This window comes from Sorex fumeus, unplaced genomic scaffold, assembly GCF_029834395.1.
Source record: "Sorex fumeus unplaced genomic scaffold, SorFum_2.1 ptg000063l, whole genome shotgun sequence".
Lineage (NCBI taxonomy): Eukaryota > Metazoa > Chordata > Mammalia > Eulipotyphla > Soricidae > Sorex > Sorex fumeus.
Window position 1 is genome coordinate 20,663,560 of NW_026606120.1, and position 144,179 is coordinate 20,807,738.

The 144,179-nt window shown below is 44.7% G+C and overlaps 2 protein-coding genes across 2 annotated transcripts; both read left to right on the plus strand.

The window, feature by feature from the left end:
- The first annotated feature begins 22,046 nt into the window (after positions 1-22,046).
- On the plus strand, positions 22,047-107,275 carry SYK (spleen associated tyrosine kinase). The gene is made up of 14 exons (XM_056127497.1): positions 22,047-22,159; positions 62,940-63,366; positions 64,350-64,510; positions 77,944-78,082; positions 83,027-83,108; positions 83,644-83,693; positions 85,498-85,566; positions 91,670-91,778; positions 92,739-92,916; positions 94,974-95,183; positions 96,060-96,249; positions 100,814-100,954; positions 101,581-101,693; positions 105,807-107,275. The coding sequence occupies exons 2-14, from the start codon at positions 62,965-62,967 to the stop codon at positions 105,877-105,879; spliced, it is 1,917 nt and encodes a 638-aa protein (XP_055983472.1). The 5' UTR covers positions 22,047-22,159; positions 62,940-62,964; the 3' UTR covers positions 105,880-107,275.
- A 20,797-nt stretch (positions 107,276-128,072) lies between these two features.
- LOC130034945 (60S ribosomal protein L7-like) lies at positions 128,073-129,294 on the plus strand. Its single transcript, XM_056126451.1, has 2 exons — positions 128,073-128,133; positions 128,911-129,294. The coding sequence occupies exons 1-2, from the start codon at positions 128,073-128,075 to the stop codon at positions 129,246-129,248; spliced, it is 399 nt and encodes a 132-aa protein (XP_055982426.1). The 3' UTR covers positions 129,249-129,294.
- Positions 129,295-144,179: the final 14,885 nt, after the last annotated feature.

A 144,179-nucleotide genomic window follows, 5' to 3' on the forward strand; every position in this document is an offset into this window, starting at 1 on the left:
AGAATTCACTAGTGAATCTTTCTGGGCCTCCCCTTTGTTTTGGGGAAGACACATTTTAAAAAGAAGAATATATTTCTATTCACATATATATTTTAGCAGCATCAAATTAATTTTCTGTGTTGAATAACAATGGTAAAGGTAAAGGCCCTCCCGTTGATCGTCGATTTGCTCGAGCGGACCCAGTAACGTCTCCATTGGAGACTTTGTTGTTACTGTGTCTGGCATATCGAATACTCTCGGTAGCTTGCCGGGCTCTCCGAGAGGGGTGGAGGAATCGAACTCGGGTCGGCCATGTTGGCCGCTTGTAAGGCGAACGCCCTACCCGCTGTGCTACTTTTTAAAAAATTTAAATATTATGAACTAAAATCTGAAAGTACAGTGGGTAGGGCACTTGCCTTGAGTGTAGCCCACCTGGATTTGATCATTAGCATTCCATATGGTCCCCAGTACCCTGCCAGGATTGATCACTGTGCACAGAGCCAAAAGTAAGCCATGAGCACCATTGGGTGTGGCCCCCCAAACCAAAACAAGATAAACAATTACTTTCTCATTGTCATCAATGAAAAAAATTGAAACGCTTCCAAATAGTTAAGACTATTTATGTGAATTAAAAAGTACCTTATGAGATCACGAGTTGCCCCATACAAGTGGCTCTCGGCACAGCCATGGCCCCAGAGGCACATGGACCTAATTCAAAACCCAGCAGCTTTTGGCAGAGATGTGAATGGACTATAACCTATGGTTCCATGCCCCTCCCCGGGAGGGAAAAGGTGTCTGTCTCTTCTGCCTTTCCCCCCCAACCCTGGCGGCATGGTGGTCGCTGCCTCAGAGCCTATTGGACAGCCAGGAATGAGCCAGTGGTGATGGGGCAACTGCGGTCTCATGGGATGGGGACTGGAACCGGCACATCCTTCTTGCCCTGCTGAGACCACAAGTTGTCCCCACGAGTGGCTCTCTGGCATGGCCATGGACCCAGAGGCACGCAAACCAATCTCAGAACTATGCAGCTTTTTAAGTGACTAATTAAGTCAGAAATTTTTAAGTTACTACTTAAGTCAGAAATTCCTCCAGACTTAATTAGTAAAATATCAGAAATCCGTAATCATATGGTCTTCATAACCAGCAATAGAAAGCAAATTATTTCATGATGCCTTTTCAGCAGATTTGATTGGTGGGAGAAAATTCCAAATAATAATGGTGCATCTTTTGTAGAAATAATGAATATAATCAAAGTAGAGAGAGAGTTAAGTGGAAATCATCTGCCTCACAGGCATGGGGAGGGGTGAGATGGGGGCTCTTGGTGGTAGAAAATATGTGCTGGTGAAGAGATGGATGTTTAATCATTGTATAACCGAGACTTAAACCTGAAACTTTTGTAACTGTTCTCATGGTGATTCAATAAATAAATTAAAAAATAAATAAATAAATAAATAAATAAAGGTACCTTATGTGAATACTGAATAGCACATATTGATGAAAAAAATTTGAACCCAAATCCTTACATAAGTAATGATGGATTATAATTTGGGGAACAAACCATTCTTTTTCTTTATTTAATTTTAAATATATATTTTTTAATTTACTGTTGGTTTGGGGGTCATTCTGGGTAGCACTCAGGCCTTACTCCTGGCTCTGAGCTCAGGGATCACTCTTGGTGGGACTCCAAGGACTATTTGAGGAACTGAAATTCAACCAGGCTTGCTACATGTAAGGCAAGGGTGCTTGCCTGCACACAGCAAACCCAGGTTCAATCCCTGGCACGACTTATGGTCTCCCAAGTCTTGCCAGGAGTAATACCTGAGCAGCACTGGATGAGGCCCCAAAACAAAACAAACAAAAAGTTGACACAAGGATCTGGGAGTTTGCACCAGGGTCAGGACAGGTGGAGCTAGCTCAGTCTCCCACCACGCAGCTGCCTAGAGCTCACAGGCAGCAACTCTCCTACTGACACCTTCCAACCCAAGCTTGCAATCTGAGTACATTGGAGGTAACCCCTGAACATGGTTTGAGAGGCTCAGAGAAGTCAAAAAATGTTCACATAGTAGCTCACTCTCGATCTCCAGTGAAAGAGAACAAACTTTTCTATCTGCCTGGTGTATTTTACTGCTTTCCCTTCCTTAGTGTGTATTGCACTTTATGACCGTCCTCCCTTTGTTCATCGATTTGCTCCAGCAGGCACCAGTAATGTCTCCATTGTGAAACTTGTTGGTACTGTTTTTGGCATATTGAATACGCCACGGGGAGCTTGCCAGGTTCTGCCATGAGGGTGGAGTACTCTCAGTAGCTTGCCGGGCTCTCCAAGAGGGATGGAAGAATTGAACCTGGGTTGGCTGTGTGCAAGGCAGATGCCCTACCTGCTGTGCTATTCCTCCAGCTTCTAGTGTGTATTAAACAACAAAATTAGGCCAACCTTCAATAAATACTTCAGCTTTGCTACAAACTGAGGCACAATCTCTAACTTTTGAGGGGTGTGGGGGGAGGGGGGTGGATGTTGGGTGAGGGGTGTTGGAGGGGTATAAAAAACACAAAAGTGAGTCCCCAGAATGACAGGATAATCAGAAGGGCAGCTGGTGAGGAAAGATGGCCTCTGGGGGCTCTGAGTGTGGGGAGTTTCTCAGCCTGAACTAGGAACAGGATGAGCCTGCTCAGAATAGCATCTCCCCCTGGATGGTTCTCTGGAAAGCAAGAACCTCACTTCCCATTACTGCATTGTCATGAACTGCACTGCTCCCAGTCTTTCTGCAGTGTACCCATGCACTCTGTAGAGAAAATTACACACCGACTTGGAAAGTTCCTTCCAACGTTGACCTTATTTGTGTCAGAGATCAACACACTTTGCTGTAGGAGCTCACACATAATCTCTGACGTACAGTCTACTTTGAAGTGTGTGTGTGTATGTGTGAGTGCATGTGCTGTGTGTGGGGGCTGGGGGGCAGCACACCTCACTGGCTTACTCCTGGCTCTGCATTCAGGGATCTGTTTGGGGGGACCATATGGGATGCCAGGGATGGAACTCAAGTTGACATGTGCAAGGAAAGCGCCCTACCCACTGTACTATCATTCTGCCCTGATTTTCACACATACATACTGTTTTAGGTGCAGGTCATTAGGAACATTAAGGTAAGGTAAAAGGTAAAGGCCCTCCCGTTGATCGTCGATTTGCTCGAGCGGGCCCAGTAACGTCTCCATTGGAGACTGTTGTTACTGTGTCTGGCATATCAAATACTCTCGGTAGCTTGCCGGGCTCTCCGAGAGGGTCGGAGGAATCGAACTCGGATCGGCTTGGCCGCATGTAAGGCGAACGCCCTACCCACTGTGCTATTGTAATATTCAAAGTAGATCACTCCATTAAAACCACTATGCCACTGCATGATCAGGAGTCAGAGGGAGTCAGAGTCTCCTAAATCTGAATCAGAGACCTTGTCATCTATACATAAATTTTCTCTGCCTATTGATAGAAAAGGTAAAGGTAAAGGCCCTCCCGTTGATCGTCGATTTGCTCGAGCGGGCCCAGTAACGTCTCCATTGGAAAAAGTGAAAATTCCCATCTTTTTGAACAGTGGGGCTTTTGTTATCAAGAATGAATTTTTCAAATTCTGTGAAATAATTATAATAAAGAAAAATTGCAAAGTAATGGAAATTAAGCAGTAGTGTCTAGGCATATATTTGGGGGTAATGATGTACTAACGTTAGAAACTACCACTGATTTTTCTATGTAAAGATGAAATCTTTTAATTTTAGTTTTCAGGTTTTTGGGTCACATCAAGCAGTGGTCAGCTCAAGGATGACTCCTGTTGAGCTTGGAGACCACATGGGGTGCAAGGATAGAATCCCAGTTGGCCATATGCAAGGCAAATGCCCTATCCACTGTACTGATGCTCCAGCCCAAAATATAAATTTTGGAATAAATAAATTAATAGAAATTTGAGAGACAAAGGACAAACTAGAAGAAATTATTGACCAAAGAGTTGGTAAATGTAGGAGGAAATAAAGTTTACAATCTACTTGAAACATTTTATAAATTAGAAAAACTATTGGAATATAAAACAAATAGGAATTTCATAGAAGTAATGCATATAACCAATAAACTTATAAAATGATTGATATATAGAATTTTATAAAATTCAGATACGAAAATTTATATTATATAAAGTATAACATAAAATAAAACTTATGTTTAAAATTAATCTCTCTTTCATCTACAGAACTGAGTTTTCTTAGGAAAAGAATGGCTGGGAGGGGCCCTAGAGACTGGCGGATGGAAGTGGGCTCTCCAGTTGATGGGCATGGTGTGAGAAGGATAGGTGCATGAAAAGTATAATTAACGGAATTGTAAATCCTGGTACCTCAATCAAAATGGTTTTAAAATGATAATTTCTTTAGTTAAAATGGTAGAGCTCTACACAAAATGAGATTGGTTATATCTCTTGCCCTACACAAAATGAAAGCATTGATAAAGCCTGGACTCAATTACTCTAGTTAGCAGGGGGTCCCCCTCTGAAACTACTGACTAAAACCAGGGTGTCCCTTGCTTATCAGGTGTTACGCTCTATGGCAGGAAGACCAGGAAGCCTTCTAGGAGAATACAGCTTCTTGCTTATCATGCAGTGTGTGGTTCAGACCCCAGTGCCTCTGTGGAACACCACCTGTGCAAAGTGGAAGTATTTAGGTTGTTGGCATAGACACCATTAGGAACGGTTCCTATAGTTTTTTTTTTTTTTGATACTTTGGAAGTAGTAAGTCTTCTTTGAAAGTTTGGTATAACTTGCTAATGAATCCATCTGAGATAGGGCTTTCATTCGTGGAGATATTTTTAATGATTGTTTCCATTTCTTTCTCATCATTAGTCCATTCAGGTTTTCTACTTCTTCCTGAGTTAAACTTTGGAGATATTTGATCCCAAGAGTTTATTTATTTTGTCTAGGTCCTCCTGCTTAGTGTCACAGAATTTTCCATAGTAATCTATTATAATTTATTGTATTTGTATCATTTTACTTGTAACCTTTCATCTCTGATTCAATTTATTTGGATTTTCTCTATTTTTTCTAGAGTCTTGGGTCTACCATGTGTAAGGCAAGAGCCCTCCCTACTGTACTCACTGTACTATTGCTTTGTCCCCCTCTAGACCTTCCTTCCTCTCTGCTTCCCTCCCTTCCTCCCTTCCTTCCTCTCCCATTCTCATGGGTCCCTATGTTCCTGCCTGTTGAGTGGTGCAATCTACATGGGCTCATCCTGATGACTCAGTCCGGCCCCAACACTTCCTTCCTTCCTTCCTTCCTTCCTCCCTTCCTTCCTTCCTTCCTTCCTCCCTCCCTCCCTCCCTCCCTCCCTTCCTTCCTTCTTTCCTTCCTTCTTTCCTTCCTTTTGGTCTTGTTAATTCTCTTGGAAAACTGCCCCAGTCTTATTTACTCTGTACTGTTTTCTTAATTTCCATGTCATTGATTTCATCTCAAAACTTATTTCCTTTATTTTACTTATTTTGAGATTCATTTATAGTTCTTTCTCTTGAAGATATGAGATTTGGTTATTTATTTGTGATATTTCTTATTTTCTTGTTTCTTATGTGAGCCTGTATTGCTGATTTTGCTATGTCCTATAAATTCTGAGAGTATTTGTCTTCATTCTGATTCATTTAGGGAAATACTTTTGTTTATTCCCCAATTTACTCTTTTATCCTGTAGTTCTTTATTAACAGTTGTCCTGTTGCCAAATGGTTTCCAAATTTTGTCTTATGGTTAATTTCTACCTTTATTGCATTGTTCTCTGAAAAAAAGGTATTTCTTATTATTTCTATTTAATGGTTTCATGGCCTTTGAATTTTGTTATAGGCATTTGAAATATTATAATATGTGGTCTGTCCTGCAGGATGTTCCATATGCACTGGAGAAAAATGTGTATTTGGTTTTGAGGACTTAGAGGTCCTGTTTATGTGTATTTATCTCAGCTCATCCAATTTCTTATCTAAGGTCCTTTTTTTTTTATTGTTGTCCTCTGTGGTTGACCTTTCCAAAGCTCAAAGAGAAGTGTTAAAAGTCTCCCACTGTTAATATGTAGCCATAAGTGTATTGCCTCAGTTCTACTAACAGTCACTGTGCCTTCATTTGGTGCACTTTTTTTTCCTTTTGGGGCCACACCGGCGATGCACAGGGGTTACTCCTGGCTCTGCACTCAGGAACCACCTCTGGTGGTGCTCAGGGGACCATATGGGATGCTGGGAATCAAACCCGGTTCGGCAGCGTGCAAGGCAAACACCCTATCCGCTGTGCTATCACTCCAGCCCCCTCATTTGGTGCACTTTTGCTGATAGGGTTTAAGTCCTTGATAAACTAACCCATAGTCAGTACATAATGACTATCCTATCTTATTACTTTCTTTAGTTTAAGTGCCATTTATTCTGCTACAGGAGTGGCTAACCCTGCCTCTTTCAATCTGCTGTTACCTTGTGTCTTTTATTTTTCACCTACCTTTCACTCTAAGCCTGTGTATCATGTGTACTCAAGTGTGTCTATTATAAGCAACAGATGTTTTTATTTTGCTTCCTGATCACCCACAACTTCAGTTCCATTTGATAGGAAAGTTCAGTTCATTGACATGTAAAAAAAATATTGGTATGAAGGAGTTTGTTTTCATTGTCTATGAGAGCTATGGTCATTTTTGCCACTCGACGATTTTTTTTGTGGGAGGTAGTCAGCATTCCTTTCAGAGCTGGTTTAGATATAAGAAAGTGTCTTTTATCACTCTCTCATATCTGAGTGGTAATTTTGCAAGTTAACTGATTCTTGGTTTTAGATACTTTTCATTCAATATTTTGAATATATCATTTCATTATGTTCTTTCTCACAGCTTCATTTGAGAAATATGATGTGGCTTTTATGTTGTTTATCTTGTATTTTATTTACCTTCTATGTTAGACTTTGCTTCTTTCTATTTGCTTTGTGTTGTCTGTTTCACTCTTTATACTTGCTGTGTTTTGTTGTTGTTGTTGTTGTTGTTTTTGTTTTTTGTTTTTTGTTTTTCCTTTTTGGGTCACACCCAGCGATGCTCAGGGGTTACTTCTGACTCAGGAATTACTCCTGGCAGTGCTTGGGGGACCATATGAGATGCTGGGAATCCAACCCGGGTCGACCACGTGCAAGGCAAGCGCCCTACCCACTGTGCTATCACTCCAGCCCCAACTTGCTGTGTTTTAACTCCAATGTTTGTTAGTGTTGTTCTGTTTGAATTTATTTTGTTTAGCAGTCTTTGGGCTTCCTGGATCAATGCACAAGTCTTTTTTCTTGGGCTATGGAAGTTCCCAGCTATTATCTCTTCTGTAAGCCATTCTTCCTTTTTTCTTTCCTTTCCTTTTAAATTTTATATTATTCGTAGGTTGTTCTGCTTATTGTTTCCTAATATGTAACTTGAAACTACTCCATTGAAAATGTCTTTCCTACTACTTCTTATATACTGATGATGTCATATGTCTTGTCTTGTGGGTCACTGAATCTATTATCAACTTCTTCCATTCTTCTGCCAAATTATGCTATTTCAGTCTTTGGACCCTTCTATTCTATTTGAAGAGATCTTCCATTTTTACATGAAACTTTCTTTCAGTTTATTGATCCTCTCTTCAACTTACTTTCTCAGTTAATCTAGCATAAATAAAATTGTTGATTTAAGTAGTCCTTGGTCTGTATGGAAAATCCTCCTGTACTTGGTGACTTTCCTGGGCTCCTCTCCCCATCTTTAGATGAAGCTGAATTCTGTATTTATTCATAATTTCTGATTTTTCTTGGGAGTTAAGGGTGAAATTTAAGTTCCAGGTAATCTAGACAGCAATTCACTGCTCCGCAGATCTGGGTAGACTCCTTATTGGAGTCCCTCTGACCTGAACAGGGAGGAGACATTGGTCTGTCAATTCCAAGGAGTCCAGACAGCTAATGGACTAGTTGAGGCACTCCCATCCTCACTAAATAGCTTATATATTTTCATTAAATTATTAAAACCTTGTCTCATCATTTTATTTGAAACATATTCTTTTACTTCCTCATTTTGCTTGAGTCTGATTTTTTGTAACCTTTCTTTTAAAGCATGAACTCATGTAGAAGATGAAGCATCATGTATTTTTTCAAAGGTCTCAGGAATATTCATGAGTGTCTATACAGCTCTATTTATTTTTTATAGATTTTCATTGTTAAGGACATGCCAAACTTATCAGCAAACTGAGGGTTTTAAACACAACCTTTCAGGCAGAGTAGAAATAAAATCACAGACAGAAGCTTTTGAAATATGCAAATATATAGTCCTGAAGGCTTGCTGGCTTTCAGACCAGGATATTTGATATCCTCTGTGTAATGTATCATTTTGCAATATCAGAATTGTGAACAAATGCATAAATCTCTTTCTTAGAAACACTGGTAAACTAGTGAGAGCTAGGGAGAATTCGAAGATAGTGTTTCTCTACCTACCATTTCTCCTTTAGGGGGGATAAAGGGTTGGGACCACACCAGGAAGGGTTCAGGGCCTTTTCCTGACTCTTTACTCAGGGATTACTCCTATAGGGGTTCAGGGGACTAAATGTGGTGGAGAGAATCAAACCTGGGTCGGGTGTGTAAAAGGCAAGCATCCTACCAGCTGCAATATCATTCCAGCCCTCTACTTACATTCTCTAAGAGCTCCTCTATGTTCACTGGATCTTTGGGAAATCTGAAACCTGTCTCTTAGACTGAAACTCCAGAAAAAGTAAATAGACCTCTTTCATAAGAAGACTGGTGGTGTGTTTCAGTCTCTAGTCTGAGTAATGTTCTGGGGCAGGTAGCCTGCAAAAGCTATCTCTGATTGTTGCCATCTTTTTTCCCCCTGGGTTTTGGGCTGATGGTGTCCAGGGCTTACTCCTGGTTCTGTGCTCAGGGATCACTCCTGATAGGCTGGAGGGACCATAGGGGACACCAGTCATGGAACTCAGATCAGTCACATGCAAGGCAAACCCCTACCCACTGTACTATCACTCTGGTCTGAGTGCTACAGCATGATGGATTGTTACAGCCTGATTGTTACAGCCCATGAAACAAGTCATCTTGCCTCAGGAGCAAGGGATCAAGGGCATCATTGAAGTATATGCTGCAGGCATTAGCACGGTTACTGAAGAATATGGAAGCCAGAGCAAACATGCTAGATTTAGCAAAGTATCAGGAAAAGGCCTTGACTGCATGTGGATAGTGAGGCATGGGGTTGGCAGGTGGGGGGGGGGGGGGGTTGCTGTATACCTCCCTGTAGTAAAAATGTAAAAGGATAAGTATAAAAACAAGGCTTCTCTTAATCCTTTATCTCTACAATTTCCTAACTACCTCCTACCCCAGCAGTTGCTTTAATATTAGCAAACAAATCTTCACATGTAGTATGGGTGTTTTCCCAGCTTCCATGTTTTAGCTAGTCTTAGAGTGAGTGAGATCACTCTTGAGTTCTCTAAAGGGGCTATCTCAGTTCCCTCCAGCCCATTGGGTTCCTTGAACAAAAAACACCAGTGGTTTTCTAAGACAGAAATATTTGAGGCTCATCGATTTGGTGCGGGCCTCAGGGCTGAAGCATCTCCTTGATAGCACTGTGGGAAGCTATGCCCCTAACAAAGTCTCTAGGGTCACACAGTCCCCTTAGTTCAGAGAATAAGGGCTGCAAATGTTTGCCCGTGCTGGAAACAACTCTCTAGAATAGAATAGGAGATTACTATAACTCAAATGTTATCCGTTAAATGTGTTTACTACACTAGCACGCGACAGGGACGAATGGAAATGTTACTGGCACCCGCTCGAACAAATCGATGCTTAAGGAGATGCCAAGTGATCGAGTGATCATCTGTCATTGGACATTTGGTTTTAGTACATGCCCCAACTGTTGTATGAAGTGCTTCAATGAAGATAGGTATGCATATATCTTTTTGAATTAATGTTTCTGTGTTTGAGGGTAGCTGTCAAGAGTAGAATTGCTGGGTTATGTGGAAGATATATTTTTACAGTTTTGAGGAATCTCTACATTGTTTTACTTAAAGACTGAATGAGATAACATTCCCACAAACTGAATGCAGGTGAATTTTTCACCACATCTCTGCAAACAGTTGGTGGTTTTCCAGTGTTTTTGATATATGCCATTCTCACAGGTGTGAGATGATCTCTCACTCTTATTTTTATTTTCATTTCCCTCATACTAAGTAACAGTGAACATTTTTTAATATACCTACTGGCCTGTCATCTTCAGGAAAGTGCTTTATCTAATGTGGTTTGCAAATATATTCTCCCACTTAATGGGGTATATTTTTATTTTAGCCTGAGGTTTGTTTTATTTTACCAACCAAAAAATTTTTAATTTGATGTAGTCTTATTTATTTATTTTTGGATTCTTATCTTAGTCAATGAAATAAAATCACTGACATATTTAGATGTCCTACAGAGTTCTGCTATATTTTCTTCAATATATTTTTGTGGATCTGGTATAATATCAAGACCTATAATTTATTTTTTAATTAATTTTTCTGAATGGTATTAGATATGGATCCAGTTTTATTTGTTTGCATACAGCTATCCAATTTTCCTAGCACCATTTGTTGAAGAGTCTTTTACTTGCTCCACTTCATTCATCCAGTTCATTTATCATCAACTAACTATCAAGAAATTTGAGATTTCTCTCTGGAATTCCAGTTCTATTTCTGGTCTGAGGATGTTTCTTGATTCCAGCACCTCAGTTTGTTAATATAGTCTTATAGCAAAATTTAGACAGGAAACCCAATATCATCTTTTTGTCTATTCTCATCTCAAGTGTGAAGAACAGTCCAAGTAGTTTTCATTTCCTTTTCTGGGGATATTGCTGCATATGAAGCTGGGGTTGTGGGAGATGATGTGACCTTCTTGGACACTTTCCAACACTCCCTTTTCATTTCTAGTCTGGCAACTGGGTTTTATAACAAACTATGTTATAAGTATAAAAGATACAGTAATCATAAAACTTTGCATTGTTAGTTGATTTTTAAGGAAATGACCCTCAGTTCATATCAAACCTTTAAATTAAAACCAGAGGACTCTTTCAAACCTCAGAAAACAAACATATATATGATACAGGAAATGCCCGTTTGTGAAAATGAAATATTCTTGAGCCAGAAATTTCAGTTTTTTCATTCTAGACATTTTTTCTGGGAATGCTTAAAATAGATAATGATTTATAGAACGTTTATACTTAATAGAATTTCACACCAACACATTCAGTGCTTCATGTTGAACTATCTAAAATAGTATTTTCTTGGTCAAATCAGTAACTTTATTTTTAACTTAATTTTTCCCATAAAGTAATCGCTTTTCCTCAAGACTATACTATAGACTTAAATAAGGAAAATACTAGGTTGTTCATGAGGATATTTAATTTTGTTAAGTTTGAAATACATCCACATTGGTCTAGAGTAACATAATCTCTATCAAAAGTCTTCTGGTTTTGCATAACTTAAAATCCCACAATTCACATAAAATGTAACAAATCTATAAGAGCTGAAAATTCTTGAATAAAAGCAAAGTTGGAAGACTTTCAAAATTCCCAAATTTCAAGGTCACTTCAAAACTGTAATAATTAAGATTGTAGTTCTAATATAAATATATATGTAGATTGGTGAAATGGAATCAAAAGCCTACAAAGAAAACTTAAAGTTAATGACTGTAAGGATGTTGAAATGATTGACTGTGGACAGAATAATTGTTTCAATAACTGCTATTCTGCTGGAATGGCTAGCCAGGTGCAGTTATCACCCTTGACTAAAGCTTGAGCTTGCCATCACAACTCTGCTTCTCCAGTTGCAGAATAAGTTGTCTGTGAAGTTATACTTGTTCCAGAACTTTCTGAAATAAATAATTTTTCTAGAATTAAACACCAACAGACTGTACCATATGTTTCTGCTAATAATCCAAGTTCAACACCTAGAGTATAAGCAGAAGCCAGAGAAATAAACATTGAATGATCAAAAATTCAATATCTCTGCACAGAAAGAAACTAATCTTCTATTTTTTCAACATACAGCATCATGGTCTGACCCTCCAACAGGCACAAAAGAAACACAATCCCTCTCCTCTGAGGAACAAACCATCTAAAAATCAAGAGCTCAAAACCCTAGAAGTCCATTAAGTCTCCCTAATTTGTTAGTTTGTGGATTAAGTTCATTGAAATTCTAGCTCCTCATGTTTCCATTACTCACTGTGAGAAATAAACTTTTCTTTTACCTGTTTCTGCCTTGGTTATGTTTTTTAAATGGGCACTCACTCAAATGAATAGTTGTTGAGTTTGGCAATAGGACCACTGTATATGCACATCCAAAAAACTATAGTTGCATTTCTCTGCCTCATATTATATATGAGAATTAGCTCACAATAGATCTGAGATATAAATATAAAAGCTAAAGCAGTCCTAAAAGTAGCACTGTAGCACTGTCCTCCCATTGTTCATCGATTTGCTCGAGCAGGCACCAGTAACATCTCACAACAAATTGTGAGACTTGTTGTTACTGTGTTTGGCATATCAAATACATCAGGGGGAGCTTGCCAGGCTTTGCCATGCGGGCAAGATACTCTCAGTAGCTTGCCGGGCTCTCCAGGAGGGGCGGAGGAATCGAATTCGGGTCGGCCATGTTGGCTGCGTGCAAGGCAAATCCCCTACCCGCTGTGCTATCGCTCCAGCCCAGTTCTAAAAGTATAACCAACAAAACTAAAGCTGGATAAAATTGAATATCAAAATAAAAACTTTTTGTTCTGCAAAAAATACTATAAACAAAGACAAAAGATAATCTCCTTAGTGGAAGAAGTTCTTTTCAAATACTGTACATAATAGAAGCCTTAGCATAGCGAGTAGGGCCTTTGCCTTGCAAATGGCCAACCTGGGTTCGATTCCTCCGCCCCTCTGAGCACTGGCAAGCTACCGAGAATATTCCACCTGGTCAGCAAAGTCTGACAAGCTACCCATGACCTATTCGATATGCCAAAAAACAGTAACACGTCTCACAATGGAGACGTTACCGGTGCCCGCTCAAGCAACTCGATGAACATCAGGAGGACAGTGTTAAACAGTGCTATACATAATAGGAAATTTCTATCCAATATATGTAAAGGACTCTTTCTACTCAATATAAAATAATTGAGTCAATTGAGATAAGTAAAGACTCTGAATAGAGATGTTTTCCAAAAAGAAACACAAATGAGCAATACAGCTCAACTTAACTTTATCAATAATAGAAAAAATTAATGTTACCATAGGATATCTCTTTTACAGGTGCTATAATGGCTCTTAGCAAAAGATCAATAATAGGACCAGAGAAATGATATGCCTTGAGAGTAGAGAGCTTGCCTTGCACACAGCTGAACTCAGCCTCCATCCACAGTACCACATATGGTCCCTCAAGCACGACCAGAATGATTCCTGAGCACAGAGCCAGTAAGTCCTGACGCTGCGGCCTATTTCTAAGTGGTATTCATAGATTATTGATATGGTTCATATTCTTAGAGTATTCATTATATTCATAGAGTATTGAGATTGAAAATATGTCAGGGCTGGAGAGATAGCACAGCAGATAGAGTGTTTGCCTTGCACACGGCCTACCCAGGTTCAATTCCCAGCATCCCATATGGTCCCCTGAGTACCGCCAGGAGTAAGTCCTGAGTGCAGAGCCAGGAGTAACCCCTGTGCATCACCAGGTGTGACCCAAAAAGAAAAAAAAAACAGAAAATATGTCTCCTTCCACACAAAAAAGTCCATAAAAATGAGTTGGCAAAGATGTGGGGAAATTTGAATTCCATTACACAGCTGATGGAAATCTAAAAATGTTGGTAAATTTATAAATAGCTTGGCTGTTCCTTAAGCCCATCAATTTGTTAGAATTCTTAGGGAACCTGGCCATTGTTTCTAGTGGTACACCCAAGAAATATGAAAACAATTCTACACAAAATCATATAAACAAATATTCGTGATATTCCCATTTAAAATAGGGTGCACATAAATAAAGCCGTTCTTCCCACAGAAAGAAATATCTTCTGGCATAAAAGGGACTGAAATGCTGATACAAACTTTGAAAACATAATAAATGAAAAAAGTCATTCACAGGGGATACATACCATATGATTTAATTTTTACAAAATATTCATAATAGACATATCCACAGGAATGGAAAATAGCTTAGTATTTTTCTAAGACCGTGTGCGTGTGTGTGTGTGTGTGTGTGTGTGTAGATGCTATGAGTTTGGAAATCAACTACTGTTGAGTTTAAGATTTCTATTTGTTGTTAAAAGAAAATTCTGATCTCCCATTGTCATGACTACATGACTTTGTGAATATTCTTAAAACAATTGAAATGCATACTTAAGTAGGTAAATTATAAAAATGAAAAAAATTGAAAAAGATGTCAAAATTAATTGCACTTTAAAGAAAGAAGGAAAAGACCTTGACACGAGAAAAATCCTTTCAACGGAGGTAATTTTTTTAAATTAAGGAACAATAATATCTTGCACTACCTTCCAAGGAGGTAATTATTTTTTTTTTAAGGAACAGTCGCTTAGGCAAATTTGTGGCTATGTATTGAGTCACAGGAGAACAAGTTAATTTTGAGCATGGAGTTTCCTATCATTCTGAATCCAATGCTAGGACCATGCTCAGAAGTAGAAGATATGCAATATTTCCTGACTTAATGTCACTAAGAAGAAGAAATTAGAGGGACGCAGAGGAAAACCAACTAACTGCAAGTCACAGGACCACAGAAGGCACAGGGCCCAGTGCCCGAGCTCCTGACCTCAGGCTGGCATTCTTACCACTGAATTTACATGAATGTGGCCACATTCAAAAGTCATTCTTGGGGGTGGCTGGAGTGATAGCACAGCGGGTAGGGCATTTGCCTTGCAAGCGGCCGAACCCGGATTCGATTCCCAGAATCCCATATGGTCCCCCAACTACTGCCAGGAGTAATTCCTGAGTGCATGAGCCAGGAGTAATACCTGTGCATCACCAGGTGTGACTCAAAAAGCAAAAAATTTAAAAATTAAAAAAAATTTTTAAAAAGCTATCCTTGGGTCTTCAGTACTTTTCTCCTTGGGGGTGCAAAACCTTTTCTGATGACCAAAAGAAGAGGGAAGTGCATCATTTGTAAGCAAAAGTTCACTCTGCCATCAGGACTGAGTTGGAGGGGGAAGTAAGCAGAAGTAGGCTGATTATCCTGGCACGTAGATGCATATTGTTGGCTTCACTGAGATAAGCAACTCCTTTCATGGTTCTCTCATTAAGGCTGGCTTATTAGAACTCACTTGTTTTAAAAGCCTTGTAATATTGCATTTTTTAAAAAGGTATACCTATTTAAAAATGACTATCAGGGAGCAGTTTGGGTCACATCTGGCAGTGTGCAAAGATCACTCCTTGTAGGGTTTGGGGAGCAATTTGCAGTGCAGGAATTGAACTTTGGTCAACTGTGAGCAAAGCACGCACCTTCCCAGCTGTACTCTCACTCTGTTTCAGGCTTGTATTGCTTTTGTCTTTATTTAAAATAACTTTTATAAAGTAAAAGTGACAGTGTCTTAACTGCTGTTTCTCCTTTGTGAGCAAGCAAATTTTCCTATTTCAGTAACTAGAGTGGTGTTTTTACTTGCAACCTAAAGCATTCTAGATGCCTTGTGCAGATTTTAATTTAAAGATAAAAAGATGCAGTCATTGGGACCTGGGAGATAGTACAGGGTTAGGGTAAATGCCTAGCATGCATATGACTCTGGTTCAATATTCAGCACACATGGCTCTTGGGTGTAGACCTGGAAATCCTGAAGACCACCAAGGGGGCCCTGGAGGTCCCTGCCAGCAAAGAACCCAAGCGGCACCACATCCTCTGGTTTTACAGCAGTAGCAGGAAGGCCTGAATGTCTCCTATTGCATTAAACCACTAGCTTGGGTAGTCAAGAATCACCAGGAAACCCCCTTCGTACCCCCTCCAACGCTAAAGAAGATCTTTCTGTCTAAATATTAAAATGTACAGTGTAGATCCTATAGTTTTAAAATGTGTATTAAATTCTCAGTCAAACTGGTGAAATGTTTAAGAGGACCAAGATCCTACTAGCTAGAAAAGGAAAGCGCCCTCTCTTACCTCATTTCCCTTAAAATGAAGCAGGAGAAAATAAAAATGTGAAAATGACTGATGGTAAACAAAATGGAAAAGGAGAACCTTCCAGGCATGGATGGAGAAAAGTGCTAGGTCATCCAAAAAACAGAAGTTTGAGTATCACAGTAAGGCCAGACTCCCAGCTCCCAGAAACCACTTCTGGTCAGTTTACTGAATCCAGATATTTATTGCTCCAATCTTGAGAGAAGGAAAAATAGGGTCAAGTCTTGGCGTTGAGTCTTTGGGATGATGTGGGTAGCAAAATGGCTGCTGCAGAGATAAGAGGGCAAGAACAAAAGCAAGAATTTGGCAGAACTGACTGGAACCCCAGACTTGGGAGTGGGGCTGACTGGGATAAATGCTTCCATCTTACTGCATACTCCCAGCCTCAAGGTGCAGGGAACCTCGTATTTCCCATCAGTCTCACATGGGAAGGAGAGACCATCACTCCAGCTAATCCCACCTGCTATGCTCAGAGCGTATAGACAAGCAGAAGGAACAAGGTTATAGGAAAGGTTACAGAAAAGCAGAAGGCACAAGTGTGTCTGAAGCTCTCAAGCTTAAGCCCAGATAAAGAATAAAAAAAAGAGTCTGCTGGAAAGATCAAGGAGTTGTCATCCACAGAGAAAGAGGAAAAGAGATCTGCAAAAATAAGGTAAAAAAACACATTAGCAATGATGCTGGAAAGGAGAAAGGAGAATCAGAATAAAGATATAAAAAAAGAACTAGAACAAATCAAATCAATAATGAGGTACCATAACATACCAGTGAGAATGTTATATATTAATCACTGTATCACTGTCATCCTCTTGTTCATCAATTTGCTCGAGCAGGTACTAGTAACGTCTCCATTCATCCCAACCCTGAGATTTTAGCAGTCCTCCTTACTCATCATTCCCAATGGTGCCATATTAGGCTCTTTCAGGGTCAGGAGAATGAGACCCGTTATTGTTACTGTTTTTGGAATATCGAATATGCCATGGGGAGCTTGCCAGGCTCTGCCATGTGGGCAGGATACTCTCAGTAGCTTGCCAGACTCTCTAAGAGGGATGGAGAATGTATATAAGAGAATATAAGCAAGTATATTAAAACCAAACACATATGTGCTGCTTTAGGTACATCAATGGGCTAGACTATAAGAGGTCACGTGGCCACATGCGCTTCTGGGAGCTTTGTTTTATAGTCTGGATCTTGGCTATTGATGGGATTAAAGTTTGTGGGTGTGACTGCCAAGCTACTAGAAAATGGGGGATCTGGGTGTGCTGCTGGAACCAAGTATGAATGAATTCATCACTTGTTTGTTGAGGTACAGTGGTTTGCAATACAAATGCCTTACTGCTGTGCTATCACTCCAGCCCATATATATAAATAGTATATATTTAATAAGTCAGTGTTGGAGGGGTTGTGGTGAGAAAGGAACCCTTATTCACTGTTGGTGGGAATGTCATCTGGTTCAACCTCAAGCAGTATGGAGATCTATCAAAAAAAAAAAAACTCTTGTGTGACCCAATATTACCACTCCTTGGCACCTATCCTCCAAATATAAAAATATTAATTTGAATAAATATATGCACATGATCATCATTGCAACATTCAGTACAATAATCAAGATATGGAACAACCCAGAATGTCTAACTACAAATGGGGGGGCCAAGAAATTGTGGTACGTACACACATTGGAACACTATGTGTAAGAAAGGACAAAATATGCAATTTGCTGGTCAATGGAGTTAGAGGGAATCATTCTGAGTGAAGTGAGTCAGAAAGAAAGGGATATATACATATATACAGAATGATAGGGGATTTGAAGATATACAGTAAGTGAGCAACACATAACCAAAGGCAACAGAACTGGAGAGCTAGTCCACAGAACTGAGTTTATGGGGGTGATGAGCGGGAGGGGGGATTTGAACTGGTGGGGACTTTGGGATTTTGGTGGGAAGAAGTGGGTACTCTGGTGGTGGGTGGTGGGTGTGGTGCTGGAACCAAGTATGAATGAATTCATCACTTGTTTGTTGAGGTACAGTGGTTTGCAATACAAAAGTCACTGTCAATGTTGTCCCATTGTTCATTGATTTGCTCAAGCGGGCACCAGTAACATCTCCATTGTGAGACTTGTTGTTACTGTTGTTGGCTTATTGAATATGCCACAGGGAGCTTGCCAGGCTCTGTCATGCAGGCAGGATACTGTCGGTAGCTTGCCGGGCTCTCCGAGGGGGACAGAGGAATCAAACCCAGGTCAGCTGCATGCAAGGCAAACATCCCACCTGCTGTGCTATCGATACAACAGTATTTTATTGTAAATTCTGTTTTAAATAACTACTGTGTATTAGATAACTATAATACAAATTAAAAACTCAGAATAGATCTTAACAGCAACACTTGGATTTTTCAAGTGGAGCATGAGTTAAATGGAATAATGACTTTAAAAAAGAAGAAAATGACGACCAATTTAGAATTCTATGCATTCCAAACAATCTGTCAAAGTTGGTATTAGAGCCTTTTGGAATATAGAAGGTCTTTAAAGTATTGACTTCCATTGCTCAGAAAATTCTTGGAGACTGTGATACACTTAAGTAATACAATAAGGGCTGGAGATATAGTATAGCAGGTATGGCACTTGCCTTGCACACAGTCAATCCAGATTTGATTCCTTATATGGCCTAGTCCTCAAAATTCCTTGAGTTGAGAAATTTACTAGAGAGGTTCCTGGACTCACACAGCTTGGATTTTAGTTTCCCATTCTACTGAGAATGAATGAATTACATTGATTACAAGTTGGAGCACTGCACCCATTGTCACTCACAATTAAGGAAATTCAAATCAAAGTAACAGTGAGATATTATCATGCCTGTGATAATGGCACATATCCTGAAATCTGGAAATAGCCAGTATTGGTGGGGTTATGGAGAAAAAGAAACCCTTATTCACTATTGCTGGGAATGTCGTTTGGTTCAGCCTTTATGAAAAGCAATAAAAAAAAACCTCCAAATAATAGGAATAGAATTTCTATATGCTTCAGCAATACCACTTCTTGGCATATATCCCCCAAACACAAAAACATTAAGTTGAAAGGATATGTACACACTTATGGTCATCGCTACACTTAGTACAGTAGACAAGATATGGAAATGACCCAAATGCCCAACTACAGATGAATACAACAAGAATTTCTGGGCTATATGTACAGTGGGATACTATACAGCTTTAAGAAAGAGCAGAAGTATGCAATTTGCTATAATGTGGATGGAACTAGAGGGTGTCATGCTACATGAAGTCAGTCCGAAGGAAAGGGCCTGATATACAGCCTTAAAGCAGCAGCAAGTAGCAAGCAAGGCTAACAGCATGAGGGGAATGATCCGTATCACTGAGTCAGGCATTTGGAGGAGGGTTTGGGGGTCCTTGGGAGAAGGACAGGTACAATTGAGCTGGGGAGTTTGGAGGATGGGTGTTGAGGTCCTTGAGAGAAGAAGGGGATCACTAGTGATGGGTGTGGTTTAAAATCATATGTATGAGAACCATTATGAATAGCACTGTACATCACAGACTCTTAAACAAATTAAAACAAAAAACAAATTGGGGCACTGCAGGAAGTTTTGATTTACATATATTGTGAAATGATTATGGGAATGGTGTCACCTACCTTCTCACAGATTGAGTAAGAAAAACAAGGTAAGAAGAGAGAAGCGGAACATAAAGTAACAAAATAGGAGACTAACACCCAAGAATGGCCAAGATTAGTACCAGGAATTTTGCTCCATGGCTTGGAGGCCAGCCACATGTGCTAGGAGAAAAGAAAGCTCAGATAGAGAAAGGAGCACCAAATAAAGGGTGTTGGGAGGATCCTCCTCTCAGGATGGGAGAAGCATGCTGAAAGTAGACTATAGACCAAACATGATTGCCACTCAATGCCTCTTTTGCAAACCACAACACCCAATAAGAGAGAGAGAACAAAAGGGAATGCCCTGCCACAGAGGCAGGGTAGGATGGGGGGAGATGGGGGGTCGGAGGGATACTGGGATCCGTGGTGGTGGGAAATGGGCACTGGTGGAGAGATGGGTATTTGATCATTGTATAATTGAAACCCAAGCACAAAAATGTGTAAGTCTACAACTGTGCCTCATGGTGTATCATTAATAAAAAATAGAACAATAAAAAAAGAAGAGAGACATTTCCTACTGCTACATGCTTAGCACTCACTCGGGACTCACAGAGCAGTGAGGGGAGCACCATGACTATGACACCCCAGCACTTCCCACTCTTATCTCAGAAAGCTTCTCTCTTTAAACTTCCTTTCTTCACCCACCTGCTCCCTTACCTGTAACTACACTTTTGATTTCTTGTTCTATCCTTGAGTCTGTTAGGATTCAGTATTTGTCTCACTTAGGATTCAGTATTTGTTTTTTTCCACTTGACTTATTAAACTGAAAGAAAGCAAAATCAAGAGAGGACAGGCACAAAGGAGAATAGAGGAAGGTGGGTATTTGTGCGATGATTTTTGAAATGGATTTCATTCTTATGAGGTACAAGTTAGCTTCTTAAAACAGGGCCTCCCAGCAGTGCTTTGGGCCACCAAGATGGTACCAGAAGGTGCGGGGTAGGGCTAAGGGGCCTTCATTATGTATTCTAGAACCATCCCTCTTCTCCTTAACTCTGAAGATGACTTATGGGGGAAGGAGCATAGTAACACGAAAAGGTGAGGTAGAGGTGGAGATACATCTACAATTAGCATTCTCCAGGGAAAGGTGATCAAAGAACCCTGGTTTTTGCTTCTCACATGCAGATTCCAACATAATCTCAACTCTGGCAAACTCCAGTGCAGATTCTGCAGCCTCTGTTCCAAGCATGATGATTTGGATGGCTCTTTGGTTTCATCATTTTTCATTTCATCATCCTGTTATTCGTCGATTGCCTCGAGCAGGCCCCAGTAACGTCTCTTTCATCCTAACCCTGAGATTATATTCAAGGCTCTTTAGGAGAATGAGACCCATCATTGTTACTGGTATTTGGCTCTTTGGTTAGTGATCAGAAACACACCTAGCTTAGGTCAACAAAAGGAACCATAAAGAAATTTTACCTCGGGGTTAAAATATGAAAGGATGGAAGGCTGGGGCATGTAAGGAAAAGGGGTGTGAATATTCCCTCTCAGTTTTGGGGTAGTTTTAATATGTCATCATTTTAATTTTGATGATTGTATTTCAGTTCCAGCCAGAATAGGAAATGTCAAAGGATGTTGAGAGAGAGAGAGAGAGAGAGAGAGAGAGAGAGAGAGAGAGAGAGAGAGAGAGAGAGAGAAGGTGCTTTAAGACCACTTGAAACACAGTAGGAAGGGTTTAAAGTACTTCAGACATCATCAGAGTGATGGGGAGACGGACGCAGGCCAAACTTCTGTCGAGAACCCTGTGCGAAAGAATTTAAGGACCTCGTCGGACAGGTAGGGCCTTTCCCTAGGCCGGTCACCAGCCAAGTTGGCACAGGCCCGCCGAGGCGCGTTGGGCTGGAGAACAGAGCACAGGGACCAGATCCTCTTTCTGTGCCTGTTGATGGCGCAGCTAAAGGGCCTGGCCACACCCTTCACGGGAGCTGGGGAGGCCGACAGGGGCTAGGGGACCTCTGTGGTGGGAGGTGCCCTTTTATGTACTGGAGAGCCCTGTCGGGGACTTCTGCCCCCACCCAGGTTCCTCTCCTTGCAGGCCGGATTCCCGCGCCCCATTCCCGTCGAGGTCCCGGTCACTGCTGCATCCGGCGGCCTGCCGGGCCGTGGTGGCCGCGGGCAGCACTGGCCCAGAGAGCGCAGTCCTGGGGCTCCCGTGGGGAGCGGAAGGCGGGCCCGCGGCCGGGGTGCGGCGGCCGGAGAAGGGCGGGCGCCTGCTGGGGCGCGTAAGGAAGTTGCCCGAAGGAGGAAGCGCCTGGCGCGGTTGCGGAGGCCACTGCGGCGTCGGGAGGAGCCAGGCGCACCAGGGCCCCGGAGCTGCCCGGGCTACGGCGCCCCGTTTCCGTGCCCCACGCCCCGCCCCTCACCTGGCCCAGGTAGGTGCGGCCGCGCGGCGAGTGCGCGGCGCGGCGGGCCCAGGACTGGAACCCCCAGATGGGGCTGAGCAACCCCTTCGCGGGCCTGCGAGCGGGGCGCGCCGTCTGCTCTGCCCCGGGACTGCGGCGGGGACCCGGGACTCCGGGCGCCTGGGCCGAGGGGACCGCGCAGAGACACCGGATCCCGGGCACCTGGGCTAAGGGGACCAGGAGGGGACCCCGGACCCCGGGCACCTAAGCCGAGGGGACCAGGTGGAGACCCCGGACCCCGGCACCTGGACCGAGTGGACCAGGCAGGGACCCCGGACCCCGGGCACCTGGGCGGAGGGGACCGCGCGGAGACCCCGTACCCCGGGCACCTGGTCTAAGTGGACCAGGCGGGGATCCCGGATCCCCGGCACCTGGGCAGAAGTGACCGAGCGGGGACTCCGGACTCCGGGGTGTCTGAATAGAGGGAACCGGGAGGAGACCCCGGGCTGCGGGTATACGCAGCGCTCGCAGATCACTCAAGTGGAGGGCCAGGAATTCGTGCCGGAGGAGGCAAGGTCGGGAAACCGGGTCTTGGGAAGCAAACGTTCAGGTTTGGCCCTGGGCAGCTTCCACTGGACAGTCCACTGTGTTTTCCCAAGTGTTTCGGTATGTGGAAACTCCTGCACTCTTATGTCCGCAGTTTTATACTTCGCGAAGAGCAGCGCCTTGAAAAAGTAGTAATTGAGGGCCCCGAAGAGATAGTATAGGGGTAAGGGATTTGTCTTGCAGGCGATGGACTTCGGTTTCACCCCCCCAGGCTCCCCATGAGTGGTCCCTGAGTTTAACAGAGCCAGGAGTAAGCACGGAGCACTGCAGGGGGAGGCCCCGAAACAAACACACGAGAGTAAGCAGACATTTCTGATGCCCTGCTGAAATGAGCGCAGTTGCTCCTTGTTGATTTTTAAGATTCCTGTTCATTGTAGTTACAAAAGTAGTTACAGTTTCGTTGCTAAGTAGAAAAAAAATTATCTAGTACAATGTAAATTGCGTTAATTGGTAGTGATTTTTAGGGAAGGGGAGGCTTTCAAAACAATTCTAAGTAACTTACAGATACTGTTTATTTTGTTGGTCGAAGGTTCAGGCAGTGGAAGGAGCTTATTAGAGAAGTTAGAGTATGAATACTTCTTTCGTTTAAAACTGCAGTAGATTATTTCAGTGAACTTGTCTGCTGCTTCAAATATCCTATTGAACCAAAGAAAACTATTGACCAGCGGATTTTGAGATGAGTTACCTCGAGGCTGTCCTGTATAAAAATAAAAACAAAATCAAAACAAAAAAAAAAACAATGGGAAACTATTCCTGGCTGAGAATTTCTGAAAATGATAAAACTGACTTATTGATTCTAAGTATCTGTTCTGGCAAGAACAAATTCATTGTGGTTACACAGCAGCTTCTTAATTAATTGCAACTAACTTCGTTCTGAATTTGAACTACTTAATGTGTGCGATTTTGCAAATAGCTTGCTAGCAAGAACGTATTTTAAATATTTTAGCTACAATATAAAATGTGATGTATACCTTGACCTTATGAGGATGTACTTAACAGAAAAGTAATTGTCACTCTAAATGCGGTCCCGCTTAGCCTTATTATTTTTTTTTCTTTTTGGGTCATACACAGGGGTTACTCCTGGCTCTGCACTCAGGAATTACTTTTGGCAGTGCTCAGGGGACCATATGGGATGCTGGGAATCGAACCCGGGTCTGCTGTGTGCAAGGCAAACGCCCTACCCGCTGTGCTACTGCTCTAGCCCCACGTGGCCTTCTTTTAACTCGTATTTTATTTTCTAGTACCAGTCTTATTTTTCTGCTTTTAAAACAGAAACTTTAGTCAGGCATCAGATTACAATGCATAGAATGTGTGTGCCATTTTCCAAAACTCTGTACCAAGTATCACCTAAAATGGTTTAGCACTGTGAAGCAGTCCTAAGAAAAAACTGAGGATTTGAGTCTGGAGAGATGGCATCAGAAAAAGTGAAAACTTGTCTAAAGTTTTGCCATGGCTATATACGGCCCGTGCAGGTGGACAGCATGCACAGAGATGCGTATTTCTTTCCGTTTTCTTCTAGTCTGTGATGTATCTACCTATTTATCTTTCTACCTCTACCGCCACATAAAGCGTCTCTTAACTGCAGAATCAACAGTGACGTGCCTGGTAACAGTGGCACAATAACTGAAGCTTACAAAGATTTTTGTTATTCTGTCTTAGAGTGCTTCTAGAAAGTCTGTTACCTGGCTTCCCTTTGATGTCTTCTGACAACAACTGACAGATGGCGAATCAGCTTTGGTGTGTGACATCTATACAGTAAAACTACTTATTTATTATTATTTTTTCTTTTCTTGCTGATTTGGATGCTCTGCAACAGCTGACTCAACAATCACCCAGAGCTGGGAATCTCTAATGAGCAGTAGGGCAGTAGGATTCTTCTTGAGTTAAAGTAAGAGTTAAGGGTTTTCTAAAAGTATAATTCCAAGTTTTTTGTTGTTGTTTTGTTTTGTTTTGGGGGCCATACAACCCCTGCCAGAGCTCAGAGTTTGCCCCTGGTTCTGTGCTAAGGGATCACTCCTGGCTGGCTTGGGAAACCCTATGGGATATGGGGAATCAAACTGGGTCAGCCATGTGCAAGGCAAATGCCTTATCCATTGTACTGTTATTCCAGCATTGTCCAATTCTAAGTTTTGAGAAAGGTATTCTCAGAAATTGAGAGCTCTGAATACAGAGTGATATGATCCCCACTGTAGCACTGTCCTCCCGTAGTTCATCAGTTTGCTCGAGCAGGCACCAGTAACATCTCACAACAAATTGTGAGACTTGTTGTTACTGTTTTTGGCATATCGAATACATCACGGGGAGCTTGCCAGGCTTTGCCGTGAGGGCGAGATACTCTCAGTAGCTTGCCGGGCTCTCTGAGAGGGGCAGAGGAATCGAACCCGGGTCGGCCACGTGCAAGACAAACGCCTTACTCACTGTGCTATTATTGTTAATTGAAAACTTTTCCCAATGAGCCCCACTAAATGAAATATATATATACATATATATATATATATATATATAGCTGCCTATCACCACAATGATAACTATTGTCGTTAAATGAGGTTTTCAAAATCTTAATCCAAAACGTGGTTTTTAGAGCTTTTTGAAGTAGGCAAAAAGACGATTGTATTAGATGTTGTGAAGCTAGTGATGGCTTTTTAAAGCAGAGGACAGCCCTCTTGCCCAAGAACTCACACTTTCCAGTAATTCAATGGACACTTCCCCTTTTCAGACACTTGAAAGTGTGAGGCTTATTGCTTCCTACATCATTCAGCCTCAGGCTCATGATCCTGTAACGTGGGGTTAAGTGCTACTTAACATTTGCTTTATTGCACTGAGATGTGCGGTGAATGGAGGGTGTATGTGGAGGTGCTGTTTTCTTTCTTGTACCCTTTATTGTTTTTTTGGAGGGTGTGATTTTGGTTTTGTTTTTATATTGTTCACAGTTGATTCTGATCTTACGATTTTTCCCTTTCTCTCCAACTCTGACACAAAGTTAACCACTCTTATGACTCAGTTTCCCACTTAGTCCCTTGGACCAACCACTTGCCGATCTGATTTTCCTCAGCTGTTCTGAATTCCTCCCTTTTCTTGCTCCAGACAGTTTCTCTTTAGTCTTGTTCTACACATATTCTTAGACGAAAACTATTTTGGGCAACTGGTTGTTAATGAAATACATTTTCTGTTTTATATTTGGGGGGGGGGTCTTAACATACTCCTGTCAACATTCTTGAACAATTTTCTTAATATACATCCACTGTCACAGTGATGGAATACATCAACTAACTTGTTATTTCTAAGGTTAGTTACTTAAATTTCAAATTTCTTCCATTAAGATATATTCCGACTCATGCCTGGTGAACAAAATGTTTTTAAGCACACTTAGCAGCAGGCACATTTAAAATCTGTCTCAACATTACCCTGTATTTGGTCCTACATCGATATTTTGTTATCTAGTTGGTGGGAATATGTAGTATCCTGGACACGGGGTGGGGGAGGGGAGTCCATGGGGGAAGGGAATAGACTTGGATCCCATGTCTGACCTAGCTTCCCTAGTTCCTGAATGGTACCGCTCAATTGGCATTTCTGGGAGAATTTCCTTGCTCAAGTGAAATCGAAACGCCTGCTGAAGTAAAGCAGTCAGTAAGGTTGGAAGTCACTTCGTTGGGGCTGTGGTGCTGAGGATGGGCATGGAGCAACTTGACCAGTGGCATGTCCTGGTGTGGAGCATGTTGGGGACTGCATTCCTAAATGCGAGGCTGCTTAGATGGAGAGAGAATGTGGAGGTTATTTTTATCTTCAAAGCAAAATCTATTCTAGTTGTTTGAAAGAACATCTCCAAGTCATATTCACTGCATTTTTTTAAAAATCAGCAGTGTTGAGAGTTGAGATCTGAGCTCTATTTGGTTCAAGCCTCACTCTATGACCTTTAGCCCCTGTTTCACACTTCAGAGCTGGATCAATCCCACGAGCACTCCAGGCGCTCCCTAGCTCCTTATGCAGTATCTGGACAAGTCCATGCTTATATCTGACATGAGCGTTAGGGCTTCCTCCAAGCTCTGGGTAAGTGTTCATGCAGTCTTAGTGGAGACTCACATTGGCATTGCCAACTAGGGTCTGGTGAATTAATACTTTCTTGAAAGTTTGACCTCTAAAATGGGAGAACATTCTGTCATTTTCTTTGTGAAAAGTGTCAGTGGTGTAACCCATGACAAGGACCTATCCATTATGCAAGAATTCAGATTCGACTGACACACAACCCTGATGACCGACCCTTAACTCTGCCCCACCTCCACCGTCAGAGAAGGCCTTTGGGGGTATTTGCTTCCAACTTTTAATCCTGTAATTTCTTGTGTGTGAGCTTTAGAGGATAGTGTGTGTATGTGTGTGTGTGTGTGTGTGTGTCTGTGTCTGTGTCTATGTGTGTGTGTCTGTGTGTCTGTGTAATGGCAGTGTGTGTATTTTGGGGGGGGCAGGGAGTGTGAAGTTATTTTTTAAATACCAATCATTACCATTCTGCAATTTTGCTTTTTCTTTCTTTCTTTCTTTCTTTCTTTCTTTCTTTCTTTCTTTCTTTTTTTGGCAGGGGTGGGGGGATGCACACTCAGCAGTCCTTAAGGATCACTCCTGGCTCTCTGCTCAGGGATCACTCCTGGAAGGGATTGGGGGATCATAGAGGGTACCAGGGATCAAACCCAGATCATTGGCATTAAGGCAAGTGCCCTATCCACTGTACTATTGCTCCGGCCTCCTGCAATTTTCCTTTCTTTTCTTTTTAAAAAAATTTTATTAGTTAAACACCATGAGGTACAGTTGTAGACTTACAAATTTTTGTGCTTGAGTTTCAGTTATACAATGATCAAGTACCCATCCCTCCATCAGTGTCCATTCTCCACCACCACTGATCCCAGTATATACCAGCGGGTGGGAGCCCTTCCCATCAGTGACCAGTGTATTTCATTCCTCAGAGGAGACAACATGACTGTGGATCGCATTACGTAGTTCTTCTTCCCTTAGACTTCATTAACTTTGTTGCATGTTTTCCTTCACTCTTTCTTCTCTTCACCCACTCTCTGCTTTGTGTGTCCTGAAATAAACCTCCAGGAGAATTATTATTTCAAGAAGAATCTTCAACCCTGCCCAACTATTATTCAGTCTGCTGAACTTTAAGGCTTAGCATGCAGGTAGCTCATTTCCAAACAGCACAGCTCATTCTTTATTTTTTTAAATAATCCATGAGACTCTTGTGACTTTTGTGCCTGGGTCTTGGGATAATACACTCTTCTTGTGTCATCATCATTTTTTCCCGTTTGGCATTGGCTTATCGTCTCTTTTGGTACCTTTCTTTCACAGGGTTGGCTTTCCTTATGTGTTAGATATTTCTAGGGGATGTGATGGTTTGTTTTCAAAAGTTTCCTCTTTTGCAATTGTATATATTTGATGGAACCGTCTGCCCATGGAATCTCTTCCTGGGAGAAGAGTGAGTAAGATCAGCCAGATGAGCCAGAAACCATGTGTGGGATCTAGAGGATCCTGTTCTTGGCACAGTGATCATGCCCTGCCTCTCTGAATACATCTTTTCTGCAGAGAGACTGCTGTTGTGTGCGGGAGTGCCAGCCGCTGAGCGGGTGGAGACTTGATCATCTCACTGCTTCCCAGCTCTGCTCTTCAATCCTCCCACCCCGCCTGGCCCCTATGATCTGCCTCTTCCGGGTGCCACATCCTTGGGTCTTCTCCACTTTTGCAGCCATCTCCTGTTGTCTGCATTTGTTTTGAGGCATTCAAGGAGAGCTCCGGTGTGCCTCCTTTTCTACCAGCACAGGTGTGGATTTATTTTTCTGTGCTGCTGCTGTGGTTTTTTTTTTTTATGAGGAAGCAGTTTTGCTTTGGTGGTCACATCTAGCAGTGCCCATTCCTGGCTTACTCCTGGCTGTCTGTTCAGGGATCACTGATGAATGTACTTGGGGGAAACCATATGGGGTGCCAGGGAATGAACCCAGATCTGCTGCGTGCAAGACCTTATCCCCTGTCCTATCTCTCCAGTCCTAGTGGCCAGTGGTGTTGTTTTTATTGTTCTTTCTTTCCTTTCTGTGCATTTATCATTGCTACAAAGGCTTGAAGCGGAAGTCTACCACTTCCTTTTTTTTTTTTTTTAGCAACACCAATCAGCTGATGGTCATAGCCCTGTGGAGGCATTGCCTGCAGGAGGAAGGCAGGTGGTCCCAGAAGCAGGGCTGATCACAGGTCTTGGGGTTTCTTTGGTCTTCTCTGTCTCCCTGGGAGCTGTTCCAGCAAGAGTCATCAGGCAGCTAGTGTCTGCAAAGAGGCACTGCATTGCACACTGGGTATAAAAGCCAGACGTTTCTGAGAAGCATGTTTAAGGAAGCAAGGCATCTAGATGGCAATAAGCTGAGGACAGCCTAAAAGCCTGCTGACCATAAGTGAGACCCAGGGAGGAGATGCAGTTTGTGCAAGCACCAGTGGTGTAGGGCCTTGAAAATAGGTCATTGCTTCTCTCCAGAGCCAGAGTTTCGTTCCACACTACTGGAAGTTAATTCTGATCTGATCATGTGCTCCCTTCTGAGAAAAATTCAAAGTTGTGGACCCTGGGAAACCAAAGGAAATAGCCAAAGGATGAGAAGGCACTTGGCTGGGGCAGTTCCCCTCTGTTTCCTGTAATGACAGTGAAACTTATTGTGTTCTTTATGGCTTTATATGTGCAGACATTAAGGCAAGTCACTTGGAATGGAACAAAAAGTTCCTGGAACAGCAAGAGGTTAATATGAGGACGTCTGCTGCTTCAGCACTGTCCATCTCTGTTCAACACAGTAGTTTAAGTTCACTGTCCAAACTCACCTCCCAGAGTGAATTTCCAGGGTGTGGGGGACCAGCTTAGAAGGCTGCGCCAGTCACACCTTTTACTCGTCACGCCATAGTGACTGTGGATGGCTCAGTAGGAGTGAGAGGCTTTACTGTGTGCTTCACTCTGTGGTGGGGGAGGCACAGCAACTGGAAGTGTTAGACCCAGCAAGTGGGTAGAAAGAATGATGCAAATTCATACACGTGTAGCAGTGTTTAGAGTCCAGAGAGTTAGGGCAGTTTGATGGGTGGAGACAAAGGCTGCATTCTAGAAGGAAGGTAGAGAAGCTCTGTCCGACTTCCCTGAAACACCTATCAGTGACTGCAAAGACATGTGGCATTTTCTTTTTGGCTTATCACTGCTGAGAAAACTCTAGAAACAGTGTCAGTGCCCGTTAATAGAAGACTGGTATCATTGCTCTAGGGTCTCTGGAATGAAAGGCACAGCCCGTATGGCTTCAACGCAAACATTTATGATCTCATGGTTCTGGGGATGACAAGTCAGCTCAGGGTGTGAGCTGGTTCTCATAGAGGCTCTGTCCTTGGCTTCCAGGTGACCATCTTCTCCCTGTGTGCTCACGTGGCTGTCCCCTGCTATGATCCTATGCTCTGATGGCCCTTCTTTTTTTTAATTGAATCACTGTGAGATAGACCCTTACAAGGCTATTTGCAACATATTAGATTTCAACACCGATCCCTGCTCCAGTGTACATTTCCCAGCGCCAGTGGGAAAAACCAGTCACTAGTTCCATCCCATCACCCCCCACCCCACCCCCCACACACACAGCCTGTCTCTATTGATGCCCCTTCTTCTAAGGACATAAGTCATGTGGGATAGAGGCCTCCCCAGGGACCTAATCGTAACCAATTATATCCAACCTATCAGCCCAGTTGGCTGAAAAGTCATTGAGGGACCCAAGGGCCTTCTGAGCACTGCTTGGGAGACAACCCTCCATAGGAAAAAAAAGTGAAACCATAATAGACAAAGAATGATAAGTATTATTTGATGAGTTTTTTTTCTTATTATTTCTTAAAGTTTTAACGAAGATCCTAAATTTTTAACCAAGTTCCATTAAAAATGTGTGTGTCAATAGCCAGAATCTGGAAATAATCTGAGTGCCCGAAAACAGATGACTGGTTAAAGAAACTTTGGTACATCTACACAATGGAATACTATGCAGCTATTAGGAAAGATGAAGTCATGAAATTTGCTGATAAATGGATGATCATGGAGAGTATCATGCTAAGTGAAAAGAGCTAGAAAGAGAGGGACAGACATAGAATGACTGCACTCATTTGTGGAATATAACATAATATGAGATTGACACCCAAGGACAGTAGACACAAGGGTCAGGAATACTGCTCCATAGTTGGAAGCCTGCCTCATGGGGGAGAAGGCAGCTGGGATAGAGAAGAGATCATTAAGTCAATGATGGTTGGAGGATCTTTTGGGATGGGAGATGTGTGCCAAAAGTTGATAAAGGACTAAACGTGATAGCCTTTTAGTATCTATATTGCAAACTATAATGCCCAAAGGTAGAGAGAGAGTATGAGGGAAATTGTCTGCCATGGAGGCAAGAAGAGTTGGGATGGGAGGGATACTGAGAACATTGGTGGTGGAAAATGTGCACTGGTGGAGGGATGGGTGTTCGATCATTGTATGACTGAAACTCCAACATGAAAGCTTTGCAACTATATCTCATGATGATTCAATAAAAATATGAATAAGACAAATCTAAAAATGTGTGGGGGTATTGTAAGATATTTTTTTAATTAAGAAACTAATAGTATTCAAGGAGTTCTTTCAAGTCAATGAGAAAAATAAACAGTCCACAAAAATGCTCAATAAACACGGAAACAGTGAAATGACACATGAATCCAAAACACAGGACATGTGCCTCTGTGGTCAGGCTTTGGGTTTTGCTCTATGACCAAGTAGAGAGAAAAGTGATTCTCAGCCAAGGTGGTGGCTGGCAGGGATATTGATGGATGTATTGACATTTAAAGTTCACTTGTGCTTTGTGAAAAAACTCTATAGACTTCTAAGTTTCAGATGATTATATCACATATAAGTGGGGGGGGGGGGTGATGAGAAATGCACACATGTAGTCATTTATTGTGACATTTCATTTTGTTGCGACAAAACTGTAAATACAAAAATGATCACTGGGGACTGGTTAACTAAATGCAGGTGTATCTATATGTGGAAATTCTCTTTAAAAAATGCAAAGTCTCTGTAAATTAAAGGATACAGATATCCAAGTTAGAGTCAGTGGAAGTTAGATAGTCACTGTATATTTTTAAAGACATATAATGTAATGAAGGCTATGTGAGATGATTGGCTACAGGTGTGTGTGTGTGTGTGTGTGTGTGTGTGTGTGTGTGCGTGTGTTAATATTTAAAGCCTTCTAGAAGCAACAGCATCAAACTCAACAGTGTTTCTCTGGGCAGAGTGGTAAAATTCGAATTGGTTTGGAGGAAAAACAGTGTGAGAGGCACATTTTCATGTTTCACACTGAAGCATTTAACTGTCCCTAATGAAAGGGGGGAAGCTATGAGGGTCCAAGGCAGAGAACCCAGTCAGAGATGGAGTCTCTGCCATGACCCCGGTGGCTTTCTGGCTGTCAGCATGGTGAGGCAGACAGCTTGCGTCACCGCATTCTCCAACATGCCTGTGCCTGCACTTAGCTTCTCCCCGGCCTCTTCCAGCTGCTAGTGCCTGGGCTGCCTCCACAGGCCCTGATGTGGTCTGGCTGGGGCTGCCCTCAAATGCTTGTAAGGCCTCCCAGCCCCCCTGGACCATAAAGTGAAGGTGCCCAGGCATAAGCACTGGCTTAGAAGACCCATAATCCTCCCTAGAGCACATGGACACATCTTTATTTTTATTTATCTTGGGGGGAGGGGTACCCTCAATGCTTACTCCTGAATCTGTACTCAAGGATTACTCCCAGTGGAATTCAGAGGACCTTATGCAGTGCCAGGGATCAAACCCAGGTCAGCCTTGTGTAATACTAATGCCTGACCCACTGCACTGTCATTTAGCCCCTTTTTTATTAGTGCTCATGGATTCCGTGTGTTGGGTCTTGGAGGCAGCTGACTCAGCTTGGGTCTCTCAAGGCGTGATTAGATGCACTGTATTATTCCAAGGATCTGAGAACTGGGGACCTCTTTGAAGCGGCTCTGCAAGCTCCTGCTGACTCTGGCTGGTGCTTCAGTCTCCCCACAGAGTGACCGAGGGTTCTCATGACCAGACATCTGACCTCCCCCAAGTGCACAGTCAGACACCAGAAGCTTTGTGGGCAGACTGGACAGCCTATCAGCTCTGTTGGATGCATTTTAAAGCCTAACAAAATTGTCACCAGTTTAGAATGTACTGGAATGCTGGGAGTAGTGATAGGTGTGGTACTTACTTTTGGTTGCAAGAGGGGGAGATGAGGGAGAAGGAGAGGAGGAAGGGCAGGGACAAAGATGGAGGGGGGGTGGGTGAGCGCAGTGAACTTTCATTTTATGTTACTCCAAGGGGCTCCTCAGGAACTTGACATCAAACTGAACGTCTGTCATTCTGTGACACTTAGAGGGCAGACTGGCTGAGAAGGCCGCTGCGTCTCCACACAGGCTGTATGTCTTGGAGGTGATAAATGTGTACAGAGATACTCAGAAGAGTGTGTCCTTGGATTTGATGGTAAGATCCTATATGGAGCATTTCCTCTCAAGACACGTGAAGGTGTTTCCATTTAAAAGATACATCACAGCCTTGCCCTGTTCCACTGAGCTTTTCTGTCAGACGGCTTGTCTGAAAGTGAGACGTTTTCTCTCTAGAGGGCTGTAAAGCACGAAGTACGCCTGGGTCTCAGTCTTGGGCTTCGCCTCTCAACCAATGTTGCAGAGGCAGCCGGTACAATGTGCGGGATGGCCATGCTGACTTTTTGATAGGTGAGATAGACTTTTTGGGTTCAGTAGACTAGCTTTCCAAAGTAAAATCTCTCTCTAATAAACAGAGAAAAAGAGAGTTGAGGGTCTGTCTTTGACCCAAGCAGAGAAAGAGCTGGAAGGTCAGGTAGACTGGTTCACACAGGTGATTGTTTCTTGGGTGAATTTGGAAAGTTTCCTTTTCAGCCCACTGTCCTATCTCCTTGATGCTGGGGGGAGGGGGTGCTGCATATGTGGTCACCCCGCCTCTCACACCTCCCTCATGTGGACGGAAGCCTCACCTCTACTGCCCAGTCACTCCCTGACAATTGTGCTTAGAACACTGCCGCTTGCCACAGGGTGCATTTTGCATGGGCAAAATTAAGAACAATCAAAATTCAGTTCTTGGTATCTCCAGTCACATTTCAGGGCTGGGAGTCATGTGTGTTCAGTGGCTTTGTGAGAGGTGGAAAAGAGCAAACATTTCTGTCATCCCAGCAGCTCTACAAGACAATATCAAACCCCATGTTAAACCACTGTGGTCCTTCCTGGGGCATCGGGTACACACCCTCCCCTACCCCGCCTTTGCCAGTGCTTCATATTGCTGCCCATGTCAGTGTAGTTTCACACTACATTTTCATGTGTCTCTCATTTCCTTCAGGGGATATGACCTTAAGTACCACAGTCTTGTCCACATGATCTGGCCTGGCCTCTGCATCCTCAATACGGTGACAAGTCTCCTGCAGCCCCACATATACACACACTGAAAACGCATACTATATATACGCAAGTCATATGTCTGTCTGTATTTATCATGAACCCTGATACACAGCATACACGCAGATACCCAGTGAATTGCATAACAGAGTGAGTATGCATACTTGTGTACACACAGTACACTTCTCACATGCACACACTTGCATGAATAACATACCTATGTGACCAAACATGGACTCACATGCATATAGTCACATAAACAAACATACACAGACACACATACCCTATTGCAGGCTGAATTTGTGACAGGTTCTCAGCTGTTGCCTGTTCCCATTTAATGGGACTTCAACTATGGAGAAGGTTTCTGATTAACATTCCCTTGGGTTAAACACAGTTGGTCAGATAGTTTTGTTTTAGGGCCATACCTGGCAGTGCTCAGGGTTTACCTCTGGCTCTGAGATCAGGGATCACTCCTCGAAAGCTCAGGGGGACTACATGGAGTGCTGGGGATTAGACCTAAATTGGATGCTTGCAAGGCAAGTACCTTACACACTACTGCTCCTGCCCCATTCCAGGGTAATTCCATCCCCTCCCTCCCTCCCTCCCTCCCTCCCTCCCTCCCTCCCTCACTTCCTTCCTTCTTTCCTTCCCTCCTTCCCTCCCTCATTCCTTTCCTCCCTCCTTTCCTCCCTCCCTCCTTCCCTCCCTCTTTTCTTCTTCCCTTCCTTCCTTCCTTCCTTCCTTCCTGCCTGCCTGCCTGCCTGCCTGCCTTCCTGCCTTCCTGCCTTCCTGCCTTCCTGCCTTCCTCCCTCTTTCCTTCTTTCCTCCCTCCCTCCCTTCCTATATATTTTTTGGCCACATCTGGTGATCCGCAGGGATTACTCTTGGCTCTGCGCTCAGGAATCACTCCTGGTGTTGCTCCGGGGACCATATGGGATACTGAGGATCCAACCTGGGTCAGCCATATGCAAGGCAAGCGCTTAGCCTGCTGTGCTATCTCTCTGGCCCAGGATAGTTTCTAAAAGGGTAAACCAGTTTGTTGTTCAAGAAGCTTCGAAATAACAGAAAAGTCCTTAACTAATTTCCATTCAGGGAAACACAAATCCAATATTTTAAGGGGGATGGACAGATAGTACAGTAGGTAGGATGCTTGCCTTGCACTTAGCATACGCAGATTCAGTCCTGAGCATTGCTTATGGTTCCCTGAGCACCATCAGGAGTGACCCCTGAGCAGAGTCAGGAGTAGGCCCTGATACTTCTGGGTGTAGCCTAGTATCAAAAACAAACAAACAAAAAGTAACAAAAACTTGTTCCTCAGTGAAGCACTGTAGCACTGTCCTCCCTTTATTCATAGATTTGCTCAACCAGGCACCAGTAACGTCTCCATTGTGAGAGTTGTTGTTACTGTTTTTGGCATATCAAACACACCATGGGGAGCTTGCCAGGCTCTGCCATGCGGGTGGGATACTCTCGGTAGCATTCCGGGCTCTCCGAAAGGGACAGAGGAATCGAACCTCAGTGAAGCAAGATAGGAAAAATGTAATGTTGATCATGTAACCACGTTCTCTGAAATACAAAAAAAAAAAAAGGCCCGTCCTGCATTCACGCCTGGATCACTGTGGCAGATCCAGCCTGCGGGTAGCATGGCTGAGAGCCCGCACAGTGCACAGGCAGCCAGAAGATTCTGGGGGCTGGTGCTGGCCTCCAGGCTCTGGCTTGGCCCATCCCCTTGTGGGTGGTGGGAGAGATGTGGAAGAGATGCATGAGCCGCATCTGGAATTCCTGTGCTGCTTCCCTGGATAAGAGATAAAATACCGCAGTGGAGTAGCATGGAGATATTTGCATATTCTAGCACTTCCTCTCATGATTCAGCCTGACACCAGGAGCTGGAGTGGGGCCTCCTCGGCCTCGCTCACGTGGCTTTGCAGATGGAAGCTGCAGCAGCAACCCCAGGGTGGGGGTGGGGGGGTTGCCACACTCATTATATTAAACGTGTGTGTGTGTGAGTGTGTGCACGTGCACACAGGCAGTGCTCCTCAGCCTGCATTATGGTCACATACTTTGTGTGTTCAAAATAGGTATGTGCGGTGTGTGTGGATGGCATGTGTGTGTTGTGAGCGTGGGTGGTGTTTAGATGTTTTATATCATCAGTGTGCGGTGAATGTGGTGCATGTAATGTTTGTGTTATGTAGTGGTGTGAGGTGTGTTTGTGTGTATGGTTTCAGTTTGTGCTACCATTTCTCTCAAGTGTCCTTCTGTTTTTTTAATTGTGTCACTTAATTTTCTTATTGCTTCCCTTCTTTCTCTTGGAGTATAATTGCGCACAGACTCAAGATAACTTCCTCATCTTGAAAGTGAATCATGTTAGGGAGCTGCCCAGGATGTGTTCCAGCCTAATGGAACGGTTTTCTCATTCTTAATAATGCTGTGTGTGTTGGGGAGGGGAGAGAGAGAAAGAGAGAGGGAGAGAGAGAGAGAGAGAGAGAGAGAGAGCGAGAGCGCGTTTATATTTTTTCTTCCCCTGCCAGCCTCCTCCACGACAGTTAGAGCTCCCAGCTATGCAGGCATCAGGATTCACATCCTTGCCCATCTCCCTTAAGGCACTTTCTGCCCCCAGGACAACCTTCCTTGCTTTGGTCCCTGCCATACCCCAACCCCCATCCTCAGACTGCATCCTCAGAGCTCTCTTCTTGTTTCATTGTATTTCTCTCCTTGTTCTTATTGGTGGGTGATTTCAGAGCAAAGGGGGATCTTAAACATCTTTACTTTCAGAGAAACTAGCCTTGTTTATCTCATTGCCTTTCATCCACTGCATTGATTCTGCTGTGGCAGCTCATCAACAACCAGTAATCCAGATCCATTTTTCCAAGCCATTGACTGATTTTGGTATCTGTAATTAAAACCCTAGTTTTCATGGTCCAGGAAATAGCTTGTTAGCGGTCCAAATAAACAGGAGCGGAAGGATGATCATCAGGAACTGAGACTGAATTGAGATATGCAGTCTTTGGAATTGAGATATTCCAAATATTAGTACTTATTCATCTGTATATTAAGACATAACCTGTACTTTCCTGTCTTGTCCACTGGTGATTATCAAGGCCTCTTGTAAATATTGTAAAAATTACTCAAAATGGATAAAGAATGAATCTTGGACTTCTACCTGGCATTCATATTTAAGATAAATCAATATGCCGTCTTCAGGAATTGGAGTGATGGTACAGTGGGCACGGTATTTGCCTTACAGACTGTTGATCTGAGTTTGATTCCTGGCACCCCATATGCCCATCAAGCCTCACCAGGAGTGATCCCTGAGCACAGAGTCAGGAGGAAGTCCTGCACACCACCAAGTGTGCCCCCCCAAAAGATAATAAGCCATATTCATTATTTGCTGATTATACATTTGCAAATGTACTTACTCACCAGAAAATATTTGTAACTATCAAATCAATGCTTGGGTGTTCCCATGATCCTTGATGGAAATGCATAGAACATAAAAAAAATTTTACTTTTTGAATTTATGGACCAGTCCTGCAGAGCTCAGAGATTACCCCTCTCTGTGCTTACAGAAAACACTCCTGATAGGCTCTGGGAACCAGATGGTGTGCTGGGGAACTGAACCTGGGCTAGTTGCATGTAAGGCAACTGCCTTACCCATGGATCTACCACTTCGGCCCCAGAATATTTAAATATCTGCATCATCCATCAAACATGTTCCAAACAAAGATGGGACAAGTTGATGGTCATTATTCTGTAGTGAGTGTCAATGTTTTTCAAATTCAGGTGCTTTTGGTTTACTGCTTTAAATGGCCCACAACCCCATAATGATACCTAGTGTTTTAAGTGCAAAGAGGTACTTGAATTACAAAAGCTTCATTCAGCAATGAGTTACAGAACTACTTGCTATGATTGCAATATGTGAATGAATCAATAGTGAGCATTAACTGAGGTGTCTTTTAATGGAAACATACTTAAAACAAGGTTATTTATATGTTGTGTGGCTGAAGAAACTATGTAGAGTCTTTCAGAATTCAATCTTGTATTTCTCTAGGAATAATGGTTCAATATTCTATCACTCAACAGGCAACTTTATAAACATGATTACCACTAACAATGATAAATGGCTTATTTGTTTCTTATGCAAAGTTTGAAAATACAAATTTAAAAGCCAATAAAACATGACTGGTTTATAAAAGACATTCCTTTGAAACCAAAGAACTTTTTTACTGTGGCCTTCTCGTAGCTTGGCATTTCACATTAGTTTATTCAATTACAGACTGAACTCCTGCTATGCCCTGGACACTAGACACAGCTTTGAGAGCGGGAGGACGCCAGTGATCAGATCACGACCACTGGAATCAAAGGTAGCATTATCAACTTGATTTTTTTGTTTCTGTTTACTAATAAGTCCCACGGATTCTCAAAATAAGTACCTTCTATTCTCATACAAGTGTTTTGCTTATGGAAGAAGTTTTTTATAACTATCATTTCTCAGAAAATAGCTCTACTATTGTGGAAATTCTCACTGAGAGTCAGTGAAAAACCAAACGATATGCTCTGAAGGTTGGGAAAACTCAAGTTTATTACACCTATGGACCCAGCAGGGCTCATGCTTCAAAGACTGGGCCCTGAACAAAGAGGACTACTGATCCATAGACTATCTGTCAGGGGCTGGAGCACTTGCAGACAGCTGGCAGGAGAGTAATACAGAAATTCTCAGTCCTGTCTTCTGCAAGGAAAGGGAGAGACCATCTCAAGGACATGAGCACATTGGGAGTGCATTTCCAGGTTACCAAGGGTACACAGGGAGACTACAAACCATCTCAGGGACATCCTGAATGTTTATTGCCCAGACTCAACTGTTTCTTGGCAGTTCCTGCTCCCTGATAGTAGCCTGTTTGTGGACATGGATCTGTTTTCCTCATCATCTTAACCAGAAATTGATTTTAATCCAGGTTTGTTGTCAACTGCCTAGTAGGAGATTGGCATGGTAGGAGATTGGCATGGTAGGAGATTGGCATGGTAGGAGACATGGCAGACATCGTGCCCATCCATTCAGGTCTTGAAACTCATGATGTGCCAATGCGTAGGCTACCCCGGGTCGAATGAGTACACTCATACCTGAAACTGACAGGTGACAGGAGCTTGTGGCTGCAGAATTTCTGTACTACAGTACGCAGCTCGGGTTTCAGGAGATGGAGCCACACCCAGGCATATGCCCAGGGAGCCTGGGAGCCGTTTGACCCACTCTGGGACAGGTAGTCCAAGGTCCTTAGAAAAACAGGCTCAAAGTCTTGGATTTGATCAGGTGTTATAGTGCCTGCAATCAGGAATCAATGTATATACAATAAGGTCTGATCCCTTCTGTGGAATCCACACAGATCTGAATAATCAGCCTTGGGCCAAAGACTTTTTCCTCACTAGGAAAGACAGAACCTGTGCAAATCTCATGATGGATAGTTGTGCATTGGAGGGTAAAATGGCGTTTTAGCAGACAGAGAGAGGGTTTTTATTGGTTTGTTCTGGAGACAAAAATACTTGAGATGACAATGGAGAATTTTTGTAAGGCTCTTTGCTTTTAAAGCTTCTTTCACATTATTCCCCTGCCCTCACCCTTACCCCCACCCCCAGCCCGTAACTGTGTGTGGTAGGAAGAGCGTCTGGGTCCAGGGTACTGTGCTCATTCCTGTTTTCCCCACTAAGCTCAGTTTCACACAGATGTGCCATTGCTCATCACCGCCTGGTTGCCTCAGCTGTGCTCTGTGTGTGCTCAGGGACCCCTTGGGCAGTCAGAACCAGACCCAGCCTGTGACCCAGACATGACACATGGCTCTCCAGCCCGTATTATGTAGAGAGAGGTTTGTATTTTTAAAAGCGCTTTTGCCTGAAATAACCTATATTTTTATAATGAATATTTTTTAATAGACTGACACATGAAGATGATATAATGCTCTGACTGAGTCGTCATAATGCTTCCCCTTATTTTTTTCGGAAGAGTTTTTAAGTTACATATGATTTTGCCCCAACGGGTGTTATGCCCGAGTTTATGGATTCTCGAGTGAAAAGACAGACAGAGGCACACAAATGACAATGAAAAGGCAAAGGGAGTTTTATTCCAGTTGTCAGCTTTCTCACCCACAGAGTGGTCTCTTGATAGTGACCCTGACTCCACGTAAGTAAAAGTAAAGTAAAGGCCCTCCTGTTGTTTGTCGATTTGCTCAAGCGGGCCCAGTAACATCTCCATTGGAGACTTTGTTGTTACTGTGTTTGGCATATCAAATACGTCACGGGTAGCTTGTCAGGCTCTGCCATACGGGCGAGATACTCTCGGTAGCTTGCCAGGCTCTTCGAGAGGGGCGGAGGAATCGAACTCGGGTCGGCCATGTTGACTGTGCGCAAGGCAAACGCCCTACCGCTGTGCTATATCGCTCCAACTCCAAGTAGCAAGCAGTTTATATAGGGGTTTGAGTACATAAGAAGTACATGCCTTATTGTTTCAGAAAAATCTTATTTAGCTACCAAAAGCAAGTGTTTAGGATAACAGTGGTCAGGCAATAGTTAAACAATAATTCCCAGGAACAGTTTATAGTTACATAAGCTACTCATTCTTTTAGGGTTGGCATAAGACAATTCCTGGGGCATTGTGAGAATTGACTGAGCCCACTTGCTGAGTCCAGGAACTTTCCCAGGTGGGTTCAGGTTGGCTAGTTACACATTGTTTCTTTGCTGAGAAACTGAATCTGTTTCAGTTCCAGGACCTGAACCTGAGGCCTACCTGATTTTTCTCGTTGTTCCCTTTAAACAAAGGCCTGATCAAGCTGAGCAATAGTACAGCAGGTTTTGGCTGTTCATGCAGTTCACCCGGGTTCCATCTCTGGTACCACATAATGTTCCCTGAGTCCTTCCAGGAGTGATCCCTGACAAAAAGCCAGAAATAATCACTAGAACCACTGGCTGTAACCCCCAAAACCAAGGTGGAGGGAAACCATGAAAATTAGGGTGCAGCCCCTGGTTTTGCTTATGGCTGGGCTAAAGAACCATAAAGTTGGTGGAGAGGCTTGTTTGCACATGCCTTACTTGGAAATCAGTGCGTCAGAAACATGCTGAGGGATATTTTTAGGAAACCATCCCCCCACTCAATTCCAAGCCACCCATCGGACTCTAGGTTAGAACTGTGAATTCACACCCCATGCTTGGAGGTGGGCTTCCTCATTTTATCGAGAAGGAAATGGAGGCTCTGCTGTTTGCTCAACAAGGTGAAGCCAAGGAGTCTGCCTCCAACTGGTGCAGGAACAGATCCTTGGATTAGGAAATTGACTCTCTGGAACTTGCAACTTAACCTTCTTATTAAGATGACTAAGGCATTTCTCTAACTTTAGAGGTTGGTCTGCATCTCGACCTTCATGAGTTTTTTATTCTCTTTTTTTCTTCTCTTTGTTCTCCTCACTCCTTTCTTTCTCCTCCTTCTCTCTCACCTTGCCCTCCTCCCTCCTTTTCTCTCTTGTCTTTCCCTTTCTCTCCTCTCTGTCTCTCCTTTTTTCTCCTTTCTCCCCACTCACCTTCCTCCCTTTCTTTTCCTTCTCCTATCCTTCTTCTCTTTCTCTTTTTTCTCTAAATAAAACTATTTTACTCGACCTAAATTTTAAAAATGAAAGGAAAAGTGAATATTTAAAGCATGAAACCCCTGATTTGTAGAGTTAATGCATTTCTACTGAGGTAGATCTCAAATTTTATCAAAGGGTAGTCATAAAGAAGAGAAATGAATTGAAGTGAGGAACTGAATAAAGAAACAAATGGACCTAGGGGTTCTTGCAATATGGATCAGTGATACAGTGCCGTGCCTTGCAAATTGTGGCTGAATTTCATCCTCAGTACCACTCTACATCTAAGTGTGATATTGGCAGCACATTTGTAACCAGTGTCATAACCAAGAATGTGATCTCTGGCACAATGCAACCTGTTTCACATGTGAGCATCGAGACCTAGTGTGAGCCCTTGGGAAACACAGTCAAGTGTGTGAACACCCCAACCAATATTGTGATCATTGTGCAACAACAAAGGGAAAGAAAGGGGGAAATACATTTTTAATAAATAGACAAATCTACTATTATAATTGGAAATTTCTATCCACCTTGTCAGAAATTGATTGATAATAAAAGTAAAAGTAAAGGCCCTCCCGTTGATCATCGATTTGCTCGAGCGGGCCCAGTAACGTCTCCTTTGGAGACTTTGTTGTTACTGTGTCTGGCATATCAAATATGGCACGGGGAGCTTGCCAGGCTCTGCCGTGCGGGCGAGATACTCTCGGTAGCTTGCCGGGCTCTCCGAGAGGGGCAGAGGAATTGAACTCAGGTCGGCCATGTTGGCTGCGTGCAAGGCAAACGCCCTACCACTGTGCTATTGCTCCAGCCCTGATAGATAATAATTAGATAATAAATAAGGAATCAGAAGAGATGGACAGCATTGTCAATCAATGGAATCTTGACATTTAGAAAATATTCAATCTAGCAATAAAATAAATGCATTTTTTCAATCTAACATGAAACATTCACCCAGATGGAGCAGATTCTTAGAAAACACAAATAAGTAAACTTAATACAATCTGATAAATTATGCTCTCAGAACACAGGGGAATTAAGAAATGAGTAGCAGGAATATGCAAAATTAAAATATTTTTAATATGGGCTATGAATCTCTAATTAGCCTGTGGTCCAAGAAGAACATTGAAAAGGTTTTAGAAAAAAAATAGAACTGAATAAAAATGAAACACAATTTATTAAGAACACATGAGAAGCAAGGAGAAGTGCTTAGAAGAAATGTGTAGCAGTCACTGCATATTTTAGGTAGATGAAGACGTAAAGTCAGTCACCTGTGCTGCTTAGAATGTTATAGGAAGAAAATAAAATTAAGCCCAAAGCAAGCAGAGGAAAGGAAATGACAATGAGAGCAGATATTGCTGAAAATGAAAACAGGTCAAGAAAATCAACAAAATCCAAAGCTGTGTTTTTGAACATCAATCAACTGTGAGTCAGTGTTAGAAAGAAGAGAGGACTCAAATAACTAACATCAGAAATAAGAGAGGTCATCACTACTGCCCACATAGCATCAAAGGGCCATTAGAAAAATGGCATGGACAGCTCTACTTGCAGATTTGTTTACTCAGGGTTCATTCATGGTCGAAAGCCATGAACTACTGAAACTCAAGGAGATAAAACTAATTTGTAAGTCTTATGTCTTTTCAGTTTTGGTCAATAATTAATAAGCCCCTGGAAAAAAACAGCATGCTCAGATGGGATTATGGATGAATCATTTCCCATATTAAGCAAGATATCAGATGAAATTCATCAATTTTCTCTTCCAGAAAATAAGAACAGAGGGATCCTTTATATGTAGAGAGACTACAAAGACTATAACATAGTCCATGTGGAGAGATAATGGATAGATTTACAAATACCTTTAGATTTGTGTATACACAGATCATGAATGGATATGTGTGTCTTCCTTGTTCTGTCATTTTTGGTCCTTGAAACAATGATACTCTAGTAGCAATGGGCTCACTTAACATCCGAATCTTAGTTTCTAATACCATCCTGTATGAGAGGAGTAAAGAAATGATAGAATCTAGAATTGCAGCAGGAAATATACTCCTTGACCCTCAAAGACTTTGATATTCAAAGGTCCCAGAAGTAAGGAAGTGCTAAGAAACAAAAGCAAAACCCAAGGGTGGGGGCTGGAGCAATAGCACAGCGGGTAGAGCGTTTGCCTTGCACGTGGCCAACCTGGGTTCAATTCCCAGCATCTCATATGGTCCCCTGAGCACTGACAGAGGTAATTCCTGAGCACAAAGCCAGGAGTAACCCCTGTGCATTGCCGTGTGTGACCCAAAAAGAAAAAAAAAACGCAAGGGTGGAGAAATGTCTAAAGGAACTACTTCTTTTTTTTCCCCCACAAATGAGTGCAGTCCTTCTATGTCTGTGTCTCTCTCTTTCTGACTCATTTCACTTAGCATGATAAAGAGAGAATATTCTTTTTTTAAATTTTTTTTATTATTAGTGAAACACCATGAGGTACAGTTGTAGATTTACAATTTTTTTGTGCTTGGGTTTCGATTATACAATGATAAATACCCATCCCTCTACCAGTGCCCATTTTCCACCACCATGGATAATATCCCTCCCACCCCCATCCCCCCCCCCCACCCTGCCTCTGTGGCAGGGCAATCCCTTGTGTTCTCTCTCTCCTTTTGGGTGTTGTGGTCTGCAAAAGAGGCATTGAATGGCAAACATGTTCAGTCCATAGTCTACTTTCGACATGCATCTCCCCTCCTGGGAGGATCCTCCAAACACCCTTTATTTGGTGCTCCCTTCTCTATCTGAACTGCCCTTTCCCCTAGAATGCCTGGCTGGCCTCTAAGCTATGGAGTAATCCTCCTGGTGTTGATCTCAGCTATTCTTGGGTATTAATCTCATACTTTGTTACTTTATATCCCCCAGACGAATGCAATCTTTCTATGTCTATCCCTCTGTTTCTGACTCATTTCGCTTAGCATGATACTTTCCATGTAGTACCACTTCTATGTAAAATTCATGACTTCATCTTTTCTAACAGCTACATAGTACCCCATTGTGTAGATGTACCAAAGTTTCTTTAACCAGTCATCTGTCAGATGTGTATTCGGCGAATATCCTTTCCCATTCTGTAGACTGTCTTTGTATTTTGGTCACTGTTTCTTTGGAGGTGCAGAAGCTTCTTCGTTTAAGATAGTCCCATTTATCTATCTCTGTTTTCACTTGCTCGGCCAGTGGCGTGGCATCTTTGAAGATACCATTAGCTTCAATGTCATGGAGGGTTTTGCCAACTTTGTCTTCAATGTACCTTATGGTTTCTGGTCTGATGTTGAGGTCTTTAATCCATTTTGATCTTACTTTTGTACATGGTGTTAGGCAGAGTTCTGAGCCCATTTTTTTTGCATGTAGCCGTCCAGTGATGCCAGCACAATTTGTTAAAGAGGCTTTCCTTACTCCACTTCACATTACTTGCACCTTTATCAAAGATTAGATGATCATATGATTGAGGGGATATGTCAGTGTATTCAACCCTATTCCATTGGTCTGCAGTTCTGCCTTTGTTCCAGTACCATGCTGTTTTAATTATTACTGCTTTGTAGTACAGTTTGAAGTTCGGGGGGTTGATTCCTCCCATTTTCTTTTTCCCAAGAATTGCTTTAGCTATTCGTGGGGGCTTATTGTTCCATATAAATTTCAGGAGTGTTTTCTCCATTTCTTTGAAGAATGTCATGGGTATCCTTATAGGGATTGCATTGAATTTATACAATGCTTTCGGTAGTATTGCCATTTTGACAATGTTAAGTCTCCCGACCCATGAGCAGGGGATATCTTTCCATTTCCTCATGTCCTCTTTTATTTCCTGAAGTATCGTTTTGTAGTTTTCTTTGTACAGGTCCTTTATTTCCTTAGTTAAGCTGATTCCTAGGTACTTGATTTTCTGGGGCACAATTGTGAACGGGATTGTTTTTTTCATGTCGCTTTTTTCTCTCTCACTGTTTGCGTATAGGAAAGCCCTGGACTTTTGGGTATTGATTTTATAGCCTGCAACTTTACTATACGAGTCTATTGTTTCTAGAAGTTTTTTGGTGGAGGTTATTGGGTTCTCTAAGTATAGTATCATATCATCTGCGAATAGTGAGAACTTGATTTCTTAAAGGAACTACTTCTAGTGGTCAACCTGAAATAATTTGCCCAACACAAGTAGTATTGGATTATAATCCAGGGCATAAAATAAAAACTATGTATTCATACTTAAATCATTGAACAAATCAATGGGGGAGATTAGAAGGAGAGTAGAAAACTCTACCCTGAAGGATTCCAGACAATTCATAAAGACACCCCACCCCTGGGAGGTAGAATAGGATGCCCCTAACTGTGCAAAGTTCCTATCTTCCAAAGAGGACAAGATGGAAAAGGGCTGGGGCTGGGGAAGAACTTCCAGTAGGGAAACCTCAGCCAGTGCTGCCTCAGCCAAGAGTCAGTGATCAGCATTAGACTGGAGAGAAAGGCTCAAAGGGCTGGAACATGTGCTGTAAATGCTGGAGCCCCAGGTTCAATCCCAGCCTCTCCATGGTCCCCCAAGCACGTCACGAGTAGCTCCTGAGCAACTCTGGGTGCAACCCTAAATACAAAAAAATAAGATGAATTAAACAAAGAAACTATATTATCATTATCTCCATAGTTTCTGTACATACATTAAAATAGAAGTTGGGGATGTGATTAGAGAACTTGATAGAAAATGAAAGAATGAATAGAGAATGTGATTCTCCGTTTCTATTTTCTTTTTTTTTTTTTTTGAGTTTTGTACATTACCGAGCAGTGCTCAGGATATATCCTGGCTCTGAACACAGGGGACATTCTTGACTGGGCCCGGAATACCATGGGAGTGCCGGGCATTGAACCCGGATCAGCCATGTGCAAAGCAAGTGCCCTCCCCACCATACTATCTCAGCCAAGAAGATATGTACGAAAGGAGGATAACACCATTATGCCAAAGGAGGCATAATGTGGATCTTGTGGCGGGAGAAGAGGGGGGTCCTGGAATAGAAAAAAAAAAGATACATTATGTCAAAACAAAACAATTAAATCCAAAGATTATGGGCTCTCATTAATAACATGCCATGATTAGTTCCTGAAATGTGAGAAATGTGCCAAGTCATGAAACGTGTTAATAAGAAGGAAGCTGTTTGTAGGGTACGTGGAAATTCTCAGCTGTCTTTACAATTTTTTTCCTATAAATATATTCCAAAACGAAAAGCTCCTGTGAAAAGGGAAAGAGAGCTACAGATAGATTCAAGTTCCAACCTTGTTGGGACCAAGCCTGTCGCATCTTGCAGGGGGCCCGCTGGTCTGGGAGCCTCACAGATGGAGTGCAGAGAGGAGCCAGTGGGAGGTCAAATGGGCAGCAGAAAGTGTGGCCCTTTAACAGAGATGAGTGGAGCTATATTTTGTTTGCAAAGTGTCTGGAAGGTTGGAAGGTCAGATGTGTGGAGTTGGTGATGGCGGACTCCCAGCAATGTGGGGAGAAGCAATCTAAGAGGACCGGAAGTTCCGTCTGGAGTGGGTGCCTGGACAGTCCATATGGGTGGCAACAGTGCATAGGTGCCGGCTAATGTCCCCGTGCTGGAACCCACCCCCAAAGCCTCTGGCTTGAGTGAAGGTGCCCCCACCAGTTCTTTCTATTTCAAGTTCTCAGCAGTGACGTGGAGGGTACCAGTGGTGAGCCGCTGGTGTCAGGCTTGGTGAGAAGGTGACCCTGATGTGTTTGAAGATGCTGACTAGAAGTGACTTTACCCATTTCCCAAGTGGGCATGGGTTCCTAGAGGAATTAGGAACTCAGGTCAGGGCAGAGGCTGATTTTCAACCTGAGGCTGTTACTTGCTGCCTGTGGTTTTTCTCAGCTAATGGAGCCCAGAGGGTGGGTCTGTGCACTGGGAAACTCAGTAGCTACTCCCTTTAGGGTCATCATGCAACACAGCCGAGACCCCCTGAGCCAGTGTTCATGGAATGATCATATTTTGTTGCTATCCTTGTTATCTTAGTCAGCATTAGCCACAGTCATTCTGGCTGGCATTAATGATCTCAACTCTTGGTGGGTTCAAGGTTTTGTTTGGAAAAAAGTCAATGCTTGTCCCAGAGAGACCCTGCAATTTAGGAAATGCATTTGCTCTTGTGCATCCTTGGGAATCATCTTTGTGTGTCTTTAAGGATGCAGAAGAACCCCGTCACCTGTACCAAGGCAGCTCAGGTGTGTGCAGAGGGTTTCTCTCCAGTCTGCACCCTCTATACCATTTCTTTGCTGTGGCATGAAGGCAGGTTCGGCTGGACTCAGAACCTGGAATCTACTTCCCACACATTCTGAGACTATTGGGGAGGTGCTTAGATAATGCCTCCTGTCTGGACGGAAGGAGCTTGGCGGTGGCTTTCTGTAAGTTCTCTGCCGCTAGCCCCTGGTGCCCTGGGATCTGGACTTCTGGCTTGTCTGTGGAGACTCAGTTTGCTCACCCTGCCCCTCTCACCACCCCGCTGCCCATGGGTCATCTAGCTACTTCCTGAACGTGCTGCTGTGACTTTCCTAGAACTGCCCTCCAATTCAGTCCAGTTCTGGTAGAAGTTGTTACTTATAATTCTTGGGACTGTTGCATTTTTTTTCTAAAGACATTTCTTTATTTTTTTAAATTTTTATTAGTGAAACACCATGAGGTACAGTTGTAGACTTACAAATTTTTGTGCTTGGGTTTCAGTTATACAATGATCAAGTACCCATTCCTCCACCAGTGCCCATCCTCCTGTATTTTTTTTAGTGATAAAAATTTATCCAAGAAAATTCCAGTATGTCCTACCTAGCATTTCAAGACGGAGGCATTCTTTAGGAAGAACTCCTGGGAGCTCCTATCCAGGCTGGCCCAGGGTCACTCCATTCCCCACCACACCACTCCCAAGACGTCTGCTCGCTCCTCTCTTCTGGCCGGGTCTGTGTCGTCCGGGGTGGGATGTTGCTTCATTTGAATGTGCAACGAAACGGGCCCCTTGCTCAGGAACGTGTACTTCTGCTTTCTGAGTAGTTTTGCATGCTGAAACTGGGGAGAAGGCCCACTTCCCTAATCGTAAACACCCAGTGGTGCAGTGGAAGTGCCCCCCCACCCCTCACGGACTGTCTGCTGCCCCCTTTCTCTGGCTCTTCCTCGCACTCTGAGCCGTCCGGGCTGCTGACTGCAGGCCAGTGTTGGACTCCAGGAGAGGAAGGTAGGCCCAGCATGTCAGGATCAAATCTCTTCAGAACTGCACCTGGAATGCTCTGCTTCCGGCTGGGCTCTGTGTTTGGGTTTCTCTTGACTTGTGTCTGCTTATATGCCTTCACCCCTCTGAGTCCCGGGTTTTCCTCCAGGAGGGCTGGGGGATGTTTCTGCTCCCCTCGATCATTTTATTTCTCTTTGCCTGTGGTCACTGTGTGCTAAGATCATGAGACTTACTCTAAGATTGTGCCCTTTTTTTTCTTTCTTTTTTCTTTTTGGTCCCAGGTTTCTGAAATCCCAGGGGGGTGACTACATAAACTCTTTTTCCTGATCAGCATGACTGGCTAAAGCCTGAAAAGTAGTTACATGGTCCTAAGTTTCTATAATATTTTACAGTCAGGTCATCAGAGTTATTCTTTAGAAAAACTAGTAGTGATTTAAATATGCCACTAATATATTTTATATATGTATTTTATATACATATTTTCAGTATCATATGTTTGGTAGATGTGTACTCAGTATGTGTCATGTGTGTGGTCAGTAAAACTTTCTGCATACCTTTTTTTCTCGAGTCCTTCATTTATTCCACATTTTAAAAAACTGAATCATCATGAAATACAGTTACAAGGTTGTTCTTGATTGAATTTCTATTATACAATGTTCCAGCACTTCTTCTGTGTACCTTCATCTCTCTCTGTAATATTTCTTGTTTATTCTACTTATATTTCTTTCTGCAGATGATTTAGGAACTGAAGGTAGTTGGAATGAGGGTGAGAGATGGGAAAGCGAACACCCAGAAGCCAGAAACTGTGGGGCATTTTTGGTTTGGTGTGAGTTTCCTATCTGCCCCCCTATAGCCTGTTACTGGTGTGGGTGGAATGGTTCCTGGATTCTCAGGAATTACATTGAATGGCTGGAATTCATCAGTGTGACATCCTGGGACCCAGAAATGCTCACCCCAAGGTTTGGCCCTTTCTTTCTTCAGTAGTCTACAACAATGGTATTACCAACTGTCACCCTTGGAAGCAATTATTGATGATTTATTATGGATCATTGATTATGTTTGCTCATCCAGCCTGGTTCTCTTTTGAATAACCAGTTCTTTGGGCATCCTCCTGCCTCAGTGAGCAGAGTGGACTGTAGCGGGGCTGGAGAGATGCAGAGTGGATGGTGTCCTGGCTGTGGGCCTGTCCTTGCCTGACTCCCGACTCCAGAGCCCAGGGAGAGAACCTGGGCCCTCCAATTGCCCTTTACTCAGAGAGTGATCATGGGGTGATCATGTCAAGCTTTTTCTACGGAGTGCCAGAGAATCTTTGGGGAAGCTGTTTCCGGCCCAGACTTCCTGCCTGCATTGGGCAGGGCCTGCGCTCGGGTTACACTTGGGAAGTACATAGCTTGGGGGAGAGAGAGAGAGAGAGAGAGAGAGAGAGAGAGAGAGAGAGATCTCAGTTCACGAAGCTGACTGTGTTCTTGCTTTAGCTTGTCATGCTGATCAAGAAAAAGAGTTTATGTAGTTACCCACTTTGGGATTCTAACAGCTCCCTTTTGTGGTCTGTAGGCAGGAAAACTCACTCTCTGGACCCCAGGCCACCCCATAAAAGAAAAATGTTTAACAGAATTGCAACAAGCATGCTGAAAGAAAAACCACTTTCCTTTTTTTTATTAGTGAGACACCATGATGTACAGTTGTAGACTTACAAATTTTTGTGCTTGTATTTCAATTATACAATGATCAAATACTCATCCCTCCACCAGTGCCCATTTCCCACCACCACAGATCCCAGTATCCCTCCCACCCCCCATTCCCCCATCCTACCCTGCCTCTGTGGCAGGGCATTCCCTTTTGTTCTCTCTCTCCTTTTGGGTGTTGTGGTTTGCAAAAGAGGCAATGAGTGGCAATCATGTTTGGTCTATAGTCTACTTTCAACATTCTTCTCCCCTCCTGGGAGGATCCTCCCAACACCCTTTATTTGGTGCTCCCTTCTCTATCTAAGCTCCCTTTTCCCCTAGCATGTGTGGCTGACGTCCAAGCCATGGAGCAAAATTCCTGGTACTAATATCGGCCATTCTTGGGTGTTAGTCTCCTATTTTGTGACTTTATGTTCCCCAGATGAATGCAATCTTTCCTCTTGGGCCATACCCAGTTGTGCTCTGGACTTATTTCTGACTCTATGCTCAGAGATCACTCCTGGAGGGGCTGGGCTGGGAGGACTCTCTGGGTTGCTGGACACTGAACCTCATTTAACCATATGCAATGCAAGTGCCCTACATTTTCTATCTTAAAAGTTAAATTCAATTATGATGGACTGGTTGCTTATTTGTAGCCAAATATATTGAGAGTTGACATGTTGAAATCAAGGGCTAGTACTGTGATTTGTGCTAATTAACATGAAGGAGAAGTAGTAAGTGAACAGAAAAGAAATCTTGATTACATTTTTTGAACCATAAAACATCTACACATTGACCGTGCTACACCACTGTGACCTGCCTTCAAGTTCTAAAGGCATGGCCAAATAATTTTATTTTTGAAGATTTAGGTAATGTCTTAAAGTATTGGAACATTATCAATGCATTTCCATTTAAAAATTTTAGTAATGTCTCATTCCTAGCCCTAATTTACTTTTCTGGTTTTAGTAAAATAACTTTGTTTATCTGTTTGTTTGATTTTTGATTAGACATGTATCTCAAATTCCATCCATATTTCTTCTAGCCTGAGTTCTTCCTGCTGATGGAAATTAGTTAACCCCAAAGTCAAGTTTTTTATTTTTTGTTCGCTTTTTCACTCCAGAAGTCACACCTAATTTCTCAGCTTTAAGGGGCAAAGGAAATTCTAAGGCAAATTTATCAGGGCTGCTTTGCATGGCAGAGGTGATACACTGAGATCTCTTTTTGCATGGTCCTATTTTTGTTCCCCTAGATGGGGAGGTAATGGTAAAAAGGGCACAGATGTTGTTTATCCAGGAACCCATTTAAGCCCTGCAGATGCCACAGTGAGACTCTGTACCCAGGCTGTGCTGTCAGCAGCCATACCATGGGACCTGCAGCAGATTCACAGCAGGAAACTGGGCGTAGTGAAGGACCAGCACCTGCACAGCAGTGGTTTGCAAATATCTCAATATTGTCTGAGATACTTCTGCTTATAAAAGCAGAAGCTCTGTAGACCTTGGGTCTCTGAAAACCAGGACAAGAGGAGTTTCAAGAAAAAAAAAATATATATATATAAAGATACAATCTCCTTTAATGGTTGGAGCGATAGCACAGCGGGTAAGACGTTTGCCTTGCATGCGGCCGACCCTGCCAACCCGGGTTCCATTCCTCTGCTCCTCTCGGAGAGCCCAGCAAGCTATCAAGAGTATCTTGCCCACATGGTAAAGCCTCGAAAACTACCCGTAACGTATTCGATATGCCAAACACAGTAACAAGTGTTACAATAGAGATGTTACTGGGCCCGCTTGAGCAAATCAATAAACAATGGGAGGACAGTGACAGTGACAGTGAATCTCCTTTTAAAAGACTGAAATACACGCCTAGTGTTACACTTAAGACCTCAGTCTCACACCAATGAGGTTGGGCCTTCTCAGGACTCGGGAGAGTGGGGAAAAAAATAGCCTCTGGTAAAGTCATCATTATTCATTGATTCCAGAAGTTTTTTGCCAGGCAGCTTTGATATCTAGAGGAACTCAGGGCTTACTCCTGACTCTGTGTTCAGGGATCACTCTTGGCAGAGCTCAGGGGACCTTATGTGGTACTGGGGGTGAATTGCAGAAGGCCATGTGCATGGCAAGTGCCTTAGCCCTTTTATATCTCTCTGGCTCAATGATTGCATATTTCACAAATTAATTTTCTCCCTAAAATGATTTATCTTCTCCCTAAAATGTCCTAATAGTTCTCAAATTGATACTAATGCATCATTGTCCTCTGCAGACATGTGCAGAGGGGTGAAACCTTTGAGCCACTCATTGAGCATGGACACACACTCCTAGTGAAAGTGTCCAAACTTTGCTTTCTTGTCTTATCTTATGCTACCAAGCCCTTATTGTGTCCTATGAGCGCTGTGGTTACTTTTGTAGTTTCGTGCTTTGGGGTGACGATTTCAGTTTTAAAATGCCCTCCAAATCCAAGACAGGAGCTTCTCCTTAAATGTCCTTGACAGGTTCTTGGACACTGTGACTTTAAGTGAGATGACAGAAGCAAGTGTGACTTTGAACAGCATCATCCAATACAGCATTGCTCAAGATTCTTTTTCTTGATTGATGTTAAAACAAAAACAGTGGGCACAGAGGAACATTATTCAATGACCTAGTGAACTGAATGTTGTCCATAGTCTGAGTATCAGAGAGCTGTGGCATAGTTTATGGAGAAAATATTGCATACGATGAATTTCTGTGTGAGTTAAGATGTGGCTGACTGGGATTTCAATGTCGGAAGGTCCATGATGTAAATAAAACAGACGTATTTAAACAGGAGAATGCAGATGACACAAGATTCGCTATTGATTGGTTGATAAAATTGTCACCACCAAAAGCTTATAGAAAGTTTGTATTTGGAGGATAGTTTAGCAGTGCTCAGTGGTGAGCTATAGAGCACTCAATTACACTTTGTTCCATGCTTAAGATGAAAAGAGAAAATAGAACTCAATAGAATATTGTACAGTGGAGAGAGAAGACAAAGGAAGAGAAGCCCTGTGGAAAGTCAGGAGTCTTTGGTGTTGCTAGTGACAGTTCCTGAGTCTCAACCCTGGAGTCTGCCTCTGATCCCTGGCTAGGACATAATGGCCCTGGCTGGGTCTGGGGAGTCTCACCTGCTGCCCACGAGCAGAGTGAGCTGACAGAATACAGACCACAGCCTGTAGGTGACCCCCAGGACACATGCCTGTCCACACCCCCTTTCTGACTTAAAAAGCCCCCTCTCTCTGCCTCAAAGTACCCTGGGTCTTTGTCATACCTTGCCTTGATTTGGGGCCCCATTTGTCCATAGTTCATTTAGCTTTACTCTGTACTTTCTGCCTCCTCACCCATCTCTGTGCCCTGCTTATCATTTACCTGCTCTTTCATAAGAACTCACCCCAAACTGGATGGTTTTATGACTTTTTTGTTTCTTTGGGGCCACACTCAGTGATACTCAAAGATTGCTGCTGGTTATACACTCAAAAAATCACTCCTGGCAGTGTTTGGGGGAACCAGATGGGAGGCCAAGGATTGAACCTTGACTGTGTGCAAGGCATATACCCTACTTGCTGTACTATTGCTCCAGTTCCAAAATTATTTGGTTTTAGACAGCAATAATTATTTCTCTTTGTTGGGAGCTATGCTGACTATGCTTTCCTAGGTTTCCTCCTGACTCTGTGCTCAGCGATTACTCCTGACAAGGTTCAGGGAACCGTATGTGATGCATGGGACTACACCTGAGTTGGCTGCCTGCAAGGCATGTGCGCCCCTCCCTCAACACACACACACACACACACACACACACACACACACAACTATTGTTTTACTATTACTCCAGCTCCTTTTCCTTAGTGCTCATGGTTTCTGTATGTCGGGCCTTGGAGGCAGTTGACAATCTCAGTCTCCCAAGGCCATGATTAGCACTGCATCATTCCAAGGCTCTGAGAACTGACGGCCTCTTTGAAGTGGCTCTTTTTTTTAAAATTTTTATTAGTGAAACACCATGGGATACAGTTGTAGACTTACAAATTTTTGTGTTTGGGTTTCAATTATACAATTTTCAAGTACCCATCCTTACACCAGTGCCCATTTTCCACCACCACAGATCCCAGTATCCCTCCCACCCCCCCCACCCCCCCCTACCCCACCCTGCCTCTGTGGCAGGGCATTCCCTTTTGTTCTCTCTCTCCTTTTGGGTGCTGTGGTTTGCAAAAGAGGCATTGAGTGGCAATCATGTTTGGTCTATAGTCTACTTTCAGCATGCTTCTCCCATCCTGGGAGGATCCTCCCAACACCCTTTATTTGGTGCTCCCTTCTCTATCTGAGCTGCCTTTCCCCCTAGCATGTGCAGCTGGCCTCCAAGCCATGGAGTAAACCTCCTGGTACTTATCTCAGCTATTCTTGGGTGTTAGTCTCCTATTTTGTTTCTTTATGCTCCCCAGATGAATGCAATCTTTCTATATCTGTCCCTCTCTTTCTGACTCATTTCGCTTAGCATGATACTTTCCATGTAGTAGAAGTCTTTCCTCTTGCTCTGACATGCTCCTGCTGGCTGCAGGCTGGATGTTTCATCTCCCACAGAGCTGCCTAGGTATTCATAACTGACATCTAGCTTCCCTCAATTCCATCACCAGACATCAGGAGCTTTGTGTGCCATCTGGACAGCCTGCCGGCTCTGATGCCGTCAGTACTCATCAATGAGAGGGTCACACAGGACAGGGAAACCAGGGGCAGGGTGCTGGGCAAGGCACTAGGAAAATTCACCAGGATACTCATGGAATTAATGACTTAGAGTCTGCTCTGTGTTCAGCAAGTTAGAGAAAAGCACAGACCATTACAGGAGTTGAAGTTCTGGAGCTAAGTTATACTTACTAGCTGTATTATACCAGTTAAATTACTTCCCTTCCTGAGTTTCTTCATCATGGAAATGTACCAACTTCTTGAAGTTTTATGAGAATTACAATAGAAAATTTAAAGGGTAAATAAATGTTATTATATGTAATTTTAAAAAGCTTCTCTCTACATGAATGTTTTTCTTTTCTTTTTAATTTGTTTATTGAATCATCATGAGAACAGTTACAATGCTTTCATGTTTGAGTCTCAGTCATATAATGATCAAACACCCATCTCTTCACCAATGCACATCTTCCACCACCAACAACCTCAGTATACCCCCCCTACCACCCCTACCCCTGCCTGTGTGGCGAATAATTTCCACATTACTCTCTCTACTTAGATTACATTCAATATTTCGACACCAGTATGAACATTATTATTTGGAATTTTCCTCCAACACTCAGACCTGCCAAAGAGGCAACATTCGACAATTTGTTTTCTATTGCTGGTTATGAATAGCTTGTGGCCGTTCAATCTTGTAATTTTTAGAATTTAATAGTTAGGTTTGGAGAGATTTCTACCAAGAGCCACTTTGTTCCGAGATTCGTTTGTGTGTCTCTGGCTCCACATGGATGTTTTTCATCTGTAGATAGACTCTTCATGGAGTTGATCTGTTCCTGGGACAGCCTGTGTCTTCAGCAGCATGAGATAAAATAGTAACCATGCTAACCCAGATGGAGGATCGGCTCTCATAGATTTGTGGGGAAAACATGAGAAATCATTAGGTTACAGAGCTGAAGGAGGAAAAGGAAGCGGCAGTTCTAGATGAACTTGTGCAGTTCAGACCCTCCATCAAGTTCACGTTCACATGGGTGATGTTTCTGAAGGATGTGAGATGTTCTCTGAGTTCCCACAGCTTCAGCTTCCTCTCAGACTCTGCCTGGAAATGAAACTAGCTCAGACATTCTCTGAACCATTGTTTTAGGGGGTTGTTGGGTATTGGGGCTCCATCTGGCAGTGCTCAGGCCTTCCTCCTGACTCTGCTCAGGAATCACTCCTGGCAGAGCTCAGGGGGCCACATGAAGTGCCAGGGATAAACTCAGGTCAGCCATATGCAAGGCAAGCACCTTACAGGTTGTACTATTAAGCCAGCCCCTACAGCATTGTTTTTAACACTTATTTTATGAAATTGATGTCTTATCAATTAGAGCTTCACCATGCTAAATGAATTTTGTAAGCCAAAGATTATCTAGGTAGCCTTTGTCCCAGGACTAGAGAAATAGGACGGGAAAGTCTGGTCATATCGGGGAGAGTGTAATGAGTCAGGAACTGTGACAAGCTAGAGGGAGGTTTAAGGGAAAGATTAGAAGGCACCCGAGTCCTTGTTGGGTGGAAGGGACTCATTGCATCTTTATGAAGTTGTCTCTGCAGAAGCTCCAGAAACAACAACTATTGGTGAGGTTCCAGGCAGAGCCACAGTGAGCTCTTCTGCATCTAAGTACTTCCCTCTCAGTAACTTTCTGAGTGTATCGGATGCATGTTGTATCCTCATTGACAGGATTTTGAAAAAACTCTCTGATCTGGTCCAAGTCTCCATTCGCACATGTTTACACACATTCACACGTTTTCACACACATATGTGCCTGTGTAAGACATATGCACAAGGTTCACAGACACACATGCATGTGCATATGGATTCATGTGTGCACACATACACACAAATACACAGAGCACACATGTAAATGGATGTGTATACATACACACGTTCACCTGCATAAGCACACATGCACACATATGTACATGCCACACATGTATACACATGTACACGCACATTGTCCCTTGCGGTGTGGACTGCTCTCTCCCACCCCACCATGGCCCATGCCTAGTTCCTGTTACCAAGTCTCACTGGCGAGGTGCAAGTTTTCAAGGACATGCTGAAGCTGTCCATATTGATGGTCATTCCCCAGGGTGGTTTCTGCTTAGCCCATCACCCTCTTCAGGTACAGCACTGTGGCACTAGTATTCTGAATTGCATGGAGTTGGGACAGATGTCATCCTTTGGCTCTGCTATCACTCTCTACAGGTACAGTGCTGTGGCACTAACACTCTGTGCTGCACGGAGCAGGGTGTTAGCACTGGAGGGAACAGGCAAGCTGGTTGTGCCCGCCATCTGGAGCAGCTCCCTCAGAATGAGGCAGCTGCACAAATAGCGCCATGCTCCGGCAGGGCTGTCAACTCTCGAAAAATACGTGTTCTCTCCTCTGCTCTGAGCTGACCACTTGCACCCATGACTGAGTACTGGAAGCCTGTGGCAGCCAGGCCATGAACATCTTTTCACCTACACAGGTGGCCGGTGTGTCCCCATGCCCAGATCTCTGGGGGCAGAGTGGCCCTCAGATGGGGGTATGGGGCCTCTGCCCCAGGCCCTGGAGTGTACACCACAGGGTGCAGCACCTGTGCATGCTGAAGGGAATACACCCTCTCTTGTGTGAAAGAGGACGATAAGGGCCTTGGCCCCCCACAGGCCCTCAGCCAGCAGGCCTTAGAAGGTGACAAGGAGGCCACAGAAGAGAAGACGGAAACCAAACCAACGGCTGCACAGTAGCTGGGACCCTGAATGACCCTGAATGACCAAGAGATACTGGGGCAGGAAGGAGAGTCACATGACACCATGGTGTGGACCTGTGGGCCCAGCCAGAGTGAACCCCGTGTGGTAAGGGGTGGGGGCCAGGTGAGGCAGTGAACCCAAAGACTTCAGGTTTTATGGTTTGGGCCATGAGCGAGGCTGTGGAACTGAGCCCTCAACGTGGCTGCGGCGGTGGGGAGTGGGCTTCGGCAGAGTGGGTGTTCAGCCGCTGGCCTCCCCAGGCTGTCCCAGGGTCAGTGTGTCAGTGAATTTTAGCCACTCAGGTGCACCTACTTAGAGATTTAGTTGAGAATTGGCAAAGCAGGGCCAGTGGGTGAGTCCATGTGGCAGTAACTATGGGAGGTGGACCAGTTTAATTACGTTTTATTTATTTGATTTGGGGGCCAAATCTGGCAGTGCTCAGGGTTTAGTCCTGGCTCTGTGCCCAGAGTTCACTCTGGGCAGTGCGTGAGGAACTCTGTGATGCCAGAGGTGGAACTTGGGCTGGCCACATGCGAGACAAGCACCTTTCATGCTGCACCATCTCTCCAGTCCTGAAAGTCTAGAGAAAATTGAGTCTTTGGAGGAGACTGATGGAGGGCCCTAGACACCAGCTGCTGACCCTTCTCAACGCCCCTTCCCCATCTCTCACTGCTCGCTGTTCTGCACAGTTTACCGCCTTTTGAGGGAAGAGAATAGGAAAGACCACCTGGAAAAAAAAAACATGTTCTTTCCTGGCCTCATGGGTTTCCTTCATGGGAGAGAGCTCTTTCAGTTATATTAAATGTGCAACACTTTTTTTTTTTGCTTTTTGGATCACACCCGGCGAATGCACAGGGGTTAATACTGGCTCTGCTCTCAGGAATTACTCCTGGCGGTGCTCAGGGGACCATATGGAATGCTGGGAATTGAACCCTGGTCAGTCGTGTGTACGGCAAATGCCCTACCTGATATGCTATCGCTCCAGCCCCAAATGTGCAACTCTTGAAAGAACCTAAGGGTCGGAGGGAAGCACTCAGGGTGGAAGTGAGGGTGGAGGTTGGATCAACTAGCCTGTGGCCTAGTCTGTCTATCAAGCTTCTACATAACCCCAGAAAAATGAGGTTCCTATGGGAGGCTGTGGGGACTGGGATGAGAGTCCCCAGAGAGGATGCTGAGCCAACACCATATTAGATCTCTTCTACCTCGTGGTACCTGAGTCTGCCTTTTGAAGTTGTAGTCCAATGAAGAAAAGGGTAGTCTGAGTTCTCTGAACTGACACACAGGGTGGGGAATCATGGCACCTGGTGCTCTCTAGCTTACTGGTCAGAAGTTCAGATAATGACCAGAACCTGACTGTGGTCCATATAGGATATATGTACGTGTTCACGTGTGCACATGTGTGCATGCATTTGTATGTATCCAGAGAGCAGTCTTGTCCCAAGTTCTTTCCCTTTGGGATCTTACTCCATCACCAGGTTGAAGCTAGCTGAGTTGAATTGGGTTCTTGGATGCTGTGCGGGGGTATGAGACGTCCTATAGGCAGAGCACCTGGTGCTTTTCCCTGCCCATATGCAGACTGGGGTCTGGATACCCATCCTGACAGTGAATCAAGTTCTCATCATGCTCACACACAACAGGGCCAGGGAAATAGTCTGGCGTCACTGCCAGACCTGAGCCTCAAGCACCACCAGGCCCAATCTCTGAGCTGTCAGGCCTGTACCCACTCTATTTCCACTCACACACAGCCTCCCTCTTCTTCTCAGGAAGCCTGAAAGGTGCCTCCAAGGTGTATAGAACCCAGAAACGTGATCTGAGGGTCTTAGAGGGCAGCCCAGTGTGTGCCCAGGGACTTGGGGACCCCTGCTGCAGCCCGACTTGTCTCAAGACTCTTTGCTTTGGTGCAGGATTCACACCAGCACCAATGTAAATTCTAGTGAGTTAGTGGTTCATGGATGATTCTTTGGGACTTGGGGGAGAGGTTGCCAAATAGTGCTCTGGGGACTCAGAAGGCACTCCTGGCATGCCATTCTTTACCAACTGGGTCTGATGGTGGAATGCAAGGGCTGGAGGATACAGTGCCAGCAGCACTAGGACCCCTTCAGAGGTGCTTGGGGGTCTCTGGGGGCTGTACCCAGAAGTGCTTGGGAGGTCAAACCTAGATTTCCATGCTTCATAACCAAGCCCTGTACAGCCACTGATCATTTTCCAAACAGTAGTTACTAGGATCAGATAAAGGAAAAAAATATTTGGTAACATTTGCTCTATTATTCTTAGAGTATTTGCTTGCTTGTTTTTGGTATCTGGGCCACACCCAGAAGTGCTTAGGGCTTACTCCTGGCTTTGTGTTCAGGGATCACTGCTGATGTACCTTGGGGTGACACCAAGGATTGAATCTTGCAAAGCAAGTGCCATTCCCGCTGTATTATCTCTCCAGCTGTTTTTGAGGTCTCATAGTCTTGTCGAGGCTAGTGGCACATGGCAGATGGGTGAGGACAGCAGTCATTGGGCTACAGTGCTCATTCCCACTCTCTTAGGTAGATCTGTGGGATTGAGGGTATTCCAGGCAGTGAAAGTGAACAGGGGAGGTAACTGTGGCACCCTAGATGGGGTTCGACATATTCTGTTTTTCAGGACCTAAAGGAAAGAGGCCGGAAGTGCTTGGGCATGCGGAAGAAAAGCGAGTGGGTACAGAGTGGGAGGACCAGGCCAGCTCACGGCAGTTCAGTGGGGGAGCATGCATGTAAGCCTGATGGGTGACGGGGTAAAGGAAGGAGTGCACACCAAAGCGTGTTGGAAATGGAGCTCTTGCAATGGCACAGACTCCAGGATTCAGGCTCCCAGGCGGTGGCATCAGCCAAACTGCCCAAGGGTGTTGGCAGAGGCCCTGGCGATCAGCTTGGAAAGGGGGAAGTGCTGGCTGGGAGGAGGCATATTTGAGATACAGGTGGGTCTCAAGAGCAGGAAGCAGGGGCCCAGGGTCTGGTACAGTGCTGGAGAGGTGGGGCAGCAGGAACAGAGCAGAGCATGGGGAGGGAACACTTAGGGCACCTCGGGGGGGCAGAGGCAAGATGCAGAGCCCAGAAAACAAGGGCAAAGAGAGACACCGTTTCCCTAAGACAGGTGGACTACCTATTCCCAGAGGTTTTTTTCATGAACAGCATTCTTAGGACTGGGAATAAACGTGGATGTCACTAAAACAAACAAGACAAACTTGCTAAAAGAGGAATTTTGGGAAACGGGTGAAGAAAACATCAAACAAGGCTTCTAGGAGCTAGTGCGAGTGTATTTATTTGAAATGTTGCCTAGGGAAGCCTGGAGGACTCCAGTCAGGCCAGTATTTGTACATTACAAAGCCTAAGGGATAATCCATTTTTAAAAGAGTTTGTTTCATGCCATGATGTGTGTGTGTGTGTGTGTGTGTGTGTGTGTGTGTAGTTTAGGTGTGTAAAGCTGTGTGTAAAGCATAACATGTAAAGCTATAGAGGCTTTCCCCCTGTATGTGTGGATGGAGGCATACAGGGAATTTCCCAGCGGTGATGAGCCATTTGATTGAATAAACATCTCTGGATACTTCCATGACCTCATGTACAATAGCAGCTGAGAACAGAACCTCCCTCCCAAGCTAGTCCCCGTCTCTCTCTTCTCTTTTGAAGCTGGTGTTTGTGTGAAGCGTCCTTGTGGTGACCAGGGTTCTTATCAAAGGTAGAATCCCTTGCTTCTTTAATTCCAGCCGGAGGCCCATGTGGGGAACAGTGGGAGGAATTGGATGCTGGACTCCTTAGAACTGGTGGGAAGACGTCAGTCTCTAGTCTAGACAGCAGCCTGTTGGGCCTGTCTGTGCCAGGCAGTGGCCATGAGTGAGGAGTTCCAGCCTCTGCACGTGTGGTCTCCATTTCAACCTTGGGTTTAACTGCAGCATGGAGTTTCTAGACACAGCAAAGTATGGCTACTTGCTTGAAGGTTCTAGCCACAAAGTTGAGGCTAGATTAAGTCAGATAAATTAGGTTCTGTAAATTATGTAGATTAGGTGAAGTAGGATAGGTTAGTAAATTAACTTGGGTTAGATTATAGGTTATAGCAGGGTTAGGTTAGGATAGTTAATTTTGGATATTAGTATTAATTTAGTGGTATTAAGTTAGGCTATAGAGGTGTTAGGTTAAATTAGGCAGGTTAGTTTAGGCTATAGTGGAATTAGGTTAGGTTATAACAGTGTTAGGTCAGGTTATGGAGGTGTTAGGTTAGGTTTGGTTATAGTAGTGGTAGGCTAGGTTCAGGTTCTAACTATAGTGGGGGGTTAGGTTAGGTTAGTTAAGTTAAATGTTATAGTGGGTTAGGTTAAGTTATACTAGTATTAGGTTAGGTTATAGCAGTGTTAGATTAGGTTATGGTGGTGTTAGGTTATAGTGATGTTAGGTTAGTTATGCTAGGTTTTAGTGGTATTGGACTACTGTGGTACCAGATTAGGCTAGGTAGGTTAGGTTATAGCAGTGTTGGGTTAGAGTGATGTTAGGTTAGGTTCTGGCAGAATTTGGTTGGGCTTTTGGGTTAGGTTAGGCAGGTTAGGTAAGTTATGTGGTAGCTGTGTCTCTTGGTCATGTAACAGTTTTGTTCCATTGTCTTGATGTCCAGAGAACACTTGGTTTGGCCAATGTTTTCCTTCCATCTGCTCTCTCTGTCCATCAGTTCATTGCTCATTTTCAGCTTCAATCTTGGAGGGCAGGTTTGGGAATCTAACGATGGGCTGAGCCACGTCCCAGGGGCAGCAGCAGAGTTAGGTGACTTTTTGGATCAGGAGGCCTGACCAACATCTCTGTTTCTCCGCAGTACCCCCTGCGGGGAAAGTGCCAGCATGGCAGACGGCGCCAGCCAACTGCCCTTCTTCTTCGGCAACATCACCCGGGAGGAGGCAGAGGACTACCTGGTCCAGGGCGGCATGAGTGATGGGCTCTACCTCCTGCGCCAGAGCCGCAGCTACCTGGGTGGCTTTGCACTGTCGGTGGCGCATGCCAGGACTGCTCACCACTACACCATCGAGCGTGAGCTCAACGGCACCTATGCCATCTCGGGCGGCAGGACCCACAGCAGCCCGGCCGAGCTCTGCCACTACCACTCCCAGGAGTCAGATGGGCTCGTGTGCCTTCTGCAGAAGCCCTTCAACCGGCCGGCAGGTGTGCAACCCAAGACTGGCCCCTTTGAGGACCTGAAGGAGAACCTCATCCGGGAATATGTGAAGCAGACGTGGAACTTGCAGGTGGGCACCACCAGCTCTCCCCGTGGGCATTCCAGGATGCCAGAATGATCTTTGAAGTCCCATACAACTTCTTATTTTATTTTAGGTGGTTTATGAAACTGTTACTAGTAGGATTTCATACCTAAAACTTCTTGCACCACACCCACCAGAGTGTCCACTTGCCTCCACTATTTCCCCGTGGCTCCTATTTTATCCCCTCTGCACCCTCATGGTAGTTTTTTTGCTGGAAACAACCTTCCAGCTTCTCTTTACTTTGTGCATCTGTTGTTTCCCTCCATGTTTCTTTATATCACACATCTGAGCCTAATACTCTCCAGATCCATTCACGGAGCAGTAAATTGCATGAGCTCACCTTTCCTTCCAGCCAAGCAGTGTGCCACTGTGTATATTAACCACAGTTTCTTTATCTGGTCATCTGTTCTTGGGCAAATTTTTGGTAATTGTGAATAGTGCTGCAATGAATACAAAAGTGCAAATGTCTTTTCTGAATAGAGTTTTGGTGCCCCTGGGGGAGATGCCAAGAAGTAGAATTGCTGCATCATATGGATGTTGATTTCTAGTTTATGAGAAGTATCTGTATTCCAATAAAATTTAGACTATTTGACATTCTCACTTGCAGTGAGTGGGGGTCTCTTTTCCCCCACATCCATGCCAACACCCACTGCTCTTGTTCTTTGTTATGAGTGCAGTCTCACTTATATGAGTGATATCTCCTTCTTATTTTGATTTGCATCTCCCTGATGATAAGTGTTGCTTATCTTTGTAGTTTTCAGTATATTTTGCTATTCATGTGCCTGACAGTGCGTTCACATAAGTCTATCTCATTTGTTTCCCTTGCTCAGTAAATGAACTAGCAAGTAAATTTGAATATGATCATATTTTACCACACTGGAACTTGTGCAGGTCGAACTGATTTCTGCATATCTTTTGCAGTTTCACTTCACATTTCTGCTCTCCCCCCACCCCACCCCCAACCTGGGCAGGGTCAAGCATTGGAGCAGGCCATCATCAGCCAGAAACCACAGCTGGAGAAGCTCATTGCCACCACAGCCCATGAAAAAATGCCCTGGTTCCATGGAAAAATCTCTCGGGATGAATCTGAGCAAATTGTCCTGATAGGATCAAAGACAAATGGAAAATTCTTGTAAGTAGAGTGTCATTCCCCATTACTCCCTGCCCCTCACCCTGTTCAGATAGGGGAAACCCGGCTATCCCCTCACTGGGTTCCACCTGACCCCACAAAGCAGGTCACATGTGGTCATCTGACACAGCGTGCACTGGCCTGCTGGGAAGATGTAGGTGTCCAGACTAGCACTAATAATGCTGTTCTTGTGTTCTCAATATCAGCCCAGGGTGGACACGAGAGGGACCTCATGTTGAAAGAAAATAGCTACAAATTCTACTCTGCATGCATGTATCAGGGTGATAATCTCTCCGTGATCTAAAATCAGAATGCTAGTTCCTTCACGCCCGTATCCCAAACCTGACTTCTGTTTTAATTCAAACTTAGTGCCAGTGAGGTGACAGGGAAGAGTTTTCTGGATGTCACTCCAGGGAAGGTGGACAGTGGGTCACAGGCTAGTTCCTCTGGATCTCGTGGCTGGGTGGACAGTAGTATGGTTGATCTGAGTTGTTCCCCACTGTCAGGTGACCTGCTGGTGAAATGAGCCTCGAGACAACTTCTTTTCCCACTTGGGACACTTGCAAACAAGCACAGTCCCTTGTGGTTAGGCATGCTGAGTCACTCCCAGATGAGTGTAAACTTTTCCTGGAAACACAAGTGTTTTCCAAATAGCCACCCACTTGAAGAACTTTCCTCCCATCTCACCATCAGCCCTCAATGGGGGCACTTTCTGTTGATCTCATTAAAGAAGGGAAATTTCCTGGAGTTGGGATGGGGTGGGGGGTGAGGAGCACTGAGTAAAATTTATTTTTTCCTGTAAATGAGGTTGTCTATTAAGTAAGTCCTGGGAACCTTATCCTCTAGTCTGGGTGATGCTTCCTGTTGTGACAGGTGGTGAATGTCTTCACTTTATGTGACTTTTTTTCTCTTGATTTGGCCTTTGCTGCCAGTGATAACTCAGCAGCAATGCAGTTTGGTGATGCTGGCTAAGCTGCTCCTATCTCTTAGTACTTTGAACAACTCCAGGGCAGCCTGTCCTGTGCCGACCTGTGGGTCAGCCTCTGAGAGTGCAGAGGAAATGCCAACTGCCTAGATCAGCAAAGCATTTAAGGCACTGCCCCATCCCCCCCCCCCCCCCCCAGCCTAGGGTCTGGTCTTATTTCCTGATATGTTATAACACCAAGATTGCTAGATGCCAATGGTGCCCTCTGAGAACTGTGTTGTTAGGCGATTTTATTTTCTAATCTCAAGTATAATGATATGAACCTAGGTGATCTAACCTACTGTACACCCAGACTTCGCTCACTGTATATTGTCCCAAAATCATATGCCTTGGTTACGTGTCACAAGGCTATATTTGTGTCCAGGTGTTGGGAAAAGAAGGACTCAGATCTCTGCAGTGAGCCCTTGGGGCAGAGTCTACCCATTATTCTGTCACTAAACCTGCAATACCTGTGTTTGAGTTACTCTGTGCAGAGTTAAGTAGCAAGACTGAGTGTTTGGGGCACCGAGAAGTTCACATTTGTCTTTTATGAAGTGATATATAGAGAGAGATAATAATTATTTCACATGCTACTGACATTCTATTTTTCATTGCAAGTCACAGACAAATTATGATTCTAGTGGTTTGATGGACTGATATGGGCAAAAAATGCCAGAAATGCGTTTTCAATCACAAAATACTGACACAATCACAAAATTGATCATAAAAATGTAGACTTCACCTTTTAGATAGATCATCAGCCTGAGAGCACCAACCTGGGAACCAGTATTTACTGGTTTTGAACTTAAAAATATCAAGAGTGAATTGCTATAATGTTGTCAGTACAATCACCACAGTACAAGAAAGACCTTTGCAATAATAAACAGACAAAACATTGTACAAAGGCAGTATATTTCTAAAAGCGTGATGCATAGAGAAATCCTCACCGCTGTAGTTTAAAATACAAGAGGTGCATCCCAGAAAATATACTGCCAAAGGAGTTATCTCTGGGTGTATTATCTGACTCAGATTCCATTCTTTTCATCTACTGCTGTGAAATCATTTATAGAAAAGAGCACCAGAGCAGATGGGCCTTGATGTCAATAGTTCCAAACCATTGACCTGTGGATGAGGACTTAATCACAGGGGAGCTTGTTCGTGGTTGTTATCAAGAGGGAGATGAAGACTTGGAGGCAAGGATTCTGGAATATCTGTGCTGAAAAAGAAGCAGGAAATTCCACATCCAGGGAATCCATTGTAGCTGACCTCTGCCCCATACTTCTCTCCCTATGCCAAGCTGGGTGCTCTGTAAGTCTTGCAACAGGCCGGAACTTTGCATAGGCAACTCTCATGAACTTGGTACTGTGACCGTAAAGAATGTAACTTAAGAGGGGTCTTACCTTGGAGATGGCAGAATTGTCCATGGCCCACTCTTTAGGCCTTTGGGAGCATTTCTTCTTTGTTATCGGTACTGGAGATTGCTGGTTTGGTTGTGCTAAAAATTGAACCCAATGCCTCAGACATACAAGGTAAGTGCCTTATCTTTGAGCTACATCCCCACCGTCCTCTACCTGGAAAACAAAAGTGTTCTTCTTTTCTTAAAGCATTTCTAGAGTTGGTTAATCGCCCCCATGGTTGAGTAGTTGTGGAATGAATATTCCTCAGTTCATATATTTAGATCCTAATTCCAATTCCCCAGTGTAATGATAATTGGAGATGGCTTTGAGAGAGACAGGTTTACTTGAGGTGAGGAGGGGAACTGTGATGGTAGTAGTTTCCCAATGGACAGGGTGCTGCTTGCCCTTTGAGGAGGCAGAGAGTGACCATCTCTGGGTCCTCACCAGACCTAGACCTGCCAGGAGCTTGATTTGGGGCTTCACCCTACAGAACTCTGAGCACTAAAATATGAGTTGTTCATCTTGTCTTTGGTGTAGGTAGCCATGGAGCTAAAATTTCTGTCTCTGTGTGAGGTCTGTCATACAGGAAGTGCCCAGCCAACCTGGATGATGGTACAGCTCTGCCTCATGTGGGGTCAGTCAAGCAGGAAGTGCCCATCCATTCTGGGTGAGAGTACAGCTCTGTCTTTGTGTGGGGCCTGTCAGATAGGAAGTGATCAACCATCCTGGACAAGGGCACAGCTCTGCCACTGTAGGACATCAAGGATTGTGGCAGAGTGCATGTGCTGATTTGGGGGTGCATCCCCTCAGCTCTTCAATCTTTTACATGAAGTTGCTATTTTGAGAATCTACATAGCTCTGGGGTGCCTGAAAAAGAAGGGAAACAAAGAGTGTTTCCTATAAAAAATAATGCTGTATTTCCTCCTAAAAAGGAAAGATCTAAGACTTGGGAAATATAGAGCATATATTTGGAACCCTGTTTTTTTTTAAAGGAAAGAAACATTAAATTGGATACAGAATGTATTTTCAAAATGAAAAAAGTTCCAAATTATAAAAAATCATTAGTACAATCAATCACAACCATCCTGTTATTCATCGATTGCCTCGAGCAGGCTCCAGTAACGTCTCCTTCGTCCTAGCCCTGAGATTTTTTTAAAATAATGCCATATTCAAGGCTCTTTCAGAGAATGAGACCCTTCATTGTTACTGGTATTTGGCATATTGGGTACGCCACGGGGAGTCTGCCAGACTCAGCCATGTGGGCAGGTTACATTCGGTAGCCTGCCAGTTTGTCCAAAGTAGGAATGAGATGATGTCATGCGACCGTTATTGGGCCCTGGTGAAGACAGTCAGGCACAGGGTAGGAGACTCTGCCTTGTTCTCTCCTGGGAGTTTGGTGTGATAATCTCTGGATCCTGGCCGTTGTTGGGGTTACACGGCAGTTGGTGGGTGTAACTGTCTAGCTACTGGCAGGTCCAGTCCCAAACTGTGCAGGCTTGGAGATCTCAGCCCCGGGTCCCACACACCTGGGTTCCTCTGCCAGTTCTTTTATGCTTGAGGCTCATGCAAGTGTGTGGAGAGTGGTCCCAGCATGGGCTTGGCTGGGGCCCAGAGGTCTTCAGCTGTTGGGCCCTGGTGAGGACAGTCAGGCACAGGGTAGGAGACTCTGCCTTGTGCTCTCCTGGGAACTTGGTGTGGTAATCTCTGGATCCTGGCCATTGCTGGGGTTACACGGCATATTAGTACAATAGTAATTAGTACAATATTTTTTAAATAATGTGATAACTTTTATCTGATTGCATGGCATATCTGTATATCACTTTTGACTTTTGACATTTTTGACTGTAGAGTTTCCCACTGCCTCTTTCACTTGACAAACAATTAATTAATGTTATATATATATTATGTATGTACCTTCACTAGGTTGCAACTGGTTATTAGTAAGGCCTGAACATTTTTAGGATCATTGTCAATGCTGAGAAAGGAAGTTGATGTGGCAGAAAGAGTGTGTAAATACCTTTAGTAAATCACACGTAACCTCAGACCATGTGGTTACATCACTGAGCCTTTCTGGACAAGCCTTGGGGCAGAAAGTGGTTCTCTGATTGTCCAGTGCAGAAATCACCTTACCATGTGGTTTATGCAAGGCAGCCAGTCCTCACGCAAGAAGGCTCCTCCAAGTTCATGCTGTGTCTTTGGCCTGTGCAGTGTCTTGCCTTTCATTTCTTGAAGTATCTTAGAACGACAACACCAAATCTTCCAGGTGAATCCCATATCCTGTAAAAGAAAAAAAAATGGATTTGTCACTTTTTTGTGTGTGCTTTTGGAAGGAGCAGATTTTGTATTGATGCTCACCCAAAGTTCTTGAAACATTAGAAGCCCTAGAGCAAGTTCAAGGTATATTTAAAATATGCATGGCGTGTGTGGAATAAGTGTCAAAGTGAAATGAGTGTCAAAGAGAAAAGGTGCTATTTCCTATTGGTTGTCATTAACAAGCCAAAAAGGTGCCAGGAATGTTTACACTGTTGCTACTTCCGGGTTTGAAATATTTATTGCTTAAAAAGAAGTTACAAAGAGTGTCTTTCAACAAAATATGTGTATATTCCACTAGAAATGTGCCAGGGTGGTAACAGGAGTGAGGAGAATGTGATGAACAGGACAAATATTAGCCCCTGCTCATGCTTTCAGGAAAGGAAACAACACAGCATGCTCCTCCCTCAGATTGTCCCTTACCATTTTCATGACTCTGGACTATTCTCTGTTTGGATACTTTCTCTTTACTTATTTACTTACTGTCAGCCTCCTGGATCTGAATGCCATGAGTTCAGAACAGTGTCTCAGTGGAAGAAATATTTCTAGGGATGGGTCCTCTAGGTGAAGCTTTGATCAGTAAAAAGAGTCAGCATCAAAGGACAAGAAAGTCAGGCAGGCAGCACAGTACCCACAAAAAATGTTGGGGACAAGAACAGGATCCCCAGGGTGTGGTTACAAAAAGGTGAGGAATGAACCAGGCAGGAAGCCCTCCAGAGGGGACTGAAGGTGCAGTGGATTGTCAACTTGGGGGTGTTGAAAAATTGAAGGGATCAGCAGTGATGTCTCAGGTAAATCCAACTACAGATGTCACCCACTGTGAGATTGGGAGGTGACCTTTAGGGGAAAGGATGGAAGACTACCAAAGTCATCCATGGTGCTGACTTTGGGGACTAAAATGAAGGGACTGAAGAGAAGCACCATGGGAGAGCATCTTGTCCGAGGGCCTGGAGGAGTCTGAGTAGTGGAGGTGCTGCCATGCTGGACTGCTTGGTCAGATTCTGGGCCAGTGACATCAGTGAGACTTTCAGTCCTGAGGTCCTGACCTTTCAGCCAGTCACACAGAGTGTGAAGAGTGGGGGGAGTGGCAGTTGAGTGTTCTATAGGGAAGAGGCAGGTGTTAGGTCAGACATGGTGGTTTGCGGAAACCAACGAATGTTGTCGATGCAGTCACTGAATTGTGCTGGCTGGTAGGCGGGGAAGCTTAGAAACCAAGGCGGGGAAGCCCAGAGAGTGTGAGGACTGGGGCAGACAAGAAGGGATGAGAGCTGTGGCCTGTGGACCTCCCCCCTGTGGCCACAGGGTGGCCCATCCCCTATGACAGGGGTGGTCTCAGCGCCTACTCTGGCCTGTGGTTGTTGTATGTGAGGGCTGGGATAGCTCGGCATGCTCCTTTCCCACCACAGCTATTGAACACATAGGTAGAATCACCCCCTAGGTAGCCTTATACTTCATGCAGAGGCCAGACAGTGCCTAGACCCTCTGAGTCAAGGTGACTCAGACCGTTAGAAACCACAGTGGTCAGACACCTACCCAGCCTCCAAGGAAAAATCAATCCCTGTGTGGCAGACTCAATGGTCTCTGCATCTGAAAGTCGCTTGTCCTCTGACCTCCATCCCTTGTCCCTTTCAAGGGAAATCAACTCTTGGATTTTTGAGGCATTCCTTTGCTATTACCATCTCCAGATGGAGGATGGCACTGTTCAATTTCTCCCTTTCCTTTCTTCTCCTTTGCTCTCCTTCTGCTTCCAATCCCCTCCCCCCTCCCCTCAATTCCCTGCCCTGCCATGTCTTTTTCCATCATGGACTCAGACCCCACATCATCCTCATCCTCCTCTTCACAGACACACACACACACACACACACACACACACACACACACTCGTGTATGCCACTTGGTTGTGGGGTTGATGGTTGCAGATGAAGCAAGGGTTGATGTGAATTGATGGTCCAGCAAAGCGTGCACCCACTGTCTACAAAGATGCATGAGAATCAGAGATGGCTTGTATTTCACCCTTGAATATTCAGAGTTTCCCTTTCACTAACACCCAACACCTGACCCCTACCTTTACTCCTCTTCCACCAGGGGGACTGGGTAACAAGCATCAAAACTTTGCTTTGGAAATAGGTGTTAGCAATCTTTTGGGGGTATAAGTGCAACTTGGTGTAAGGTTGCCGTGAAAGATGTGTGAGGATAATGCGATAACAACTACACTATGGAAACTCCTTGTGAAAGATGTTCATGCAATGTGGCATGTTTTTAGCTGCAAAGAAAGCACACTTGTGTTCCTAGGAGCAGGGAACAAGTGTAAATTGGGAGAAAGGATGAAGAATGCATACAATACCACTGTGGAGTTCCACAGGACTAGTACACCCTCTTGTGTAGTTGATATAAGCAGTGGATCACCTGGGTTGGTCAGTGCACTGATTACCACCCACTTTTGATCTTTTAACTCACTCTGAATTACAAATGCACATTTATAATAGGTTCCACAGGATACTGTTGCTGCTAGTCTAGGAACTGCCCTATAGCCGGTGACATACCTAACCTAGATGAACAAGAGTTTGGTATTCTCATAATTCATCAGAGTCTGAATCATGTGCGCAGTTGGACCTGCTTTGCATCCCAAGTACTATACGATTTGACTGATTGAGGAATTAACCCTAATACAACTTCCACATAGAAACTCAAGTGACTGAGCCAAGAAGCCTGCCACTTATTAACTCTTATTTGTCCAACTTAATCCATTTCCTTTGTTTTACTCAACAATAAAATGGGGACAATTCATGTTTTATCTGAATTGTTATAAAGATGAATAAAATGATGACTAGAAAGTTAAACAAGAGATAATTACATATCTGCTGCTTACAACCATGGAAAATACACGTTCTTTCTGGAAAATACATAGCTATTTCTGGAACATACAAAACTATTTTCTTATTCAAATATTACTATTCTTTCTTCATGAACTCTTACTAAATCAGAGCAGGGTTTCTTAAACTTTTTCCACTTGCAAGCCCTCTTCGCTGAGAAATTTCCATATAATCTTGGGTGTATAGGTACATACATTAAATAGTGGGTATATTATTAAATACTAACTGATAATAAATCATAGATTGATTTTAAATAATTTCCAAAAACTTTATTATAGCACTTTGATTTACCAAGTTGTTCATAACATGGTTGTTCTAAGCATTAAATGTTCCAGTGCTATTCTGGCCACCAGTGTCCCCTTTCTTCCACCAGTGTGCTTCGTTTCCTCCCCATTACCCCAGCATACCCCCTTGCAGACACACTTAAATTTACTTCATGTTGTTTGTTACAACACAAAGGCAAATGGAACTATCAAATTTCAGATCAATAACAGTTAATTTGTGATAACTGTTACATCTCATAATGATGCCAACTAAAGTCATTGTCTGAGGATCTACTGGATCTGTTCCAGTTAGTGCTAGGTGAGCCTTCTGTGTAATCGTTTAGGCTTGTTGAGTGTGGTGATCTATGCCACTTTCCCATCAGATTTGCTGTACTCCCACTGGGCTGACAGTACTATGAAATATGGAGGTGTCCAGGAGCTATAGATCTGGAACAATTTGGTGGCATAGCAGTTGTAGAGCTGGATTATTTCTAAGTCGGAGGTGTCTGATATGACTGTAGACAGCTGTTCCAGGCAAAAAAGGAGACTGTTCTCCCCCATTCCGAGAAGACCTAGAGCTCTCAGTCCAGACCCATCAACGGGGAAGATTTGGTGATATCATGTTCTTTTGGAGATGTGATGGAAAGATGGGCGTGGAAAGGACCTTAAAACAATATTTTTAAGTTAGGCAGCACCATATAAGATTGCAACCCATAATTTAAAAAACTCAGCCTTAGATCTTTCCAGACCATCTTTGGAATTTCCCCCTTTTTTTCTGAATTTCCCCCTTTTTTTCTTACTAGCTGTGTCTCTGATGCACCGCAATACTGTCTTTTAACATATTTTCCAGTTCACTGATTTCTGCTTCGTCGAAATTTGATCTGCAGTTTTGTGTGAAGTTTCTGCTCTCTACAGAGCAGTTCATTCTTGGGGGGTGGATGAGCAGGAGATGTGGAGCCAGCAGTAGGAACTGAGCAGCAGAACTGAGCAGCAACGGGGCATCTAGAGTCTCCCGAGCACCACTGGAGCTGTGAGCAGGGGCTGTGCAGCTGGTGGTGCTGACAGGGGTAGTCTCAACCTGGCAGCCTTGGGAATGTTGATGCTCACCATCTTTTCAGGGCGATTTTGCTAGGCCAGGGACATTCATACTAAAGACTAGATGGAGGCCACAAGTGTCCTGTACCTGGCCACTTCATTCAGCTCTGTGGGACGGTGCTCCTGGATTTCTGCCCACCTTCTGTTTGCAAAGAAAGCCCAGCAGGTGCCCAGGACTATTCCCAGGCACCTTTTTTCCCTCATGGAAAAATCCTTCCAGATGGGTGGGGGTGATAGAATGGCAAAGTGTCATATTGGGCCTTTAACAGATGCAGTTCAGTGTCCTTGGCCCTTTGCAGGGGAGAGGTATCTGGTGGATCTCTTTCCTGTCAGTGTCTGGAGATCCCCAAGACTTTCTCTGGGCTTCCAGAGGGAGGAAGAGTAAGGAGATCAGATGGGATTCAGAGCCCTCACCTCTACCCCCAGCTTTGGGATTCATCAGGCCTCGGAATGCTCAAACTAGGCGGCAGAGTGAACCCCCATCCCCACTCTCTGGCCAAGAAAGAGAGTACTGTATCTCCACAGGGTACTAACACTTGTGGAGACATTTGGGTCTACCTCCAGTTAAGAACATGAAATCTAAGATGACAGAAAGTAATACAAATGTAGTGGTGAGCTTGCTTCTTCAACGGATCTGAGAAAAAAAATAAAAGAAATAACTCAACATGCCAGGGCTTCTGTAAACTTGTCTGCAAGGCAGGTGGAACATAGGATGAAAAACACAAACCCAGCACAGAGAACGTATTCTTCCCCTCCTTAGTTTGATGACCAAGAACAGATACTGTGTGTGCATGTGTGTATTGAGATTATGGGAAGGTTTCTGAATGATGTGAGGGGCCCAAAGGAGGAACAACTTTTTTTACTATATGTTCTATTAAAAAATTGCCCAGCCCAGGACCGTCCTGCAGTGGATACCCACCAGTTCGTGGCCATTGTTGTGATGTGGCCTCTGGTCTTTGCCATCAGCAGATGAAGGGCCTGTGGGTTTCCCTCCTCTGCCCTTATTTCCTGCCATCTGCTCCAGGGGCTGCCTGTCCACAGTCCCGTTCCCAGGTCTGCTGGGCTTTAGAGTGACTCTCGAGGAGATGCCATTGTTTATGTCCTCAGAGCAGGAGACCTGACTGTGCCCCTAGGAGTCAGGGTTTTCCTCCGGGACTAGGTCTGGATGCATGGAGGAAGAGTGGGCCTTTGCAGGCATCTGAAAGCAAAAATAATCTAGTTCTGCTTTGGCCAGCTCTTTTTGTTGACTCGTTGTATTATGAAATATTAAGCCTGCCAAAGAGAGTGTCATTCTCTGTGTGCAGCAGAGCAAGCAATTCTGAAGCAGATACCACTGGAGTGAGAACTGAAACAGGCCAGGAGGAAGGGCAGCCCCTCCTGGAAGACCCACTTCCTGCATCCTGTGTCCAAGGCACCCACACTTCAGCCTTTTCTTTACCTCCTGCCTTAAGACCTCTGAGATGTCTGTGTCTAAACACTAGCACTGGCTTCCGCTTCGTTGGGAACTTTGTGCATGTGGAATTGTGATGCTACATTGTGTTCCTGCTACCCTTTGTGTTCATGGCAGTTGGTTCATTTGAGGGCTCCGTGAGGTTCCATTGTGTGAATGAAGTCCCTGTACTTGATCACTTGCTCCACTGTCCGCAAGTGTTTATCTTGCCTGCAGGGTTGTACAGACAGAGTTTCTGCAACTTTCCTAGCTCTGTGCAGAGGGCAGGGTTTGGGGAACCTGGCAATGAATTGCTGACTCATGGTTGAACAGGTTCCATTTCTGCAGACAAACCAAATTGCATTTCAAAGTGGTGGTGTGCCAACTCGCACGCCCGCCAGCAGTGGACAAGGACTTGCTGTCTACTCAGCTTCGTGTGGTTGTAAGTCTTTTTAAGATTCGTATTTGGGAGCCTGTGAAATAGTACAGCAGGTAATGTGCTTGCTTGCACATGGCTGAGCTGTGTTCTGTCCTCAGCACCGCATATGGTCCTCTGAGCACTTGCAGGAGAGATCCCTGAGCAAATGAGCCAGGAGTAAGCTCTGAGCACAGGTGGGTGTGACCTAAATAACGAACAAACAAAAATTGTGTTCTTTTTATCTCCAAAGTTTATTTTATTAAAGCACTATGAGTTACAAAGTTATCCATAGATGGGTTTTTGACATGCAGTGTTCCATCACTGATCCCACAACCTTGCTAGGGTTTGGAAAGACTAACCTGGCCTGAGCACTGTAGTCTGGGATCTATAGTGAGATGTCCGCAGGAGAGCCACCCTACAATCTTAAGGTATCTCTTACTGTGTCCATACAAAATTACCAATATTAAGAAGTAAATTAATGTTTACTTCTTACATATTAAAAACTAAAGGGACTGGGCCTCCTCCACCCAGCTCCCCCACCTTCCAGTAGCTAGACAGTTACACCCACCAACTGCCATGTAACCCCATCAACGGCAATCCAGAGACTATAAAACCAAGCTCCCGGAAGCGTGCAGCCACATTTGCGGCTGCGCGACCTCTTATTCTCTAGTTCTCACTCTCAGAGAACCTGGCAGGCTACTGAGAATATCATACCCACCTACACCTGTAAAGGTGATTAGAGGCTTCCCCAAAAGCCTCCATTCATCTTGGAGAGCCCGGCAAGCTACCAAGAGTATCCCGCCCGCATGGCAAAGCCTGACAAACTACCCGTGGCGTACTTGATATGTCAAATACCGTAACAATGAATGGTCCTCATTCCCCTGACACTGAAGGAGCCCCCAATATGTCATCGGGCTACACTTGCACTTGACAGGGACGAATGGACACATTACTGGGCCCGCTCGAGGGAATTGAAGAACAACGGGGTGATAGTGATAGTGAAGAAGTAAATTAAGATGAAAGTCTAAATGGTTGTTGGACTAAGGAAAGGAGAAACACTCCCCTTGGTATTTGGCCCTTGAATGGATCTCCTGGCTGCATGAGATCTTTCTTATCTTAGATGAGCATCCGCAGAAGGAACTGCCTTTACATATTTTGGTTGTTCTATCTCACCTGTGTGTAATTGCTACCCCCAACCCTTGGAGAGGGAGAATAAGTAGGCTGTGGGAGTGGGCAGAGGAGAGGAGATGGGCAGTGAGTGAGACTGGAGGGAGGAGGAAGAATAAATGGCAACTGATCGCCAACCAGTCTGACTCCCATTTTCTCCTTTCATCTATTGCTGTCAGCCATCCAGGGTGGGAAAACGGCCTAACCACAGAATGCACGTGGATAGAGAGCACGCACCCTTTTTATTTTGTGATTACACAAAGGTGCTAGGTATGAACCCAGAAAATCAAATTTACTTACCCTCTATTTGCCTACATGGCCCTGAGATTATAAATGTGAAAGATGCATCTACAGAAGTGAAGATTATGGATGTGAAAAGAAGGAATATTGAGGTGTGACCTTATGACATCATTGTGAGGATGATGTCACAAGGTCATCCGTGTTTTGTATATATGGAAATGCTTAATGCTTGGTATTGAGAATTTGTATTGTTCCTCATATTTCCAAAGTCTTCTACTTTTTTTTGCTTCTAATGCTTCTGAAACAGCCAAAGCAGTCCCATGTTATAAAACAACTTTTCCTTAAAGCTGACTCTGGGTGGGTGATACTATAGGGGTTAAGGCGTGTGGCTCCTTGAATGCATCTGAGCTGGGTATCCATTCCCAGTACCCCATCTGGTATCCTGAGCACTGCCAAGAGAGATCCTGGGATACAGAACCAGGAGTAAGCCCTGAGCAACAGCTTGGTGTAGACCCCAAACAAGCAAGCAAACAACGCAAACTCAGGTCACCACTCTATAAAATATTTTTAATGTTATCTATATTTTACCTTTTTTCTGTATCTTCTCTTTATGTTTTTTTTCTCTCTCTCTTTTTTTTGGTTATTTTTGTGAGGGGACATACCTAGTAGTGCTCAGGAATTGCTGTTGGCTCTGTGCTCAGGGCTGACTTCTGCTAGATGTTAGGATTCAAACTCAGGTTTGTTGTGTGCAAGCCAAGCACCATACCCACTACCCTATCTCTTCAGCCTCTGAAACAGTATGTTAGGGCCCAGTCTGACTCCCCTCCCTGCCAGGGGAAGCCTGGGAGGCAACAGTGAGGCCCTGAGGGCTGCAAGTCTTTAGGTGATTCCAAGGGTCCTGGGGAAACCCTCACCAAATACCTCTGCTGCTGGCAGGGTAGACCCTCACCAAGCACCCCCATTGTGTATAGGGTAGAGAGTGGGGCTGCAGTGTCTCGGGTGCAGAGAGGAGGAGAGAAAGAGGTGGCAGGGTGCTTGCCCAGCTCCAGGATCCCATGTGCTCCAGCAACAGAAGAGGGTCCAGTGAGGCACGTCTCAGCTATGGCCCTGACGCTCCCTCACCAGACACAACATGTCCTTGTCCCCAGGAAGAGAGCAGAGTCCTCCACCCTGAGGCCAACACCTGGCTGGAGCTATAGCCAGTTCGGCTGTGCCTCACTCCCTGGCACTGCTCTCTGGCACTCCTGCATAGGGTGACCCCACTGTTTGTCTCTGCTCAGGATCAGGGCCAGGGACAACAGTGGCTCCTACGCCCTGTGCCTGCTGCACGACGGGAAGGTCCTGCACTACCGTATCGACAAGGACAAGACGGGAAAGCTCTCCATCCCTGACGGCAAGAAATTCGACACACTCTGGCAGGTACTGGTTAGAAACACTTCTGGGTGGGTGCGGGAATGGTGAAGGAGGGTCTCTCTGCCCATCCATGGTGAGGGCTATGCTCTGTGTCCATCCATGGCAAGGGCCGGGCTCTGTGTTCATTCATGGTGAGGGCCGGGCTCTCTGTCCATCCATGGCTAGGGCCGGGCTCTGTGTTTGTCCATGATGACCGTGTGTCTCTGTGTTCACCCATAGTGAGTGGGGTTCTCTTTGTACAGTCATAGCTCTCAGGTTCTTCAATATTTTTAAGAGTGAATATATTGAGTCATAGAGATGCTCAGACTCAGAGTTGAAAATAGAAAAATTTCATGGAAAGTAGAGAAACAAACTCTCCCAGCAGGGAGGAACTCAGTATTAGACTAAGGATGGCTCCATTTTTGTAGGGTTTTTAAAGAAAAACTGGGTCTGTGTTTCTTATCAAAGTCTCAGAGGATTCTCATTTCTTTCCCAGAGAGTCTTGCTAATTTAAGGCCCATTTGTGTTGTTAAGGTAAGATGAATCTCTTTCATCCCCACTTAGACTGGGAATCGTCTGTTTATTTAATACCTTTCGGATTATATATTCTACCATATGCCCAAATACTGCCTCATAATTTCTTAGTCTTATGAGTCCAAGATTTATAATACTAGGAAAGTTCCCAGGAAGATCCCAAGAACTGCAGGAATACTTAAAATATGTAATGTATACAGCTCGCAGGGAGCCACTCGCAGCAGCTTGTTGGGGGTAAAACTGAGGCTTCCTCTCTTGGGTCCTCGCCCTCATTTCCAGATTCCAAGGTGGAGCAGGGTGGCTGTGTTCCTGTGAGAGGAACAGGGCTCTCCATGGCATAGGTCCCCTGATCTATTGGGCTTGCTTCTCCCTTTACAGAAACAGTATCTCACAATGCCCCCAATCTGCCTTAGTGAACAACTAGAAATCCTCCCCCTTAACTGCACCAGAGCTCCTACCACCCCCATCCGAATTGAGCCTGGAGCAGTTAGTCCCAGGGAGAGAGGCCTGGGTGGCTGACAAAGATGACATGGATAGGGTTGATCAGACTCTTTTGAGCTGAGAAGCCAAGCTAAAAAGCAATGCTGGGTGCTTGTTCTCACTGCAGGATGAGACTGGGTGGAAGTCATAGGCCAAATGTCTCCTCACACTCTTCTCAGGGGTTTGTTTCTCCTATGTTGTTCAATCCTGCTGGAGAAGATATGTGCATGCGCGTGTGTGCGCGTGTGTGTGTGTGTGTGTGCGCATGCGTGTGCCTGTGTCTGTGCCTGTGTGTCTGTGTGTCCATGTGTCTTTGTGTATGTGTGTATAATATATATACATATATATACATATATATTTGGCCTTTGTGCCACACATGGTAATGCTATAGGTTTCCTCCTGGCTCTGCAATCAGGAATCACTCCTGGCAGGGTTCCAGATCATATGGGGTACCAGGGATTGGTACCAGCCAACCAGACAGGGGGTATCAACAGTTCTAACATTTCTGTGAGCTGATGAAATGATGAGGTGAGAAGTGGCTGGTACAGAGCAGCTGTGGGTACCCCATATCTGTGAAGCCCCCTGTAAACCAGGGTGCTCCAGAGATAAGCATTGGCAGCTCTGCTGTCCTTGGGAGTGACAACTAATTGAACTTTGGTGGGTGAGGCTCACAATCATCGCTCCCATGAAGTGATTGCCAGGAAAGTGCCTGGCCGAAATGTATCACTTAAAAAGTAAAGACGGGAGATCATCTTTCCCACTTACTGTATTCAGTTAATTTATTTTTACTGCTTGGGCCATACCTCACCATGCTCATGGATTGGTCCTGGCGCTGAGTTCAAGGTTTCTCCCATCTGTGCTGAGTCTCCCACATTCAAATCATGCTCTCTGTCTCTTGGGCAGTCTCCAGCCCCTGCATTCTGCTTCTTTGGGTGTGGGGGAGCACACTCAGCAAAATTCAGGAGTTATTCCTGGCTCTGCACTCAGGAATTACTCCTAGTGTTGCTCAGGGGAGTATATGCAATGCTGGGGATTGAGCCCAGGTTTGACACGTGCAAGGCAAAGGCACTATACTCTAGTGTGCGAACTTAGGAGCAGGGACAGCAAACCTATGCCCTGTGTCTGCTCCCAAGCCCATTTTGCTAGTTCTTGTAGCAAATGTTTCTCCCACTTGCATGGGTAGGAAGTTCTGGCCCATGGGCTGTGTAAGGCCTTCAGGACCTGGGCTCTGGCTCTGGTGGATGGTAGGACAGACACCTGCCTTTATTGTATGGTCCATGAATATGGTTATAAATTTCTAAACAGCCCTTCATAGAAAAAGTTTCCTCACCCCTACTTTAAAGGATTATTTTTTAGCATTTTTGGGACACACCCAGTGTGGGTCAGGGGTTACTCCTGGCTCTGCACTCAGGAATTACTCATTATTCACAGTGGTGTTTGGGGAACAATGTGGAATGCCAAGGATCAAATCCTGGTAGGCTGCATGTAAGGCAAGTGCCCTACTCAACTGTACTATCTCTCTGGCCCCTTCTTTAAAGTATTTTTTTTGCTAGTTTGACAGTAAACCATCAATTTATTTTTTTCATTTTATTTTATTTTTTTATTTTTATTAGTGAGACATCATGAGGTACAGTTGTAGACTTACAAATTTATGTGCTTGGGTTTCAATTATACAATGAAGAAATACCCATCCCCCCACCAGTGCCCATATCCCACCACCACGGATCCCAGTATCCCTCCCACCCCCATACCCCCATCCCACCCTGCCTCTGTGGCAGGGCATTCCCTTTTGTTCTCTCTCTCTTATTGGGTGTTGTGAAAGCCATCAATTTAGAGGAGTGACCTTTAAAAGAGAGTACATAAATAATTTCAATATAATCGATTGGTATAATATTTTGGGTTTACAAGTTTAGATAGCAGTAAAACATACTTATTGATTTGATTTTTTAAGAGTTGGGCCAAGGATGTTGATGACAACAAAGCATGAGCAACCCCAACTATCAGAATAAAATACTGATTTAAAAAATTCACCCTTACTACTGTGGAATATTAGATATTTTAAAATTCATCCCTAAGTGAAATAGAGCAAGTGGAAAATAATTGTTGGTGTGGAGGGGATATTACATTAGGGTTATTAAAATGTCATTTTTAGTAATCCCTAGTTCTAAAGTGACCCAAATTTTTTTGTTGAATTACCGTGAGATACAGTTACAAAGCTTTCATGATTGGATTTGCAATACAGATACTGAGAGGCCATCATGTTTAGTCCTTAGTCTATTTAAAGTATTATTTAAAAATGAAAAAATCTTTCCCATAAATATTATATAGTCCTTTACAGAAAAAAAAAGCTTATTACCCTGCCCAAGAGGAAACTCCTTCCTTAGAAGCCCACAGCCCAGCTCTCCTTATAAAGGAGATGGTCGGAAACAAAAGCATTTGAGGAGATATTGGATGGTCAGTGAAGGAATGGAAAGATATCATGGTTATTTGGGGGAGGGGATAGAGACATACCTGGTAGTGTTCAGGACTTACTACTGGATCTGTGCTCGGGGATCACTCCTGGCAAGGTACCATATGTGTTCCAGGAATCAAACCCAGGTTATCCTTGTGTAAGGCAAGCACCTTAACCCCTGTACTCTCTGTCCAGCCCTGTCTCTGCTCTTCCAGGCATCTCAGAACTTGGTGTCAGTCTGAGAGCAAAGCATCACACCAAACAGAACAGGGAGAGTGTCAGTGAAGTGTTAGGGCTAGTCAGATTGAAATATGGTAAGAGCATAGATCTCGTGTTCACTGTTCTTACTGCAATTAGATTAAATTATTCAAAATTAGAATGTTGTCAGGGAGGGTAAACTATATTCATCAAATAAACTATATTCATCAAATAAATATGCACCAAGTAAAGCAGTTTTGAGAGAAGAGAATTAGGAGCAAAGAGTTCTCAACTGGAAAGGGAGCTACCAATAAACATGGAAGGGAGAAGTAGGAGAGTGACTTACTTATCTCTCTCTCCTCAGGGGTCACAGCTTTCAGTTTGTCAAAAGAGATGGCTATATAAGAAAAGCAATATTAAATTCCAAGGCAATTTTCTTATTGTGCAATTGTAATTGGATATAAGTAAAGTTCCCTGCCACCGACTTACTTTTAATTAAAAATTATTCCTAGTTTCATTATTTTCTTGGGAACCACTTGGCAAGGTTACCCATGTTCTCCTCACACAAACCATTGTCCATAAGGCCAGCTTTTCTATTTCCCATTTATAGCCCAGTGTGCTATAGTTTCTTCTCCCCGGGTTTGTTTAACTCCTCCATATTCTTGGCCCCCAGTGCTATTTTAACTCTGTTCGGTCTACACTTGTCTCACATATTACTCCTCCCTAGGATCAGAATGTGTCTTGTTTGCCTACTTTATGCCCCTTCTCCAAGCCTGGCATTAGAAGAATATTTATTGAATGAATGTTAGCATGATTAATTTATTTATGTAATATTACATGGAGGTACAAGAACACTTACAATTAAATGCAAACTGCAATCTCTCCGCCCCCCCCACACACACAAAGGAAAGAAACAAAAAGGAGTATGAAAGAGTGAAATAAGATCCAGAAGGGAAAGTGGTGTGTGTAAATCTTTTTCCCAAAGTGTCAGGGTAGGAGGATCCAAGATAAATGATAAAGGGTCTAAGATAAGTTAAATGATAACTCGTCCCCAACTCCCAAGTTTGCATCCCGCAGTAAGTGTTAACAGAATCCTGATGGTGAAGCACAGTGAAAAGTATCTTGTATCCAACAGGTACCATCCACTTCCCCCTCTCCAAACCCCCCCCCAGCAAAGAAACAGATTATGTTGTTTGGTTTGTCCTTGAATCACTTTTAAAGTCTGAAAGAGGAGTCAGCTACCCAGATTGGAATTTCTCTATTTTCTACCTCCATTATTTATCCTACCTTCTTACTTTCTCTTTCAGCTAGTGGAGCATTATTCTTATAAAGCAGATGGTTTGTTGAGAGTTCTTACAGTTCCATGTCAAAAGATTGGCGGGCAAACAGGTAAGTCACTAAGTCATCAGGGTTTAATCTTTCAGCTCCTGATGATCATCAGCCTCGTTTTGGACATGGTTTCTTATAAATTCAGGTGAGATGAGACCTTGTGTTTATTGACTGATGAAAAGTGATGTCACAATGATCCATTTATAAGTGGATGATTTATTTAAAAAAGCATAAATTATTTATAAAAAGACTAATGTTTCCATTGCATATATGAGAGGCTTCAGTGAAAACAGAGAAAAAAGTGCAGAAAGAGAATGTATCTAGTTTATGGGGCAGCAATATTTTACTCTCACATTTGTGATACTTAGACCATTTATCAAAAAAATGACCGTTACGTTACCTTTCAAAAAACTGTCATGTTTTCATTGAGTACATGAGAAAGTTCAACAAAACATAATAGAAAGAAGTGTACACTGAGAATGCATCTAGTTAGGGAACAGAAATATTTCACTCACAGGAATTGACCTGTTGTGTGTGAGAGTTAAACAGGGACTTCAGGGACATAGGAGTAATTGTTTCTGCTTTTTTTAAACAGGGAATGTTAATTTTGGAACTCGTCCCCAACTCCCAAGTTTGCATCCCGCGGTAAGTGTTAACAGATTCCTGATGGTGAAGCACAGTGAAGAGTATCTTGTATCCAACAGGTACCATGGTCATTGCTGCTGATACAGTGAATTGTTACTTATTCACTTGATAAACAGGGATTGTGGTGGGTGTCAGCTAGAATCTGCCTGCTTTCAAGCCAGCCAAGCTTTTCTAATTTCTGGCTAGGTTGATTCTCCCCCATTTTCTGAGTAGGATACCAAATGACTATGGAACTCAGTGTACAATTAAGTAGACGCCTTCAGGCTGATTTGAGAGGTGGCCGCAACTATTGTTCACATTCCAACTTGATTCTCCTATTTGGACCCACATGATGATCCACATGGCCACATGTTTGATGAGTGCCACATGTCTGATATAATAGATGTCTCTCTGAGTTTGTCAGACCCACTTTTCTTTCCATGTCATCTCGGGCACTGCTGTGAGATTACCTGGCCTTTCTGTGAGCTGGGTTTATGAAATCTAAATGGAGGGAGGCTTAGGATGAGGAACTTGGTTGTGTCAAACTGAGGGGGCCCCCAGAGAAGGATTGAGAAGGGGACTTGGTCAGGGCCCCCTTAGACCTTCATGGCAGTAGGGCATAAGAGTCTCACTTGACAACCTTTATCCATGTGAGTTTGCCTGAGGCTGGGGGTGGGGGGGCACTATTATAAGCTGTTGCAAATTTTCAAAGCAAAGATAGACTTCCTGTTGCTGTGGGACAAGAGTAGGGGTACTTAATTGTAGATTGTTGGTGTCCTTTACTTCCCTTGGGAAGTGATCCCTGCTCCTATCTTGGGCTGTGCTTGTTGCACCCCCATGCTTAATCTTTAAAGAGTATGACCCACAGAGAAATATACTTTCTGCCTCTGGGTCCCAGTAGCTGTCCAGACACCACATTGGTCATCAGATTGGAGGCACAGACATTTGCTAAAATATCACTGAATGTGGGGTCTGTACGTAAAAGGCAAAGCAGACCCCAAATCCACAGGTACCCTCTCATTTTCTCCTTAGATAGTTCCTGGGTCCGGTGACTCTAAATGCACACTTATGCTTCAGAGTGTTTATTTTCTTATAGATGGATGATAATTTGGGACAAAGAACTCCCAGATGAATTTCAACCCTAGATTTAGCCACACAGAGACATCAGAAAGTTCAACAATTACGGGACACATTTTAGTGACTGGTAAAATTCAGACAGGGAAAAATATTCCTGCCCTATGAATGCTTCTCAGCGAATCTCATGTGTTCCACAGAACCAGGAGCCAGGGACCAGGGAGATAATTCATTGGGTAAGGTGCTTACATTGTACGTGACCGACCTAGATTTGAACCCTGATCCACACTGTTCCCTGAATACCAGTAGGAGTGCAGGAGTGATCCCTGAGAGCAGAGCCAGGAGAAAAGCTGAGTATTGTTAGGTGTGCCCCTTCCCCCAAATAAGCAGCAGCCCCCCAAAAGAAATAAAATTAGACAATCAGATGAACTTTTAGTTTATTTTGTTAGCATGATTTGTGACTTAATCATTCTATAATAAGTATGGGCTTATTAATGTAACAACTTCAGTTTCATAGACTTCTATGGGAAATACTGCTCAAATGTTTTTCTACATCCTTCTGCTCATGCAGAAGCTTTGTCTTGAAGTATTTGTTATCAATGACTAAAGGCTGCCTATAGTTAATCTCTTCAGCGGGATCTGGAGGAGGCCAGTGTGCAGCTAGACACAGAGAAAGAGAGCACGTGGTGTAAGGTACCTGTGTTTGTATGCTGAAATACTGATTCTTCCTCTTTGCCATCGTGGTTTCTAGAGTTGGTCAGCAGGTGGAATAATCTCAAGAATCAGATCATACTCCTTCCCCAAGCCGGGCCAGAGAAAGGTGCTAATGTGTTCCCTTCTTGCTGGAGTGGTAGGACCGACCTGCACTCAGCCCCATTCAGCCTGGTGCACACTGCCCGCCACCCTCTCTGCTTGGCTCTGTAACATGTTGGCGCTCACTGTGCTTGCCATGTGGCTCCCAGTCATGCTGCCGCCACGTCCATACCCATGAGTCTGCTCGCTGCTCATGTGTGCCGTGAAAGTCACTGCAGTCTGTTCACAGGGAGTTCTGCTCACAGATGAGTCTTGACCATGACACACAGATCACTACTGAAACATGAGAATCGCCTGTGGCAGTGTTACAGTCATTGACCATAGGAATTCTATGCCAGAAATCCAAGATTTTATGGAAACTTCCCAGTGAGGGCTGGAATCTGTGTTTTAGGTGCTGAGTACCACAGTAGTTCATCACAGAAGTAGATTTCCCATACATACTCTAGTGCTTGTATAAAAATAGCAAGGAATTTGAGGATTAGGAATGCCATTTCGTTCAGGCATTAAGTTTTGTCATGTTATTCATTTTAATATCTTATGTTAAGATTAAAAGTTTAGGGAAATAAGAAAATTCTTTTAAATGACAGATTTCTAAAGAATCACTTGTCTCTCAAATACATACACACATATGTGACAAGTACCTGTTTTCTTTCCTACTTTTCTCACTGGTGGTATAAAATTGATTCTCTTATAGTAATAATTCATAGGGTAATTTCAGTTGGTATTTTTAAGGACATTTCAGCATATGGCTCGGTTTCAATTGGTAATTAGAAATAAGTGATTTGGGATCCATGGTTAAAATCTGGAGAGTGCCAAGATTTACTTAGCAGCCACTCTCCGGGTGGACATTTACACTACAAATGCCTCAGCTTCTGTTCTTGTTGAACAAGAACAGAGAATTGAGTTTAATGTGGCGATTGAAGGTGAGAATCGTGGCATGAGCCTAAGTGGAATAATGCTCTCTGTTTCCATGTCATGGTCAGCACTGATTGGCTTGGAGGAAATGTTAGCCACACGAGACAATGCAATTTGAGGGTAGCATCGAGGACTTGCATATGCTACAGACAAATGTATTAAAAGTTGGATAACCATTTTTCAGGGTGATATTCTCTCTTTGCTAGTATTACTTACACCCTTGAGTTGGAGTCTGTCTTCAGCCACCTGGACCAGCAGGTTATTGAGTTTTGATTTTGAAGAGATCAACATGTCCAGAAAGTCTGGGGTGAACCCAAAGTTGCCACCTCTGTCTCTTCTGGCCTGGGTCAGTGAAGAAGGCCATGGTCCGCTTACAGGATGGCACAAACCAGCTGATAGTCCAGTGGGGAGAAGGACAGACCATCCTTTGTCCTCATTGGCTGCTGATGTTGGGAATGTTATGACTCAGAGCACCTCTTTCTTTTTTTTTACAAGAAAGTATTGGTATAAGTACTAGTAATGATGCATCCCTAAAGCAAACTTACTTTCTTTTTTGTTTCTTGAGCCATAACCAGCAGTGCTCAGGACTTTCTTCTAGCTCAGTGCTCAGGGGTCACTTCTTGACCAGGCTGAGGGGACCAATATGAGGTGCCATGGATCAAACCAGGGTCAGCCTCATGCACGACAAGTACCCTGCCAACTATAATATCTGTTCTGCCCAAAGTTCATTTTTTTGTTTTTTTTTTCATTTGAGCCACACCTATTAATAGAAGAATATTAATCTTTGTTCTCTTAAACCCATCATTCTAATAATAAAAATGGGCAGAGTTAAACAAGAGCAACCTTGACAGCTAAAAGACACACTTGTGTTTCAAATGTCCCACATGCATTCTTGAAGACAGAGCCTTCGCTTTTCTCTTAGATAGGGAACCATGTTACAGAATCCTAATTGAGTATATTGAGGATGGGAGTGCTTGAAGACCTGTTGAAATCCATAATTCACCAGAGTTCTCTCTAGAGAGAGAGGTAGGGAAAGAAACTCACAGGTTGAGGCTGTTTCCCTGGCAATGCTGATCTCAGGTCAAATCAGGTGCAAAAATGGGTTTTCACATCCCAATAAAGAGCCAGCATTTAGATCTTTCCTTCTGAGGCAAGAGAAGGTCCATTGTGAAGGTCAAATGCAGATTTCATGGACCCCACGCTCAATCAATAGGGTCTGCCCTGGCTCTGTCCTGTTCTCCAGGACCACAATCACCACTTATGATGAGAACTCTCGTCTGCTCAGTGACTTCCAGAACTTCTAGGCTGGTGGCTCTCTGTCACTGCCACTTTGATCAATATGGTATTGCCTGAGTTTTATATACTTTTTCTTTTTGTTTTTGGGCTGGAGCAGTAGCACAGCGGTAGGGCGTTTACCTTGCACGCAGCCAACATGGCCGACCCGAGTTCGATTCCTCCGCCCCTCTCGGAGAGCCCGGCAGGCAAACTACCGAGAGTATTCAATATGCCAGACACAGTAACAACAAAGTCTCCAATGGAGACGTTACTGGGCCCGCTCGAGCAAATCGACGATCAACGGGAGGGCCTTTACCTTTACCTTTTACCTTTTCTTTTTGTTTTATGGTCCACACCTGGAGATTCTCAGGATTTACTCCCAGCTCTGTGCTCTGGGGTCACTCCTGGCAGAGCTCGGGACCATGTGTGGTACCTGGGATTGAACCAGGGGCGGGGAATGCGAGGCAAGTGCATTACCCACTGTACTATTTTTCTGGCCCACGCTTTTCTCTCACAGAAGGAAACTCTAGCTTAGCCCACGAGTCACTGTCCTCTTGTTCTTAAAGGCAACCCAAGAAGAGTTATCAAGCACATTTTTGTCTTAAAGTTAACCCTGGACAATAGGAGACTGTGCCTTAGGGAAAACACTTTATAACTTAACATAATTTTCTTTGCATTATTGCAAGACGATCTGGTCTTAAAACAGACTTGGAAAGAGCCCTATCGGAAACAGAAAGTTGATGACGCTAAGGTAGATGGTGCCACCTAGTGGTAACTATGCAGTCTTACCCTCTGTTTTGATTATGAGCCCCAAATGAGTGGGAATGAGTTCATAACTTTTCATTTTACACCTGCTCTGTGGACATAAAATTTGAGACTATTGTTTCTGGCAGAATGAACCACAAATACACAGCAGAAGGGTTTCAAAGAATAATGTGGATGAATACTATGTTTTTATTAAAAATGTAAATAATAATCAACAGCTCTCTCATTTATTAGTATTGTCTTTGAGCTCATTCTTTCCAAAGTCCACAAATTACTTTCAACTAAATTTCACAGAGGGAGGAATTTTGTTGTTGCTCTACTCAACGGTATTTTCCTCAGGTACTTTGGTAGCAATGAAATTTGGGGGGTTGTGCCTTCATCATAAGGTAACCATTGCTTTTCAACCAGCATAATGGAAAACTTCCACTCCGCATCCCCCAAAAGGCACTCTCCTGAGTGCCATGTCCACCATTGTCCTGAGCACTTGGAGACACTCGAGGTCTCAGGACAGAAGTGTCACTGGGACTGTTGGAGGACAGTGACAGCCTCTGACAATGTGTGGTCTAAGTGGGCAGCATGGAAGTGAAGCAGTGAGTCAGTAAGGACCCCGGATTCCAAGGGAGTCCCTATCCACGTCCTTATCCGTGGTTAACACGGTCAGAAAAACACCCCTCCCCATTCTCACTCCTCAGGACAGACATTTTTCTGCCCAGATATTTGGTTTTGTGTTCATCACTACGAGGGTCCTGGTACCCTTGATAGCATCTTTCCTGCACCTCTACCTTGATTTTAGTATTCATTCCCATGAGGCTCATGTGTTCTCTATTTCCATAATTAGTTATCAAAGCCCTTGAATAAGATCTGTGCTAGAGAACATTCTATCAGGGGGTGAGGTGACAGCCCAGCAGCCAAGGGGCTGGAGATCTGAAGATCAGGAGAAAGCCCCAGGCCCTCTCTTTGTCTCTCATAGCTTGGCCTGGGGCCCAGAGGTTTTGTCTTTGGTCCTCAGGACCAAACTTTACTGCCTCACAGAAAATAAGAAAAGTTGAAATTTTCATAATGTGCCCACCTGAAGGAGAATTTTTAATTTCATTTCAGACATCTCTCTGTCCTAGAATTTGATCCAGCAGGGAACCGAGAAAGAGGCCCTATTGGAAAGTTGAAGGTTTTCCTAATTTCTCCTCAGAAAGTTCTCTCAGAACAGTGAGAAGTGAAGTCACAGCATATCTGACAGTCCCGAGGTCCCACATGGAACTTGCAAAGAGAGTGTTGCTCGTGTGGAATTGCCCAGACCTAGTTCCTCCTTGGGGTAAAGACTTGAGAGAGAACTCATTCTTCAGTCACATTAATTTATCCTTCATATCGCTCTGTTTGCAGATGTCCCACTCACTCATTCACTCATTCATTCACTTTTACTCACTCACTCACTCACTCATTTTCTCACTCACTTATTACTCACTCATTCTTTCCCTCAGTCAGTCCCTTATTTGCACTTTCTTTCAGTCCTTCATTCACTCATTCATTCTTTCACTCCTCTGTGCGTTCTTTCATTCACTCATTCATTCACACATTCACTCAGTACTTCAATTATTCTTTTCCTCACTCACTCATTCACACATTCACTCATTCACTCACTCCTTCACTCATTCATTCACTTATTCACACATGCATCATGTGTTGGTTGGCACATCCCACTTAGCACCATGAGGCATGGCCAACCTTTCATGTGTTTAAGCTTTAAGAGGGAATAAATCACTCTTCCCTGGAACATCAGCTTTCATTCTGATTCCTGATACCATGGCTACTGCTGTCAGCCAGCTCAGCAACAGTTTCAAGGTGGTTTCTGAGGAAATGGGTCTGGTGAGTGTGTGTTCCTCAGTTCTCTCAGAAGACCGTGAGCCACAGCTCCGTGGCACTCTGGAGAGAGTGTGAAGGGGAAGCCAAGATTGAGTGACACATTGCAACTTCACTATTACCCCTCTGGTTCCTGGGCCGGGGTATCAGGGAGGCAGACAAGAACTAGGGGTGTGCTGGAGGTTATGTGACTGTGGACTAGGAAGCTTATTGTCTCTGTTTCCTGCAGTTTCTCTAAAATCTGCTGTTATCTCATTTCTTTGTGGTGGGTGTTTGGGCACTGAGAATTAAATGGAAATAGAGCATCTCTATTGAACTCACACCCAAATGAAAATGATTTGGATTATGTGTGTGGGGGGGAGGTTCCCCATAAGTTAAAATTGGCAGCAACAGCATCTTTTCAGTGGGAGGGAGATAAGTTAAACCAGGAAGATTTGAGAGAGAAAAAGGAAAGTTTATGAAACTATGGAGTTGATTTTTACCCCACTATTCCATAACACAAATGACTGTTAACCAAATAAATAATTGGGAAGGTCACTGTTACCAACCAAAGTTTCTCCGCATCTGACCTCACCGTTCTTTAGACTCCAGACCTCTGTGTGAGGAAGAATCTCTCTCCTTCAGACTATAGAGATTCTCCACCTCACTGCTGTCAGGGTGAGAGTGAGGGTGATTTAGCACAAGAGCAGCCTGGCAGCTTTGTATCAGTTGCCTCCTGCCCGAGACCTTTGGCTCCCCTGCCATTGTTCTTCTGGGGCCATCCGCCCCAGGTATTGCCTGGAGGCCACCCAAGATAAAGACTCAGTGGGGGAGAAATTGCACAGATGCCTTAGAGCTGAGATGGATGTAGAAACAGCAGCAGCACATCTGAGTTTCTTTTCAAATAACTTTCCCATGTTGCACATTTGAAGAGAAATTCTTGATGGAGGTAAAGGACTCTGTGGGGAGAAAGGAAGCGCTGAACATCCTTCACCCTGCATCAGGTGGCCAGGACCTGAAAGGTTTTGGGAAAGCGGAAGGGAGAGAACTCCACCTAGAGGTCAGTCAATTCACTCCCAAGGCCCCTGGGGAACCGGCTTACTTGAGTGGAGGGAGCCTAAGCTTTAGCCGGCGTCACAGTGCCCACCCACCGGCCCAAAGAATGAGATACACCGGGTGATTTTTCTTCTCTTTCCCTAAGTCTTCCTGTGTCTTCCCCACGTAAGTTACAGTGTGACTCTCTGAACCTAAAAATCACTGTGCCACGTCTCCTCACCTATGTGTCAGTAAGAAACGTGACCTGTTGTCCTTGTCTGCTTCAGCCCTCCTCCTCGCCCTCCTCCTCCTCCTCCTCCTCCTCCCAAGGGAACCGGACAGAAAGCACCTTCAACCCCTATGAGCCAGACCGAGGGCCCTGGGCCACAGACCGAGGTGAGATGCGTGCGTTTAGCCCCTGGGTACTTGGAGCACAGGCGCCTCCCATGGTTACTTGGAGATGACCTTGGACTTGCACAGGGGGATGGTCAGCACTGCCACCCGCTGTCTGGTGGCAGGAGCTGTGTCACAGATCTGTGAACAGAGGTTTTGATTCAGATGCAAGGGTCTGTGAGCTCAGGTAAATAATGAGCTTGAGAAATATGATAGTCAGATCCTGGTATTGCTTCAAGCTTGTACTTCCATGGTGATGGTCTCCTCTGAGAGCTGGTCATGAGCCCCTGCAAAGGACACCGTTCTGGCTGGCTGGTGAAGCTGGGGCTGAGGGTATGTGAATGGCCAGGTTGCTGCCTTCTAGAAGCATGGAGGGAACTGGTAATTAACCAATTACCAATTCTCATTCTTTATATCTCATTCTTTGGGCCAGTGGGTGGGCACTGTGACACCGGCTAAAGCTCTGACTCCCTCCACTCAAGTATGGAGCAGGCAAAAAGGTGTCCTTGCAGTGACAATCTCAGGCCACTTGTGGCTCGGGGGGCCATCTGGGTGGGATTGTGGTTTGGGGTGGAACAGGCCGAGGTTCCCACTTTCTAGGATGAATCTGGGCAGCTGGAGCCCTGGCTTATGTGTGGAACTTTTTCAGCCTTTTCTGCCTCGTGAATGCTAGCTGACACTTGCTGTCAGTTAAGCATGTAAGAGAAGCCACCAAGGGAAGTGGCATTCCCCAACCTCTTGCAGGAATGAAAGGCTGATAATTTTCAGACAGAGCTTAAGATACTTCTGCCCAGTTAGGAGCTATGCAAGACCTTGCCATGTGTGTAATGAGCCATCCTTGTCCCAGGGACCTGCTCTGGGAGATGAGGGGTGGCCGGGGTGTGTTTGTGAGGGGATCGAGCCATGGGACTGCCCAGGGTCCCAGCCTGGGTCCCAGCTGTGCTCTCCTTGACTGCTTTGCAGAGGTGCAGAGGGAAGCTTTGCCCATGGACACAGAAGTATATGAAAGCCCCTACGCGGATCCCGAGGAGATCCGCCCCAAGGAGGTATACCTGGACAGGAAGCTGCTGACCCTGGAGGACAAAGAACTGGGCTCAGGAAACTTTGGGACTGTGAAAAAAGGCTACTACCAGATGAAGAAGTAAGTGCCTCTCTGTTGTCCCGACACTTCTGTTAGGGCCCCCACTGTCTACTGTCCATGTTCCCCACAAAACTGAGCCCAGCAGGTAAATCTTTTTTTTTATTTTTGACATCCTGGTGTTTAATTTATGCTGCCATTATCATGACAGCATCTGTTATGTCCATTCATTCTGTATGTAATAATTATCTACTTCCAGTCAGTATTTGTGCCTTACTAGCAATTAGAAAATAGAAGGAAGCAGGACAGTATTATAAATCATGGTGCCTAGAACTTTTGAAAAATAAAAGAGTGAGACAAAAGTCATCAGAATTAATAATTACATCCTATCCTAGTGTCAACTGCTTGAGAATAAACATAATCATTGTACAAAAGCGTATTTATACCCGTAGAGCACCACCAGTTACCTAACCTTAGTGCACTTTTCTTACTTTTATATGAATAGATATATCTACTTGTTTATTCAGTTTAAATAATTCAATGATAACACCAGTGTTTTCACCGGCTTCCTTTTCAACTGTGTCTCATTCATCTAACCCTGAAAATACCCAGTTCCAAATATGTCAGTGTAATTAGATCTTTTCTTCTTCAAATCGTTTCAAGTAATAATGAATAACGAATAATTACCCACCAATTAGAATTGTTAAATTATCCTAATTTATTTGTAGTTCAGTCACTCTTCAGAAAGCACCTCACATAGATTATTAGTTAAAAATACAGGTTTCTAAAATCTTTCGAACCAAATCCTTTCTTTGAATATGTGTGTTTGAACCATCTTATTAGCACTGTAGCACTGTCCTTCCGTTGTTCATCGATTTGCTCAAGCGGGCTCCAGCAACGTCTCAATTGTGAGATTTGTTGTTACTGTTTTTGGCATATCGAATACGCCATGGGGAGCTTGCCAGGCTCTGCCGTGCGGGCAGGATACTTTTGGTAGCTTGCTGGGCTCTCTGAAAGGGATGGAGGAATCAAACCCAGGTTGGTCACATGCAAGGCAAATGCCCTACCCGCTCTGCTATAAGTCAGGGCTAAAACCAATAAATTCAATGTTCCATTTGTCATTTCAGTTTTTTATATATAAGAAAGAGTCTATGATCAGCCTGTCCCAGAATTTTTATTTTTCACTTTCTAAGCTCTTCCTTTCATACCCTTGCCAGTTCTGCACATAGACCACCAATTCGGTAGCCAGCAAACTGGCGAACCTATCCAACTCCCAGAACTATACTATCTATTGTCTATGTGCTGCCAGAAATTCAAATAAGCACGTTCTCTGCATATTCTTACGTCTATTCTATTGTTAATCAGACAAAACTGATGTTGCACTTATCTGTTTAATGTATTTTAAATTTAAGGAACTTTTGTGGCTTTTCCATGAATTGATTATATGATTCACGGGCTAAAAATATAGATAAACATATTCATTGAGACCCCTTTTAAAATTTTTTATTGAGGCACTGTAATTTACAAAGTTATTCACAGCACCCAGATTTTCAATCATCCGTGATCGAATTCCATGTGTTTCCATGCTGTGGCAAATATTTCAGTAACCCTGGTTCTGCATTAAAATTCTGCTTCATGGGGGCTGGGTAGACAGAACGCAGTTGGTAGGGCTCTTGCCTTTCATGCGGCCAATCCGGGTTCCATCTCCAGCACCTTTTATGGTCTCCCCAGCCCCAACAGGAGTAACCCCTGAGCATAGGAATAAGCCCTGAGCATGGCTGGGGTGTCCAAGAACCAAGTAAGTAAGTAAGTAAGTAAGTAAAGGCCCTCCCGTTGATCGTCGATTTGCTCGAGCGGGCCCAGTAACGTCTCCATTGGAGACTTTGTTGTTACTGTGTCTGGCATATCGAATACTCTCGGTAGCTTGCCGGGCTCTCCGAGAGGGGCGGAGGAATCGAACTCGGGTCGGCCATGTTGGCCGCGTGTAAGGCGAACGCCCTACCCGCTGTGCTATCGCTCCAGCCCCCCCAAGAACCAAAATAAGTAAATATAAATAAAAAATCACTGCGTTGAAATTAGCTGCTTGGAAGGTTTCTCATGTGTGATGGTTTCTTTCGCAGAGTCGTGAAAACAGTTGCTGTGAAAATACTGAAAAATGAGGCCAATGACCCAGCTCTGAAGGATGAACTGCTGGCAGAAGCCAATGTCATGCAACAACTGGACAACCCTTACATCGTGCGCATGATCGGGATCTGTGAGGCTGAGTCCTGGATGCTGGTGATGGAGATGGCGGAGCTGGGGCCACTCAATAAGTACCTACAGCAGAACAGGTATCTCGGGAAATGGGTACCCCAAGTCAACGCCATTTCTCCATGAAGCTTTCTCTCCTCCCCCACCTTTCCGGTGTCATCCACACTTAGGGGCCTTGACAAAAGTCTCTATGGCAATTGCTCTTTTACCTCTGATTATTCCAAAGAAGTTCTTGTATAACAATTTGTGTTTTTCCCCTCATCCTCCTTGGCCCAATGATAGAAATCACTGAATCATTAGAATAGCTTGGGAAGCAGTTGCCTTCACTAAGCAGAACACATTCTATCAAAAAAAATAATAATAATAAGCATTGACTGACTATGCAGTGTCTCACACATTCTCCTGACTCTGTTCATATGAGTAATTATTGCTGAAAATATGCATTGCTTTTTAGTGATTACAACCATTAATGGATCAATTATGGTGTGCTCATCCACAGCTAATGCTGAATTTGAGGAACTCATGGGACTCTGTCATAATAGTAGTGGATATTAAGTCTAGGCAGTTTGCTACATTATATTTGCACTTAGATTTGGTTTTTCAGTTTCCATAGAAGGAAGGTGTTATTACCCTCCTTTTTCACAGGTAAGAAACTGAGACTTGGGGGTGGTTTTGTTATCTACTAATAATGAAACAAGTATTTGAACTGAACCCATGGAGAACCAGGTATGATCCTCCCATTCTTGTGCCTTGTAGATGATACCAGTTGAACATCTAAAGAACGATTTTTGTTATTTAACAGTTCTAGGCTCACAAGCTATGGGTTATTTTGCCACCACTTTTGCTTAAGAGTAGAAAATGAGAGAATTCAGCTTTTATCTGCTTGAGAAGTACAGTTGATTGCTCAGAAATTGGTCTCTGTCCATGGCTCCTAATGACGCATTTGGGACTTTTAGGCAGGTCAAGGATAAGAACATCATAGAACTGGTTCATCAGGTTGCTATGGGGATGAAGTATTTGGAGGAGTGTAACTTTGTGCACAGAGATTTGGCTGCAAGAAATGTACTGCTGGTCACTCAACATTATGCCAAGATCAGTGATTTTGGACTCTCCAAAGCACTCCGTGCTGATGAGAACTACTACAAGGTAGGAATAACAGCCATTATTCAAAGAAGCAGATATTTTCATTAAAATGTGATGTCATTGTGTGTTCATTTTATTATCGTTGGGTTTAAAAAAATGATTTTCCCATTTAGGAGTGACTGTGGAGCCAGGGATATGACTTGGTGGTATGGCACATGCCTCATATGTGTGAGGTGTCCTGGATGCAGTCTCCGGTTCACACACACATACACGCAAATTCTAAAATAACAAAATACTCTGTACAAATGCTCATATTAAGCCAGATCCTACTGTTAAAAATGGAAACAGCTGTAATATATTGCACCTTCATATTTACTCACAAAAAATCTGTGCTTCTTAGAGCAATAGGGAGTCAAAGTACTAATTGATGGTATATTTTTAAAAGTTAGAAGTTTGAATTAAAAATACAATTATAAAAATCTCACATTTAAAAATATTTTAAAAGTTAGAAGGCAATTTCTTCATTAAATTGCCTTTGAAAACGTAAGGCAATTCGGGTGATAACTCGAGTAATTTCGCAGAACTCCTTTCTAAACCCTCTAATGGAGTAATAGCAGTTGAATAAAAAGAGCACAGGTAAGAGAGGCCCCTTGCCATAAGCACAGAGCCACAGTGTGTACATAGAGTCATGTGGCAAAGGGGACAATGTCTTGAACTCAGTGAGCAGAAGAGAGTTCAGAGGAGACACTTCCCACTGCATGTCTCCAGGAATGCCCGGGCTCCTCAGAAACACATGCCACTTCCTGAAGCCGCATCAAACTGGAGAAGTGCAGGGTGGGCAAGTAAGGGGTGATGCTATTACCGTGAATTTCACACCATGGAGTGATCACTCATGGACCGCATCCACACTCTCACCCTTTCCCCGAGAGGCAGTCAGAAGGTACAGTAGATGGAAGGATGGCAGATCTGTCCCAGAGCAAAGCACCTTCAGAGATGAACTGTCTGCAGGAGAGCACTGTATAAAAAAGAATAAAGAAAGCAAAGGGCTGGAATGACAACCACAAGGACACTCCAGAATGAGAAGAAGATTTTAAAGCCAGAGACTAGGCAGCATGCTTTCCACCCTGATCATTAGAGAGAAGAAAATACAGATGGCCTAAAACAAGGAACTCAGTGAGGAGATGGAGAAGTTCAAATCAGAGAGATTGTTCCCATTATCTCTTGCTAGACAACAAATCGTAATGTTCTCAAACAGCCCCAAGCTCTTATCTCTTCACAGTTCTGCAGTGTGACGTGCTTGATGATGGTGGTCATTTCTGGCCACAAAGTACTCTGGGATGGGAGTAGAAGTGGACGGGGTGGAGGGCGAATCCCAAGGGACCATCCTTCCCAGATAGATTTTCTTCCACCCTGTCTGAGCTGATAAGGGGCTGTAGACTGGGCCCCATTGGACTGCTCCCACTAAATAGTAACTCACCTGCCTGTGGCCTTTCCAGTTTCCTGGCTTTTCTCCAACAGTGGAGATGGACCCTGAGAATAAGTATGTCATAAGCAGGAGGAGGAGAGGTACCACGTCCCCTTCCTTCTCCTGGTCAGACCTGTCATAGCTCCGCAGTTCTACCTCAGATCCAAGAGTGAAAGATGGATGAAATCTGCCTTCTCTGAATGAGGAATGTCGAAAATGTGAGAGTCAATTTGTAAACCTTCCACGCATATTAGAACATTGCACCAATGAAAAGTAAACCAGTGAATCTCTGAAAACAAGTGAAGAGGAAAAAAGATACTGTAGAAATAAAATCCAGAATATTCTGGTCATGATGGTGGAGCAAGCACCCCTAGTTCTGTTTCCTGACAAAGTTCAGCATACTCTCCATGAGAGGATCAACCATGTTCACTTAGAAGCTTCAACATAGTTAAGCAAAAGCTAAGAACAGACAAAACTTGAGGAAGAATTGCATTTCTGCCTACCATCCCGACCTTTCTTTTGTCCTTTGCTAAGCACCAAGAGGGATGCTCTTAAGTTCAGAAGTGTTTCTACCTCTGGGAGAGGGAGAACTGATGGCACTGCATGATGGACCCACTCCATTTTCACCCCACTCTGAGGCCAGGAAAACTGAAACATCTGGAGACAGCTAGGGATGCACATATACATACTCTCTCTCTCTCTCTCTCTCTCTCTCTCTCTCTCTCTCTCTCTCTCTCATACTCTCTCTCTTTCACACATACAAACATAATTCAGTTATAAAAGGAAATAAATCCTACCAAATAGCATTAACCTATGTATAATATAATTGAAGCCTTTAGGGGATTGATCTCAGAGGAATAAGCAAAATGAATGTGCTTGATCTCATTCATATGTGCAATCTAAGAAAGTAGAACTCACATAAACAGAAAATAGGATTTGGTATCCAGGGACTGGGGCGTAAGGGAAATAGGAGATTTGGGTTAAAGGGTGTGTACTTCCACTTGTGAAAATGCAATGGATGTCTCATGTCAGCATGGTTTAAATCACAAACTTACTAGCGACTTGGAATTTGCAAAGAGCGTAGATATTAAATGCTCTCATTATACCAGTAGCAACAAAAGTGAAATGTTATGTCAGGAGAAGTGTGTGTCAATGAAGTTTATTCTCCTAAATATTTTGCAAAAGAAAAAAGAAAAAAGTTGTACCAATTCATCATATTGAAAAAAAATATGTCGGAGCTGGAGCGATAGCACAGCAGGTAGGGTGTTTGCCTTGCATGCGATCCACACGGGGTTCAGTTCCCAGCATCCCATATTGTCCCCCGAGCACTGCCAGGAGTAATTCCTGAGTGCAGAGTCAAGGATAACCCCTGAGCATCACTGGGTGTGACCAAAAAAGCAAAAATAAATAAATAAATAAATGTCATATTAGAAGCAGCATAGACTGAGCAATACTAAAAATATGGACACACTGAGGATGTCTTTAAGAAAGCAAAATGAGGTGGCTGGAGTGATGGTACTAGAGTGACGGAGGGAGGGTGCTTGCTGTGCATGTGGCTGATTCAGATTCTATCTCCAGCATCCCATATGGCCACAGAACCCTCCAGGAGTGATCTCTGAGCACACACAGGCATAAGCCCTGATCACTGCCAGGCGTGGCCCCTAAACCAAAATAAATAAACATAAAAGAAACTAACGTACAAATATAAAATGTCAAAGAAATAATACTAGGGCTAGAGAAATAGTCCAATGGGTGAGGCACTTTTCCTTGCCTGCAGCTGACCTTGCCTGGTCCCTGACACTGCACCAGATCCCCAAGATCTGCCAAGGTGGTCACTGAAGGGCAGAGCCAGTGTTAAGCCCTCAGCACTGCTGGCTATGGTCCACAGACAAACAAAAATATTATGGCTATGAGAAAAATTAGCATTGATTTAAAATTATATGACAATACACATTCATAATTCAATGCACTTATATGATGTGCCCAGCATTTCTTGGCGTGTGACCAAGCAGTAATGTTCAGGTCTGACAACTAGACAAGCCTCAAAGCTGTAAGTGGGCCAGAAAGGGACTAAGAGAAAGAGATAAAAAATATATATATACACATACAATAAATTCAGCCTGAACCATAAAGAATATGTGTATAAATCTCAAACATTTAAGATTTTAAGATTTGATTCTATTTTTTAAGATTCTGACCACTTATATGGGTTATTTTTTTGCATCATGATTTTATCCTTTCTTAATTGTGGTAAAATACTCATACCATCAGTGAACCCTCTTAACCTTTCTTTGTTTTTGTTTTGGGGGTCCCATTTGGCTATTCTCAGGGCTTACTCCTGGCTCTGTGCTCAGCGATCACTCCTGGAATGACTCAGGGACCATGTGTGAGGCTGGGTATTGCATCTGGGTCTGTTACATGCAAGACAAATGCCCTACCCGCTGTACTATCGCTCCAATTATTGTACCATCAAAGTACCCTCTGAAACATTCTTAATCACTCACTTCCACAATGTTCTATGTATTCACAATATTTACAAAAATTTCCAAAATTCTCTTCTCTCCAACTGAAAATCTATCCTCACAGAACAGCTGATTTCTACACACTGCATTCAGTCTCTGCCTTTCTGTCCCTATCAGATGGATGGTTCCTATCAGAATGAATGAATGAACTCATGTACTATTTAGTCCATAGTGGTTTAACTCACATATTTCACTCAGCATCATGAAAGGTTATATTATGTTATGACCCATGTCATACTTCTCCTTTATAAGACAGATTCATCTTCTATTGTGTGGAAATGCCCTATTCATCCTTGGGCACTGGGGTGTTCTACCTTAGTGCTATTGTAAGGATGCAACTGAGCATATGGGTCACTGTCACTGTCACTGTCCTCCTGTTGTTCGATTTGCTCGAGTGGGCCTAGTAACATCTCCATTGTGACACTTGTTACTGTGTTTGGCATACTGAATATGTCACGGGTAGCTTGCCAGGCTTTGCCGTGCAGGCAAGATAATTTCTGTAGCTTGCCAGGCTCTCTGAGAGGAGTGGAGGAATCGAACCTGGGTAAGCCAGGTCAGCCGCATGCAAGGCAAATGCCCTACCCACTGTGCTATCCACAATTGTATTGTTCATTATCATTTCTTTCTGCTTTCCTCCCAGGCACAGACCCATGGCAAGTGGCCAGTGAAGTGGTATGCACCAGAGTGTATCAACTACTACAAGTTCTCCAGCAAGAGTGACGTCTGGAGCTTTGGGGTGCTAATGTGGGAAGCATTTTCCTATGGACAGAAGCCATATCGGGTGAGATGCTTGACTTCCTAATCATGCAGCCAACAGAACAAACAAGTACCAGAACCATGGAACACTTAAAAGTCAGACACCTTAGCCAAGTCTTGTGGCTATCTTCTGACAAGGGGCAGTTCCTAGAATTCCAGTTCATCCCAAACTGAAAAGCAAATATTTGATGTTAACAGAATATAATGTTGTATTTGTTGTGTTTTATATACATAAGTATGCATTAAAACCTATACAGATGCACTGATTATAATTGAAATAGAACCGCCAATTCTGGGATCAGATTTATCACTGATATATGTTTTTAAAGATTTTTTTTTTCCAGTTAAAGTAATGAACCTCAAAGTGCAGCAGACCTAGACTATACCTTGATGCATTTTCACAGATGCATGGTACCTGGAAACCAGACCTATAGTGAAAAAACAGAACATGCCCCAAATCTTTCCTTTGCAAGGTGAATCCTGTTCTCACTCCAAGCACCCTGGATTAGATGCTCTTGTTCCTGTACTTAATATGGGTGCAGCCACATTAGACTCTTGCCATTTTGCTTTCAGGGGTTATTCATTTGTTGTTTGGCTTGGTTTTAGCTCTCACTAGGTTTTCACATCTCATGTGTATTTTGTGTCCTTTAGGGAATGAAAGGAAGTGAAGTTTCTGCCATGCTGGAGAAAGGAGAGAGAATGGGCTGCCCGGCCGGGTGTCCAAGGGAGATGTATGATCTGATGAACCTGTGCTGGACATATGAGTGAGTATCCAGACACCCAGAGACTTTCCAGAGGCCCGGCAGCAGCAGAGGGATGCTGCCAGCATTTTCCCATCAGTGTGCATCGGTCTCCCTGTTCCCACAGCTGTGAGCCTGCTGAGAGAACGAGACTCCTCCTGGCTCTTGGTAGAGCCACAGTTACTCTCAGTAGCTTCCAGACAGGGGCAGAGCCACAGGACTGGGCACAGATCCTCGGGTGGGATGAGCTCCCCTCTTTCCTTCATGCTCTCACACTCTGCCCTACTGCCAGCGAATGTCACTTTCCCTGGACCAGAAGCCAGGTTACAAACATGGCTGCCTTCTGACTTAGGTGTCCCCAACAAACAAGGCTGCCTTCATGGCTTATGTATTCCCATGAACATGGCAGACATGCAGCGGCATGACCTAGGGCTGTTTGAGGTCAGGGAACACTAACAAGACAGGTTCTTCACTTGTACCAGCAGCAACCTCAGAAATGTTTGCCTCCCAAGGAAAGGAAAACAAACTAAATCTTTTTAAAACAAAGGAGAAACTGAGGGCTCAGGGAGGTCACTATGATGAGTGTTTGTGCACTATGATGATCTTGTGGACTGCTCCTTGTCCTCTTTCATTGTGGAAGTGTGAGCAGAGGAAGAGGATACACAGAGGTCGGGGTGCCAGGAGATCTACCAGTTGGGGTAATGCTGCCCTGCATCTGGGACCCACAGTGATTCATGCTTGCCTCTGTCCTCACCAGAAAGAGCTTTGTGCTCTCACTTCAAGAACAGTCCTAAAAAATTAAAAAAAAAAAAAAAAAAGAACAGTCCTCTGGGGGCTGGAGCAATAGCACAGTGGGTAGGGTGCTTGCCTTGCACGCGGCCTACCAGGGTTCAATCCCCGGCATCGCATATGGTCCCCCAAGCACCGCCAGGAGTAATTTCTGAGTTCAAAGCCAGGAGTAACCCCTGTGTATCACCAGGTGTGACCCAAAAAGCAAAAAAGAAAAAAAAGAACAATCCTCTGGGACCAGAGAGTCCGTCCAGCAGGTGAGGTGCTGGCAGGAAGCGGATCAGGACTTTTTTTTTTGCTTTTTCGGTCAGACCTGGTGATACACAGGGGTTACTCCTGGTTCTGCACTCAGGAATCACCCCTGGCAGTGCTCAGGGGACCATATGGGATGCTGGGAATCAAACCCAGGTCGGCCGCATGCAAGGCAAACGCCCTACCCGCTGTGCTATTGCTCCAGCCCCACGGATCAGGATTTAATCCCTACCACCCCAACATAGTTCCCCAACCCCACCAGGAATGAGCCCTGAGCATTACTCTGCAATAAACCCTGTGCAGTGTTGAGTGTGGCCCCAAAGCAAAATGAACAAAACACCGAGAATGGTCCTGTAGTGAGAGCATGAAGTAACAAAGGTTCTGGGGACTCTGGACTTAGTGCCGAGTCAGGTGATCATTTTCTTTCTCTTTTTGAAGCAGGAATGTTTTTATTCAAACATATTTAGAAAGATCTGAGGGGCAAGAGAGGAAGAAGTGCATGTTCGAGAGAGAACAGAAACTTCTCCAGAGTGAACATAAGCAAGTAAAGAAACAGAAACAAATAACTGAGATACATCTTCAAGGGAGAACACGGGCTTGAAGAGCAAGCTGGTGTCCATTTTCTTAAAAGAACGTTTTTCCCAAATGTGTTGTCCCACCTGCAGATTCAGGTCCCAGTCCCTGAAAATAAATGGAGTTTATCAGCAGCTTTGGCCTCCTCATGGCTTCTAACCTCAGGAACTCGCCCAGTGAGCTCCTTCTGTATATCTAGGTCAGCCACGGGGATTAAGTTTCTGCAGAGTAGAAGCGGTGATAACAGACAGCATCAAAGGTTCAAAATTCCTCTTAGCAAACTTCGATTTTTCTTCCAGGTCTGGTTCTCTGCAGATCTTTCTACAGGTCTGGTTTTATTCCAGTGGTGCCTTAAAAATCCACAAAGGACTGTAAAAGCTGAGTGAGGATTTAGATGTAGTAGGGCACTTGTCTTCCATGTGTGAAGCCCTGAGTCTGATACCCAGCACTGACTATGTGAAGTGTAGTTGAGTTTTCAAAAGTAATCAACACATTCTGGGACTGGAAAGAAATACAGTGGTCAAGATGCATGCATGCAATGCCAGTTTGATCCCTAGTACCATGTGCCCCACCCCCAGGCCCTGGAGGCCCCCAGGCACTGCCTGTGTGGTCTCTGATGACCTCTGGGCACCACTGAAGGACCTGTTAGTTCCCTGGCACCATGGATCTGGGCAGCACTGACTCCTTCGGTCTTTTCATTGAACCGCATATTCAGCCAGCCAAGAATCAAGAATCATCAAGAGTGGCCTCCCACTGAGCACCATTTGGGAGCTTCCCCCCTCAAAAAAAAAAAAGATAAATGTTCTTAGGCATGGCAAGCAAAAGAGAACTCTAAACCACCAGGAGCTGATCCAGCCATCTTGGTGTTTTCTGTAGCCCTGTGGATGTCCTGGACAGACTCTAGAGGGACTTGTGTTAAAGCTGCCCAGTCCCCATCTTTGCCCCGGAGTCAGATGCTCTCCCTCTGAGTGCTCTCTGGACTTGAAGAGCCCAGCCAATCACTTAGCCAAGCTCACTGCCCAGGCCCACCATGTTGCTGGACGGGTGGCCAGCATCCCTCAGAGGGCCAAGACCCTGCCCACTACAGCCCCTGTAGGAGAGGAAAGGGGCAGCCAAGCTAGAAACCACTGGGAAACAACTGTGTTCTAGCCTTGTTCTCAGGAGGTGTGGCTGGGTCTGTGTTCATGCTGCCCTATGTTTGTGTGTTGGTGCTGGGCCGCAGAGTGGATGTAAACTCTACAGCAAGATTCTCGAGTGTTCTGTGTGCATCTGTAGGCCAGTGGCTGGCTCAGATATGCTATTCTGTCATGCTCATGATTTTGTTCTCTTTAGCTCTACAAGTTTAGGAGCAGGAGGGAATGGTCTGTCCAGATAGACACATATTTCCATAGTGCCCCATGAACATGCTGTCCCCAGCATGTTCACCACTTCCCCTTCTAGAATACTATGTGGTCTTTAGAGTTATGGCCCCATAGTGAGGCTAAGGGGGAGACCTGTGTCCCCAACTTAGCCACGGCATGTTAATTTAAATGTCAACCGTTTAACAATGAATTTTTGCTGACTTTAAAAAGCTGTAAGTGAAAGCACTGATTTAGCTACAGATTTTGTACAATAGAAAATGCCCTGCCCTTTTCATGGTGAGTGATACCAGGTCCGTGTATGTGCTTCCTGGTTTTCTGGACACCAAAGCACAACTATACAAAGCCAGAGTGATGGGTAGAAAGGGCTTAATGTGGACCATATACACAATTGTACCTCCATAGCTGTTTCCAAGACTGGGATTCTTTCCACACTGATAATAGAGCCCCAAATATTGCAACTCCAGGAAAATAACTTTGGGGGAGGAGAGAGTGTTTGCTTTCTAAGAGGCTTCTTTCTGCTGGTCCGTTCAGGACAGCTGTGTTAGAGGGAGCCAAGACGTCTGTAAAGTCTTGTTCAGAGGCAGGTAAAACACCTTTTACTGTCATTTTCACACATGTTTACCTCACCTGCCAACAGTGATGGCCTAGTAGGATGAAGATCAACAATAGACAATACCTGGATCTTTGCTTCCTCAGTAATAAGTGTGGGGTTTGTATTAAAAGCAGTTTTATAAGACTGGGCAATCTTATTGGAATCTGAGAAGCAAAACATGAAGCAGTGCCCATATTTTTTCATAAATGAGAGATATTGAGTTAAGTGATAATTATATGCTTATAGCGTATTCACCCTTGAGGATTTCCAGACATATTCTGCTTTGCTGGAGCACAGGGGTACTGCTGTGATCAGAGGGTGAAAACCTTGAACTTCTAGTGCAAAACTTCTTCATTCAAGTAGATAAGAGTTGATTGGGGGTTTTAAGGAGTATAGACTGGGATTCTAGAGGTATAGGGTAGTTTGGTGTCCAGTTCGTCCAGATTTCTGGTTGACTTAGTGCCAAGGAGCTGCAAATTCTTAAGGACATCTCCAGGGAAACGACCATTTGTCCTTAGGAGCAGAATCCCAGCATGTAGACAAACAATAATGTTTCTCTTCCCTTCCCAGTGTAGAGAGCAGACCTGGTTTTGTAGCAGTGGAACTGCGACTGCGCAATTACTACTACGATGTGGTCAACTAAGACTCACCCCCCACCCCCGCCTGCCTTGGCTGCCACCAGCCAACAAGGACAGTATTCCAGTGCATGGATTTCGTGAGTCCCCATCACTCTCTGTCCATGCCTTGGACATGAACAGAAGAGCCTGCCTTGCACAGACTTTCCTCTGGCTCTTATTCTCCAAAGTGTTGGAACACATCAGAACTCCTGGAACACACCGTCTATAGAGCAAAAGTGCCCAGAAGAGTTATAGGAAGCAAGAAGAGCAACCAAAGCAAAAATCATAGGTTCCTTCTTGGCTTCTCTGGAGAAAGCATTGCCTGTCATGCAGTTCTCCAGCCTTAGGCTGCCTTGGGACCCTGAAACCCAGGCCAGGCCTGGAAACATCGTCACCTTGGGGAAAGCAGGAAGCAAGAAGAGAAAGGGGCTTCTGAACATTTCACCACAAACCACAGGACTGATGCTTGACATGGAAAAGATTTTCCCAGTGATGAAGGGGCTTTAAGGCTTAAATAGGCAGCCAGTGACACACCCAAATAAAAAAGAGTGACAGAGGGATGAAGACTCTGGCTGAAAGACTACTACTGTGTATGCTCTGTTGGTTCTGAGTTAGGAGGGAACCTCTTAGAATGATCTGGAATGATTTATCCCTCTGGAAAGCCTCTTTCTTGTACACTCTTTTAGAACTCTACAGGAGTGGAGACAGGAAATGGAGTTCACTATGGGGACCTCCCGGGGGAGTCGGGCAGCCTTCTCGTCTCCAGCCTGACAGGCAGCAGGGAGAGGAGCACTGTCATCTACTTACCATGCCCCATGCTGAAGAGAAAGTGTAGCCAGGAGTCCCTATCCTGGTATTCAGCGCATGGGGGCAACTTAGTGGGCAAGCCAGCTGAAGGTAGGTGTCTAAAGTATTCACTCATAACAAGTCCTCACACCCTCGCATCCGCCCCAAGTTGTCCTTGCTGAGTTTGACTTTGGGTTGGAGATACAAGACCTGAGATTGCAATGCGAGTCCTCAGTTGATCCAGGATTGGTGTTCAACCCGGTACATATCATCTTCCTGTTTATGACAGTCTTGTTCTGGCCTTGCAAAGTTAAAGTTTTTTAGCATTGTTCTAAGGTGTATGTTGATACCCATAAATTGGTGTCAACAATTGATTGGTGTCAACAAAATAATTGGCTCATCATTAAAATTGCACTTCTGACATTTTTCACTTGACAGAGGTTAGAGATTTTACTCACAGTAGAGCCAAGATTGAGAAACCAAGAGACATGAGTCACTGGAAGAATGTATTTTGATAATATTTTATAAGCCAGCCTGCGGACATAGCTCAAAGGCCTGGAATGCTTTATGTTTCCTCACAGACACTGTTAGCATCCTTGAGTACCACTCAAAAAGAACTCTGAGCACCAAGGTGGAAATAGTTCCTGAGTATTTCTGGGCATGGCCCAGACACCAAAAAAGAGAAATAAAAAAGAGTATTTTAGAATCTGTGTTTGGGTGTTTTGCATTTGCTACCTGGTATTTTGGACAATCTGGCAGGCTACCAAATGTAACCTGCCCACACGGCAGAGTCTGGCAAACTCCCCGTGGCGTACCCAATATGCCAAATACCAGTAACAAACATGGGTCTCATTCTCCTAACCCTGAAAGAGCCTTGAATGTGGCACTTTATAAATCTCAGGGCTAGGAGGAAGGAGACGTTACTGGTGCCTGCTTGAGGCAATCGACGAACAACAGGATGATTATGATCGTGATTGTAACCTGGTAGCATAAACACATTCAAGAAAGAGTCACACAAATCTGCAAGAAAATACACACTTGAATGTGAGCACATACAAGTGTATGCTCATCAAATGCAAATACTTGTGCTCTTGCACAGCACACAAATACATGCACAGTCCACATGTGTGCATGGGACATGTATAGAAACGTACGTGCATTGTGTGCAAAGTGCACGTAGCAACACAGACAGGTGTGTCTATTGCACTCAACTACACATGTGTGTGCACAGCATACACGTGTGTGCACAGCACATATATGCATGCCTAGCACACACATGCATGTGCATGGCCCCTCAGAACCACTTGACAGGTGAGAAAAGAACCTTCCTCCCATCAGGCGAGTCCAGTGTTCATGTGTGTGGAGGCCACAGGACATGGCGGCACAACTGACTCTCTATAGAGATCCGAAGGCAGTGCTGTGTATGAAGGCGTCTGAAGGCTGCACCCCAGGGCTGAGGGACCACAAGAGGGCCAGGGCAGAAGGAGATGCTGGATCCCCTTTCAGTCTGGGGTGATCAGAGTTAGTGCTCCCTCAAGGGCAGCTGCGTCTGGAGACTGACCTGGGGCTGGAGGCCTGCAGGGTACATGTGAGCCTGGGTAGTGGCACCTTCTCAGGCGGTGGCCCCGCACACACTGCTCCTCACAGCCTACAGCCCTGCTCCTGCGCCCCCCATCCCTCCCCACACAGTGTTCCTAGTGCCCCTGGGAGCACAGATCAGTGGAGCTCCCATCCGCAGTTTCCTGGCCCACAGTTGCAAGGACCCTGCTGAGTGGTGGGGATTCTGCCAGCAGCCCCTCAGGCTTTGATCCACACAGAACTCCATGGTGTGTTGCAGCAAAGACTGTCACGTCAGGTAACATTTCCTCAGGTCCTTCAGGGTGCCGGGGAAGGAAGTAGACAATAGCACAGGGCATGAAGAGAGGGAAACACAGCCCCGTCAGACAGTCCCTGTCAGTCAGGAATCATCTTTCTGTTCCTCATTTGCCACAAGCCAACTTGGGGGCCTGCTCATGGGGTCTCCTGCTCCCAGATAATGGCTATTTAAGCCAGCACATTGCAATCTATCTCTCTACCCCTCTGTGTATGTCTTTCCTCTTTCACACACCAGCACACATATGACTAATCTGCTTCAAAGCCACCGACACCGGCATTCTGACCCAACAGAGGACACGGAGTGTGCACTTGATGTTCTAGTACAGGATTTTCTCTGTTTTTTGCTCTGTGCTGTTTACACGGCCACTTGCTACTTTGCCTTGTGACCAAATTTACCTTAAAGAAGAAAACGCTTTCCCAGAGCCACGGGATCCAGTCAGGGAGGGAGGGAGGGAGGGGACAAGGGTGAGAGGGGACAAGGGTGGATGGGGAAAAAGGGAGGGAGGGAGGGAGGGAGGGAGGGAGGAGGAGGGAAGGAAGGAAGGAAGGAAGGAAGGAAGGAAGGAAGGAAGGAAGGAAGGAAAAGAAGAAAGAAAGAAAGAAAGAAAGAAAGAAAGAAAGAAAGAAAGAAAGAAAGAAAGAGAAAGAAAGGATGGAAGGAAGGAAGGAAGAAAGAAAGAAAGAAAGAAAGAAAGAAAGAAAGAAAGAAAGAAAGAAAGAACGAACGAGCCCCACTCTTCTGGGGAGAGGACAGGCGTTAGGCCTTGCACCCCACTGACTGAGTACAAAACACAGGCAAAAAATAACTCCTGCCTTAGAGGACGTAACTCCCTGAATTCAATCCCCAAGTGCTGCCTGAAAAGATGGTGTACGGCATTCATACTGAATACCCAGAGCACTGCTTAGACATTTGGTGGTTTTGCTGGTTTTGGTAAGCTAGATATGTGCACAGTATTATTTCCAAACACTCTAATAGAAGTCAAAGGTATGCTTTCTGTTTTGAATCAGAAAGCAAGTCAGTACTGAGCGTCCTTACTAAGTCCTCATTGAACAAATGAAGAGGCCATGACATAGACAAGAATCCCAAGAAAGGGGTGATGGTTCCTTGCCCATCACACCCACTCCCAGCCTGCTCCATGCAGCTCAGCAGCAACCCTGAAAGGCCCATTCTGAGGGCTGACCGAAGGTGTCTCCACTGACCTGGGGGGACTCAGGGTGCAGGTACTGACCCTGTGGAAGTGCCCCAGGAGGTAACATGCACCCCCTTCACCCATGGGGCCATGCTGGAGGCCTGCTCACTCAGGCTCTGACTTGGACTAGTTGGAACCTTCTGGAACCTGGCCAGGAAGTGGAGGGTCCCGGCAGCACCCTCTGACAAACGGGGCTTCTCCACTCCAGACCAAGGGATATCAACCACTCTGCCATTACAGGCCCCTTGGGCAACCCCAGAATCCCAGACTGAGTCTCTGATGGGTGGGGCTTGGGATTCTCTCAGCTCACAGGTGGTGTTCAGTGTGGAATCCCGTGTCTGTGACCTAGGAGAACAGGAACATCTCCAGCCTGGAGACGTGAGCATCCCCCCGTCATGGAACAGTGCTGGGGACTGGCTGCACCTTGCTTTCCCTCCGCCCATAGAGTCTAACTCATTGGACACTGAGTGTTGGCAGTCAAGAATCCTTAAGAGGCCAGCATCAGCCCATGGTGACTCCGAGCACCCCCAGGGGCTTCTGTACTCGGGAGAACCTGGAGGGCGCCAGCATGTAAATTCATCTGCCTTGCCCTGTCTCCAGACATTGGGAGAAGCCACAACAATCACCACCTGGAGCGGGAAAGCCCCCCCAGTCTGGCTACTGTGAAATGGGGAGCGCCGTATCTTTTAGAGAATTTCCAGGGCCTCATTCGTCAGAATTCGTCACTGAATTCAGACACCCCCCATCTGGAATTTGGGGGGTGACCAAGACCCTATAATGGCAGAGTGGCCCAAGATGGGGTCCCCTCAGATGGTGATGCCTACTGCACACACAACTCATTAGAAAGAAAGAAGATTCCATCCTAACCGCAGAGTTCCATCCTGTCCACCTCGCACAAAATGCCCAGAGCTAAGACTGCTCCCCGGGGGTTGAATGACCCAGCTGCTGGGGTGGGGAGGGAGACCCTAGTGCCTAGGGTCTGAGGTCTCTGAGCCCTGAGGTCTCCAGGGATGACCCCGCAAATCCAACAATATGGAGAGACTCACAGAGGCTCATTCCCCCTGGGTCAGTGTCGCCCAGGGATCCGGGTAAGCAGGCTGGATGCCTCTCCCAGCAGAACTATTCCTCTGCTAGAGAAACTGCCTCGCCCCTGGGCAGCTTGCTCCCGAGGGTCCAACTCTGCGGGAGGTGAGAGCCAGAGGAGAAAGGAGAGGACAGGCTCAAGTCTCCAAGGTCCGGTGCTCTTTTTGACCCCATGCAGAGGGGTTACTCCTGGCTCTGCACTCAGGAATTACTTCTGACAGTGCTCAGGGGACCCTATGGGAACCCGGGTCAGCCGCGTGCAAGGCAAACGCCCTACCCGCTGTGCTATCGCTCCAGCCCCTCAAATGATATCTGGGGACTCCAGTCTCCAAGGTTCTGGGTTCCAGGCGGGAAGGCGCGTGTCCGGTGCAGCCCACTAGGTGGCGCCCGACGCCAGCCGCAGCTGAGCCCGCTTTCCCGGGAGTGGAGTAAGCCCGGGAGGCCGTCCAGAGGCCCGGGGTGCCCGCGCAGAGGGGGAAGCCTGGTCTGTTATCAGGACTCACGTCAGCAGCCCGGGACTCACGTCAAGCAGCACTTGCAAACCTCGCCGCGACGCTCGTTAGAGACCTTGGCCAACTTGACCTTGAAGCAGCCCCTCTCGGGCGTGTTGGAGCTGGAAGACTCCAGGAGGGGCGTGGCAGCGTCTGCGGATGGAAGGGGTCGGACCCGCTCCCGAGAAGGTCCCCAGATGCCAGGAACGCTCGGCCGGGTGGGGATGGAGGGTCCCGGTGATGGACACTTGGCCAGCAGCGCTTTGGAAGTGTTGGCTAATGCACAGGCTCTGTGAGACCAGGGGATGCAAACTGGACCTCCTGATCCAGGAGCTGAGAGGGTGGGATGAGGCCAGGGGCCTCAACGGAGCTGTGGCTCTCGAGGGTCCATTTACACACGTGCAGGCCCAGAGCCCCCAGAATCACCCTGTGGGGGACGCAGAATCACAAATAACGAAGGCTCAGGCCAAGGCGGTTCCAGCCCCGCAAACGAGGGTGCACGCCCCGATGGGGACCACTGACCGTCTCCTTCCACGGCAGCTTTGTAGCCTGGCTCGCTCTCCGGCCTCCCTCCCTCAGTTTCCCTCTCGTGGGTACTGGCTGCCAGACAGGTCTGGATGTGGCTGTGGTCCCAATGTGGCCTTTGCATCCTCATGGCTCCCACCTGTCACCTGGTCTGTATTCCGGTGGCCTGGGGACGCAGAAGTCACACTTCCCCAGGCCTGCAGAAGGAGGGGAGAGATGGAGAAGCGAGTGGACGCTGGTGGTCAGGGGGAATGGGTTGTGTAAACTCTCTCACGCCCCCAGAGAGGCATCCTGAGCCCCTACCCAGTCAGGCCCTCTAAGCAGGACTCTGAGAAGTGTGCTGGTCTCCTGACCCGGCCTGGCCACTGTGGCCGCTGGAACTCGAGGGTCCTGGAGGACACAGAGGCACCAGATTGGCTGCTGACCCAGCAGATCCCTAAAACTGCGCCCATGGCTCAGTCGATGCAGGGCAGGTTCCGGGTTAATCTCTCTACAGGCTTTTGGGTGTTTTGTCCTGAGTGAGGCTCCTGGACACAGTGTGGGGTCACAACTGTCCCAAAGAGAGCACCAAGGGCAGGGACGGGACACTTGGCATCTGCTCCCTCTGAGCACGGGGAGTCCTGCCTGCTGTGGGAAGTGACCCCAGCATGGAGTCCGGGTCCCCTCCACTGGAAGATTCCTTTAATGTCTGGTTTCCTTTTGTTTGTGGCGGGGAGGTGACTTGGGGCCTCACCTGGTGACTCTCAGGGCTTACTCTGACCCTATGCTCAGGGATCACTCCTGGCAGGACTCCCTGTGAGGTGCCAGGGATAGGGCTGGGGTCAGCAGTGAGGCTGGCAAGCGCTCTACCTGCTGTCCTCTCTCTCTAGCCCCCTGTGTATTTTTCTGCTTTCTATTTCTTTTTTTATATATATTGAATCACCATGAGATACAGTTACAAAACTTTCATGTTTGAGTTTCAGTCATGCAATGATTGAACACCCATCCCTCCACCAGTGCACATTTTCCACCAGCAATGTCCCCAATACCTCTCCCCTGCCCTATCTCACCCCTCCCCCTGCCTCTATGGCAGACAATTTCCCTCTCTCTCTCTCTCTCTCTCTCTCTCTCTCTCTCTCTCTCTCTCTCTCTCTCTCTCTCTCCTTATGGGTATTAAGGTTTGCAATACAGATACTGAGAGGCTATTTGGTCCTTCATCTACTTTCAGCACACATCTCCCATCCCGAGCAATCCCTCCAACCATCATTGACTTAGTGATCCCTTCTCTATTCCAGCCACCTTCTCCCCCAGCTCATGAGACAGGCTTCCAACCATGGAGCAATCTTCCTGGCCCTTGTGTCTACTGTCCTTGGGTGTCAGTCTCATATTATGCTACTTTCTATTCCACAAATGAGTGCAGTCCTTCTATGTCTGTCCCTCTCTTTCTAACTCATTTCACTTAGCATGATACTCTCCATGACCATCCACTTATAAGCAAATTTCATGACTTCATCCTTCCTAACAACTACCTAGTAGTCCATTGTGTAGATGTACCAAAATTTCTTTAACCAGTCGTCTGTTCTCGAGCACTTGGGTTGTTTCCAGGTTCTGACTGTTGTGAACAGTGCTGCATTTCTTTTGGAAACCACACCCAGTGGTGCTCAGGACTTACTCCTGGCTCTGCACTCAGGGATCACTCCTGGCAGAGTTTGGGGGACCATAAGAGGTGCAAAGGAATTGAGCCTTGGTTGACTGCATGCAAGGCAAGTGCCCTACCCACTGTACTATTGCTCTGCCAAACACCCAATTGGTCTCTCGACTGTGTGACTTTAAATAAGTTACTCCATCTCTCTGAACCTATGTGGACAGCAGCCCCATCTGCATGCCCCATCCTGACATCCTGTGTGCTGGGTATGGATGGACAGTCCAACGTGGGCTCCCTTGCTCCTCCACGACCCTCCCAAATACAGGGACCTGCTCACAACCTTATGGTCAACTTTAGACGGTGTCTTCAGAAGACACAGATACTCTGAAGGGGCTCATGCGTGTCAGAATGCCTTAGCCAGGTCCCAGGTGATGGACTCACTGGTCAGGGCACACTGTCCAGCTGTGGCACAGCTGGTCCGATGCGGCCTCCTTGTCCTCCTCCTGGGATCCAGCCCTTCGTGGGGTTTCCTCCATGGCAGGCATGTGACTGGGCCCCATTGCTGCCACTCAGCCGACCACAGTGAGGATGAGGATGATATCTCCAGTCTCAGTCCCACACATCTTGCTCCTCACAGAGCTGGGTGGACTCAGTGACCAGGGGCCCTGGAAGCTCTCAGAGGAGCATCCATGACTGGCCACTGGCCACTGCTGCTCCCACTGGAAGCTGCATCTGTCCAAATCAGTGGATCCCAGCGTCCCCACCCATACAGCCCCCCAGGCTCCAGGGCCACGTGTCATGGTGCATTGCTGTGACCCAGGGTTCCCCCTGGTAGGGTCGGGGGAGTCTAAGACCCCAGGCCCGACATGGAGGCGGCTGTGGTATAGACGGTGCCCGGTTCAGTGGCTGCTGCCGTGAGAAAGGAGCGACCTCAGCACCCAGGCACGGACGCTGTTTCTGTTTTTGAATGACTGGCCATGGAGATTCCGTACACACAGGCTCTTTCCAACCACACAAACTGAAGCACGTTCCGGCCTCCCTCCCTCCCTCCCTCAGCCTGGTTTCCACCATCCGGCACCGTGGCAGGCCCCACTCACACCCAGGAACCAAGTGCCACCAGAGGACACTGCTTCTTACAAGAGTCTGGGGCAGGTGAGACGTGCGACGCCCTGAGAGGGGACAGCAGGAGCCCTGAGAGAGGGCAGGGTCTCCTCTCTCAAGGATGCAGTTTGATCGCATGCCTTGCGACAATGTTGTTTCATTTGCACACACCAGGGGGCCTGACTGGTGTCTAATTCATGGGCCTTTCACCCACCGTGAACAGGCTATGAGCCAGGAGCAGGTGGTCAAAGATACAGCTGGCCTCAACTCAGTGCCTTTAAGCCAGCAGCAACTCGACTCCTCCTTGCTGACCTCTAGGGGGAGTTCTTGACCTCTAGGGAGGTGATATTCCAGGTACAACCTTTGGACAGTCAGTGTCCTGACTCCATGTTGCCATTCGCCCCCCGCCCCCCGCCCCCCGGGCCCAGACCCTCACAGCCTGCCCTGCTGCTCCTGTCCGGGGCTACAACCTCATTCTCAGAGGTTGTGAGACCCCCAGAAAGCACATTCAAAAGGCACAGAGGAGCCAGAGCAATGGAGAGCACCGTGGGTAGAGCATATGCCTTGTATGTGGCCCATCCAGCTTCAATCCCCGGCAGCTGATATCCTTCCCCCCCCAGCCCCCCCCAGCACCACCAGGAGTGATTCCTGAGTGCAGAGCCAGGAGTAACCACTGAACATCATCGGGCGTGGTCAAAAATTTTTAAATAATAATAATAATAATAAAAGTAACTTCAGAAGGGGCTCAGCCAGATCCTCAGGGTCACCAGTCCAAGGAGTATAGTCCTGCCCACTTCTGGCCCCTGCAGGCAGCGTTCCCTGTCACCGTAAATGAAATGGCCTCAGGAGCCTCCTTCCTTCCCACTGACATCCTCCGCCCCGCCCCCTCCCTGCACCACGCACCACGAGGAGCAGGTCTTCCGACTGTGTGGGCCATTGGCCTAAGAGCCAAGTGGCGTCTGTCGCTTCCCAGCTGACCCATCCTTCTGGGTGCCCCCCAACCCCACACCAGTGGATGCCACACCTGTCCACATGCACCCCAGGCAGGACCATGCCACCTGGCAAGCATCGGCAGGGTTTTCTCATGCACATCTTGCCCAGGGCAGAGAGAAGAAAAGGACAGAGGCCCAATCTCAGGCCCTTCGCCAGCTTAACGGGCACTCACAAGCTTGCTTGACCAACCTGAAGTGTTTGCATAGCAGCTATAGCCTTGATCAACCCAAGGAGAAATTCCCTTGGCCTGTGTTTGTGAGGCTCTGTGTGTTACAATGTTTCTATGACTGAGTTTGTGTCCATATATCTATATGTGGACTGGAGCAATAGCACAGCGGTAGGGCATTTGCCTTGCATGCAGCCGACTCGGCTGAGCTGCGTTCGATTCTTCTGCCCCTCTCTGAGATCCTGGTAAGCTACCGAGAGTATCTCGCCCTCACGGCAGAGCCTGGCAAGCTACCCGTGACGTATTCCATATGCCAAACACAGTAACAACAAGTCTCACAATGGAGACGCTACTGGGCCTGCTCAAGCAAATTGACGAACAACAGGAGGACAGTGACAGTGACAGTGATATCTATATGTATATATACATACATATATGGGGTATGTGAATATTTCTGGGCTTTGTGCTTGTGCTTTGTGCAATGCACCATGACACGTGGTCCTGGAGTCTGGGGGGCTGTATGGACATATACAACTCTGTGTGTCGCTGTGACCAATATCTGTACGTCTATGTATGTCTACCTGCATCTTCATGTCTGTTTATTGTATGTGTAGATGTGTCCATATCTATGTATGTATGCCTCTATATGTGCTTATTCATATGTGTGTCTACATGTGAAACCATGCATATATTTTCCTGTGCACCCCCATGTATGTTTATCTGGATGTCTGTCTGCATGCCATTGTAGGTGTGAGTACATTCATAGACGTATCTTGTGTGTGTCTCTGGATATTCATGTGTGTGGCTGTACATGTGTGTCTGCGTGTGTGTTCCAGCAAGTGTGGTGAAGCACTCAGAGTTGGGTCTGCTTATCGCTCACATGGGAAGCATATCTCTAATAGCTCTTCAGTTCTGGCCGCACCTCAAAATCCAGCCTGCCCTCGCCAGCCTGACTAGATTTCTTATCATAGTGACACTGGAGCAACACATACTAGTGTCTACTTGTTTCTCCCCTGCAGCCCACCTCCTGCTGCCTACAGGACAGCTGTCTAAGCTGCACCCCTGCTTCCCGTGGTCTGGCTCCAGAGTCTGGGCATTCTCCACTGTCCCAGGCTGTGAACATCTCTGCCTTCCCATTTCCTAGACCAAAGGAGGATACAGGTCTGAGAATATCTTGCTGTTTGCTTACAAGAGGGTCCTAAAGGGGGTGGGAGGGCCTTTGAACCTGTGCCCAGTGGGATGCAGGTTCTTAGGGCCAGAGAGATATCACCGTGGGTAGGACACTTGCCTTGCATGTGGTCAACCTGGGTTCAATCCCCGGCACTGCATATGGTCCCCTAAGCCTGCCACGAGTACTCCCTGCGGCAGATGCAGGAGTAAACCCCAAGCTCTGCTGGGTGTGGCCCCAACATGAACAAAAATATAAAGACGAGGAGGTATAGGTTCCTGACAGAAACTTCCTGGCACTGCTGTCCCCTGTCCCATCTCTCAGATCTCACCATACACTGCTTCCCTCTATGCTCAAATTCCTTTTTACCTCTCAAGTTTCAAAATAAATATTTTAAAGCTGTGCTCTGCAGTGAACTTAGTCCTTTGAATCAAGACTGGCTCCCCCATCGGTAGAAGTTACAATATACAATCCTGTTCAAATAGTAAGCACTGATTGTACTGAGAATTGAATTTTGGTCTTGCCTTGGATTTTTATTGCTTTGCCATGATGCTTTGGTTATCTACTGGTGGCCTGAAGAGAGTTAAACATATCATTAAACGTATGAATTTTATACCGTGCAATGCCAACACAAATACAAACAACAGGAAGACTTGACACGCATGAAGAACCACTGGCATTTGTATTTTACAATTTATACAGACCTATTTCATTCTTACCAGAACAGAGGGAATTCTGCACAAAACTCAATTCCTTTCAAGTGTATGCGTGCGATTAATGCTTAAAACTTCATTCTTATTGAAGTGACATTTGTTTAGAATACTGTATTTGAGTGGGCTGGAGTGATAGCACGGCGGGTAGGGTGTTTGCCTAGAACGTGGTCAACCCGGGTTCCATTCCTCCGCCCCTCTCGGAGAGCCCAGCAAGCTACCAAGAGTATTCCACCCACACGGCAAAGCCTGGCAAGCTACTTGTGACGTATTCGATATGCCAAAAACAGTAACAACAAGTCTCCCAATTTGTTGTGAGATGTTACTGGTGCCTGCTCGAGCAAATCAATGAACAACGGGAGGACAGTGCTACCATGCTACTGTATATGAGAAGAAAAATAGTACAGTGGGTAGGGAGCTTGCTTGCTATTAAATAGCTGACCAGGTTTAGTTACTGGTGCTGTTTTATTGTCCTATCAGGAGTGATCTCTGAGCACAGGTCCAGGAGTAAGCCATGAACACTGATAGATGTGGTCACCAAAACAGACAAAAATACTGAATAGGATTATATATCCTACATTATTCAGCATCTGTGTATACTTCATCACTGTCACCACCAAAAGCCTAGCCTTCTCCCTCATAATGTAAATTCAAAGATTAAATTGCTTAATATTTCTTTGGGGGTGTGCGGGATGGGGTCACACCCAGCAGGGAATCGTAAGGAATGCAGGGCATCAAACCCACCCGGGTAAGCTTAATGAATGGCAAGTGCCTTATCCCCACAAATGTGCCATTACTCTACCCCTGACTTAAACTTCCAAGATGGTGATGACAGAGTGCTCCCCCTTCCAAGTGTGGACCCCATAGAGTGCTCAGAACTCCCCAGAGCAGGAGACATGCCTTGCTTAGAACGAAAGTAGGAGAACACGCTTCTGTTGGAGCCTGACTCTCCTTTGGGTTCTTTTTGTCTCCTGGAACTCGTGAAAAGTACATGATGAGACTTAGGGTTCTCCCCTCCGTGCGTCAACTTAACTTTCTCGATTCTCTTTCTGGTCCTTGTAAACATTCTACAGGAATCCCTTGCTCTTCGGTTCCCCAATTCATTCAATATATCTTTCTGCAACTTAGCTAATAATTGAGATCTTTTCAACAATGATTTTTTTTAAATTTCAGAGCTGTGAAATATGACTCTTTTCCACAGAAATCTCTGTGGTTTCACGTGCTGGGTTCTTGTACAGCCAGGCCCAGCAACAAATGGACCAGCTGTGCTACAAGGGCATTTCAGTTCTCCTATTCCTTACAGGGCACACCCAGATTTGAAAGGTGGTGGCATTTCTGCCTATGTGTTTGTTTTGCTAGGATTCTGCAAGGGAAAGACCCTATACTGAGTCCTCAAACCACCTCATAGATAGAGATGAAACTTCTGGCTGTCAGTAGCATCCAGATAAAGTCTAAACGAAGTAAGGTACAAATAACACTCAATTGCTCTTCTTTAAGTAAATCTCCTGACTTGAAAGAAATCATTTCGAGAGGTGGGGATGGATTACACTCCCATCTTGGTTCTGTGTATAATATCAGAGTAGAGGCCCTAAATTAGCATGTTCATGGCATTTGACCACAAAACAAAGAAAACGGCTTATTCTCAGACCCCACACCCACTGTTTCCCAGCCACCAAGCAGAGTAAATGCCAGGTGGGCTGGGGTTCTTATGGACCTGCCTTCCAGCTTCTGATCTAGAAATAAGTCAGAACACCAATGTGGAAATACCTGCTGGTCTTAAAATAAGCCTGTGGGTCTCCGTGTTATTCCCCCCCACACCCCAAGTGCACTTGAGCTTCAGCAGAGAATGAGGAAGTGGAAGTTTTGAATTGGTTTGTCTTCTTTTATCTGGGGAGGATGGTTCTTTTCATAAGGGCTTCTGAAAGGGAAATTGAATTTCTTCCTCTTAAGAGGTCAGTTTTACATGAATCAAGTTAATAATAACAAATCCTAGATTAGAACCTCAAGACTTGCAGCTGGAGGCCTTCTGCCTCTCTAGCCCCGGGAAGATACTAATCACCCTCCAGTCATGCCCCCCATCAAGTACTCTTAACACCTGAAACCACCCTCTGCTCTTTCTTACCCACTTTCCTTTGTTCTTTCATGCACATTCTAGAAGAACCTGGAATGTTCCATGGCAAATGTCACCATGCTCTTAGGGGTTCCCATTATTCTGAATCATCTGGGAGGTGAAAGCAGCAGTGGCCATGATCTTTGTTCATTTGGTCAACTTTTGTTTTGGTGGCCTCAGAGCCATGACCCCACAGTGCTCAGGAGCCCTCTGCAGCTGTTTTGGCCCTGAGCTGATCACTTATCACTCAGAAGAGAAAGAAGAGGTAAGACAAAATGCAGAAGGGAAGAGCTGATAGATAGTGAAAGTATGGTTAAAGAAAGGTCTTCCTAATCCAGAGACCACTGGGCCTTCCTGTCTACTTACCCTCCAACAAAGCAGGCCTTGGTGCCTTTCCTCTGAAATGCAAACATTCCTGTAGCACATTTCCTGGGTGCATTGTTTGCTGATATCTCCCAGACTTCTCACTCTCCAATCAAACCCTGAACCAGAGCAGAGATGAGAGGCACTCCAGAAAGACCACCGCCTGCCCCCTCCTGGGCCTGCGCTCTCCATCCTAAATCCCAATAGTATAGCTCAATTCCTTAAGGCAGTAGTTGACTGACACAAAGTGGTTTTGTAATTGGATGTTTAGCATCTTAGGCCCAAATCACACATGTGAGATTCTGTTTGGAACTGGAGCCCGTATCATCCTCATTCTGCTTATCATTCTGCTTATTACCCTTCGTCATGGCAATGACCTGCATTTCCCTTCTGTCCTGGGCATGTACAGAGCCCGCTTGTACTCACAGGGGGAATTTCAAGGTTGTTTACAGACTCAAACAGCTGCTCATTTCTGAGGAAAGTAAGGAACACACCAAGCACAGATCCACAAAACCTGCTGGAGGCCTTCCCAGGTGACGTCCACAGCAGCCCACCCTTCTTTTCTGGGCAGGACTATGTCCTGAGCTTCAGAAGCTCTCACACTAGGGAGACAGTGAGTGATCCTTGAGGGATGCTCAGCATCCTCTACCCTGGATTTGAGGAATGATCTTACAGAACCAAAGGGAGGTTCGGAGAGAAAGAGAGAGTGAGTGGTGAGCATTCATGGGAAGCAGTTTCAGGTTGAGCTCCAAACTCACGTCCTAGATGCATCTCTGGTCTGTAAGTTCATGAACAGCCCATTCTAGCCATTCCTGCTACTAAGCAAAGGGAAGACGTACATGAGACCATGAACTCATTCTCAGAAAGTCCTTGTACTCAAGGAGGTGGAGCAATGAGGGATAAATGCTAGAAGCCTCAGAAAGACGCCATGCATTTAGGGAAGTTAAAAGAAACTTCGCTACCCAGATGATCCCCAACCCCCCACCCCAAAGTCCTTAAATCGCACTCTTGGATATGGGAGAATTCCAAAGTCTGTCTGAACTCTTTGGTTGGCACTGAGAGAACCCAATATTACTGCCTTTGTGAATGTATGTTGAGGACATGGTTTTATCTGTTATTTGCTTATCTAGGATGCTTCACCCCACTCCCCAGAAAGACTCATTTTGTAAATTAATTCAATGAACACTAAAGTAAACGAATCCCTCTGATGAAGGGAAAAGCTTGTGACCGCTGATTTACCTGGACGCTGTCTGGAACCATGGCTCAGTTTCAAGATGTGTCTCCCTGCTGCCTTCTCCAAGATGCAGATAGTGATGTTGGAGGAATTTCCCAAATAGAGGGTCTTGTGCCATCAAAATCTTGTGGCCTCTTTGACATAAATGTAGCAAAAGGAAAGGCTTGGAATGAGGATAACATATTAATAAAGAAAATCATTTGAAAGGGTTAGAAAAGTCTGGGCATAAATTTACCCATGAAAGTAGATTGAAATACAATGGATGAAGATCTGGTCTATCTCAGTGTGGGTAAGGTAGAAGGACCACTTAGGCATTAAGCCACATGCCAGACCAAGGAGGCATGGGGACCTCATAGGACACAAAAGGATCAGTGACAGGCAGGTTCACAGTTTAAAACAGTCCTTCCCTGCCCATCTATATCACACTCCAGTCAACCCATAGCATCCCTCCTGAAAAGGAGTAATATCAGCATCCTTTGAGCTACTGGTTAGCACAATCCCCTTCAACAGTCACCTTGTATCAGCTTCTGGTAATCCTGAAGACCATCTTCAACTTTTCTCAATAATGCCGGGTGGCCCAGAATACTTCTGAGACACATCCATGCACTGCACACCCCCTCCACTTCTATAAGCACAGGTGAGATTCAGGCTCCATGAAAGAAATGCCTCAGTTCATTTATGTGTTAATTTGACTGGGACATAGGGTATTCAGTTCCCTGATCAGGCATGGTTTTAGGTGTGTTTATGAGGAATAAACTGGATAAAATTCACATTTGGGTAGGTAGTTTGAGTAAATATTATCCTTCCCATGGCAGTAGATGTTGTCCAATTAGTTTCAGCTGGAAAAGAACCATTAGGCAGAAAATTGGAGACTATTTCTTCTGTGTCTGAGTTTCATGAATGGGGCATTGGCCTTCTCCTGCCCTTGAACTGGGAACCATCAACTCCTGGTTCTCAGACTCGGATTGAGATTATACTTCCTACTCTCATGTGATCTTCAACTTGCAAACGTGGTAAAACCTCAGAACTTCCATAATCCTAAGTGTTGGTTACTCACAAGGACGCTATTTCTCAATCTTCTATTGGTATATTTTTCTGGACAACTTTGGAGAAAGCAGTCTTATTTCCTTGTCTGTCAATGGAAGAAAAGAAGGAAGCAGATCTCCCCCTGAATGGCACAATCATGGGTTCTCCCCATTTATCCACCCTTTTGTTCCCTGCAGATAGAGGACAAAAGATGAGTTGAGACTAAGGAAGAACTGGCTCATCACTGTGAGCTAATTGGCTAATTTCCCTGTGGGTCAAGTAGTTTATATGGAGCCCCATCCAATGACTGACCATGGAACCCTGAGAGACCTCAAGAAAAGGATTGTGGCATCTTTGACATAACTGTAGCAAAAGGAAAGTCTGGGTCCTCTCTGAAGACTCGGAGAGCAGTAGGGAGGGTGCTCATGTGGGCTGTGTTGAGAGAAGAGAGGGCAGTGTCTCAGCTCAACAGGACTCCCTGTCAGGAGACCCACTGCTGAACTTTCCCCAGGACACCTAAGTGTTCATGAGGGACTCACCACTTGGATATTCTTCACTCAGCAGAGCTCGAGCAAGGATTGATGACAAGATCATATACCTCACATGCTCCAGTGCCAGAAAAGGTGTTGCTGAGGAGAGAGGAGAAAGCTCATGCTCTCACCTCCATTCCAGGATGAAGGGGGAGCCCCACAGAAGAAGGGCAGAGAGAAACAAAGCTCTAACCTGAGACCACAAGTGTCAGCAGAGCAGGACTGGGTCTTGGTTATTGCCAACCTTACCCCGATATTCTGTGGGAATCACTGCAGTGTCTAAGGTTAAAGAAGTAACACCTGGGCTGAGGGAACAGTTGAAGGTCACTGAATGACTGAAGATAAAACCACCAGTGTTACTAGCACCACAATTCAAACCATTTGTATTCCCCTATCTATTTTCTTTTCTAGGAAGTATTTCGCAAGTTTTAAATCACTGCTGAGGATGATGGAATTAAAAGGACAAGAGGAGGATCTCAAACCCAAGATGGTGTCACATCTGCTGGTGAGCCTTAGAGACCCCTTCACTCAGAGGTGGGACAAGGGTGTTCATTTCCCCAGGCCACTCAGGAAGTACAATGAATCAAATCACAACGTGAGATGGAAATATTGCAAAAGAACATGCTTGCTGCTGTTCTTTCTACGTAATATGATCATAGGTTTGGAGTCAAAAAGAAACTGAAAAAAAAATAGAAACACTGGGAGATAATAAGGAGCTCTGACAAAAGTGATTTGCTGAAATAAACAGCATTTTACCACACACAAAAATTCTTTAGAATATCTGAGGGTGGAACAATGCTACAGTAATACCAAACAGAATGGAATCTGTGACTACGTCACTCTAAATGGAGCCAGAAAAAGGAGCCAGGAAAAATATAAGAAATGAGAATGCACTCATAGAAGCTCTTATTTATTATAGAGCAGGAACCAGACAAAGCCAACTGACTGATGATCTAAAAATTATTTTTAAAAATAACTGCGTGACTGCTCATAGCCTACGAAGCCTAAAAGAGTTTCCATCAGGTGCATTTGAGGAGTTTGTCTTAAAGAGTTTGTTTTACAGCATCATCAAATATAGCAGATCAAATACATCCCTGGTAAGGGGGTGAAATTAGACACTGAGTCAAATACTGTATGAGAGAAATAATCAAGATCCAAGAACAACTGAGTGTGTAGATAAAGTTACCATTTCAAATCACGGAGGGGTAAAAAGGACTTTCAGGTTAACCTCACTATTCATTTCATGGAGGGAAAAAATGGGGTCACTGACATACCAGTCTCTTTCAAATAGTGGAAGCCTTTCTTTTCCACACAAACCACAAATAGTTCATGAATAGATGGAAAGGCACTGGAAAGATATTTTAGCAGGTAGGACACTTGCCTTGCATGTGGCGAGCCCAGATTCAATACCTGACAGCACACATGGTCCCCCCACACTCACCAGAAGTGATTCCTGAGTGCAGAGGCAGGAGTGAGCCCTGAGCATTGCCAGGTGACTTCCCTCAAAAAGAAACAAACAAACCAATAATACTTGCATGCCCAGATTTTCCTTGTTTTATTTTGGGGGGATGAGGCTGGATTGTAGTCCCATATCAAAACTTACTGGTGGTGCTACTACATGGCTCCTGGGTTGGAACCCAGGTTGGCCTCTTGCAAGGCAAATAACTTACTCGCCATACTATCTCGTCAGCCCCATAGCCTGATCTTCCAACTCAGGAGTCTGGGATGAATAGCGGGACTCTGCATGTTAGACAAGTCCCCATGTGCTGGTCAAGCTCCTGACTGTAGACAGAAGCCTCCTTTCCTGGCCCCAGGGGCTGCTATCTGATGCATGGTCTGGCTGGGGTCAGCAGGGGTTTGAGATTCCTGGACAGACTGTTAAGTTTCAGGAACAGCTTACAGAAACAGCCTCCTTGCTCTGTGTCATCATTCCCCGAGGATCTTGCTCCTGCTGTGTGGCGCTGGCCCTGCAGAGGGCAGAGGTGCAGCACTTCTCACCCTGGGATGTCCTGGTCGACAGCAGAGCCTCCGTGGTCCCATCTGCAGAGCTTCTCCCGGGGCTGTGTGGTTACTGGGGGTGGAGTGGAAGCTCCTTCGGGTCAACTTCCCCAGAGGCCATGGCTCATTTTCCATTCTTGGCAGGAGGGTTTGGGATCCAGAACATTTGACGTTAGCTCCTACAGGGAGCTAGTAGTAACAGGGAATGAATGTCTTCTGTCACTACTATTACGCTTCTTATGATGTAGAATATGACAAAAACCTTTCAATCTAGGCCCTGTGTGTGCAATGTGTGTGGTGTGTTCATTGAGGAGAGCCACTATACGGAGGGTTGCATTGATTAAAGGGTCCACCAGGGCTGACCCATGTAACCTTTGCCAATAGCTTGTCAGCAACCACATATTCACCACACACACACACACACACACACACACACACACACACACCTCCAGCCATCATTCTGGGAATGTGAGCCTCCACACAGATGGAAGATAGGTCAGTGAGAGTATTACTGCCAGGCTTGACTGTCTCAAAGTCAAGGAAGTACGTCTGGGGAAGATCCAGAAATAGGCCAGAGAGCTGGGTCCAAAGCAGACAGGGTCCCGGAAAGGGACTGGGGTTGCAATAGATTCCCAAACAGTTGGATATGTGCAGAGGCAGAATAGTGGGGAGCATGTCAAGATTGTTCCTGTAGGGCTCTTAGAGGACTGAGGAAGGAGCAGAGAAAGAATGAGAACTGGGGAGACCCCTGCAGTCTGGGCCACCATGACCCTTCAGGCAGAACTCAACTACAGGCCTGCATGGTGGGGGTTTGGGGACTTGTGGGACCTTGCAGTTTCCAGCAAAGAACCCTTGGCAGGCCAAGTTCTGCTAACAGTGACACTTATGAACCATCAGGGTAGAAAAGTCAGAAATGGCAAGGGACAGTAGCTCTGCCATAGCCATTCACTGGGATCCGAGCTTTCCAAAGGAGATGGATAGTGTGAGGGTCTCACAACACACAGTGGTTGCTGCGCCATAGTGACTGGAGAACAGCAGGATGTGGCATGTCTGTAGGCTTCAGACTTGGCCTGGCATCACATGAATGGAAAGGGACAGAACGAAGCCATTAGAGATGCATCAATGAACACACGCTGCTGTGGTTGTTGGACTCAGTTCCCCACCATAAGACATAACTAACAGAATAAAGATGCTAAGTTTGGAGCCTCTATTGCTTCAGGTTGCCTCTGGTGAGATAAACCACAAGGATGAGCACTGGGCCAACTCCTGGGACATCAGGGAAAGCCCCTCAGACACCGGAGCAGAACAGGCTGGAAGTGGGGCAATGCTTCCAGTGAACTGCAGTTTGTGAGAGTTGGTTGTGCAATCCTTGTTCCTTCCCCATTAAGAGCTGCAACAAAGGTAAACCATAACTTAGGAGATACCCATGTACAATTCAAGAAAACGGTACAGAACAGAATGGAAGATGTTCTGGGACTTCACAGGGACCACAGAAGGATCTAGCCAGTCCTCTGAGGACAGCTGCCCCTGAACAGCTGCCATGAGGGGTCTGACTCGGCATCTGGAAGCTTTGGGCTTGGGAAGCCCAACTTCATGAACGCGTGCTGGAGAGTGTGGATGATGAGCCTGTGAACCTTCTCTAGCAGAGACCCCAGGCAGTACGGAGCTGAGACCTGAGGCCTGGTCCCGGTGTCCAGCACGTTTCTGACCCACACACTCAGGAAACATGGACAGAAGCTCATGGTGCTTTTAACCACTAGGTTTTGAAATGATTTGTGTGGAAAGGGGACAAACAGGGACAGCCATCAGGGATGCACGGGTGATTGATGAAACAGTGGCTGGAGTTGCCCAGGAGTTGCAGGCTGCCAAAGATCTCAAAACCAATCCCCTTACACAGAGTTGAGGTGGTAAAAGTTCCTCGTGCCAGCCTGATTGTCCTGGGAAGATTCTGGAGCCTGGGGGAGGTGTAGTGGAATGCTACGATCTAGGAGTCATCAGGCCCCTGGCCCTAGCAGAGGCCAACTGGGAAGATCTGGGAGGGGAAAAGAAAGGCAGCGTGTTCCCTCAGGTTCTCAGAACCTGCCACTCAGCACCCAAAGGATCCCAGAGCAAGCAGTCTGTGAGCAGTGGCTTCGAAAGGTCTCTCTCTATGACTCACCTCACTGATGGGCGCAGGAGGGCCTCAGCTTGGGCTACGACCTTTGGTTGGTCTCTCTTCTCACTCACATTGCACATACAGGGCCTGGAAATGTCAAATTCATACACAGTAGGTTTGACAGAGGCCCCAAGAAATGGGACCAGTGGAGAGTGAATGAGGTGCTGCCTCCTGTCTCCCACACTGGGCAGTATCTCAGGGCAGCCTCTGAGGGTGTAGCTCAAGGAGCAGGAACTATGGCGCTGGGCCTTTAAGGGGAATCTGGGAGGAGAAGTTCGAAGGCTGCCCGGAGGTGGTGTTTCCTCAGATTCCCAGGCTGATTGTCTCAGAGAGCTGTTTAGTAACTGCCCTGCTGGAGACAGACATGCTCTCCAGACCCTGTGCTCACAGGGCCAATCCATCACTGGGATCATCTGTGGCTTGTGGGCCTGGCACTCTCTTCCCTTAACTGTAGATGGGACTTGTGATACTGGGTCCTCCTAAAGTGTGTTGTGCAGCCACATTCCCTTACCCCCAGGAGTCCAACAGGAAGCACAGGGTAGATGCATAAGCTGAGCTCTTAGCTTACCCAGAGGTCTGAGGCCTTAACCAAGTTCTCTCCTGGACACATCTCATTATCAGTATCCCCTGGCCTCACTCACCGGACACTGACGCACTGCTCTTCACTGGTCCAAGTAGCATATGTTGGCCTTGGCCTACAACACTGCACCCCCTGGGTCCATTCCACAGAAAGGATATCACTCACTGTCGGCATAGACCTTCTCAAGGGCAAATTGCAATGGAAAACATGGACCAAATCCATCTGTGCTAGCAGCTCAACCCAGAGTTTTGGGAGTTTACTGGTGAGTAGGGGGAAATTTCCCCCTAAGTTTCACATTCAAGGCAATGTCAAGATGGGTGGACACCTGTAATTTTTCTCTGAGAAATGGTCACTGGTTTCTCTTCCTATAATTGGGGTATGGAATCCACAAATTTCCAATTTTGCTTTAGCTGACCTGGAGAGGTGAAACAGAACCTCTCTGCTGGGGCTGATGGTGAAAGATCATTTGGTGCAGGTGGGATCATGGCGCCATGGCCGTGTCGAAGGGCGAATGCTGGAAACCTGCTGCGTGACATCACCTCCTTCGCTCACCTTCAGTCATCTCATCTGCAGTGAGCCCCAAGGAGCAGAAAGACACTCTTTCCTCCCTGGTTCTACTGCTCAGGGCCTGAGCTCTGTGGAGAGTCTGTAGGGCTGGAGGGGTAGGTCATGCCATGCAACTCCAGCAAAGGTACCAACAGCTGAGAACTTACTAGAAACAAGGACAAGGTGCCTCCCACATCTAATGAAGCAGAAATTTGAGGCGGGAGGTGATGGAATCTGCTCCTTCACAAGTTTTCTGTGACTCTTACAAGAGGTTTGACAAACAGGGACCTGTAGGATTGTCCTGGTCTGCTCCATGCCTTCTAACCTGAAGACACGTCCATCAGAGACTCTCTAAATGAAAATGTGGGCAGGCCAGAGAGGGTATAGGAATGAAGGTGAATGCCACCCCCAGTTCCAGCCCTGGTTCCATGTATCCCCCTGAACATCACTGGTGCAGCTCCGAGGCTGTCAGACATTATCAAGTCTTGATAATTGGCTCTCAGAATCTCAGGCCTCAGGCAACACCTCATCCTTGGCCTTAGCATAGAACTACTGGCCTAGTCAGGCTAAAATGATTGTGGGGAGGCGGGGTGCCCAGGTCCCCTGAAGTCCCCACAAGCATAAGGGTAACCGTCTTAATATTTGTTTATATAATATGTCCAGAAAGCTATTCTCTGCGGGTTATCAAAACACAGCTCTGGGCTGGATTTATACTGCTTTGATTTAATTTTATTTTATTAAAGCACTATGAGTCAACAACACTCATCATGAGATCAGATTTTTAAAGAACTAAACTTAAAAAGGTGCCTATATTGCATGGGGTTACCCAAACCTGAAGTCAGTAAATGAATTGATCTACAAGCGTGGTTATGGCAAAATCCACAAGAAGCGAATTGCCCTAACGGATAATGCACTGATGGTGCAAACTCTGGGTAAATATGGCATCGTCTGCATGGAGGATCTGATTCATGAAATCGATACTGTTGGAAAGCGCTTCAAAGAGGCAAACAACTTCCTCTGGCCCTTCAAATTATCTTCTCCCCGGGGTGGGATGAAGAAAAAGACCACCCATTTTGTAGAATATGGAGATGCTGGCAACAGAGAAGACCAGATCAACCGACTGATTAGACGGGTGAACTAAGGTATCTACCATATTTTTATAATCGGGTCAGTTAATAAACGATTGCTTTCAACTTGAAAAAAAAAGGTGCCTATTAAGACGAAGACCATGTTGTGTGTGTGTGGGGGGGGGAACAGATGTGGAGGTGGTATACAGTGTGAAGGGATAGGGGACCTGGGAACATTAGTGGGGGGAAATTGATACTGGTGGTGAGATAGGCGGTGGAACACTATGTTTAAAACTCAACTATGAATAACTTTGTGCATGATCTAGATTAGTTCTTTCTTTCTTTCTTCTTTCTTTCTTTCTTTCTTTCTTCTTTCTTTCTTTCTTTTTCTCTCTTATTGAATCACCATAAGATAGAGCACTACAAGCAAATCTCTGTGGACTAAATTGTGGAGAGATAGTCACTGTCACTGTCACTGTCCTCCCGTTGTTCATCGAATTCCAGATGTCTAAGGCTGCTTTGATCCCACCACAGAGCCTTAGACATCTGGAATTCGATGAACAGATCCCAGTAAATCAACTCCAACAGACTGAGAGATGATGTTGCCTTGCTGGGTAAATACTCACCCTTCAATGATGGGACTGTGAGTGATGGGAAGCAAATGCCAGTTCAATTGTCTGTTCACCTTTGCACCAGATGTGCTGAAGCTCTCACCGAAATCCTCTCCAAATTTGTGCTCAGTCCAAAGACTTCAGACAGAGGAAAATTATCTTTTTTTATTTTGCTTCCATCTTCATACAAACATGGTATAAAGGTTATTGAAGGGTCTGTAGTAATTAACTAAAGCAACAAGTAATGAATTGGTATGTCAGTTGGTATGTCAATCATTCTGATGTATGTCATCAGAAGTGGCTTCCTCTTAGCCTGGAGAGAAATGCTAAAGTGAAATCTCACATCATACCACAAGTGAATTTATCCTATTTATAAAATGGGCAGTATACTTGCCTTGCACGCACTTGACCCAGGTTTGATTCCCTAGAACCCCATATGGTACACAGAGAATTACTTTGAGTGATCCCTGAGCACAGAGCCAGGAGTAAGCCCTGAACACCACTGGGTTTGAACTCCCACCCCACAAAAAAACAACAAAAAAAGAGAGAGAGAAGTTCAGACACATTCATGGTGTCATTATAGAGTTCAAATGGCTAGTACCTAAAATATACTCAGTGACATCCTTTTCCTAGAGACTGTCTCATTTTGTCTTCTCTGCCAACAAACATTAATGTAAAGTTAGAATCCCAAAAAGAAGATCTGCCACTTGACAGATGAGAACCTAGATTCTATGCCACTCCCAGGGGGGAAGAAACCAGTGTGGGACACATGGGCTGACTCAAATCTAGTCCGAGGAGACTTGAGGATGAGATCCCTTCACGGAAATGTAACCCCACTATACTTGCCACCAGCAGTTATCAATAGTGTTGTCTTGTAGAGAAGTCATAACACACACTGGCAACTTGTTTTTAAGAACATCTCCCAGGGCCCAGCCTCCCACACTGAACCAAGGTTGGTCTGTGGTGACACATGGGATGTGGCATGACTGTGGTATGCAAACCTCAAGGCTTGGTCACAGGAGGTGCTGCAGCTTCTATCTCAGTTTTTTGAGCCATTTGCTTTGAGACAGCTAGTCATCCATCAGCAGACTATTCCAACAAGTCTGTGAGGAGAACAATGGCGGGAGGAAATCAGGCCAAGTGCAGTCGACTTCTTCAGGAAGAGACGCTCCAGGTTTTAGGAGCACAGGGAAATAACCCACATCTGTCCACAATATCAAGAGAGGGGCTCTGTCCAAACTAGACCCCACCAACCAAACTGGTGCTAGATGCCTACATCACAGGAACTGTGAAAAAAATCATAATTAAGTTTATTTTGTCTTAAGTCACTACGTTTTGGAATTACTCCTTGCACTGAAATAGATCATTATCATATTAGAACCTCTTTGCACATCTTCTTGATTAATGAAATGATTACATCTTGTTAACATATAATATGTTGAAAACATAAACCAAACTGTTCTCAAAGAAAAACTGTCCCTTTTCACCATTAAGCAGACTACCTGTGGATATGTCGTCAAATTCTTAGTAAAGTAAAGTAAAGACTTTGTTGTTACTGTGTTTGGCATATCGAATACGTCACGGGGAGCTTGCCAGGCTCTGCCGTGCGGGCGAGATACTCTCGGTAGCTTGCTGGGCTCTCCGAGAGGGGCGGAGGAATCAAACTTGGGTAGGCCATGTTGGCTGTGTGCAAGGCAAACGCCCTACCGCTGGGCTGGAGTCAAATTCTTAACTATGCTGAAATGTGTACTTTGCATTCCCTTGTTGAGAGTTTTTGCCATAAATGGATGTTGAATTATGAAGATTTCTTTGTATATGTTGATACAGTGTTATGATCATATCATTTTTAATGCTGCTTTTGTTTGGTGTGTTCCAATAATTTATTTACATATGCTGAACCTTCCTCATGCCCATAGAATAATCCCACATGGTCATGACATAGAAGCCTTGTAATGTATTGCTGGATTCAGTTTGCTGAGATTGTGTTGACAGCCTTTGTTTATTTTTCAATTTGTCTTTAGTTTTCTTTTTGTATGTGTGAAATATCCATCTGTTTTTAGCATCAAGACAATGTTGAATTTTATTCATAGAATCTGTTTGTAATAATTACCTGCTTTTCAATTTTTTGAAAGAGTTTGACGAGAGGTATTTGGTCATCTTTCAAGTTTTTGTAGGACTTGGGTCTGAGATTTTGTTTAGGGGAGATGATTTTGATTATTGTTTCAATTTTTATTCTTGTAATTAGCTTGTCTCCTCCGGATTCAGACTTGGGAGGCTATAGGGCTATAGATTTTATCCATTTCTTTTAGTATCTCCAAACTAGAGGTATAGTGCACTCTGTTATCTTTCATATTTCTATGGCATCTATTGCAAATTCTGCCCTTGCATACAGATATATATGGAATCCTAATTATTAGGATTTATCTGTTTTCTTAGTGAGCCTAGCAAAGAGTTTATTAATCTTGTTTATCCTTTTGAAGAATAAGTTATTTTGTAGAGCTTTTTTGATCTCTATTTTATTTACTTTCCCTCAATTTTTAGTTATTATTTCCTTCCATCTATTGTTTTAAATTTCATTAATTGTTCATTTTCCAGTTCTTTAAGATGTGAGACTAAATTTTGTATAAATTTATTATTTCCTGAAGTAAGCTCCTATTATTCTAAGTAGTAGTTTTAATACTACTTTTACCACGTCCCATTTGTTCTGATAACATATGTTCATTCTCAATGGATTGCAGGAAATGTTCTTTTTTTTTTATGTAGGAGTACTGCTATTTATTCAGCCATTGATTAGGGTGATTGAATTGGGCATGAACTCCACCTTACTTTTTTTTCATTTTTTATAAGCTACTGAGAGTATTGGATATGCCAGACACAGTAACAAAGTCTCCAATGGAGACGTTACTGGGCCCGCTCGAGCAAATCGACGATCAACGGGAGGGCCTTTACCTTTTACCTTTACCTTTTATAATTTTATTCATTGAATCACCATGAGAGCAGTTACAAAGCTTTCGGGTTTAAGTTTCAGTCATACCATGAAACACCCATACCGTCACCAGTGCCCATTCTCCACCACCAAAAACTCCAGTATACCCGCATCCCTCACCCTCCCCCTACCTGTGGGGCAGATGATTTCCATATTACTCTCTCTCTACATTGATTACATTCAATATTTTGACACTAGACCCACAATTATTATTTGGGATTTTACCTCAACACTCAGATGTGTTGAAAAGGCAACAGTAGACAATTTGTTTTCTATTGCTGGTTATAAATAACATATGATGTCGTGTGGCCACAGTAGAGGCCATACAGTTTTGAAATTCTGAAATTTTAACACTTAAATCTGGAGGGATTTCTGCCAAAACCTTCTAGGTTCCGAGATTTGTTCCTGAGTCTCTTGGATCACGGCCATTAAGCAGCTTGATCAGGAGCCAGAGAGGCTGTTTGTGGGCGGCAACTCGGGGTCTCATTGAGATGGGGAGGAAAGGGTCGACTCCACCCCCATCCCATGAGGCCCCGCGTGTCTCATCACTGTGGGCCCAACCCTGACTGTCCAGTGGCCTCTGGAGGATGGTGACCACCGGTCTGCCAGGGGGAGCAGGTCAAGGCCGAAACCTACTCCCACCTGGGGTGGCCCGGGGCTGGTAACCTACTGCAGGGACTGGACACATTTCTGCCCAAAGCCACTGGGTTCCGAGATTTGTTTCTGAGTCTCTGGAATCATGGCCATTAAGCAGTTTGATCAGGAGCCAGAGAGGCTGTTCGTGGGCAGCAATTCGGGTCTCGTTGAGATGGGGAGGAAAGGGCTGGATCCAGCCCCATCCTGTGAGGCTTCACGTCTCTCGTCACTGAGGGTCCAAACCTGGCCTCTGGAAGTTGTCTGCCACCGAGCCGCCAAGGGGGAATAGGCAGAGGGACAACACCCTTTCCTCCCTGGGGTAGTCCAGCACTGGCAACGCATTGCGGGAACCAGACACATCTCTGCCAAAAGCAGTTGGGTTTTGAGATTTGCTTCTGAGTCTCTGAGATCATGTCCGTTAAGCAGTTTGATCAGGAACCAGAGAGGCCTTGCCTCCAGTTACATAGCTGAGCCTGAGGTGGTTTGTGGGTGTGTCTCCCACATACCAAAGTTTACTTTCTTGGTAAACTTTGCCCCAAGTTTTGGGGTCTGACCAAAGGCACAGCAATAATTTTGGGGTATCTGGAAGTCTGAAGGCACCATCAGGCTGCTGATGCATTCGCTTCACAGGTACAGATTGACCTGCTGGCGGCACCATTCCCCCATGCAGGAAATTTTCTTCACTTGTTTGATTTCCTCATTGACCCAATTGTTTTTCAGTAGCATGTTATTCTGTCTCTAGGTCCATTTTGTCTCCAGTATTCTTTATATGCTTGGTTTTTAATATTATTCTATTCTATCTAAAAGTACACTTGGTATTATTTCTATCTTTCTGACTATTGATAATTTTTCTTGTTTCAGCAAATCATCTATCCTTGAGAATGTTTCATTAGTACTAGAAAAGAACATGTATTTGGGTTTTGTGGGAATGCCTTTTAATCATCTTTAAGACAAGTTCTTTCCATTCCAGACTTAAGATTGTGGTTTCCTTATTTATTTTCTGTCAGATTAATCTACCCAGTGGTGAGTGTGTGTTGTAGATGTTTCCTTTGGCATAGATGGAATTAGATAAAATCCTGCTAATTGAAATAATTCTGAAAAGAAATAAATATCCTATAATCTCAACTCCTACTTGGCACATAAAAAAAAACAAGCAAATATAGAGTCAATGTTGAATGAAATCAAGCCCTTAGGCTTTGACCATAAAGTTGAGATATCAAGGGTTTGGGGGATGTACTGAAAGGGTCAAATAGACTGTCAAGGAGGAATACTGGCACGTTGGTGGTGAGTATCATGTGGTAACACTGTACCCCTAGAATATAGAAATATTTACACCCTTCTAAAAAATGTTGCCTCAATAAAAATTAAATTTAAAACTTTAAGGGATTTTAATCCACCTAACCTACCACACACCATAGCTTAGTCTACCTACCTTGAACTTGGTAGAAAACCTGCAATAGTCAATAGTTAATATTGGGTAAAATCACAGAACACAAAGTTCATTCTATGATAGAGTTGCGTAGACTAAGTTATGTATTGAATTTTAAACGGAGAGTGAAAAACACATTGAGGTGTATGTGACTGACCAGGAGCTGTGTCTCAAGGCCACTATTCAGCATCAGCAGAATAAGACCACACATCACTGATCTGAGAAGAGATCCAAATTGTAAGCACAGATTCAATTAAACATGTATTGCTTTTGTTCTACTGTAAAATGGATAAAATAAAATCTTAAGTCAGGGACTATCAATCTAACCTATATGCTATCTGGTGGTTAGACCCTGGCACCATCCTGACAATCAGAACAAGTTGTGAATAAATTAAATATGTTTTATCATTATTTTTATCTTTTTGGGCCACACCCGGTGATGCACAGGGCTTACTCCTTGCATTCAGGAATTACTCCTGGCAATGCTCATGGGACCATATGGGATGCTAAGAACTGAACCCAGATCAGCGTTGTGCAAGGCAAATGCCCTAGCCATGGTACTATCGCTCCAGCCACTGTTTCATCAATTTCTTAAACAACAGCATGACCCTGGGTTCAGTGGTCTCAACCTTCTATTACTCTAGCGTTTAGTGTATGGTTAGAAACTAGCCAGGCAGATTACAAATTCTGATAGTCCTACACTTATGCCTTGAAAAGAAGTGCCCATTTGGCTTCTTCCTTTGATTGAGTTTTGTCTTTTTGCTGTCCTCTTTCCAAAATACCCACTTTAGACAGAACCCAATCCCTCTCTTCACTTTTTCTCTGTTTATTCCTGCATTGTTATTTCAGATACAATCCTTTGTAACATCTGCTTACCTCTCAATCTCACGCTACTGCCTAAATCAGCACCTGTTAGCTGTTCATAGCTGTTCAGGAAAAGCTGGCTCAATGGATAGTGGAATGTAGACATCTGGATATATTTGGAGTGACCAAGAAATTTAGAAGATAAAAAAAAGTTCTTCGTGTATTGAGGGGGAGAGTGCAGAGGAATGAGATGATGCTTTACATTTCTTGCATCTTCGACTTGGTCTCAATACTGGCTGAAATACATGAAGCTTATATAAACAGCTTCGAGTTATGTGCCACTGATGATTCACAAAGCAGCCCAAACAACGTGGCTTCATCTCATAGGATCAAGTGTAACAGTTCACTCTGGCTACAGAGCAAACATCCCAAGTTTTGCTAGCTTTGAACAAGTATTTATTTAGCTCATGACTCAGTGAGTTGGCACCAAAATCTGGCCCAGCAAGCAGCTGTGGTAGTGTAGATGTGTGTCTTCATGTCACACCTCTAGAAATGTGTGGGTCGCCAAGCAGTGCGCTGGTGTGGTCGATGAGCCGTCAAACTGAGATGCTTCAGTTCTTAACACACCGCTCTTCTCTCTGCAAGGGCAGCTGAGCCTTGTTCTCAGCACCCAAATCAGGATTGAGCAAGGTATGCCAAGCTCTGGACCTGGCTTCTGTATGTATTTGGGGTTTTTGCTTTGTTTTTGTTTTGTTTGGGGGCTGTAGCCATTGATGCTCAGGCTTTACTCCTGGCTCTGAATTCAGGGATCATTCCTGACACTCTTGGAAGACCATAGAAGATGCTAGGGATCAAGCCTGGGTCAACTGCAGGTCAGCGTGCAAGGCAAGCACATTCCTGACTGTACTATTGCTCTGGCCCTGGACCAAGATTCTGAACAGGCTCCCTGTCACATCTGCACCATGTCAGTTGCTGTGATGCACTAATTTACAGCAAGAAAAACTAGGTTCTATCTCTCAATGACAGTATGAAAAGTCTCACTGGAAAGAGGACAGGTGGGTAAGTGGACTCATTTTTCAATTGGTCCTTCATAGTCATAGAAGACATAGTCATAGAAGTCATAGTCATACAGAAATAAGGAGCTCAGAGAAGATCCTTTGACTTGCCTGAGGTTATAGGGCTCAAACAGTGACTCAAGCCTGAGTTTTCTGCTCTCAAACTCACTGCTACATTCTCAACTCTGGGAACACAGGAAATTCTCAGCAAATATCCTTCCATTTCATCACCAATTGTCAGATTCAAAGTAATTTTCTTCTCTGCTGATTTATCTGGGATTATGGCAGAGATTTGAGAGTTAGTAAAATACTGACCTCAGCTGAGAAAGAAGCTTTTCTCATTGACCCCAACCACCCAGCTATGATTTAAATCTTGATATTGCATGAAGAGGGTGGCTAGAACATCAATGTCCATCCACTATAGCTCAGAGACCTTTTGATCTGCTTTGATGACCCTGGTATAGCATCTCTAGTACACTTAAAAGCTGTATGGGTGTGCTGGGTGATGGGGAAAAGTGCAAGGCCAGGTGGATTTGGAGATAGGGAGTGACAAATAGGGGAGTCCACACTCTCAGAGATTGTCCAAATAAAACCAGAGAAGGCCATTAGAGTGTGACTCACCCGCTGTGGAACTCCACCAGAAATTTCTGGTACAGCTATGTAGTCAGCAAATTAGACACTAAAACCAGATGCCTTATATGGTTGGAAAAAGTCTTTTCAGCTGCTATTCTCTCTTTGTTGGTCAATTAGGGGGAAAAAGATGAAAATGTAACACCTCACATTTACTAAAAATGGCAATTAAAAAATGTCATTAGGGGTTGGAAGACAAATGAAACACAATTTCATCCGATTTTTTCTGTGCGGAAAATAGCATTACTGATTCACTTAGATTGGGAGTCATTTTGGCCAAATCTAGCATGCTTCCTGGTTTTGCTAATAAGTTTTCTGGGAGCACAGCCACACTCACTCATTTACGATTTATCTGGTTGCCTTCCTGCTGCATTGACAGGGATGATTCATCAGAAAGCAGCTCAAAGAGTCTACAAATTCTACAGTTTTAATTATTTGGCTTTTTCCAGAAAAAGATTGCTGTATTCTACTCTGTGCCCTGGAGGCCCAGCTCTGTGGAGTTCCTGGGACAAGCCCAGGGCTATGTGTGGAGTGTGTAAGGCAAGCTCAGCCTCTAACCTCCAGGTCACTGGTGCCAGCATGGGGTTAGCTCCTGGGACAAATTTGTATGCCACAGAGTCAAGGCAAAGTTGATCTCAGATAGGAGAATATAAGGAATTAATCCTGTTAAGCCTACTATCTAGTCTCAGAGTATAGTTCAGCTCAGGTGTGAAGATTTGCTCCCAACTCTGAAGGAAGCAAAGCCACAATGTAGGACTGGTATCTCTGAAGCAGAATTCTTGCCTGACCCTCCTGCTGTTCTGATAGAGACTCCAATCCACTGAGGAGTGGACCAAAGGTAGACCTAGTTAATCCTGCAGAGACTTACCTGGCCACCAAAGTGCACCAGAAATGAACAAGATTTTAGTCCAGACCTGAGTGGTTGCCACAGTTCAAACACAAGTGAGCCACTGAGGTAGGTCACTGTCGGTCACCTACATGATGAATGGTTATGTCTGAAAGGCCAAGAGCAGCAAGAGTTGGTCAAGCTTAGTTTAAGTCAGGCCTCCAGTCTATCTAGATGGCTCCAAGTCTGGCCTACTGCCATCCTCCTACTGGACATCCAGTGCTTCTGCTCACCATGAACTCGTCCTGCGAGTCCTCCAAGTTTCTGGGCCTGCAAGCTGCGAGTAAGATTGAACAACCCACACAAAAGTGTTGTCAGCTCAGATCTAGGGCCTTGTAGATGGGCCACGTGAACTTTTTCAGGTAATGCAGATGGAGTTGAGTTGTGAAGAGGTGGGTAAAGAAAAGAGTAAGAACATTTTCCCTAAGGGTCACGCAATTCTGACACTTTTGTCCACTGGCCATCTTCTGCCTTGTTTCTTCTGCTGTTGACTTCTTGTCTCCATTTATCCTCGCAGACTTCCTTTATTGACTCTGACATCACAGCCATAGACCTGTTCCAGACAACGGTACAAGGCTTGTTTGTCTGGGAGGCCCCTTTCTCTCCATCCTATGCATTACCCAAACATAATCTTCTATTTCTCCCAGCTCTTTAGGGGGCGTGCTGGTATACACATCCCAATACCAAAAGCTAGCGCTATGTAGTGGAAACCTATAGCAATTGATTAGGTAAGGATAGTTCAGATCATTATTTACAGAGACAAGAGATCTGGGAAAGGCTGATCGATGAAGAAAGACATTAAATGTGGCTGCTCCCTTGCTCCCGATGTCTTGGATGCCAGTCACGGACGCCAGTAGAGGAGACCAAACAGGGGCCCCCTCCTCACATGCAAAGCATATGCTCTGCCCTTTCAGGCCTCTCCACCACCAAGAACTGTGTTACAGATTGATACTACTACCGGGTAATAAGTGAATTGAATCAGAAATCAACACAATCTCAGAATTTGCAAAAGGTGAGAAAATAGAGTTCTTTGTCACCTGAGCCAGTTTGAATTTACAATCAGGTTTTGGGGGGGGGGGGTTTGTTTGTTTGTTTATTTACTTGTTTGGTTTTTGGTTTTGGTGTCTTTTCTCAGGAGATTTGGGTTTCCCCTCAGAGTCTCCATCTTGGTCTTGAGCCCCAAGGGGTATCCTATCACTGGAAGTTAACATGATCCTTGAACCCATAAGAGGGAGTTCCAGGCTTCACCTTGTCTTGCCTGATCCCCTACATTCCCGACATGTTCAAAGGAATTGTGAGCTTCATTTAAAACAGAATCCACAAGCATCTACTCCCTCTAGCAATGAAATGGTTATTCACAATAAAACTCCTAGTAGGAACAAGACAAAAACTGAATACCATTTGAAAATGTCAATCTAAGAAGATTGAAGATGGAAAATAAAATTGAGAATTTTTGTTTTTGTTTTTTTTAAATTAATTTAATTTAATTATTTTATTTATTTATTTATTTATTTTTGCTTTTTTGGGTCACACCCAGCGATGCACAGGGGTTAACTCCTGGCTCTGCACTCAGGAATTACTTCTGGCAGTTCTCAGGGGACCATATGGGATGCTGGGAATCGAAGATAGTCTGCCACGTGCAAGGCAAATGCCCTACCCGCTGTGCTATCACTACAGCTCTAAAATTGAGAAATTTTGACCGAGATGGGAATGAAGATAGAAACCATGGGAGGATTTTCCCATCTCTCCCCCTCTTTTTTTTTTAACAAAGCCATACATATATTTATACATGCGGAAGGTATCAAGTATCCTAGGAAAGTCACAAAGATGCACATATGCACATAACCACACACTCTCATACTCGCATATGCAGAAAAATGTTTCTGTTCTTAGGCTTAATCTTGATGTTTAGAAGCTTTGCAGACAGGATGATTAGAATATAAAGCAATGAATGTAAAGGGTGTTGTTATCACAATGTATGTGAGAAAGGGTGTTGCATCAGAGAATCACGTGGAAATAAAAGAAACTGAGTGCTACCAGGCACACACACGCACTCTTACACGCTCTCACTGACACTCACACACAGTCTCACAGACATTCACAGATACACACTCACAACATTCATACACACTCACACTCACTGACACATACATTCTCACACTCACACACATTCATACACACAGTCTCACAGACACTCATACATACTCTCAGACACTCACAACATTCACATACACACTCATGCACACTCTCAGACACTCAAACACTCACACACTCACAACATACACACATACTCATACACACTCGTACATACTCACATACTCATGCACATTCACACACACTCATTCACACACACTTAGGCACATTCGAATTCACACACACACACACACACACACACCTGTTGTCTGGAATAAAAAAGGCAAAACTATTAAAGCTTTTGGACCAAAAAAATGTAAAAATATTTTCCCAGTATGAGAAAGAAAAGTTAAAGAAATTGCAGAAGAGCGTCATTTATAAGGGGAAATATTGGTAAGTTATTCTACAATGACATGATTAACATAGGAAAAGAAGAAGCTGTGAAGGAAAGATCTGCAGTGTTGTTATTGACCCTACAAAAAGCACTTTACAGTGGATCGGGGAATTTCTCCAAATCAATTTAGAAAACTACAGTCAAATAGAAAGTTGAACAGAGGACTCAAAATGGCCAATGACGTATGATAGGTAAGTAAGTGGATTGGTAATCAAGAAAAATTTCATTCAAATCATGATGGTCAGACTTCATGCACAGCAGGCCAACCACAGAGGAAGAGCTGGTGTCGGAGAACTAGTTGTGATCGTGGACTGTGAGGAGAGTTTCTGTCAGAATAAACACTTTGGAAGACAATTGGCATTATTTGTTAAATTCAGACATAAATAATAGAGAGCCCTCAGTATGTTCCCAAGAACATTGCATAGTCATGTGCAAGAGAGAGAAGCATACCAATTCTCACTGCAGTGAGTTACAGGTTAAAAGTCTGACTGAAAACCACCCAATTATACAAGGACAATAGAGATCGGGTGGACTGGGATGGTGCTAGGCAGAAACAAAAGGAATGGTTGACAGCTGAAGGTAGAAAACAGGTATAAGAGAGCTCTTAGTGCATGTCTACATTAAGATTTCAAACAAACAAACAAAACCCACCTGAATCCCAGCCAAAGTCAGACCTTGATTGCAGGCTAAAGAAAAGTCAAGACATGCTCTCCATCACTATCAGGATCATTGCTTTAGGGCCATCCCTTTAGGGCCAGGGATGGAGCTCTGGAAGTTGTCAAGTCACCTTCGTGACTTACGTATTGCTTGTACAGGTATGTACCTTGTGATAAATCACCCGAGTTTCTATTATGCTTTCTATTTCATGGTGAAAGGAAGAGAAAAAGAGAAAAATGGACTCCACTATCATGAGGTTGGACCTTTCCAGACAAGCCCCTCTGGCTTCTCACAGGCCTGGGTTGGACTATCAGTCTCAACTCACAGATAATGCTTCCACTGGGCACTGTGTATTTCCTTCTGCACCCTGAATCTCTTTTTTTTTATTGGTGAATCAGCATGAGGTACAGTTACAGACTTACAAACGTTTGTGCTTGTGTTTCATGCTCAAATACCCATCCCTCCACCAGTGCCCATTCTCCACCACCAATGATCCCAATATCCCTTCCCACCCACCCGCATCCCATCCCCCCCACCCCACCCACCTCTGTGGCAGGGCATTTCATTTTGTTCTCTCTCTCCTTTTTGGGTATTGTGGTTCGCAATAGAGGTATTGAGTGGCCATCGTGTTTGATCTATAGCCTACTTTCAGAACGCATCTCCCATCCCAAGTGGGTCCTCAAACCACATTTTACCTGGTGTTCCCCTCTCTGTCTGAGCTGCCTTTTCCTCAAGCATGTGAGGCCAGCTTCCAAGCTGTGGAGCAAATCTCCTGGTACTTATCTCTGTTATTCTTGGGTGCTAGTCTCCCATTCTGTTACTTTATATTTCACAGATGAGTGCAATCTTTCTATGTCTGTCTCTCTCTTTTTGACTCATTTCACTTAGCATGACACTTTCCATGTTGATCCACTTATATGCAAAGGTTATGACTTCATCTTTTCTAACAGCTGCATTGTGTAGATGTACCAAAGTATCTTTAACCAGTTGTCTGTTCTTGGGCACTTGGTTTTTTTTTTTTTCAGATTCTGGCTAAACAGTGCTGCAATGAACATACGAGTGCAGAAGTCATTTTGACTATACTTTTTTATCTCTCCGGGGTATATTCCCAGGAGTGGTATTGCTGGGTCAAATGGGAGCACAATTTCTAATTTTTTGAGAAGCGTCTATACTGTTTTCCAAAAGGGTTGAACCAGTCGGCATTCCCACCAGCAGTGTAGGAGGGTCTCTTTCTTCCCACATCCATGCCAACACTGGTTGCTTTTTGAACCCTGAAACTCTTTAATGGTCACATCATTTCATTGAGTTTTCAAGCACAAAGTTTAGCAACCAATGCTACCATGTTGGATGGAAATCTTTCTCTGAACTGATATTCCTCTAAGCTCTTTTCTTAGAGTTCTGCTATTTTTTCCCAAGCCTAAGTTTTCTCTGTAAGGTCCTCAATGATCCATATTAATTGGGATTTTTCTTATGCATAGTTTGATAACCAATAATATCATTTTTAAACTGTGCCATCATATGTTTTCTGGGCCACACTCATCAATGCTCAGAGTTTATTCCTGGTTTAGTTCTCAGGGCTCACTCCTGCCAGGTCTTAGAGGACTGCATGTGGTGCCAGGGATAAAACTTGGCCTGCCATATTCAAGGCAAGTTCCTTACTTGCAGTACTCTTGCTCCAGTACTTTCTCAATCATCACTGTGAATCTATAATGTGAACATTTAAGGAGTCAAAGCAATGATGCCTGGCTCTTGCTCACAAATCTGTTCTCTGAGAGGAAGTAACAGAATCTGCTGGAGTTGGAACATCCAACTCAGTGTTTGAACTTGGATAGGGGGTGCCTGGGAAATTTTCTCTCTGCATTGTTTTCCTAGCAGTATAACTCCCTCTATTTACATATGGTTTTAGATTTTTTTTATAAAACAGTGTTTGAGATGACTGGTTAAAGAAACTATGGTACATCTACACAATGGAATACTATGCAGCTGTTAAGAAAGATGAAGCCATTAAATTTATTTGTAAGTGGACAGACATGGAGAATATCATGCTAAGTGAAATAAGTCAGAAAGAGATGAACAGGCATAGAATGACTACTCATTTGTGACACTTAAAATAACATAATATGAGACTAACACCCAAGGATAGTAGAAACAAGAGCTAGGAAGATAGCTCCAGGGTTAGAATCCTGCCTTATGACCTGGGGGATAAAGCATTAAGGATACAATAGGGATCACTAAGTCAGTGGTGGTTGAAGGGATTGCTTGGGATGGGAGATGTGTGCTGAAAGTAGATAAAGGACCAAACGTGATAGCCTCTCAGTATCTGTATTGTAAACCATAAATCCCCAAAGTAGAGAGATAGTAAGAGGCAAATTGCCTGCCGTAGAGGCATGGGAAGGGGTGAGATGGGGGGTGGGAAGGATACTGGGGACATTGGTGGTGGAAAATGTACACTGGTGGAGGGATCAGTGTTCAATCATGGTATGACTGAAACTCAAACATAAACACTTTGTAGCTGTATCTCATGATGATTAAATAAAATAAATAATTTTAAGTGGTGTTCTAAGAGTATAAGACACAAGATCTCATCAATCTTCCAGGGAAGGTTTAATGCCACATTGTCCCAAGCAAGGCCAGTAGCTGAGATCACCAAGGAGACAGCACAAAGATGAGCATGACACAGGATGTGAGGCTAAGTTCATCACAAACCACCCAAATTAGTACAGATAATCACTTGATCACTTGACTTTCCGTTAATCGTCGATTTGCTCAAGCAGGCGCCAGTAA

Excerpts from the sequence above, each read along its gene's own strand:
- SYK (XM_056127497.1), top strand. The coding sequence starts at position 62,965 with ATGGCAGACGGCGCCAGCCAACTGCCCTTCTTCTTCGGCAACATCACC. Across the intron at positions 85,567-91,669 it reads CCAAGCCGGGCCAGAGAAAG|CCCTCCTCCTCGCCCTCCTC; the intron begins GTGCTAATGTGT and ends TGTCTGCTTCAG. Across the intron at positions 100,955-101,580 it reads ATGGACAGAAGCCATATCGG|GGAATGAAAGGAAGTGAAGT; the intron begins GTGAGATGCTTG and ends TGTGTCCTTTAG.
- LOC130034945 (XM_056126451.1), top strand. The coding sequence starts at position 128,073 with ATGCTGGAAACCTGCTGCGTGACATCACCTCCTTCGCTCACCTTCAGT. Across the intron at positions 128,134-128,910 it reads CTTCAGTCATCTCATCTGCA|GTGCCTATATTGCATGGGGT; the intron begins GTGAGCCCCAAG and ends AAACTTAAAAAG.